This window comes from Herpailurus yagouaroundi, unplaced genomic scaffold, assembly GCF_014898765.1.
Source record: "Herpailurus yagouaroundi ecotype Mexico unplaced genomic scaffold, PumYag 140, whole genome shotgun sequence".
Lineage (NCBI taxonomy): Eukaryota > Metazoa > Chordata > Mammalia > Carnivora > Felidae > Herpailurus > Herpailurus yagouaroundi.
Genome location: NW_024412395.1, coordinates 11,318,545 through 11,447,354, shown reverse-complemented (window position 1 = coordinate 11,447,354; position 128,810 = coordinate 11,318,545). Strand labels below are relative to the sequence as shown.

General features: G+C 48.2%; 1 protein-coding gene across 1 annotated transcript; it reads left to right on the top strand.

Moving 5' to 3' along the window:
• Window positions 1-69,306: 69,306 nt before the first annotated feature.
• Window positions 69,307-111,549, top strand: MARCO (macrophage receptor with collagenous structure). The gene is made up of 16 exons (XM_040474873.1): window positions 69,307-69,497; window positions 84,117-84,218; window positions 85,337-85,558; window positions 86,888-86,923; window positions 92,204-92,248; window positions 92,569-92,613; window positions 92,906-93,013; window positions 96,437-96,535; window positions 96,632-96,667; window positions 97,153-97,251; window positions 97,344-97,406; window positions 106,095-106,139; window positions 107,122-107,220; window positions 107,809-107,853; window positions 108,613-108,789; window positions 110,942-111,549. The coding sequence occupies exons 1-16, from the start codon at window positions 69,389-69,391 to the stop codon at window positions 111,070-111,072; spliced, it is 1,461 nt and encodes a 486-aa protein (XP_040330807.1). The 5' UTR covers window positions 69,307-69,388; the 3' UTR covers window positions 111,073-111,549.
• The last annotated feature ends 17,261 nt before the right edge of the window (window positions 111,550-128,810 follow it).

The window sequence follows — 128,810 nt, the reverse complement described above, 5'->3', positions numbered from 1 at the left end:
CCCCCCCCCCCCCCCCCCCCCCCCCCGCAGAGAGAATGCAGGTGCCTGACTTGCTTTAGGAAAGCACAGGTGTGCGGAGAAGAGGGACTGGCATTGCCCCAGGGTGGTGGGAACCACCACTAGCCGCCTGAGATTTCTGTCCTCCTGCAGTCGGCCTTGACCGCATCCCTCCCCTTTCTCTTTGCTGGAGCTCTCGCCTTTAACCGGGGGAGCAGAAGTTTCTCAAGGTTTCTCAATGGTTTCTCAAGGCCCTGCTGGGGCTCTCCGGGGGAGGAGAGCAACCCCCAGGGCCAGCAGAAGGCAGCCCCCCCTTGGCCTGCACCACTCCTCCGTTTTAACAGACTGAATTAGAATTAGGATTTGTCAAATACTTAAAAGCTTCCTATCAGAGCTGCCTTTGGTTTGGGAATCACCACCCTGGGATTTTATAGTCACTTTAATGGAATGGTTTGGAAGAAGACTAAGGGTGTCAGCAGTTTTGAATAAGAGTGAACTTGAACTTGAACCTGACACAGGCCCCCCCCCCCTTTTTTTTTAAGTGTCTGGACCTTGGGTCAAAATACATCAAGGAAGAGATTCCACCCCCACCACACTCAGGGAACTTACAAGTACCTTGAGAAGGGGGCCCTGGGGTTTGGGGGTGCAGAATTTGCCGGGAGTAGGGGAGGTTATCTTGGCTGGGTCACCAGAGAGACTGGAAGCCAAGTGACTGTGCGGGCATCCCCTCTTCCCCATCAACCTTTGCATTTCTCTCTTCCCCCTGTCAGTCTCCCAGCTATCAAGTGTGGACTCGATAGGAATGTTGCAAGGAAAAACTAATTAAACGGCAGCACAATGCTTTGAAAATATTAAGTGTCATGTAAATGCCTAATGCTAATAATAATCTTGATGGTGGTAATTATGTGCCAGGAAGCACATCCCAGACAGCCCAGCACCGAGCCCAACTGTGCATGTCAAGGAGGATCCCAGGGAACGCCCATCCTTTGTGTTGTGGAGCCCCAGCTCCGAATGGCCTGGTGGAAGAAGGGAGCTCCAGGTCACGCCCCCAGCACCTGGGAAGCAAACCTAGGCTAACCCCAGCGGGAGTCCTGAAGTGACTGCTCTCTTTGCCGGAAAGCCCCCTTCGTTGCCCTTAATGCGGGAAATTTGAGATTTCCAGGGACTGACCGTACCCAGGAGGCTCTGACAGGCTCCACTGTACCTACGTCCACGTCCAGGTCTGACCTCTGTGAGCTGAATGCCTTCGGTTTTCCAGAGCTTCGTTACGACGTCGCTGCTGAGCCTCTAGGTGGATTTAAAGAGAAGAGTGTTCTCTTGGGGACACACATGCCTCGCTCTCTTCTTTCCCGGAACTCTGGCTGGGAGGGGCATGGGGTGCTTGGATCTTCCCTTCGACATTTTTCTAGTTTGATGAAACACCAGGCCTTCCCAGGATTTACAGTTTCCTTATAAGGCAATTTTGCCAGCGCCCATCCCTCACCCCCATTTTCTCCCAACGGAAGCTTCCCTGCTACCACTACCGCTGGCCTGGAGCTTTGGGGCCCTGAGGTCTGCCAAAACCCAGTGGGGGCTTTGAGGGCAGCAAATTAGAGTGAGTCACTATGGAGGCTTTTGGGAATTTCCACCCCAGAAATCGCTGGGCCTTTTGGGGGTTTTGTATAATCACCTAGATACTTTAATGACACTCCTGGCCCTTGAACTTGCTCTCGTTTCATTTCTGAGTGACTGGAAGAATAGTTACAAATTTCGGTCCATCCAGCTGCCTTTTTTGGCCTTCTTCAATTTGTTTTGAGGCTCAGTTTTTTACCGCTACGTGATGACATACGCCTTCCCATTTGGGAAGTATATAGCTGACTTTTGAAATTTATTATTCAAGAGAAGCAAATTCTTATCTACATCTATACACAAAACGCTTTGTTCTGTTTCGGTTGGGCTTCAGTAACTCAAAAACCCCTTGCTTTTAAAAGTAAGCCTGTTTAGGGGCGCCTGGGTGGCGCAGTTGGTTAAGCGTCCGACTTCAGCCAGGTCACGATCTCGCGGTCCGGGAGTTCGAGCCCCGTGTCGGGCTCTGGGCTGATGGCTCAGAGCCTGGAGCGTGTTTCCGATTCTGTGTCTCCCTCTCTCTCTGCCTCTCCCCCGTTCATGCTCTGTCTCTCTCTGTCCCAAAAATAAAATAAATAAACGTTGAAAAAATAAAAAAATAAAAGTAAGCCTGTTTACATATCCTATAGAAACAGGTGGTTTCCCAGGTAATTTCTTTTTAAGAAGCCACTCAAATCGGAATGGTTATCAACCGTGGCAGTGTTAGGGTTTGGGGTTTAGGCCATGTGAGATTCAGTCAAACTTGGAGGAGGTTTATGAGGTCAGACACCGACCACACACACACACACACACGCACGCACGCACACACACGCACAGTCAAAAACTCTGCAGTTTGCATTTCACTCCTTCCTGTCCAAGTACAGATTTTGCTTTTTGTTTCATCTTTATAATGAGAAGCCTGGTGCCACATGGCCCGGCCTCCTCATGTATGTTCCATTTGGGAAGTGGTGGAAGCATGTGACATGCGAGCTCACAGCAGCAGTGAGAGGCAGGCAGACTGACCTCAAGCCCATGCCCTGTCTACTATGCCCTCCTCCCTGCCGCTGCTTTGGATAAGGAGGAAACTCTGCCTGCAAAACCCCTCCCCCTTCCCAAATGGGACCTTAGGAATTGACAATTCCTGCAATTCAAAACTAGGAGCCCCCCAGTCACTTTCCCAGCCTCTCCCGCAACCTCGAAGGCATGCAGGCACTTTCCAGGCTAGACTGTACAGTTATACTTCCAGGACATGGGACGGTGAACCTGGCTCATTTTCTGGTTTGGAGCTGCACCCCTGATAATCACTTCACTTCAGGGGGAAGCTGAGGTCTGGGAACCTCTGGGGGGAAAGTGGGGAGTTAATAGGCCTACCATCACTTTTGTAACTTTTTAACGAGTTTGTTTTGTTGTTACTGGTATCCTCACCCGGGATTCCTGCTGCATCATGAAGAATCTGTTTCCAAATCAGATAAGTCACGGACTGAGACACACTGGATGTTGCAGATAAGTTTTTACAACAGCTGTGGCGTGAGCCTGTGTGTTTTCACGAAGATACTGTTCTCAGGCTAACATCCCCTCCTCCAGGAATTTCAGAGCAAATAGCTTTGGTTCACTCTTTTAGCATTTTGGCTCCCCCTTGGTTGGTGGTAGGGGAGCGGGGGTGGAGCTGAGGAGATTGGGGGGGCAGGTTCTAGACTCTAGGGAAGAAGCAAAGAGAGGATGGGGCTCCAGAACAGAGGACCTTAGCCAGAAACCCCAGGCTCCAGCCCCGGATGCCGCCCTGAGCAGGGGAGCTGGGCCAGCTGTATTTGGTGTTTGTCCCCACCGCTCCGAATCTTTATTTGACATCTGTAATTCTGTGCTGGGTGATGTGCTTGTCCGGAGCTGTGGGTACCCCATGCATTTTGTCTAACAATTTTTGTTCATTTCTTTTAAAAACACTCTGGTCTGACCAGGCTCTTCAGGAAATGGGGCTTCTGTTCTGGGGTGGCAAGCCTTTCTCCTCCACCTCCTCCGTGGGCTGTCAGCACAATGCCAGACATTGATAAACAATCCCTCCAGAAATTCAGATGTTTCCACACTGTAGGCTGCTTGGCTCTGAGATCTGAAATGTTCGGCATTTTCTCCAGATAATAAGCATGTTAGCAGGTCCCACAATAGCCTGGGAGATTGGGTTCACCTCCCCCCAGCCCCGCCATAGTAGTCTATAGAGTAGAGTGGGTCAAAAGTCTATAGAAACCACCAAACTCAAACGCTCCCCCAAGCCTTGGGGGGGGGGGCGTGGGGGGGAGGGAGCGGACGCGGATGGTGTGGCCACGGCTCCCGGAGGCAATCCCATTTCTGTCCAATGGACGCTGGATGGGAAGGCTGGCAAACTCAGCATTCTCAGTGTGGAGTCAGGGCAGCTGGTGGGGGTGGAGAGATGGGAGATGGTTATGGGGCTCTGAACTCTCTTTGCTATGACGATCTCCAGTGGGCCAGAGAAACTGTTCCTCTGTAACCTTACTCTTTCCCATGGAGGGAGGACTTTGCAGCCCACATCCTACTGTAAACTCATATCCCGAGTCTCTGAAAACAGCGAAGAATGTGTCACATGTAGGGTTTAACAGATACGAAGCTTGGGAGAAGCTGATGGCGGAATTTCAGGCATTATCCAGCAGGTGGCAAAGAATCCGGGGAGTCCAGCCTGTCTCAGTGCTGGCTGATAAATCATCCCTGCACTTGGGACGAATTCGCCTTGGTCCCGGTATCCCTTCATTGCATGCAAACTGCTTCTCAGGGCTGCTGCATGTAACTTTGTCTCTGCTCTGCCCAGGATAGTGGCCACTGAGACCTTGAAATGTGGCTGGTCCGAACTGAGATGCACTTTCAATATAAAACACACCCCAGATTTCAAAGACTAAGCACGACAAAAAGAAGGTAAAGTATCTCATTAACTTCTTAAATACTGATTATATGTTGACAAAATAATATTTTGAATATTGGGTTCCATACAATATTTTATTATAATTCATTTCATCTGTCTCTTTTTATTTTCTTTTAATGTGCCTCCTGAAACATTTAAAATTGTATCCTCTGTTCAAAATCAGGACTCACTCACATTTTATTTTTATCAGGACAGAGCTGGTCTAGGTAATCCCTTCCCTTCTGAAACTACTTTGAGGACTTGCTCATTGGTTTCTTTTGTTAGTCACATGAATGGAGGCAGCTCAGAGCTTTGATAACATCCTTTCTGCTAGATAAGAACTGAAGGGAGGAAGAAGTTGGGAGCCTTAGCGGAGTCATCTCCAAATACTGGCTTCTGGTGACATCGTGTGGTCACTTCTGGGTACTACACCAGCCACAGGCTGCGTGCCAAGTCCCCAGTCCCCTCCTGTAGTGACCCTCCATGAATTAGCCAAATTAGCCAATAAATACTGGGGGGGGGGGCGCGGGCGCCGCCGGGGGGGCTCAGTCAGTTAAAAGCATCTGACTTTTGATTTTGGCTCAAGTCATGATCTCACAGTGGTGAGATAAAGACCCGCGTGGGGCTCCTCAGTGACAGTGCAGAGCCTGCCTGGGATTCTCCCTCCCTCTCTCTGCCCCTCCCCTGCTCGCTCACTCACTCTCTCTCTCAAAGATGAATAAACATTTAAAAACTTTTAAATAAATAAATGTGTGATACCACGATGATAGATACATGATATTATATACTTATCAAATCCCACAGAACATCATAGTACAAAGAATGAACCTTAATATATATATACATTTTTTAAAACCATTTTAAGCCATTTAAGAGGGACAGCGGATCCTCTGAAGGCATGCACATGGTGAGAAGAGAATTTAACTGTACTGCGAATAAATAAACCATGGACTTTAGCTTGTAACAATGTATGAGTATGTAACAAACATACCAGACTAATGTCAGATGTTGACAATAGGCGAAAGGAGGTGAGGGGGCACATGGGTACTCTTTGTACTGTTTTTATTTTTAATTTTTATTTATTTATTTTGAGAGAGAGAGAGAGCACAAGGGTGGGAGGGCCAGAGAGAGAGGGAGAGAGGGAATCTCAAGCAGGATCTGCACTGACAGCACGGAGCCCCATGTGGGGCACGAGCTGAAATCAAGAGTCGGGCGCTCAACCAACTGAGCCACTTGGGTGCCCCATGTATTCTTGACAGGCAACTTGTCAAATTTTACCAAAAGTCCTCCTGGGAACTTACTGGGACTGCCCTGAATGCGAAGACTGGTTTGGGAAGAAGCACGTTCGCAATACTGAGTTTTCCTAGCATATGATATGTCTCCTGGTATCTTTATTTCACAGAAGAGAAAACTAATGAGGTTCAGAGAGGTTAGGTGACTTTCTCCAGGTCACCCAGCTGGTTCCGTGGGAAAGCCACCATTTTCACCCAGGGCCATTGTTACCCAGAAGCCCTTGCTCTAAACGGCTAGCCTACCCCACTCATTAGTTTTTGGGAGGCCTTGCTCCTGGACATTTATCTCCGGTAGAAGGATGCTTTGACTGCCCTTGGTGGCACGGGCCTGAGAGAGGGGGGGGTCTCAAGACTCGCTGACCAGCCACCAAAATGAACATGTGGGCATCTCCCAGGAGAGGAGGGCTCATACTGAAGAGAGAGTCTCTATGCCCTTGGTTGATCCATGACCGGAAAGGGAATGGTTCTCGTTTTTAAACTCAGCCCAAGATCTGTGTGGGAGGAGCTGAAGTTGTGGACTGAAGAGAAGAAGACTGGGGAAGGGGAGTGGGATTCAGATGAGTCAAACCCCACATGTCAGAAGGTTTCAGTTGGGGTCCCGGCTCTGCCACTTTCTAGCTCTGTGACCTTGGGCAAGTCACTTAACTTTTCTGAGGCACCGCTGTCTCACCTCTAAGGAGGAATACTTAACTGTTTCTCCCAGATACCCTCCGCTGTGGGGATTAAATTAGATAATGCATGTAACAGTTTTGACCTCGCACTCACCCGGCATCGTCCAGTGATACTGTGATTAGCATGTGAGCTCTGATCGCCCCACCCTCCTCCCCTGCCTCCAGGCTCCAGCGAAGCTGAAACTCACAGCCCATCCACTTTAGATAAAAGACTTTCATGGACAGAAGGAGCCGTTTGAGGAGGGTCCTGAAGACAGCAAGCTTGCACATCCACCAGTGAACTCAGAGTGACCCGACAGCAGCAGCGAGCACCCCCCCGCCCCCGCACCCCACCTCCCACCCCTCGCTGAGTGTTGCCAAACGAAGTTTGCACCACGCCTCCTGCATCTCCGCAGCTCGCAGCACTTTTTAACAGGTTCTCTGGGAGGCAAATAGGTCTTTGCAAGGCTCCAGGGGCTCGAAGCAGTGGTTGGGAAATCTGATCCGATGAACAGATAAGAAGTAGTTATAATTAGCACATTCAGTGTGAACACAGTGATGGTGCACACAGCAATCTCAACCATCAAGATAATTCTCAAACAAGTGTTCGCTCCTAAGGAGCCTCACCGAGTTCATTGTACACACTCCCAATTTCCCTGTTTTCACAGACAGCCGTTAAAAGCCCCAACCCAGCTTGTCCTGTATGTCTGCCAAGCCTGAAAGCAAAAAAGTAGGATGAACTGGCATTTAGTATTTTTAAGGTATGTCTTTACATTTTTTTTCAAGTGAGGCATAACTTAAATTCAGCAAGTTTACAAACCTGGCGCTTCGATCTTACTAAATTTTTACCTCTGTATACACCTGTGCGACCACCACCCAGGGCTCATTATTCAACATTATTTGCCACCCCCAGAATACTCCCTCATGCCTCTCCCAGTCACGTCCCCGCTGAGAGGCAGCCACTAGTCTGACTTCAGTCACCGCAGATTAGTTTTTGCCTGGTCCTGGACTTCCTATAAATTGAATTATAGCACATGTGCTTTTTTGCCCATGGTCTCTTTAGCTCAACGTCGCCTCTGTGAGAGTCATTGGGGATATAACATGGTGCTGTCGTTTGCTTCTTACAACTGCTGTGTAAAGGCACGTTGCATGATAATGCCACACCATCATTTTACTACTGGTGGACAGAGGGGTTGTTTCCAGTCAGGGGCTATTACAAATAAGACTGCTGTGAGCATCATTGAGCATGTCTTTTAGTGCATCTATGTGCACCCTGAGTTTGTATGAACCCAGAAGTCAAATTTCTGCGTTACAATTTTTTCTTCTTTCCTTCCTTCCTCCCTCCCTCCCTCCCTCTTTCTTTCTTTCTTTCTTTCTCTCTTTCTTTCTTTCCCTTCCTTCCTTCCTTTATTTTCCTTCCTTCCTTCCTTCCTTCCTTCCTTCCTTCCTTCCTTTCCATCATTCCCAAAGTTTCCTCGTGCTCCTTTGCGATCACTTTCTCATCCTCAGCCCCCAGAAACCACTCATCTCATTTCTGTCACTACAGTTCTGCCTTTTCTGGAATTTCTGATAAATGGAAACAGACATTCTATAGTCTTTTGTGTCTCATTTCTTTCACTGAGCAGAACTATTTTGAGGCTCATCTGTGTTGTTGCATAGGTGAGTGGTTCACCTCTTTTCATTTGGGGGTGATCCATATTTCGCTACAATGTACCACATTTTTCCCCACTTACCTCTTGAGAGACATTAGGGATTTTTTTTTTTTTCTATCTGGGGGCTCTTGTTAATACAGCCACTAGCAGGGCTCCTGGGTAGCTCAGTTGGTTAAGCATTCGACTCTTGATTTTGGCTCAGATCGTGATCTCACGGTTTCGTGAGTTTGAGCCCCACCTCGGGCTCTGTGCTGACAGTGCAAAGCCTGCTTGGGATTCTCTCTCTGCCTCTCCCCAATGTGTGCATGGGTGCTCTCTCTCTCTAAGAATAAATAAATAAACTTAAAACAATAAAGCAACTATCAATATTTGCTACAGTTCTTTGCATACAAGTGTGTTTTTATTTCTTTGGGGTAAATACCTAGAAGTAGGGTTCTTGGGTCACATGGTAAGTATAATGTAACTTTATAAGCTATTGCCAAACTGTTTTCCAAAGGGGTTGTACCATTTTGCTTTCCCACTAGCAACCTATGAAAGTTCCAGTTCTTCCACCTACATCTGGTATTGTCAATATTTAAATTTTAGCCAACTGTAGAAATGTGTCATGGTATCTCATTTTGGTTTTAAAATTAGCTTGTCTTGTACTTATGGGCCATTAAGTGTGGTTCATATCTTTTATTCTTTTAAAAATTGAATTGTTGGGGTGCCTCGGTGTTTCGGTAGGTTAGGCATCCAACTCTTGATTTCGGCTCAGGTCATGATCTAAGGGTCATAGGATCGAGCCCTGTGTCTGGCTCCATGCTGAGCATGGAGACGGCTTAAGATTCTCTCCCTTTCCCTCAGCCCCTCTCTCTCTTTCTGGTACTCTCTTTTTCTAAAATAAAAAATAGTAATAAAATAAAATAAAATAAAATAATAAAATAAATAAAATAAAAATTGAGTTGTCTTCTCCTTAAGTTGTAAGAATTCTTCATGTATTCAGTACAGAAGTTTTTTCCAGGTATACATTTTGGGAATATTTTCTTACAGGCTGTGGCTTATCTTTTTGTTTTCTTCATAGTGTCTTTGAAGAGCACAGATTTTTTTATTCTGGTCAAATCCAAGGTAGTACTCTGTTTCTTTTATAGCTTATGTATTTTGTGTTTTATCCAAGAAATTCTTGCCTACCTCAAGACCACAGAGTTTATGCCCATATTTTCTTCTGTAATTCTCATAGTTTTGGCTACATTGCATTTAAGTCTATGATCCATTACAAGTTAAGTCCTATTCATGGCACGAGATAAGGGTTGGAAAATGCTTCTTTGCATATGGATTCCCAGATGGTCCAGCACACGTATTGAAGAGTTTATCCTTCTCCCATTGAGTTACCTTGGCATCTTTGCCAAAAAATTACATATGTATCTGTGCAATAGGGTTGTTGTGAGAGTTGAGTGAAACTTTGAAAGTGCTAGGCATCTATACCCGGCACGTAGTAATTGCACAATAAATATGGTCACATTTGTAATCATTCATCATTCTTCATTTATCATTTATCATTTATCATTATTTCTGTTAGCCTTCCAGCAAAAATCAAGGTAATACTACACATCTTGCAGAGTTTTGTGAGAATCTGGGTGAGGAGTCATGTAAACAGAACTTCCTAACAATGTCTTCATGTAGAAAGTTCTCAGGAAATAGTGTCCTTCCTCTTCTCTGCATGACAGCACCTGGAAGTAGACACTCTTTATTTTTTTATTTTTTTTTTAATTTTTTTTTTAACGTTTATTTATTTTTGAGACAGAGAGAGACAGAGCATGAACAGGGAAGGGTCAGAGAGAGGGAGACACAGAATCTGAAACAGGCTCCAGGCTCTGAGCTGTCAGCACAGAGTCCGATGCGGGCTCGAACTCACGGACCGCAAGATCATGACCTGAGCCGAAGTCGGCCGCTTAACTGACTGAGCCACCCAGGCGCCCCAACACTCTTTAAACAACAACTGTTATCGTGTGTAAAGCTGTAACCTCTCCTAGGACAGACAGCACGCGAAAAGATGTTATAAAATTGCCAATGCTAATATTTCATATGAAACAGCAGGGACTTGTTTGTACCTTTTACATTGAGCAAGATATTTTTTTTTTTTTAAATAGGAAACCCAACATTGCTGAGGATGAGGGAGAATAAGTACTCTTTTTACATTGTTGGTAATACTGAAAATTAGCCCAGATTTTCTGCAGGGCAGTCTGGCAATATGAAACCGAACCTGTTAAAACACGCACGCATTGTGACCCAGCAATCCACTTTTTAGGAATTTCAGCCCAAGAAAATAATGAAGATTATGGGTTGAGAATGGTGTGCAAAGCTGCTCGCCGTAATAATGTATATAATCAGAAAAACATGTAACTATCTCAGAGCCTGACACGTAGTTAAATAAATCACAGTACATTCATGCAGTAATATACTAGACCCTTTCTTTAAAATGACGGAGTAGAATGTTTTACAAGGTATTGAATGAAAAGAACAGATTACATACCAAAATTCATTTTTTTGTTCAGCAAATATTTGTTGCCTAGGTTGGGCACTGGCGCTAAACGGAGAACTAGACAGATATGGTCTCTGTCTTTACGAGGCTTCCAGAAAGAAAAAAATGCATTTATTACAGGGTGCTAAGTGCTGGGATAGGTGAGGGGAAGGGTGCTAAAAAAACATGTACAGGGGTGCCTGGATCAGATTTGACCTGCATTTGCCGTTTATATGGAGTAGGGGGAGACCCACAGCGAACGAGATCTTAGCAGACCCTGAAGCCCAGGCAGGGGCTAAGAAGAGGCAGATGTGGGGTTGGGGTCAGGAAATGGAAGAAGGCTCCGGGGCAAAGGGAGCCATGTTACCACCCAATCCAGGAGACTATCGATAGCTTTTAAGCTAACGAGTAAACGGATCAGGTTCACACTGGAGAAGGACTTCTCTCCCAGTATGGCGGGTGGGATGGAGGGGACCATGCTGGAAAGTAGGGAGAGCAGTTAGAGACCGTTGGGTAATTCAGGGACAATGATGGCCTCATGTAGGGGACAGGGTGTAGTGTTGGAAAGAGTAGGTGGATTAAAGAGATATTTACTGAGGGTGTTAGACAGGACTCAATGTTTGACTGGAGATAGGCAGACAGAGGAGGCAGAGGAAGACATCAACCAGGTTTCTGGCTTGACCCCCCGGATCAAGAGTGAACCACCCAGGAGGTGGGGAACACAAGGGAAGGAAACTGGGTGGGGAGGAGGGAAAAGGTGTTGGTTTCCGCTTGGGCTGCAAGAACTTCGAGTCCTTCTGTCTACACTCAGTAGACAGTTGAGCATCAAAACAAAGCAGAGATTCAGGAGTGGCTCGCCTCTTTCAAAGGTGGCAATCAGACACAAGAGAGTGAGTGCGAACCCCTAGGCCAATATAACCCATTAGTGGATTGTAAAATCAATTTAGTGGAATACGCCCAGCATTAAAAATAATAATAATAATAATAATAATAATAATAATAATAAGAGAATAAAAATGTCAGAGCGTATTCACAAGTAAGGGCAAGAGTTGTTTCATGAACTTTTGTTTTAGATTATGTATGAATAAAATTCTGCCAGAGGTGCTAAGTGGATCAAAAAAATTTCATCAATTTTTTTTAAAAGTCTGTTTATTTATTTTGAGAGAAAGACAGAGCAAGCAGGGGAGGGGCAGAGAGAGGGACAGAGAGAATCCCAAGCAGTCGATACAGAGCCCAGCTCGGGACTCGAATTCGTGAACTGTGGGATCACGACCTGAGTGGACATCAAAAGTCAGATGCTGAACTGACTGAGCCACCCAGGTGCCCCATGGATCAAAATAATGATTTAATGCAATGACATGACAGGTAAGGTCACACTGTCGGGAGGTCAATGAAATGATGGAGATGAGATTATGCAGTAGGCTAGAGGGGAGGTCCGGGCCCTCAGCAGCACGATCGAAATATGCCCTGTGCCTAGCTGCAGCTTGCCTCTGCTGGATGAGTGTGAACATGCACAGAAGCTATTCCACTGCGTGTATTTAAATCAATATTTGTGCCCCCTAATAGGTTACAGCGGGGAGGTTCTGTTGGGGAAGAAAAGTTCACAGCTGAGCTCCCAAAGGCACTCATCAACTAGTAAACAGGTTTAAACATATGGGAAGGCACCTGACTTCCGGATTGCACGTGAGCTCATTTTTCCCTGTGAAGATTTTCTTTTAAAGATAGTGGAAGTGAAGTTGGGTTTGATGGAGGCACAATCCCCCGGTGGGCGTTCCCTTGTCCCTGGAGTCGGGAAACATTACTCTCATTCCAGGTGACCCTTTGATGTCAACTTTCTGAAATTAACTCTTAGAGTGCAATTATGTATGGCAATAGAAATCAATTACAGCAATATAAACCTTTAAGTTCTTGGAACCCAAAGAGGTAAACTGGGATGAACTGGGTAGAGACTGACCATGTCAGGAAGCCTGGGAAGGAAGTTTGAAGTAGAATGATGGGGTCCAATGGGAACCACATAGATGGTGAAGGAACCTGGTGTTGGAGTCCTTGCCGTCTGCCCGGTAGCTGGGGGATGCACATTTCTCAGTGAGTCTCTGTTCCCAGACTCATTAAAGAGAAACATAAAGCCTTCCTCTACAGATCCCGCCTTTGCACTGAGAGTGTCCAAACGAGATGCAACATGGACAAGGACTTTGTGAACTGTAAGTTACGTATAAATTCTTGACAGTGTTACTTGCATTAACAGCCCTTGGATAGACTCTTTTTTTTTAACTTTTATTATTATCTTTTATTTTAGAGAGAAAGAGCATATGCAGGGGAAAGGAAGAGCAAGGGGGTGGGTGGGGAGAGAGAGAGAGAGAGAGAGAGAGAGAGAGAGAGAGAGAGAGAGAATCCCAAGTAGGGATGAACAAGCAGTGTGGAGCCCAACCCTGGGCTTGATCTCACAAGCCTGGGATCATGACCTGAGCTGAAATCAAGATTCAGACACTGAACTGACTGAGCCAATCAGGCACCCTTGAATCAACTATTTTATTTTATTTTTTTAAATGTTTATCTACTTTTCGAGAGAGAGAGAGAAGCAGATCTTGAGCGGGAGAGAGCAGAGAGAGAGAGAGAGACACAGAATCTGAAGCAGGCTCCAGGCTCTACACTGTCAGCACAGGGCCAGGTGTGGGGCTCAAACTCACAGAGTGTGAGATCATGACCTGAGCCGAAGTCGGATGCTTAACCAACTGAGCCATCCAGGTGCCCTGACTCACCTATTTTAAAAACAGGGGTAAAACAGGCTCCCAGGATTCTTTTGGCTGTACCATAAACTCCCTTGTTCACTCCAGTGGACACGGTCAGTGGAGTGGTTTAGGAAGGTATACACAGCGGAGAATCCACCTTGCTCCCGTGGTTACTGTCGTACAGACAGCAACAGGAGGCAGCAAGCGTTCAGATGCAGCAGACTGGTGTTCAAATCCCAGCTCTACCACTGGCCTGCTCCTTTCTGGGTGCAAATATGAAATGAACAGCAGCACCCTGTTCAAAGGATTGTTTGAAGATCTGATGCAATAACCATGGGAACGTGGCATACGTTCACTCATAATCCTCTCTGAGGGAGCCCTTCCGAGATCGGCAGTGGTGAAGGACCTCCATGGTGGGCTCCTCAGAAGCTGGATCTGCATTCTCAGACCCCTGCATCTCAGAACTGCCTCCTCTTTTTTGCCACACATTCCTAAACTTTAGTGTGCAAATGTTCTTTGGTAACGAAGTTAAAAATTAAGTCTCCGGACCGGTCCCCCAGGAGATTGAGACGCACCTATAAGTCCCCCATCAGTGACCGGTGGTCAGTCCAGGGCACTGGCCACCCTTTGAGGCTCTTGCGGGAGCACGGACTCTGGTTCTGCTCTGAGTGCCGTCATTTAAAGTCAGGGTTAATGGGAAGGACTTACGCAGACAAAGGAGCATGCTGGTTGCCCATGCGGCAGGCTGCTCGGGGAAGTGTGGCTCTTGGAGCCAAGAGGTCCCCTGCAGGCTCCCCACCCAACCTTGTGCTCGGGTCCACTCCAGGAGGCCATGTCCACACTTCCTGCCCTCACGTACACCCGGAATCACTGTAAGCTAGGAAGAAACAGCCCTCACATCTTCAGGAACAAGGGAAACCACACCTTTTTTTCTCTGTTTCAGACAGAAACACCGGGTTGGCTGTTAGGGTTTCACTGAGGTTTCTGATGGCCCTCACTCACTTCTGGGAGTGACTCCATGCCTGAAGTCCTACTGGCCATCTCCTGCTGCAGCCTTTCCTGTGGGCTACCATTTCTGCAGGGGCAGGGCCTTGACCTGGCCAAATGCTGTTTTTATTTCAAACCCATGTTTTGGATCAATACAAAGGCAATTTTCTAGAAAAGCTTTCCTCCCACTTGGATAAGATCAAGAACAACAATTGTAGAGACAATATTATTGTTGTCGTAACCATTCTCGTAATTACCAGTTTCCCACAATCCCTTCTTTGTGATCATGAGTCCATAAAGGGCACGGAAAACCATGCTTTTGCACAACTTGTTTGGCAGTAAATCTTTCCTAAAGGAACGTGAAATCATTTCTCTGCCTTGGTTTGAATACTCACCCGCTCAGGGTGTTTGATTACGGGGTGCTGCCCAGACCTGCTGGGAAAGCCAGGAAAGACAGTATGTATCCCACACACCTTCCTAACCCACTCCCCAAATTCTGAATTTCCAAAGGTGGCTGGCTCCCAGGATCTTGGATAAGGGATCGGGGTCTCAGGACAAGAACGGTTGTGGATGCTGTTGCTGTTATTTAGGATTGGTGGGGGTGTGCCCCTCTGGCCCCCTCCTGGCCCCCTCCTCCCACTGCTGCCCTGAGGATCGTTGGTCCTGACACCACTGTTACTTGTGCTGGATGGGCTGCGCTGGCTGCACTGGCTCCCTCTAGGGCAGACCATTGCCATCACCGTAACCAGGACCGATTCCCCAGGCAGGAACCCCTAGAGCTGTGCCAGCTTTCCCAGCCCACCTGCACGTGATAGCGTCTCCCGCCGGGTTGCAAGGTGTACCGTGGCTCCAAGCCCCAGGCAGAGCCAGGGAGACGCCAGGGTGGCTGTTGGCACCCGGCAGTGATGAGTCGCAAGGAGATTATCTCCGGTCCCCTCATCAGAGGTGCCTTCCGCCAGAACCGGGAACCGGCTGATGCCAGCGATGTCCCCTCACCCCATGGGCCCCAGCGTGTCAAGCAGGCTGAGAAGGCGGAGCACCGGGGTCACTCCTGAAGGAGTCTCTGGATGGAAGCAGGGGCTGCTGGGACCCTGGCAGACCCCAGTGGCTCCCGAGGTGCCCGTGGGCCCCAGAAGGATAAAGCCACGCCCATTTTATCCTCCACTGTGTCCCAGGCTCCTAGCACAGCACCCAGCATTCAGGAAGGCCTCATGGCTTATTAGTTCAATGAATTGATAAATCCAAATGACATTGAATCCATCAGATGGCAGAAAGGAAGGAAGTCAGAGACTCTGGGTGGGTCAGTAGTAGCTGTGGGAGCTTTAATGTGGTGCCTACTGTGTACAGAGCCCTGCTAAGTGTCAGGCCCTGTCTAGTTCTAGACTTTATGACACCATGCAAAGAAGAGATTATTTTCTTTCTTTCTTTCTTTCTTTCTTTCTTTCTTTCTTTCTTCTTTCTTTCTTTCTTTCTCTTTCTTCTTTCTTTCTTTCTTTCTCTCTTTCTCTTTATTATCTTTCTTTCTTCTTTCTTTCTTTCTTTCTTTCTCTCTTCTCTTTCTTCTTTCTTTCTCTCTTTTTCTCTTTCTTCTCTTTCTTTCTCTCTTTCTTTCTTTCCTTCTCTTTCTCTTTCTTCTCTTTCTTCTTTCTTTCTTTCTCTCTCTCTTTCTTCTCTTCTTTCTTTCTCTCTCTTTCTCTTTCTTCTCTTTCTTTCTTCTTTCCTTCTTTCTTTCCTTCTCTCTCTTTCTTTCTTTCTTTCTTTTTTTAAGTTTATTTTTATTTACTTTTGAGAGCACATAAGAGAGAGCGTGAGTCTGGGAGGCGCAGAGAAACACACACACACACACACACAGAGAGAGAGAGAGAGAGAGAGAGAATCCCAAGCAGGCTCCTCATTGTCAGCACAGAGTCCGATGCAGGGCTCGATCTCATGAACCTTGAGATCATGACCTGAGTGGAGATCAAGAGTCAGATGCTTAACTAACTGAACCACCCGGGAGCCCCAGGAGAGATTTTTACTCCTTGTTTTATAGATGATGATGAGTTGAGGTGCATAGACGTGAAAAGCCTCTCTAAAGGTCACCAGCGAATGCATGATGGAGGCGCCTTCAAATCTCAAGTTTGCCCAGCTCCAAAGTCAGCCACTTCGGTCCTGCTCTGCTGCTCGAGAGCGACCATTTGTCCCGCACCTCACGGTGGGGCTGGGCCAAGCCCCATTGTCCACCGTTCTTCATTTTCGGAGTAGAAGCAACTGCTGAGGCCTTGAGGAGAGACTCCAAGAGCTTCCTCTTGGAGTAAGAAGTCGGGAGGCAAAGCTGGAGGAGAACAAGAAGGTAGACGGGGGAGTTGCTCCTTCTCCTGGGCTTGGGTTCCCACCCCACAGTTCACCCTGCATTTCAAGCGCCCTTGCCCCTTCTTGAAAGTCTGAATCACAGCTTCTCTACAAGCTTGAGGCTTTCTCTCACCCGCGTTTCCCATGGCTCAACTCTGCCCCCCACCACCTGTGTCCACACACATGAGCATCACTGCCCTTACAAGGCTGGGAAAGCACCAGGCTCGGCCTTGTTTCCAGCTGAGCCCCAAGAAGCCATGTGTGTTACCCCTTCCCCCTGTGGGAGTCACCTCTGAGAGCCAGGTTCTGTGTGATTCCCACCTTTAAAGGGAGGTGGATTTAGCGCCTCACTTCTAGGGAATAGAAGCCTCCATGTTTGACCCTATCGCTCATGTGTAGGAATCACCTCACCTTGGGGTCCTGGAGCAGTTACCTTAGAGGTCTCACAGAAAACCATGAACCCGCTCCCGACACAAAGGGACATTATACTCAGCCCTTTTTTGAGAAGTTTGTGAGCCCCTTTCTAAAGCCCCATCTTGGAGACCACCATTTATGGTCTCCAGGTAAAGGGTCAGTTTCCTGAGAAATTAATACCTCTTTTATTTTTTTATTTTATTTTTATTTTTATTTTTTTTATATTTATTTATTTCTGAGACAGAGACAGAGCATGAGCAGGGGAGGGACAGAGAGAGAGGGAGACACAGAATCAGAGGCAGGCTCCAGGCTCCGAGCTGTCAGCACAGAGCCCCACGCAGGGCTCGAACCCACAAACCGTGAGATCATGACCTGAGCCGAAGTCGGTCGCTCAACCGACTGAGCCATCCAGGCGCCCCAATTAATATCTCTTTTAAATAGCATTGAGGGGCGCCTGGGTGACTCAGTCGGTTGAGCGCCCAACTCTGATGTTGGCTCAGGTCATGATCCCAGGATTTGTGGGATCAAACCCTGCATTGGGCTCCGTGCGGAGTGGGGAGCCTGCTTAAGATTCTCTCTCTCAGGGGCGCCTGGGTGGCTCAGTCGGTTAAGCGTCCGACTTCGGCTCAGGTCACGATCTCGCAGTCGAGGAGTTCGAGTCCCGCGTCAGGCTCTGGGCTGACGGCTCGGAGCCCGGAGCCTGCTTCCGATTTTGTGTCTCCCTCTCTCTCTGCCCCTCCCCTGTTCATGCTCTGTCTCTCTCTCTCTGTCTCAAAAATAAATAAACGTTAAAAAAAATTTAAAAAAAAAAAGATTCTCTCTCTCTGCTCGCACTCCCTGCTCGCACTCTCTCTCTCTCCTTCTAAAATAACAATTTTTAAATAAATAAATAAATAGCACTGAGAGTTGACCATCCCCCAAATGTCACGGAAGTCCCACTACTGGTGACAGCTGGACCAGAGTTTGAATGTGGCCCCTCTGGCCCTAGGCTCTCTGTTTTTCATTTGTTTGCTTCTTAGGCGATTTGTGGCGGTGTCTGTGGCTTGTTCTGCTTTGTTTCAGGTGTATTCCACGTGACGCGAAATGCACGGATCTTAGGGCGTACAGTTTGATAAGTTCTGGCAAATGCACGCACGTGTAGCTCACACTCGGATCGGGATAGACAACGTCTCTTCTCTCCCAGGAAGTCTCCTCATGTTTCCTTCCTACCTGCCCCAACCCACATGGGGATAATCACGATCCTGAATTACTTTGGCCGCTTCCTGACCCTCACGGAAGTAGACTCATTAATACGTGGACCTTTGGGTCTATCTGCTTTCACCCAGCGTAATTTCTGTGCGACTCGTCCATACTGTACCTATCTGAAATGTGTTCCCTTTCATGGAGGACTGGAGAAACGTAGTGTATGAACACACTATAGTTTGTTTATTCTTTCTCCTTTGACAGATACATGGACTTTTTTCCTTTTGGACTCTTATGAATAAAGAGGCTACAAATATTTTTGTCAAGTCTTCCACGGACGCACATGGACTTGTCGTTCTTGGGTAAAGACCTAGGCATAACATTGCTCAGCCGAAGGTTAGGCGTGTGTTTACACTTGTTAAAAATGCCCACACAGCTTCCTAAAGTCGTTGTGTCGTGTTCTCTTTTGTTTAACCTTCCGTATGTTTTAAACCGTCTCAAGTACTTTTGGGGAGTAAGTTGTTTTTGAATGGATGAATGGATGGATGGATGGATGAATGAACAACGCAAACCACTCGCCCTCCAACCTGACATGAGGCCGAATGGAGCCTCCCCAGCTCATTGGCCGCATCCCACTGTCTTTCCCTAACTCATGGCGGTTCTATTTGTGCCGCAAATCACACCAAGCATTCCCACCAGGCTGCCCACGTTAGCCCCTCCCGCGTCTTCAACCACATTCCTATCACAGATGCGTTGGCAGAAAATCCAGCCATGCTCAACCCCAAAGAAACAAGATTCCGTTCACTAGGGAGGCAGGAGGCAGATGCCCATGGGTGGTAGAATGAAATAATTAGAGAAGATATGAGTGGAGAGGATCTTAGATCCCTAGAAAAAGAAGAATAAATAGGGGTAGATCCAGACGTGTCAAATTTACTCTGTTTTCTGTGTGGAAAGAGCTAGTGGTTGCATGCCCAGCGGGCTCTGGGCTGGCACTCTGAAACCAACAAGATCACACCAGTGTCACCAGCACCTTTGGGCAAATGAGAAGAGATGCCCTTTCTTTGGCTGGAGCTGGATCTCGGGCCCGCCTGCCCTCCAGCAAGTGCCCCTCCACGTGAAGGGGACCACTTACCAACTGCCAGTGGTGGTCCTGGGCGAGGTGCTTGGCCTGACTGATGTGTACTCTCGGTGGCAATCCCAAGAAGGAGCCACAAGGGTCACCTGCTGAACACGGGTGATCTATGCAGACAGCCCCACCAAAGACGTGGACTATGTCTAGGATGCGTTTCTCTGACCGAGGTGCTTGGTCTGGGTCCCGCCTCCTCCTAGCCAATGGAAACACCATCGTTCCCTTATGACTGATCCCAAACCACACAGCATCACCCAGATTCCTGGCAAGGATTTAGGAAGGGAAGCTCGCCGGCCATCTTGCTAACACCATGCATGCAAGAAGGGTTCAGAACGCCCACATTTGCTTTTTGTGTGTTTGTTTTACATTCAAAAACAGAGTAAGATGGGCTCTGATAGCAAATATCAAATATTTGGAAAACTACTTCTAATGAGCACAGACTCTGGAGGTGGGCTGGTTGGTCCCAACATTTCACACTGGTGTGACCGACCGTTTCTTTAACTTCACTGAACCCTGACTCTCTTGTCTTTAAGTAAGGATGATATGTACTTGCTACAGTTGAGGTAAAGATGAAACAAGATACTGGATGTGAAACACCAGGCCCATCAGGAGTGAATTGTTAATAGACAAGACATCTGAATGGCCATGTCCTCCTTTGATCTAGATGCTTGGATAGAACAGTCTTGATAAGTTACAAATGAAGAGAAGGCAACTGAACCGATGGTGCTTTTAGAAGACTCTTGAAAGACACAGGATGGGCCAAATGACCCCTTTCCTTCAAGAGGCTTCAGCCCAGCATCCCTGGGAGCTGTGCTGAGCTCTTTGTCTCTTCAACAGGGTGACACTCAAATAACGATGTTGGCCAGCACTGCCCCTAATTGAGTTTTAATTACAGCACTTCCAGGAAGAATGAAGTTAAACCTCTGTTCTCCTTGCATAATTACATTTAGGTTAGCATATCTGGAGAATTCTTATCCCACACATGTACCACTTCTCCTTGTCTGAAGAGGGATTTCAAAATTGGACATTGTTGTTTAATGGATGAAGTTTAAGAATGACACATGGGCTTTGCTCCTCTTTAATTACGAATGGTTAATTGTAGACAGAACCTAATTAGATTGCCGCCGGAGGGAGATGTGGGTAGAGATGAGACGGATCTCTTCATTAGGTATGGTTCTAAGGAAAGAGGGGGCAATAGGAATCCTGTGGAACTCGGGAGGCTTCCAGGAAGAGCCTCGTCTTCATGGAAGGGGGTTTCCTTGGGGAGCCTGTTGGGTGCTTTTGGGCACCTCTGTGCCAAACACTGTGCTGGCTCTGAAAGCAACCCTAGGAAAGCAAGAGGCACGGTCCTTTACTTTGAGGTGCCTCTAGCTGCTTGAGAAGTCAAGGTAAGCATGCCCAAGGCAGAGGAAAAGGAAAACTTCATCAAAGCCTACACCACGGTGAAATGGGGCGCCTGGGTGGCTTAGTCGGTTAAGTGTCTGACTCTTGGTTTCAGCTCAGGTCATGATCTCACGGTTCATGAGTTCAAGTCCCGAGTCAAGGCTCTGTGCTGACAGTGCAGAGACTGCTTGGGATTCTCTCTCTGCCTCTCTCTCTCTCTCTTTCTCTCTCTCTCTTAAAATAAATAAAAAAAAAACATTTTTTTAAAGCTGACACCATGACGTACTGATGACAAGTTCCAAATGATATGGCTGAGAAGTCAGCTCATACAGAAGGCTTGTGGAGTCCAAGGCTTGTGGAGTCAAAATTCAGTTCTACCAAGTAGAAGCTCCAGGGTCTTGGCCAACTTACATAACATATCTGTGGCCCAATTCTCATCTGTAAAATGGCACCCACTGCACAGAGTTACAGTGAGGAATGAAGGCAGGAAAATGCAGACCATGAGGCTTGGCATTTGTTTCGTGCTGATAAACACACACACACACACACACACACACACACACACACACACATGGAGGCTGTTCTTAAGACTGCAGCCTCTCCTGTTTCTGGAGGTTATGAGATAAACTCACCTAATTCTCATGGGAACAGATTTTGTTTTCCTTTGAGGTTTAGAGGAAAGACCTACTGAAAGACAGAGGATGGGCCTAATGACCCCATTCCTTGAAGAGGCTTCAGCCCAGCATCCCCTTGAACAGTACTGAACTGTTTCTCTCTTCAATAGAGTGACACTCTAATCACTTCACTTCAATAGAGTGATAATCAAATAATGATGCCCTGCACCTAAGACCTGCAAAGGGGGTCAGCTTCACAACACCCGTGCGTGTATATGGCGGATGGGGGACCCCAATGGCAAAGCTTTATGGAGGCGTGCTCCAGAGAACCGGGACCTGGGGCTGATTTATCTCAGCTTACCAGACCTCGCACACTCTGGGTACCTGGGGACCACTGCTGGTCTACTTGGACAGAGTCGCCACTGCCCTCTTTGCCATTTTGCTAAGAACCGGAATGCACAGCGAGTTGGTTGAGTATCCCAGTGGTTTTCAACCAGGGATGATTCTTCCCGTCTCCCCCAGGGAACATGTGGCAACATCTGGAAACATTTTGGGTTGACGTGACTGGGAACCGGGCAGGGGTTCCTACTGGCCTCTAGCGGGCAAAGGCCAGCGATGCTGCTAAACTACCTACAGTGCACGGGACAGCCGCCCACGACAACCCCCCGATGACAACAAATCATCCAGCCCGAAATGTCCGTAGAGGTGAGGTTGAGAAACCCTGGAGTAACCAGGGCAGCAAAGCCTGGCAGATCAGTCTCGGAATCCATGTCAGAGTGTGGCCTGAGGGATGAACCTCACAGATACCTGCTCCCTCGCGGCCCCCCTGAGCCGCCGGCACCAGGTGTCCTGCGCCTGGAGTCCCTGCCTGTGGTTCTTCTCTTATAAATGGCTTCAGGGTAGCGGCCCACCTGGTTAGCCATCAAACTGGCCAGGGAAAGTGTTCTACAGCATGACCACCAGATGGCGACCTTGGGATGCTTTTTCCCAGGTAGATTTGCACTTGAGTCAACAGGCCTACCCTGAGGGTGGCTGGTGCTGCTGGTCGGTTGTTCTAAGCACCTGGTAGGCTTCAGGAAGAGGGAAATTTGCACAGAAGGAGGCACGAATTGGAGAAAGGGTTCAATATCCCCTTTTTGCTTAGCAAGTCTGGGGCACCTACAGCCCTGACGCCACTTCAACCTCCCTGTTGGCAGTGATTATTCTGAATAGTTACTGTGCCCCATCGTTATAAGAATACATCCCGTCATCCTGATCTGAAAGACAGGTGGATGGAGAACGGGTGGTTGGAAATAGGGAGGTGGGCAGGTGGAGAGCTGGGTGATGGGGGTGGCGTGTCCCTCAGGCCACAACTTGTGCCCGATGCTTTGCACACCTTACCTCCTTTGACCATACCTGCCCTGCTGGGCCATTTTAGAGAGACGATGAGTAACCAGCCAAAGTCACTCTGTGGATACAGGTCCAGTCCTCTCCATGACCCCGGGGAGCCTCTGCCATCAATGGGGGAGAGTTCCTCATCTGTAAACTGGGGTGGGGGGGTGTATTGACTGCTGGCTACACTGGGAGTGACCATGTAATGAAGGAGGGGAGAGTAAGGAGGGGCACTACATGGACCGTAGCTGGGCCAACAGGTGCACATAAGAGCACCCTGGCTAAGTCACCTTTCCTCTTTAACACACCAGCTTCGGAGTCCTACGCTTTATTTGTTCGTTTGTTTTTTCCCACCTTTTTTTTTTTTTTTTTTTCCAGCTTTCATGATTTTGTGAGATCATCCAGTGCAGCCATAATTGAAGATCTAGGGGAAGGAGGGTAAGAAAACTGGAAAGGCTGGACCTTGGAGTACTGCCCGGGACCAGGGTGGGGGATGGTGCGCCTTACCTGTGATTCCAGGCAGGTGGACATTCTGTGCATCTAGGGGAGACTGTGAACTAAAGAAGAGGAGTACTTGTTTCGTAGTTTTTACCTAGACAGCCACAGGTGTTACTTTGCTGTGTATGTGTGTGTGTGTGTGTGTGTGTGTGGTGTGTGTGCACCACCTCAACGACGGTGCTCCTGTGCCCTTATCAGTTTATCGCGTCACGTCTCTCAACCCATCCTTGTTTGCCCGGCTTGTGATACTGGAACTGAATCTTGCAAACGGTTCTCCCTTGCCAACTGGCACGATGCTACGCTTTGCCGGTAGAGGGCGCTGGAGGTACGCTGCAGGAGGAAGGGGCTTCTCTTCACGGTTCCGGAGGCTTGGCTTCCTTCTTGCTCCTTCTACCTGCACGGAGCACCCGTGGAGCCTTCTCCACCCTTGTGTGTGGCTTTCCGGGGAGTTTGGCAGGCATCTCATCGAGTTCAAGAACAACCCCTGAGGGTAGATTGCCAGGAGTTTCCTGGTGAGTCTCACCGGTGCCCCCAGCTTGCTTTCCAGAAAGTTCAACAGCATTCCCTTCAGCACCTTCCAGGAAAGTTTTGTTGTCGTCCCGGGGGTCCGTTTCCTGCGTGGCTGTCTCCACCGGTGTCAACCTCAGCAAACTGTACCATCCAGTGGGCCTCAACCCCATCCTCTCCAACAAGCTCTGAATCTCAGCCTTTGGGGGGTGGGGGGGAGAGGAGGGTGCTCCCAAGTTTGTTTTTCCTAGGGTACTCGGTCTGAGCCCTAGGGCAGGCCTGCTCCCTAGGTCTGCCATTCTGGATTCTTTAGAATTCTTCTACCCTTAGCAGCCAATGCCCAATTACTACATTCCTCTCTTACTAATGAACATTTTTTTTTTTTTTTGCTTAACTTTCCCTGTTTAAAATCCCGTGTTTTTGGTCCCTTGTCCCAACCAGGGAAAGTTTTTTTCTCTTTCACTATCTATCTGCTCATGGTAGCCTTTGTGAGTTAACCCTGTGCATCAATGACTTGTTTATAAAAATACATCAGGAAATAAGTGCTTTCATCCCAACAAAGGCGGGAGACCTGAATAAATGTGCTAAATGGTTTCAGATACGTGGCCCTGAGACGGCAGAGAGCCTCCAAAAAGCAGTTCTCCCTGTGCTTTCAAGTTCCCAGTACGTACAACGACGTTGCTTACACCCCTTGGCAATAAGAAGCAGACAAGTCCTCTCTCTTTTTAGGCCTCAGGATCTCCTTTGGTAACAGAGAACGTTAACAAGAATGATAGCAAAACTCTGTTAACAGAGAATGTTATCAAGAATGTAAACCAAGATTTGTTAACGGGAATGGAAACCTAGCCACATGTGGCACTCTGTGTTTTGTTCTTGGACACAGATGATTATTCTTCCTGTCTTCAAGGAATTTGTGATAAAAAAAAACACACACACACAAAACAGTAGCTTTGGGGCACCTGGGTGGCTCAGCCATTTAAGCGACTGCCTTCAGCTCAGGTCACGATCTCACGGTCCGTGAGTTCGAGCCCCGCGTCGGGCTCTGTGCCGACAGCTCAGAGCCTGCAGCCTGCTTCGGATTCTGGGTCTCCCTCTCTCTCTGCTCCTTCCCCCACTTGTGCTCTGTCTCTCTGTCTCGCAAAAATAAATAAACATTAAAAAAATAATAATAAACTAGTAGCCTAAATATGTTCAAAATGACTTGGGACGGATTCTGGCAGGATGTTGTATAAGTGTAGTTCTAAAATTTCTGTCAGTGACTCATCAATGCATATATGCTGATCAGAATAACAATATTTAAAATGCTCAGGCCACCTGTATCACAAAACTGAGTGAAAAGATATGCCCACAAACCCCAAAGTATGAGTAGGTGGAGACAAGTCGCAGGCAGCTACAAGCCCTGTTTGATCAACACCTATTCAGGATGAGGACACAGGGTCTCTGGTGGCCCTGAGAACAGGACCCCACAATCACCACAGGCACTCACTGGAGAACACAGAGGGCTGATCTGAGGTTAGCAGCTGAAATTGGAGAGGCGTTCGCAGAATCCAGTTTATGGGCAGGCACAGGGAGACCTCAGTAAGGTCTGAACATACTGGAATAGTGTGGGCCCTGTGAACTTACCAGAAGCAAATAAGGTATGGCTTCCAGGAAAAAGCCCTCCCCTGAGGAGAAGCTACTGAGGGTGGAATTCAAATTGAGCAAGACGCGGACAGCAGAGGCAAAGGAAACAAAAGATCTAAGGGGAAGGAAGTAGAGGAGGCAAAATAGAAACTACATTTTTTATCCCTTCATAAAAATAGCACAAAAGGGAAGCCATAGTGGTGACGAGCTGGCCCACTCACACTCCTGAAAGTATAAGAAAATGTCATTTTGGGGCACCTGGGTGGCTCAGCTGGTTAAGCGTCTGACTTCAGCTCAGGTCATAATCTCACAGTTCATGGGTTCAAGCCCCACATCAGGCTCTGTGCTGACAGCTCAGAACCTGGAACCTGCTTCAGATTCTGTGTCTCCCTCACTCTCTGCCCCTCCCCTGCTTGTGCTCTCATACTCTCTCTGTCTCTCTCTCAAAAAACAATAAAGAAAGAAAGAAAGAAGGAAAGAAAAGAAAGAAGGAAGGAAGGAAAGAAAGAAAGAAAGAAAGAAAGAAAGAAAGAAAGAAAACGTCATTTCCCTTAGAAACGAGCCACAGGAAAGGGGTGCCAAAGAAACTTACAAAGCAATTATAAGAAGAAAAAATAAGAATAAAATAATGTCCCCCCCCAGAAACGATGACAGCGTCTAAAACAGATACCACAAACCATGCAAACTATACCCTAATATTCCAAATGAGCTAAAATAATTTTTTGCATTTGTTTTTTTTTTAATGTTTATTTATTTTTGAGAGAGAGAGAGAGAGAGACAGAGAACAAGTGGGGAAGGGGCAGAGAGAGGAGGAGACACAGAATCCAAAGCAGGCTCCAAGCTGTCAGCACAGAGCCCAACGTGGGGCTCGATCTCACAGACCGCGAGATCATGACCTGAGCCGAAGTTGGACGCTCAACTGACTGAGCCACCCAGGCGCCCCAAGCATTTGTTTTTTATATGAAATTTATTGTCAAATTGGTTCCCAGACAACACCCAGTGCTCATCCAACAGGTGCCCTCCTCAATGCCCATCACCCACTTTCCCCTCCCCCACCCTCCATCAACCCTCAGTTTGTTCTCAGTATAAAATAATTTTTTTAATGAGAGAAAAGACCACATAAAAATGAAGCAGGAAAGCTCAGAAATGAGGTTGTTAGAGATAAAGAAGAATTGAAAAGAGAGGTTAGCTTTCAGAAAGGAATTTGAGAAACATGAAATAAATTATAAATGAAAACTGAGGGACACTTGGGTAGCTCATCTGGTTAATCATCTGACTCTTGATTTCAGTTCGGGTCATGAACCGTGAGATCAGGTCCCGTGCCAGGCTCCACCCTAACCATGGAGCCTACTAAGGATTCTCTCTCTCTTCTCTCTGCCTCTTTCTACCCAAAATAAATAAACATTTAAAAAAAAATAAACGAAAACAGAATTAAAGTGAACACCAGAGTGGCAAATGAGAGTGGAGAGTGCCTTAGGACAAGAAGAAGATGGAAAGTAGCCAATTTGAAACATAAAGAAGAAAACAAGGAACAAGGAAAAAAAAATATTTAGAGTAGCCAAGAAAAAAAAATGATAGATACAGAAGATATGAAACGAAAATCCAACCTCTGGTTAGAGGAGTTCACAAAGAAGACCAAAGCCATGGAACAGAATACTGTAGTCCATAAATAAAAAAAAAAAATTCTTGAAATTAAGAAAGCAAAAACACTTGAAATCATACATTGAAAGGCCACTGCACAAACCTAGGAAAAATGACCCCAAATGGTGACACCGAGATATGGTCCAGTAAAACTACTGAATTAAAAATAATAATAATGATAATCCATTGGGAGTCCAGACAAAAAGATAATGCCTTACATAAGGGAAAGAAAATCAGATTGTCATTGGACTTTTCAACATCAATACTGTAGATTTCTATATTCAACCGGATAAAAGTAAAAGACCAGAACCCACTGTTCTTATCACGGCGCAACGGGGATAATATTGTTCCCATGGTCCATGTTTCAGGAATGTATTAGAAAGCAATGTTAAGCAGCTAAAACATTTAGTTGCCTGGGGCGACATCAGTGCAAAGATGGATGGTAAGTATTAATATATATGTACATTAAAATATATGTGTTCTGGATCAAGAGTAAATGATGCTTATGAGGGAGGCAGTGCAGTAGGTAATGACTATCACTTCTCACAATATAAATACAATACAACTAGGGGCGCCTGGGTGGGCGCAGTCGGTTAAGCGTCCGACTTCAGCCAGGTCACGATCTCGCGGTCCGTGAGTTCGAGCCCCGCGTCAGGCTCTGGGCTGGTGGCTCGGAGCCTGGAGCCTATTTCCCATTCTGTGTCTCCGTCTCTCTCTGCCCCTCCCCTGTTCATGCTCTGCCTCTCTCTGTCCCAAAAATAAATAAAAAACGTTGAAAAAAAATTTAAAAAATAAATACAATACAACTATTCAAAGAGGATGGGAAGAATATGGGAACAATGAAATAAACTTGCTAATTGTCTTAGAGTCATTAAGTGAGAGTACAAAGATATCACTGTCCTCCAAGTCAGTGCTGGATGATAGAGAAAAGAAAGGGAAGAAAACTGAACAAGCCAATTTCAATATTGTTCATAGGAAGTAACCAATATACAGGAAGTGATTAAAAAAAAAAGGACGGGGGGACTGGCAGTATTATCTGAAGATATTAGTCAAACATAGTAACCTGCAGAACAAAACTGCCAACCCTCCTAAAAAAAAAAAAAAAAAGAAAAGAAATACTGACAAAAGAGAGCAAATAAAAAAGACCATATAGTAAACCATGCTTACGAAACTCACAAACACTCAATGAAACAGAGCTGACGCCATAAGATTTCAGAGTGTCTAATAAAAGAAAACCCAATGCAGTGCTTTATTAAAAAGCGACGCTTAGATTCAGAAAGGTTAAAAGCAAAAGTTTGGACAAACATACAACAGGCGACTGTTATATTGAGAATTGCAAACAAAAGAAAAGAATTGCAATTTGATACATAACAAAGTAGAATTCCTACCTCAACGCATCAGAAGAAACCCAGGACTACTTCCTGTGTTAAAGTCTACAATTCACAATGTTGATGAATAGCATGAATGTCTACATGGCCAATTACACACTGACAATGTTCAGAAAGCACAAGCTATCAGAGATAAAAGGAAACGTAGACATCCATGCAATACCATGGGGATTTTAATATATTACCCTCAGTGTAAGAAATACCAAATGGACAAAAATTGGTAAGGATGTAGCAGACATATACAAATGATCAATAAGCCTAAAGATGTGTAACAAACTTGGAAGGAAGCCTGACAATAGGGAATACACGTGTAACTTTCACAGTAATGGACCATGTCTTTGGCCTTCAAAGGAGACCTCCATATATCTGAAGGCACAGAAATCATATTAAAAAAAAAATTCTTCCATCATAATGCAGTAAAACTAGAAATTTATAATTAGTCAAAGGTTTTTATACCTGGAAATTTAAAGCGAAAAACAAGTTACCCTTAAATAAACACGTTTTGAGTAAAAAGAGAATTACAAAACAAAATTACAGAATGTCTTAAGAATAACGATAACGAGGGGCGCCCGGGTGGCTCAATCGATTGAGCCTCCGACTTTCCTTCAGGTCATGATCTCAGGTTCGTGGGTTTGAGTCCCACCTCAGGCTCTGTGCTGACAGCTCAGAGCCTGGAACGTGCTTTAGATTGTGTCTTCCTCTCCCTGCTGCCCTTCCCCCACTTGTGCTCTTTCTCCCTCTCTTTCAAAAGTAAATAAATAAACATTTGTAAAAAATAATAATGAAAATATTCTATGTCAGATTCTCTACAGAGTCTGTAGGATAGATATTAGATTAGAAATTTCTATAAAATTCAGGTGAAGCAGTTATCACAAGGAAATTAACACCATTACATATCTCTACTGATTGAAACAAAAACATGAAAATAAATTAAAGACTGAAAAAAAACAGAAAAGTGGAAAAAAATAAACCAAAGAAAGTAGAAGAAAGAATTACTGTATTTATCTTTTTAAAACAGAAATTGGGGCTCCTGGGTGGTTCAGTTGGTTGAACATCCGACTCTTGATTTTGGCTCAGATGATCTCCTGGTTTGTGAGTTCGAACCCCGTGTCAGGCTCCACATTGACGTTGTGGAGCCTGCTTGGGATTCTCTCTCCCTCTCTCTCTCTGTCCTTCCCCTGCTCGTGCTCTCTCTTGAAATAAATAAACATAAATAAACATTTTTTAAAAAGAAATTATTGTTAGAAGACAATAATAACAGAACCGGTGTCATTTTAGAGATGTAAACTGAACTGTTTCCGGATGGAGGGGTACGAGGTCTGTCCTGGCCTGGAAAGTGAGTACGGAAATAAATGGAAGGTGGGCTGTGTGCGTGAGATGCTACATGGGGATCCTTTACACTATTCCCTCACATTTACACATGCTTGACGATTTGTATTACAAAAGCTAAAAAAAAATTTTAATGAACTTGGCTTAAAGGAGCGTATGAATAACAAGTCTATACAACATCAGCAAATAATCATAGGGTTGAGTGTGTGAAGAAGGACTGGAGACAAAGACACGTGTATTTAGACAAGAGAACCAAGGAGAGTATGATTCTCCCCTAGGATCATCGGGTTAAGGTCATATTGTCCACTCACCTGCCTCTGCGCTGGCAGACCCTCAGTGATGATCCACTTCCTTGCACCTGTCCAGCAAAAAGGACTGGCATGGGGACTGCGTGTGGTGGAAGGCACACATGTGGAAGCTTCCCTGCTCTGGACCAGGAAAAGCACAGGTTCTGGGTCAGAATTGGCTCCGTGCCCACGCCAGCCAAAACTCCATGGTGACCTTGACCTTGAGGGAACATCTGCCTGCCTTCCCCAATCTGCAAAATTACGGCACTGGAGTCCTTGACGGCTGAGGTTCTCTCCAGCACTCACGTCCTACAATAGGACAAATAGCAAAGGCAGTAACCTGCTTTGTCCTTGCTCCTGTAGACTTTTCTGGAAGCCCAATTTCGGGAAGCCTCTGCTTTCCGCAGTAGGGCTGTCACCTAGCGGGTGCTTGCGGGATGCTTAGTACCAAATCTTGGCTGACCGCGCATCATAATGATGGGTCTGAAGCAACAAGAAAGCATTGGTCTCTGTTTAAGAAGAGGCTGTATTTTAGAAAACTTACATTAACTGAGTAAAACGAAGGAAGTCTTGATATCCGGAAGGAGAGGCCTCAGTCATCTGAAAAGTCCCCCAGTATGGAACCTCCCACCCCTCAGTCTCCGATGACACAGAATAAATGGCAACCCCTCTCTGGGGGAGAGCCAGACCCAGCTGATAATCTTTTGCCTGTTTCACTTTGATATCCTCAATGACAGTGTCACTTAAGCCCATGCAAAATGTGAGAAAGGGACAATTTCACGTCCGAATGTCAGCTTAAAGCAAAACATTGCGGAACAGGGGCGGTCTGTATTCAAGAAATAATACCATGCTAATGAACGACACCACGGAATGTGGCAACTCTGATTTCTAATGGAAGCTGGGAGAGGGGCTCATTAGAGATTCAAGGCTTGTGGCTCACTTTAATTAAAATTTGAGCGAAGAGAGCTTGGAGAAACCAGCCCAATGCATGAGATTTAGGAGAGGGAGGGGAGAGAAGGGCAGGATATTGACATGAATAAAAGAGACCTTAATTGAAGGATTAATGATGACAATAACAATAAAAATCGCTTCCTGTTCACTTTGTGTCTGCAGTCAGACAAAGCGCTTCAAGAGTCAGTGCCAGGCTGAGGCTGCCCTTGGAGACCCGGAGGGAGTGAGACGCTGGGACCGTGCGGGAAATACCTGTTCATCATTTGGATGTTTTGCAGAACTGAATGTTTGAGGGCTGATTTGACTAAATCATCTCCTCCGGTTCTGCCTCACGAGTATGGACACAACCTGCCTCCTTTAAGAAGACAGTCCTTCTGGAAGCAAGCCTTAATGGTGATGAAAATGCCCCTAGTCCCAAACTAAGCTGTAAAGTAACTGCGAGAAAGCCCAATAAAATCCCCCTTTCCCCTTGATGGCTACTTGAATTTGGGGGGGGGGCGGGGATGCGGAGGCAGATGGAAAATCAAGTGCTTTCAAGATAATTTTTTGATCTACATTGCTTTTGCTCAAGGCTGTGCAGTGTCTGCGAGGTGGTCAGTCAGCAATGCCTGAGCACAACAGAAATGATGGGTAGTCCAGCCGCCTTGTCCTCAATGGATTCCTCTGCTGCCCACTGTCGTCTCCTGGAGGTCTTGGAACCGAGTGCATTACAGGGAGGCCTGAGAAACAAACACACGCAGCACCTTTATTATTCACCCGGAACACGTCCTGATAACATCTTATACTTGCGTGGTTCTTTCTCTGTACCCTCTTTTCTTTGCTCGGTGGGGAGGATTTGTAGGAGCTCAGATGAAGAGCGGAATCTGCCCCGATTTCAAAATATTCATGATGGCTCGTATCTTCCTGAGCTCCCTAAATTACGATTCTGTTCAAGATGAACTTGGTGCAGACTCCAGTTAAGATGATAAGTAAACTTTCACAAGCATTTAAACCTACGCAATTAATTATGAATATCTTATACAACTATATCTGTAAGCAAACTCCGCGGTGCTGGGTTTCATTTAGACCACCAATCCCTCTGCCCACAGCGAGCTGGCAACATTCGCCGGCCGGAAGTGGCTCGAGCGGGCTTTCCTCGCTCCTTGTGCCTGCTGTCACTTGCAGACTTGGCCCAGCTGTCCAGGTGGGTGGACCCTCCGAGCTGCGTGATGCCCCCACACTGAATCCCTTTGGAGATCGCCATGCACTTGCCAAGACCTCTGGTCTCCATTTTCCCTTCCCATCTTCTTCCTTCTCCTTTACCTTCTTCCTCTTTTCTCGCTTGCAGTGCCAATTAGTGTGTGTTTCTCCTGTAGACTACTTCTCATTGGAAGGCAAAGAGTGGCCTCGAATTTCACACGTAGAAGCCCTAACCCCGCAACATTTCAGAATGTGACCCTGTCAGAAGACAGTGTCTTTGGCGATGTAAGTTAAAATGAGGTCATCAGGCCCATTGGGGTGGGTTCTAAATCCACATTAGGGCATTAGGGCACAGACACATGTAGAGGGAAGACCATGTGAGGACACAGAGAGAAGGCGGCCGTCTGCAAGCCAAGGGGAGAGAGGCCTCACGAGAAACCAACCTTGCTGACCCCTTGATCTTGAACGTCCAGCTTCCAAAACTGTGAGAAAATAAATTTCTGTTGTGTGAGCCGCCCAGTCTGTGGCATTTTGTTATAGCTCCCTGAGACTGAGACAGCTCCCTCAAAGTGCCATGGGGAAAAGCGTCTCCAACTTCGTCCCCTTCCTCCACCATCCCCCACCCTCACTGCCAAAGCAAACGTTGTCTCTGAAACTGGAAAACAGCCTATGTCTTCACTTCCAAGTGGATCGGCTGTGGACACACAGAGGTGAGGGAAGTTGTATGCCTAAAGCCCGTGATCTTTGCTGAGAAGGCATGAACACCCCCTCAGCTACCCACTCGAGGAGGCTTTGCTGTGCTTTAAAAAATGCCTTCGTATTTATTACTCACGGTATCCGCACAACAGTCGGGAATGGAGGAACCTTTCAAAGGAATGACATTTTATAAATGAGGAAACCAAGTTTCGAAGAAGTAACATTGTCGTTCGGGGGCCATACGTACAACTCGCCATCAGTAGAGTTTCTGTCTGTGAATGTGGTAGATGTTAGTGTCATTCACCAAATAGTTTTGTCCTCCTGCGTTCCGGACAGATGGCAGGATCAGACTTCCTAGGGGCTTTGGAGGGAAAGCATAGCCACGCGACTTGCCTTAACCAATGAAATGTGAGGGGACGCTGTAGATGTCCCTTTAGGGCAGAAGTTTTAGGGTCAGCGTGCCATTCACAGGGTTCTCTTCCCAGCTTCGACTAGCCAGGTCTGTGAGGGGCCATGATAAGCACAGTTCCCTGCCAACCCCAAAGGGCTTACGACCTGAGTGAGAAACTAACATGTATCAAGAGCCCTGGGAGGCTGGTGTCCTTTGCTCTCACGCATAACTAACTTAGCCTGACTAATAGAGTCATGATGTTTCAGCTGCAGGAAAAAAGAAATTCATCAGATAGTGGCTTAACAACAGGGCCGTTTATTACCTCCTGAAACACCAAGTCTGTTCCCAGTTTGGGCAATTCCAGGCCTCAAGGACCCACGTGTATTCCCACCCAACATCCTGAGCTCCTCACTTCCTCCCCTCAGCGGGGCAAAGTAGCATCAGCAGTGCCGGCCCTCACATCCTCTCCCAATAATATCCAGAGGTCAGAAGCGAGCATGTCCCTCCGCAAGAATGAGCGTAACCTTTCTAGAAGTTCCTTTTCTTCCTCCAGTGGAGTTTTCTTCAAACCAGCATAGCTGGAACTGTGTCACATGTCCACTGCACACATGGGGACAGGAATCAACGTTGACTTTTCTTAAAAGTTCACTTATTTGTTTTAAGAGAGAGCAAGCGGGAGAGGAGCAGAGAGAGAGGGGGGGGAGAGAGAGAGAATCCCAAGCAGGCTCTGTGCTGTCAGTGCAGAGCCCCGCTCGGGGCTCGATCTCATGAACCGTGAGATCACGACCTGAGCCAAAATCGAGATTTGGAGGCTCAACCGACTGAACCACCCAGGAGCCCATCCTCCCCTGAAGCATGAGGACATCTAATAGTGTTTGCGGTAAAGGGGACCCTGGAACCTGTGTCTCCTCTACCAATCTTCCTCTCCAAGAGTCAGGAGAAAGGACTGATGGATCTTCACCCTGACATTTGGTGGATCAGCACACAGAGATGGAAAACTTCCTCTGACACACCAGCAAATCTTCCCAGGGGAGGAGCTGTGTGTTTTGCAAGCTCGTGGGCGTCATGAGCTGCGCCCTGCAGACAATTCAGTGCCACGGAGACCCTTAGGTCCATTTCCTGGCAGGACGGTATTAATTTTTCTCACATGTGCAGGTGCGGACAGTGAGACCCCCTGAGGTTGTCCCTTCCCGGGTTCTGAGCCAGCCAGTGGGGCAAAGGCCCAAGATCCAGGACTTCCACGTCTTAGTGCAATACCCATCCTTCCCCAGCCCCCATTTGCACAACAGCTCTTGGTGGTGGAGTCATTTTTTTTTTAATTTTTTTTTTTAATGTTTATTTATTTTTGAGACAGAGAGAGACAGAGCATGAGCAGGGAAGGGGCAGAGAGAGAGGGAGACACAGAATGTGAAGCAGGTTCCAGGCTCTGAGCTGTCAGCACAGAGCCCGACTCGGGGCTCGAACTCACGGACTGTGAGATCGTGACCTGAGCCGAAGTCCGACGCTTAACCGGCTGAGCCACCCAGGCGCCCCGGTGGTGGAGTCACTAAAGTCTTGTTTACTACTCTCACTTTGGGAAATAAACTGACAGCTGAAATTATAGCCAGATTTAAGAGAAGGATGACAGACCTAGATTGGAACATATTAAGGGAAACTGGATGTTTGGGGGCATCAGGAACACTCAGAATTTGATATCAGGAAAAACATCCCCACCATTCCTTTAACCGTGTCGCGGAGATCCCCAGCAGAGACGGAATCGTGGCTTGCGTAAGCCATGCGGCTGACCTGGTGTGGCCATTCTGACCTCCTTAATCATCGGGGTACAGGCCAGGGAGTTTCTGATCTGAGAATAAATTTCCCTGAAACATTAAATACTTCTAATAATATTTTATTAAAAAAAAATGTTTAGTGTTTATTTTTCAGAGAGAGAGACAGACAGACAGACAGAACACCAGTGTGGGGCGTGTGGGAGGAGATGAGAGAGGGAGACACAGAATCCGAAGCAGGCTCCAGGCTCCAGGCTCCAGGCTCCGGGATGTCAGCAAAGAGCTCGACGTGGGCCTCGAACCCATGAACCATGAGATCATGACCTGAGCTGAAGTTAGTCGCTTAACCACCTGAGCCACCCAGGCGCCCCACATTAAATACTTCTAAAGAGAGGGAAATACGCCTTTTTGTTGCGGGAACTGTGTACTTGAGTACGTGCACGCGTGCGTGCATGCGTGCGTGTGTATCGCTTGTGTGAGCTGTTTCCTCCCTGGGTGTGGAAACCCACCTGGGGCTGAGGGTGAGGGGGAAGGGTGCACGTGACCTTACTAGTTATCTTTCTAATATTGCACACTCTACCCCTTATACACGGTGAGGATTTCCACTTTCCTCTTCAGAATTCCCCAAACATACTTGATCCGTGGGACACTCTTCTCACTACGGCCCCATGAAGCCAACTGGCACAGGGGAAGACCGAGGCAGACCCCTGGGCGGACCCCTGCTTGCCGCCGCCCCGATATCTCAGTGGCCGTCCCTCAGTCATCGCTGCATTGCCCCGTTGGCTGCAAGGAGGCCGGGCCATCAGCGGAGGGGAAACCTGGGAGACAGAGCTCACCGGTGGTCAGAAGGTTGAGGATTGCTCAGGGCGGGACCGGATAACTGCTGGAAGCAGATGTATGCCCTGGAGGGTGCCCGGCTCATGCCGTCCCCTTTGGACTGAGCTGGAGCATCACTTCTTTGTGGCTGTGACACTTCTGATTTGTCCAGGGCCATCACGGGGTCTTTGGGCCAGAGTCCTGTGGACAACTGGCTCACCAGGGCTAAGGTTGAGGTGAACAGAAGCATCCATTCATCCTTTTATTTATTCACTCAACACAGCTACTGAGCATTATTCTGTGCTGGGCATCGAGTGAGGCCCTGTCGATGCCGCTAAGGAGGGAGGACAGTCTAGTTGGGGAGACGTCCAGTAAATAATAATCAACCCAGGCAGCTGCAGGCTCTGGTAAGAGCTCTGAAGGAAACACCAGGGTGATCTGTAGAGGAACTGGATTACTGCCATTGCAGAAGGAGGGAAGTCAGAGTATTTCTTTAAAGAAATACAGAGACTGGGGGGCGCCTGGGTGGCTCAGTTGGTTTAAAGTCCGACTTTGGCTCAGGTCATGATCTCGCAGTCTGTGAGTTCGAGTCCCGCATTGGGCTCTGTGTTGACAGTTCAGAGCCCGGAGCCTGCTTTGGATTCTGTGTCTCCCTCTCTCTCCGCCCCTCCCCTGCTCATGCTCTGTCTCTCTCTCTGTCAAAAATAAATAAACATTAAAAAAAAATTTTTAAAAAGAAATACAGAGATTGGAACCTCAAGGTAGAGAACAAGTCAGTTATGCAAAGAGTGAGAAGAGCATCCCAGGGAGAGAGAGAGAGAGAGAGAGAGAGAGCAGTGGTTGCAAATGTCCTGGGGCAGGAACAGGGAAAGCCTGGAGCTTAGTGAGACGGGGGTGAGGAGTTGTTGTGAGGTGAGTCTGAGCAGTAGGGGGCCTTGCTAAGAAGTCTGCATTCTCATTTCAGAGCCCATGGAAAGTTCTTGAGCAGAAGATGACATGATGTGACCCACACTGTAAAAGAGCCCTCTGGTTGCTTCATGAAAAACAAATTGAGCCTTGTCTTCCTAACCCCCTTGGTGGCTGTCCCGGAGCCCCAGCCAGTGACCTGTTCTGCCTGACTAGGCAAGTTCAGATGACCAGATAATTATCAACATCCCCCTTCCCCTTATTGTGAGAGGGAGGTCGTGTGCGAATCCCCAGCCCTCCCAGAAATACAGCGGATCCTGGAACTCGTGACAATAGGAAGAAAGAAGCTCAGCAGGGAAGGCAAGCGTCGTTCGTGCTTGTCCAGTCTTGCTGCAGGAGCTGTGTGGTTAAGGGGACCCGGTTTAGCGCCACCGACCTCTGTTACTTCATTTACAAGATGGGGATGCTGACAGACAGGTTATTTCTTGAACTCCAAGGACTGCAATCCCTTTGAGGCTCCTGGACCCGGTGTGTGTAATGGAAGTGGGTATTGTGATGTCCATTGTATTGGTAGAAGCACCAACAGTTGAAGGACGCACTGAACACCTCAACTGAGGACACTCCAGACGTTCCAGAGCCCAGATATCCTATCCCTCCTCTGGAAATCTGGTGCCTAAATCCTCTTAGGACGGAGTGATGGGGGCGCCTGGGTGGCTCAGTAGGTTACGTAAACATCTTATTTCCGCTCAGGTCATGATCTCACGGTTCGTGAGTTCGAGCCCCGTGTCGGGCTCTGTGCTGACAGCTTGGAGCCTGGAGCCCGCTTCCGATCCTCTGTCCTTCTCTCTCTCTCTGCCCCTCCCCGACTTGAGCTCTCTCTCTGCCTCCCTCAAAATAAATAAAGAAACTTAAAAAAAAGGATGGAATGATAAAGCTTTCTTTGGCTCTCACCCCAGCATCTTTGGGTATATCATTTAGGATGATTTCAGTCACAAGTAAAAACTTCTCCAGCGAGTAACACTGGCTTAAACTATTAGAATATCATTACTTCAAGAACAGTCATTCATCAGATAGAGTTGTTAAATCAGTAGCTCAATGATGATGGGGCTGTAGGTCTGTTTCTCTGTGATTTTTAAAAAAATTTTTTTAACGTTTATTCATTTTTCAGAAATGGAGAGAAATAGAGCATGAGTGGGGGAGGGACAGAGAGAGAGGGGCACACAGAACCCGAAGAGGCTCCAGGCTCCGAGCTGTCAGCATAGAGCCCGACGCGGGGCTCCAACCCACAGACCGTGAGATCATGACCCGAGTCGAAGTCGGACGCCTAACTGACCGAACCACCCAGGCGCCCTCTGTGACTTTCTCTATTTGTCCTCATGGTCACAATCTCCACAAGTTGTTGGAGATTGAAGTACAGCATTCATTCATTCATTCACTCAACAAATATTTAGTAAGTGCTACTATGTGTTGGGCACATTTCTCAGTTTTGAGGACACCATAATGAATACAAGTGACAGAAAGTCTTGCCCTCGGGAGCTTCCATTCTAGAGGGTACAGGGAGATGAGGGATAAAATAAATACGAAAACTACATAGTATCGGGGCGCCTGGGTGGCGCAGTCGGTTAAGCGTCCGACTTCAGCCAGGTCACGATCTCGCGGTCCGTGAGTTCGAGCCCCGCGTCAGGCTCTGGGCTGATGGCTCAGAGCCTGGAGCCTGTTTCCGATTCTGTGTCTCCCTCTCTCTCTGCCCCTCCCCCGTTCATGCTCTGTCTCTCTCTGTCCCAAAAATAAATAAAAACGTTGAAAAATAAAATAAAATAAAAAAAAAAGAAAACTACATAGTATGGTTGTGGTATGTGCCATAGAGAACAATAAAAAAAGAGAAAGAGAAAATAAAGATAAAGGGGAAAGAAGAAAAAGATAAGAATATTTTTAAACTGGGGGCAAGGAACGATCTCACTGAGAAGTTGATATTGGAGAACAGACCTAAAGGAGGGTGAAAGAAGGAGCCAGTGAGAATCTAGAGGAAGAGTATTCTAAGTGGAGGAAACAGCAAGTGCAAAGGCCCTGAGGCAGAAGTGTGCTTGGTATGTTCCAGGAAAGCAAGGAGGCCAGTGTGGCTGGAGAGGTATGATAGAGGAGGACCGTCGCGGAGGTGAGGGCAGAGAGAAAAAAGGAGGCCTCGGGTCCTTGAAATGCCACAACAGCATGCAAAAACCCCGACGAAGGAAAGGTTTCTCCTGATGCAATTTTTTTGTTCAGCAGCCCCACCCAAAGACTTTTCCTTGCGCCTCACTGGTCAGAACTAAGTCACATGGCCACCCCTACGCCAATCACTGACGTGATTCCCCCCCAGGGTCCGGTCCCACCTCTCCCACGCATGTGGATAAGCAGAGTGGACTTCTGCCAGCAAGGGCAAAAGGGGAACGACTGCTGCGGAGGCAACCAAAAGTGCCAGCCGCCCAGAAACTTCCCAGTCAAGCGGTTTGCCCCTTGGTATCAGCGGCCGTGTCTGGCCCCAGACACCTGGCCCCTCCAGCAGGTTCCGAACCCACAGCGCCGGGTGTCAGGAAACAGTGGGGTCTGTCTGGATTTCAGGGGCTTGTCTAAGTATGAACTTTCAAGGTCTCCTCTCTTCTGCTTCTCCCTCGGGTCCCTGCCCACAAAACGCTCTTCCATTAAAACAGAAGCACACGGGGCGCCTGGGTGGTGCAGTCGGTTAAGCGTCCGACTTCAGCCAGGTCACGATCTCGCGGTCCGGGAGTTCGAGCCCCGCGTCGGGCTCTGGGCTGATGGCTCAGAGCCTGGAGCCTGTTTCCGATTCTGTGTCTCGCTCTCTCTCTGCCCCTCCCCCGTTCGTGCTCTGTCTCTCTCTGTCCCAAAAATAAATAAATAAATGTTGAAAAAAATTTATTAAAAAACAAAAACAAAAACAAAAAACAGAAGCACACATCTTTTAACTATGGAAATCTCAAGCGTATTCAAAACAGAGAGAATGGCATAATGACCCCTTGGTACTCCTCTCCCAGAGCTTCAACATTAGCAAGACCCTGTTCTACGCGAGCCAGTCTGTTTCCTCGCCGGCACTGCCCATTCCCCCTGCCCAGTGTCCATGCCACGAGAGAGCACTGCCGTGCACGCAAGTCCCTCTGAGGGTCTACTGTGCTCTGAGTACGTCGCTGGGGGAAGGCCATGGAGAACTGTGACGGTCACTCAACCCAGCCAAAGCTCCTCTAAGCCCACAGCAGCCATGCTTCCCTCGGGGTCACCTGCCCACAGCCCACTGAAGGACACCGAGCCTTCTCCTGAATCATCCTTGCTTCAACTCTCGGAGGCTACAGAGGCTCACAAAACCATCTGTAATTGGGGCACTTGGCCCATGAGGAATTTGGATGGACCAGAGCCTAAGTCCCCGGCACTGCTCAGAAAAAGCAAACACGGGCAATGCGAGATTTGACTTCTGCACAGTTAATTTAAACTCCTCTCTGAATATAAATCAGCTGCTTTAGTTCCGATCCACTCAGTCCTACCCAAGCCTTGTGCGGAATGACAAACACTGGACCGCTGCCGGGAAGGATAAATCATGACAGGCAAAACGAATTGTTTCCTTCAGCTCAAGCAAAGTTCCTGGACAAGAGAAGGACACTGCTTTTTATGAAGAAACTCTGGCCGCGTTCAGAAGACTTCCTTGGGGTATCAGTCTTCCTTGGGGTCTGCTGATTGGAGGTGGAAAACGAACGTGCCTGAAGTGTTTGAGAACCTGGCAGTGCCTCTAGGGAGAAGGGAGAACAAACTAAGAAGCCATGATAGAAATAAAGGGAACAGCACCTTTGTAAGCCGTGTCTTTCTGAAGGACAGTGTTCTTGGTCCAAAGGCTATAACCAGAGCAGGTAGGAGGGGGACAAAGTAGGTCGTGTTGGCTCCTGGCTGCCTGGTGGGCTTTCACTGAATATCAGCGATGACCAGCTAAGCCAATGGAACATAGTGGTGAAAGATGAGAGAGGGCTATTATAGACTGACTCTCCCTCCTAACTTCAGGGGGCAACGTACACGTCGCTGTTCCAGGGTCTGTCTGAGGGGGCTCCAAGGACTGTGCCTATCCCAGCTTCTGCCAAGCTAGAAGGTGTGCCCCTAAGTGCATCAGGACAGAAGTGCGTTGCTTCTGTGTCAAGATGCAGGTAGGGCTTCTGAGGAAGATCAGGCCGGGCTCACAAAAGCCCAGACGTGTCCCCTACAGATTCTCCTAGTCCTTGAAATTCTTACATCAGAGCTTCTCCTTTGAGCTGAGACTTCAAAGATCCTGACAAAGTGCAGATCTGTGAGCTATGATCGGGATGGATAGGCTCTAATTGAGTCGTTCATTTGGTGGACATTTATGACTCCCAGTTCTAGGTCAGGCACTGTCCTAGGTGCTGGAAGTACAAAACTGAGAAACAGCGGACGCTTCTCTCTCTCAAGTGTCAAAATGCAATTTTGAAAAAGTTAAAAGCATGACTTCCCTGACAAACATAGAATACATACGTGTCACGGATTTTATTCAGCATATTAAGGAATGAATGAGAGAACCAGTAAGATGGTAAAGCTAATTCCAAGAGCACCGTGGAACTTACATTGGTATAGTCCATCAAGGTATTGTTAAGGGGCGCCTGGGTGGCTCAGTCAGTTAAGCGTCTGACTTCGGCTCAGGCATCTCACAGTCCGTGGGTTCAAGCCCCGCGTCGGGCTCCGTGCGGACAGCTCAGAGCCTGGAGCCTGCTTCAGATTCTGTGTCCCCCCCCTCTCTCGCTGCTCCTCCCCCCCCCCATTCTCTCTGTCTCGCTCTGTCTGTCAAAAATAAATAAACATGAAAACTTTTTCTAAAAATTAACAAGATGAGGACATCGGACCATCATTCTAGAAGGAACCCTGGTGAGCAGAGCCGCTGGGAGGAAGCCTAGTTCCTGGTGGTGCTGACGGGCTCGCCTCTGCTCTGGATGCCGGGTAGGATGTTTGGGAGGTGGTTCCTGGTGCCTCTGAGGAAACAGTCACCTGTGTGTGCAGGACACATACTGGGTGTCCAGCCGCCATGTACCTGGGCATGGAAATCGGTACCGTTCTTGACGCATGGAAGGACTGGTGTCCTTCTGAATGGAAATGGTTTTAAAAGGTACGGCTGTTCCCCCACACGCTGTCACCAAATTGCATTGTGTGTCACGCATGATGGGACTTGGAGTTTGAATTCCAGCCGTGACACTAAATTCCTATATGACCTTGTTAAGTTATATCGCCTCTCTGAACCTCAGCTTTTTCATGTGTAAAATGGGGATGAGGACATTTGCCTTGCAGAGTTTTGTAAGGAATTTATACCAGTCTCTTGGTGAAGTGCCTGGCTAGTGTCTCTCATCAGTCCGGGAAGTACCAAAGATCGAAGCTATGCATTTCCCATCAGACTGGGCTCCCCGGGGTTGGGGGGTGGGGGTGGGCAGAGTCAAAGTCATTTCCCCACCTTGGCCTGGCAACTCCTGGAGGAAGGCGCTTGCTTTTTGAGAGCACCACACAATGGATAGCCATTGTAACTTTTTATCATTGTTGCAATGACCATATTTCCCTCCGAGGGAAGGGGCTGGAGGACACTGAGTAGCAATTCTAGAGCTTCCTGGAACAGTTGCAGAGCACCCAGCAAAACCCCATCTGGTGGTGTTACTTCTCTGCCTGGCTCCCTGCCTCCTCCCGGGCTGGACTAGGCCAGGGACCGAGTGGGATACATCCCCACCATCTCTCGCTGGAGATGATGAATGAGTGCTTGTTGAATGAGAGCGGAGGCCTCTGGGCGCCCAAGGGAGAGGGGCCTTGACTCTCTCTCCCAGGAGCTTCAGAGGACAGGACACTATGCAGATTATTTAGAAATAGTGACCACATGATTTATCATCGAAACCAGGACACTTTTAAGAGTAAAGGGGGATATTATTAACACTCACACTGGCACAACAGGCATAAATCAGACTCTCTTTCTACATGGCTGGTGAGGTCCACCTGTGGGGCTGCCTTTTCAGCCATCGCTCAGTCCCCATCCAGCTCACACAGCCCAGGTTTGCTAAGGTCTGGGAGGAGATGGTTAGTGGCCTAAGGGGTATGACTCAGTGAGGTCACCACCAAGTTCTTGACAGACACAATCAGGAAGCCCCCAGACCCAACACTTCCTGGGGAAGGCATTTTTATTTCTTGCCTTCACAGAGCCCCAGTCTGATGGGGGGGGGGGGGAGACAATGACCTTGAGCTAAGTGAGTCCCGAGTCTAATGGGGGCAACACTGACCCTTGCTTTGGGGAGTTCACATCTGCCCTGAGTCCACACAGACCTTGACCGACCTTCAATCTTGTAAGCTCCTTCCCCAGGTCTAACCACTGGAATCAGTTTCTTGTGCCTCATCCTGTAAGTAGGCATCGCAAATGCAAGGTTACCCAATTTGACACTTTTGGGGTTGTATCGTTGTAGGATTGTCTGCCTCAGTATCCGGGATTCATTGTCTCGTGGCTTTGACGAATGAAGAGGTAGACACAAAATACAATGGGTGGCAGGCAAAACTTGATTAGAGCGTAAGACCAGAAAGCAAGAATAGCGGGAAAGCTCTCCTTACAGTGAATGCCCGTGACTATAGGCAAGGGACTTTGTTTCATAGGGTTTTGGTTGCTCCCCCACACCTGTTGCTTCTCAGGCTCTACTCTCACTGGTTAGGTTAACTCTAAACGCCTAGTCATTCCCTTTTGATTGGCTCGTTTCCATTGTATTAGGGGTGGTCTTTATCGATCCTTGTGGGTCATATGTCTTATGGTCTACTGTTTATTTTTAGTTAGGTCTTCTTGTCAATTTCCTCAGGGGAACCTAGGGGGGAGTAGGTAGTATCTGGTACATTCTTAGAGGAACCTTACACCCCAGGGGGGTTTGCTGTGGTTAGAAGCTCTCAGCATTGTTCCAAAATATGGGTTTTTCCCCACCTGGGACCTCTCTGCCTATTTTATCCTACCTTTCTCCCTATGACAGTATCTCCTGCAGAGTGATCAGCTCCCGGCCCTGAGCATCCCCACTGGTATTCTTTGAGATTGGCTGGGCCCACAAAGGGCCGGCACCCTCTGTGTCTGTGCTCCAGAGATTGCCAATGCCTTCGGAATCAAGGTCTGGCTTTTTGTCTTAAGCCCAAGCATTTCTGTGTCCAGTTCTGATCTAAAGCTACTTCCAGAGCTCCTTGGGGTCTCTTGAGTGCTTTCTCCACATCACACTGGGATCTTGGGGTCTGAGGACTGCCCTCAGGTTTACCTACCCCTCCGGTATGGCCCCCAGTCATTCCCAAACCAAAGGGGACATGACATTATGCTAACATCTTGTCATGTCCATAGGACTATCTTGGAAAAGCAGGACAAGAGCCCCAAGATGATCGGATTTCCCTCCCTCACCCTCCATCCTATCTTCGTGCTCCCTTCATGAAAGGGGAGCCGGACTTGCCCCTTGAATGATGAGGGAGCATAAGGCAAGGTGAAACCCTGCAACCCCACCCCCACACCCACCCCCAGGTGGGATACGTGTGACATTCCTCAGGCGCTCTTGGCTGCCCTAAAGCTAAGAGAAGCTAACAAATTGTTAGCTGACAGAGGTCACAGTCATGCAGGACCTGAGTCTCCATCAGTTTCCAAATATTTGTCATAGTAAATGACAAGGAAAAGGCAATCTTGTCAATGGCCCCATCTCCAGAAACCCACAGACTCGGTTTTCTGGAGCCCCAATATCACCCTCTCCTCCATGGTGATGTGGGAACAAAGGCAAGAAGAAAATGGCAGGTAAAGTTAAATTTCCTTCTAACCTGCAGCCCGTTGACAAATACCTGAGGTAAATACAGAGTAGAACATTTCTCAAGGAACCCCCTACCGTCCTGTCCTAACGTTAATGCCTTCCTAGAGGGAAAACAACCTCAGCTAGACGATAGCAAGCCCTCAGGTATCTTCAGCGTCCTCTTTAGCACACCCAAGTCCTTCAGGAGGCCCCCTTTTGTGTTACCTCCCCCAACTCCATAGTATACGACCACAAGCCCAGTGCAGCTCTTTCTGCCCACGGGTTGTGTCCTTGTGCTTTAATAAAATCACCTTTTTGCACCAAAGACGTCTTTTTTTTTTTTTAATTTTTTTTTTCAACGTTTATTTATTTTTGGGACAGAGAGAGACAGAGCATGAACGGGGGAGGAGCAGAGAGAGAGGGAGACACAGAATCGGAAACAGGCTCCAGGCTCCGAGCCATCAGCCCAGAGCCCGACGCGGGACTCGAACTCCCGGACCGTGAGATCGCGACCTGGCTGAAGTCTGACGCTTAACCGACTGCGCCACCCAGGCGCCCCACCAAAGACGTCTTTAAGAATTCTTTCTTGGCTGGGGACTCTGGACCTCCATCCAGCCCATCCCCACCCCCCACCCCCCACCCCCCACCCCCCACCAGCTACTCCAAACCCCATCACCCTACCCAGTTACTCCCTCCTCCTACCCAGCACCTCCTTTCTGGCTCCTTGGTTGCTGGCCGTGTCACCCCTCAGTCATTCCTTTTATGTCATTTCACTGTCTTTTACTCTGTGTCCTATCTTCCAAACTTTTGTTCAGGAAATATGAGAATCCAGCTCTGGGAGCTCTGAGAAGTCCCTTTTCTATTTCAGGAAATGGCGAACTTTCAAGAGCATGGCTTCACCCTGAACCTTATTAAGGTCCAGAAGTCAAAGCTGAAAAATGACTTCTGTGCTCTAGGTTGTATTAGCCTTCCCTACCCTTAGGCAGTATAAGCTCCTCTCACACGAGCCCTCCCGGCCTCACCTTAATGGCCCAAGCACAGAGAAAGGAAAAAAGGAAAAGAAAAAAAAAAATTAGCAAACAGGAAAATAAATACACTGGGTGATATTCCAAAATCGTTATTGTGCTACAGTAGGGCTCCCCCGTATGAATGGATCATAATTTATTTAACTGACTCCTTAATGAGGGACATTCAGGTTGTTTTGAGTCTTTTACTTACAAACGTGGTTTCCATGAATATCCTTGTGCATATGTGCAAGAATACTGAGTCAAAACAGAGCTATCTTAATAGAAATTGCATTTGCTTCTGGAAGAAGGGGCAGTGACTTACACGCCCATCAATTTTGCATGAGAGTGATGATAACGACACTACTTTTCATAATAATGTTTCGTCAAATTTATTGATATTTGCCAATGTGACATTTTAAAAATGGAAGGATGACTTGCATTATCATTTGTTTATGACTCATTTTCCACCTACAAAGTGCTTGTTCATGTGCTTTGTCCTTTCGCCTATTAGTATTTTTTATTTATTTGTAGACTCTTTACGTATTTAGGAAACTAACTCTTTGTGAAATGTGCTTTAAATATTTTTCTTGACTTTATCATTTTAAAATGAAAAAATTTTTACCGTATTTTCTCCCCATGTAGCTAACTGTAACCTTTATGTGGTAAAATTTACAGTTCCTGTGTTTTGGTTTTGCTTGGAAAGTTCTTCTCTACTCTAAGAATGTTAAAAATGTACTAAAACAGATCACTCTTCGTTCTGGTAATGCCAGTTTTTTAAAAAATATTTTTTACACTTAAATCTTTGATATCTCAGCATTTCATTTTTTGGTAAGGAGTTGCTAGCCAGCTGTCTCAACATAATTTTTCAAATAGCTCACCGTTTTTTTTTTTTTTTTTTCTGATGTGAAATATACCCCTTTCTGTACCCTGAATTTTCGTGTATGTTTTCAGTAGTTGTGGACTCTCTCTTCTCTTCCACTGCTATGAAGATATTTATTCAAGTCTGAAAAATGCACTTCAGTAGAATTTCAAAGTGTTTTTCACTCAGAGCCTCAGCATTCTTTTTTTTTTTTTTTTTGAATATTGATTCCTAGGCATTTCATCCCTTGGTTTGCCGTATGTATGAGATATTTTCTCATAATATGTTTATTTTATTTCCCCACTGAGAGTAGTTTGTGTAGGGAAAGCTATGGTTGCAGGGGCCCCTGGGTAGCTCGTCGGGTTAAGCTCAGGTTTCAGCTCAGGTCACGATCTCACAGTTTCGTGAGTTCAAGCCCTGCGTGGGTCTCTGCACTGATGGTGCAGAACCTGCTTAGGATCCTCTCTCTCTCTGCTTCCCCAACTCGTGCTGTCTCTGTCTCTCTCAAAATAAATAAATAAACTTAAAAAAAAATAAAGGAACCCACAGCTGCACGTGCCTTTTGCTACCAGCCACCTTATCGGCTTTTTAAAATGTTTTTATTATTGTATTTGACTGGTCTGAGTTTTCCAGGGATGAAATCTTCAAATAATAGTAATGTCTGTGGAAAATTTTAATGATTTCAGACACAAGGCATCATCCAAACTGTCTTCTCCCCCCACCCCCAAATCCATCTGTAATGGCCTTGGGGCTACTTTTTCAACGTCTGTTCTCTCTTCTTCTAAGAGGTACCTCAAGTTATACTTCACCACCACCACCTCTGCGCAGTGCCTGTGCTTTCAGGGAAGATGTTGTCCCTTGCCCTGGGTGGCGAGACATGCGGCTCACACTTAAAATAATCGATAATCCTATCCTAGGGCTGGCGACTGCTGTCCATGCCGAGCTAGACACGTGGTCCACTTTGGCATGTGAAGGGGCCCGCAGCCAGGAGTCCCCCTCTTGCGCTGAGCTGTGAGGAAAGGTAGGCAGAGCCCTCATGCAAGCCAGGAAGGACTCATACCAGGAAACAACCGACAGCAGAGAAACTGACCTTGGTACCATCCCTGAGCTATGGTCTACGCACAACCATCAACAATCACTCAAGCTCATCACGCTAGAAGATCGTCTTGGGTGTGGGGGCACCTGGGTGGCTCAGGTGGTTGAGCATCCGACTTTGGCTCAGGTCATGATCTTGCGGTTGGTGGGTTCCAGCCCCATATCGGGCTCACTGCTGTCAGCACAGAGCCGTCTTCAGATCCAATGCTCTCTCTCTGTTCCCCTCTCTCTCTGCCCCTCCATCCCCAGCTTGTGCTCTCTCTCTCTCTCTCTCTCTCAAAAATAAATAAGCATTGAAAAAATTTTTTAAAAAGATTGTCGTGGGTATGAAGTCAGGATCACTTGAAAGGGTCCTAGGCTTCTCAATTTCTCTAAATGGATTACAGACTTTAATTCAAGATCTCAAATCTATAAAATTTCTAAAAGAAAACATAGGAGAAAACCTTTGTGACCTAAGGTTTGGCAAAACCTTCTTATATATGATGCTGCAAACACTGTCTATAAAAGAGAAAAAGTGTATAAATTGGTCTTCATCAAAACTAAAACTTGTGCTCATCAAAAGATACTCTCAAGAAAAATGAAAAGATAAGTCATAGACTAGAAAAAAAATTTTGGACACCACGTCCAGAGAGTGAAAGAACTCTCAAAACTTGGTATTAAATAACCAAAAGATTTGAAAAAGCATTTTATTAAATTGCAAACCCAGTGCTGTCTTGATTGCTGTAACAATCACTTAAGATGAGTCAAAGTCAGATAGTGTATAAGTCCTCTAACTCTGTTTTTCTTTTCAAGTACTTTTGGCTATTTTAGATCCTTTCCATTTCCATATAAATTTTAGAATCAGCCTATTAATTTTGATTGAGATTGCACTGAATCTTTAGATCAAATTTAAGAATTGAAGAAGAAATTTCTTCAGAGGCACCCAAGTGGCTCTCAGTTAAGTGTCTGACTCTTGGTTTTGGCTCAGGTGACGATCTCACGTTTCATGAGTTTGAGCCCTGCCTCAGGCTCCATGCTGACAGTGTGGAGCCTACTTTTGATTCTCTCTCTCTCCCTCTCTCTCTGCCCCTCCCTCCCTCACTCTCTCTGTCTCTCTGTCTCTCTCGAAATGAATAAATAAACTTAAAAAAATTTTTTTAAGAAGAAATTTCTTCAAATTTAAGAAGATATGCTATCTTAACTATGAGTTTTCTGACCCATGACCATCACATTAAGTTTGGAGTCTTACTTAATTTCTGTCAACAATAATGTATAAATTGTAACCTATAGGTCTTGTACATCTCCTGTCAGACTTATCCCTAGTCATTTCATGTATGTGAATGCTTTACCCATTGTGTGATTAAAATTTTTTTAATTATTGATTGTTTGTTTCTAGCATACAGAAATTTAATTGCTTACTTATCTTGTAATCTGCACCCTTGCTAAATTCATTTTTCAGTTCTAGTAACATTTGGGTAGATACTTTTGGGTTTTCTATATAGATGATCATGTTGTTTGTGAATAAAGACAGTATTACTTTTCCCTTTCCAATCAAGATTCCTTTTATATTTTTTTTCTTGCCTTATCAAATAGCTAGACCCTCCAGTATAGTGTTGCATAGAATCAGTGAGGACAGACATACTTGCCTTGTTCCTGATGTTAGAAGGAAAGCATTCAGTCTATTATCATTAAATATGATATTTAATTTAAATTTTTTATAGGTGCTTCCCATCAGGTCAAAAAAATCCCCTTATATTCCGAACTGGTTGAGAGTTTTTATCCGTAATTGATGTCACATGGTTTCAAATGCTCTTTATTTGCTGCATCTGAAATGACCGTGTGGCTTTTCTTTTATGGTTTTCCTTTTTTAACTCTTTTCTTTTTTAATTTTTTTTTAACGTTTTATTTATTTTTGAGACAGAGAGAGACAGAGCATGAACGGGGGAGGGGCAGAGAGAGAGGGAGACACAGAATCGGAAACAGGCTCCAGGCTCTGAGCCATCAGCCCAGAGCCCGACGCGGGGCTCGAACTCACGGACCGCAAGATCGTGACCTGAGCTGAAGTCAGATGCTTAACCGACTGAGCCACCCAGGCGCCCCCTTTTTTAACTCTTAAAAGAATGAAAAACTAGCCAAGTTTGGGAGAAAAGCTTTGCAAACCATATGTCTGATAAAAGACTTGTGGTGGTAAAATATAAAGAACTCTCAAAACTCAACAACAAGGAAACCAAACCCTCAATTTAAACATGGTGGATAGTTTGAAGAGACTCTTTACTGAAGATCTCTGGGTAGCAAATAAGCACTTTAAAAGATACTCAATATCATTAATCATTAGGGAAATGAAAATTTAAACTGCAATGAAATATTATAATATACCTATTAGAATGGCTAAAATCAGTGAGTGTCCATAACAAGTATGTTGGTGTATGAGTTCCGGTTCCCCCAGAGAAACAGGACCAATGGGCTATATATATTACATATATGATGGTATGTATTTTAGGAATTGGCCCATGCAGTTCTGAAGGCTGGAAAGTTCTACAGTCTGCCATCTGCAAGCTGGAGAATGAGGAAAGCCTGTAGTCTAATTCAGTCTGAGCCTAAAGGCCTGAGAACCAGGAGCTCCAAAGTCCAAGGGCTCAAGAATATGGATGTCCCAACTGAAGAAAAGAGAGAGAGAATTAGCCCTTCCTTCACCTCTTTGTTCCACCCCCCCCCCCCCATCCTCAATGGATTGGAAACATCCTGGATTGGATTGGATTGGATTGGAATCCAATGGATTGGAAACACCTGTCCTTGGTGAGGGGAGAGCAGATCTTCTTTACTCTGTCTCCTGAATCAAATACTAATCTCTTCTGGAAACATCCTCACAGGCACACCCAGAAATTATGTTTTACCAGCTGTCTGGGCATCTCTTGGCCCTGTCAAGTTGACACATAAAATTAACCATCACATGTACCTACCGTGTGACCCAGCTATTCCACTCCTAGAAATTTACCCAGAGAAAAAAAAATATGTGTTCATACAAAGACTTTCACGCAAATGTTTATAAAAGCTTTATTTGTAATATCCCCAAGCTGAAAACAACCCAAATGAATGTCAAGAGGTGAATAGATAAACGAGTTGTGGTATATCCATACAACGGAAAACTACTAAGTTAAAAAAAAAGAAGAATAAATCATGGATATATGCAATAATGTAGATGAGTTTCAAAATAAGTATGCTAAACAAAAGAAGTCAAATAAATGGTGTACCTGCCGTATGATTCCATTTATATAAACTCTAGAAAATACAAACTAATCTATAGTGATAGAAGATAGATCAGTGGTTGCTTGGGGATGTGGGCTACAAAGACAGGCAGGATGAAGGCATTACAAAGGGGTCCAAGGAGGCTTTGTGGGGTAATGGACATCTTGACTGCACTGACTGTTTCACAGATGTATACACATGCCAAATGTATCAAATTGCACACATTCAATATGTGCAGTTTATCATATGTCCGTTACACCTCAATAAAATGGCTTTAAACCCTTAGTATTTTTAATGCAATATAAGCACATGGCTTAAAAAATTCAAACAGCATAAAAAAACCACTTGATTAAGACCTCCAGGAGTGAGTTCTCTCAGAAAAAATGGAATTCATCGAATATCGAATGTAGTTGATCCTGGAAAACTAGTTATGATTGTCTCTAAGCAGATCTGATGGAACATTTAGAAAAAATTAAGAATGGATTCAAGGGAAACTAAAGCAATGAAAAAAAAAAAAGCCAAGTATTTACTTAAGAAAGACCAAAAACGAAAACAACAACAAAAAAAACCCCAAGGCCAGGCAATTACAGCTGATGACTTAGCTAAGACGTGAACATATGCACGTGGTCATGGAGATTCAAACATTGACTATAGACTCAGTTAAATCTGGGAAGAGCAGGATTGGAGGAAGTAAGGCTAAGAGCGCTAAATCCTTATCTTCCAAAAAGTCAAAAAATTAGTCTAGAATTAGTAAATCAAAAATGGCAGCACTGGGGTGCCTGGGTGGCTCAGTCAGTTAAGTGCCAGATGTGATTTCAGCTCAGGTCATGATTTTGTGGTCCGGGAGTCTGAGCCCCAGGTCGGCTCCGGAGCTGAAAGCATGGAGCCTGCTTGGGAGTCTCTTTCTCTCTGCCCCTCCCCCACTTGCACATGAGCACGCAGTCTCTCTCAAAAACAAATAAATAAACTTTAAAAAAAAGTAGCAGCATACACATAGGGGAATAATAATAAGAAGTAATAGCTAGAAAAATTTGAAAATTTTGCCTTAAAGAGGTAGTGTGGGTCAGTGGACTGCTCCTTTTTAGAAATAAGCCTTGTATCAATTATCCTTTGTGATTGATGTGCACGTATGACACTGTTCTAGAAGGCAGTGTAGTGCTGTGGTTATAAGCCTACACTCTGGAGCCTAAGTGCCTGAGCTCAAACCCCTACTCTGCCAATTAACAGCTAGGAGGTCTTTGGGCACGTTACTTAACGTCTCTGAACCAGATTTCCTTATGTACAAAATGGAGCTGATGATACCAATTTCGTGGCGTTATTATCACGTGGATCAAACACCTTAAAATACATGAAGAGCTTAGGACAGTGTAAGGAGGATATACACATAGCATAAAGCTTAAGAATTTGTATTATGAAATAATGACTAACCATGATTTAAAAATTCTATCCCTCCCACCCCCGATCTTTTATCTCAAAGACAGGCACTGCTGAAAGGTCTTTGTGTATTGTTCTACTTCTAAAATCTTATAAATGACCGGTCACACAGTGTGCCTAAGCATGCATTTCTTCATTTGCGTCTCTGGAATCAAGCTATTCATTTGTTCTGCCCCCTTTTTTTCCCCTCCTTAATGAGAAGTCTTGCAATGCCCTCCTAATTAACATCATCGGATCTACCTCGTTCTCGTTGGTGGCCATGTTGTATTCTCTGATGTATTGCTTGTGTTCCCTACGGAAGGCCATTCAGACGACTTCCAGTTCTTTGCTATAACAGGCTATGCTGTGGTGTGTTTGGATCACAGTGCATTCTGTGAGCATGTCCTTAGGATAAATTTCAGCTGAGGACACAGTCTCTTTCAGAGGGACAGCAAGCGCCCTAAGCAGGGGAAAGGACATACTTCGCTCTCTTCTTGTGGGCTCACCAGCATTTGGTTCTTGGTATTTCCTACAGTGGATGGCACCAACTCCACTGTTTCAGACGAAAACCTTCTAACGAAGGCACCATTTAAAAAACTCTGGCCCCCTTGAGTGCTCAGGGAGTCCAGGATTCAGTGGACGTGAGTTCCAGAGTCAGACAGCCCGATCGTGTGACCTTCGGCATGTGCTTTTATTGGCCCTGGGTCTCAGTTTCTTCATCTGTAGAAAAAGAAAACTGACATTTACAATGAAAGAGGATTGTTGTGAAGAACGAGCCTATGGAAATGCCTGACTGTGCTAGGTCCACAGTGGGAACTAAAATGTAAATATTCTGGGTACATTCTGGGGAAGTGATTCTATGAAATCTACCATTCTGGAAGTGAGTCTACGGAAATGCAATCAATTCAGCTCCTCTCCACCCAGCCCTTAAAACCTCTGCATCAGGACTTTGCTTCCTTTCTTATTGGTATCCAGTTTGTAGAGTCACCGCTAGTTAACTCCTTTCTGTGATCAGAAATGACACAAGAGAAATAATAATAGACTGGGAATTTTGTAGACTAATAGTAGAACTCCTTGCACTTATGTTTTAGATGGTTTCACCACACCCAGCACCATGCTGAGAATCACGAGTCCCCAGATTGCAGCCTCATCTAGAGGAAAGGGCCGAGTCAGAACAAATGATGAAGGAGTCAGTGCTGTGTTGCTTTTTTGCGTACCTTCCCACGGAAAAAAGGTGAAAAGGAGGGACGGGCAGAGTTTGGCTTCGGATGGCTAGGAATGCCTTTGTGCGTACCCTTTGTTTCCCAGCGAGGACAGGGCAGAGAGGACATACAGCCTCAGCAAAAGCCCTCAGCCCCCAGTAGTACCCCTGTGCAGAAATTTAACCCATTGATGTGTAGGGTCCTTGTTAAGGTGTCCAATTCTCAGAAAGACCAATACCCAGGGTCAACAGCTAACATCCAGGGACTAAGGTTAAGGACCCTAAAGAAAAAAAATCTCAGACAGAATTGGCCATAAAATTCCTTACAGTCCTTATAAGAGAAGCTTTGTGCTGGCTAAAAAGAGCCATAGGTCCCCACAAGGCCTTTCTTGATCACCGTTCTTTGAGATCAAATCTAACAGAGTCTCTAGGAAAATAAAAGGGGCTCTGGCCTGTTCTCTTCTCCCCTCTTTCCACCTGTCGCCGGGGGGCACAGCTCCTGGTGCCGTGGACACGCTGCATGGGCGTTGCCTCCTCAGTGTCTGGATAGTTCCCAATCACCCTTTCACTTCTTTCTTCCTGCTCAAACTGGAGTTCAGGCGATGGTAATGTGTGGTTTCTGCTCTTGGGGAACTCACAGTTTAGGGAGGAGAGCAATAAAAAAAAAAAAAAAACCCACCACTGGTGCAGTTAATTTGTGTTATTGAGGAATCACTGTGCAGAATATACATTGAGGGCTGCCTGGGTGACTCAGTCAGTTGAGCATCCAACTCTTGATTTCAGCTCAGGTCATGACCTCATAGTTCATGGGATTGAGCACCACGTCGGCTCACGTGGGATTGAGTGCCACATCCCTGCTTGGGATTCTCTCTCTCTTTCTCTCTCTGTCCTTCCCCCGCATGCTCTGTCTCTCTCTTGCTCTCTCAAAATAAATAAACATAAAAAAAAAAAAGAACATACTCGGAAAAGTTGAGTCAGAAGTGTGAGGGATCATCAGTTCTACTTGGCAATGGTATTCATAGGGAACATGTCCCTAGATTGAGTGACAGTCATTCATCAGTGGGGATTTGGGAGTAGGAAAATCTCCTCAAACTGAAGGAACAGCCTTGATAAACTGTAGTAATTCAAGATGACCAGAGAAAGATGGGTGGGTGGAGGAGACAGCAGTAAGAACCTGGAGGGGGTCGCCTGGGTGGCTCAATCAGCTGAGCGTCTGACTGTGGCCTGGGAAAATGCCATAGACCCCATCCCATGAGCACGCACCTGCTGCTGCCATGCTGCCCCTTCCCTTCTATCGGCCCACAGTCAGTCACCCCAAACTGCAATTCACTAACCCCCTACTTCCCTTTCCTGCTTCTCCTTGGGAGGAACGTGGAAGGTAAGTCCGGTTGGCCACATGCCTATGCCTCCCTGCAAGCAAGCCTGGGAACTCAAGCAACTAGACTGTCCGTCCTCACTAGCGGACACGCTTTTCCTCCCATTAAATCTCCAAAGGTGGGGAAGACCTCAAACACCGAAAGGGGCGCGAATGCAGGTCAGCCGTAACTAAACACAAAAGTGGCCTTTGGGGTCTTCTCAACTCGATACCAAGTCAGGAACTCCAAGAAAGAGAGGCCTTCCTTTGGCCTGGGCCTTTCCTGAGGGACTTTTGGGGAGGGATGGTCCACTCGCTGCCAGTTGGTGACTGTTTCTGGGTCGCTGTTGTCCAACAAGTTTGTCTGTTATTTTACTATTGAAAATATTGTTTCCTCCGGAAATCGGTAACATTGAGAACTGCCAAAAAAGGATCAATAATTATTCTATCTATATCTGAACACGGGGCAGGGGGGAAGAGAGGCAAGCCAGAAAACAGACTCTTAACTATAGAGAACAAAAAGGGTTGCTGGAGAGGAGGTGGCCGGGGGGGGCGGGGATCGGTTTTATGGGCGATGGATACTGAGAAGGGCACTTGTGATGAACACCGATGAATCACTAAATTCTACTCCTGAAACCAGGGTCGCCCTGTATGTTAACTGACTAGAATTTAAGTAAAAACATAAAGAAAGGAAAAAAAAAATCAGGGAGTGAATTAGGTTATTGGAGAATGAATCAACCATATCGTTTCTGAAATCTGTGAGTCTACCCTCCCCTGGACTGAGTTCGAGCTAGTTGAGTCCCACAAAGCTCAGGCTGAGAAAGAAGGTACCTTACCCAAAACAGTGGGAACCCAGAATCACGGGGCACCCAGACCTGAGAGGAAAGCAGAATGAGGGTCAGAAGAAGGCATGGAAGCCCTTTGTGCAGAGCTAGGGGAGTCTGGGTTCTTTAGCTCTATGCAGTAGAAAGCAAATCTAGCCAACTTAGCAAGAGGAAACTTAGGGGAAGAAGGTAGAAGACTTCGAGATTTGACAGGAAGAACTGGGCTTAGAAAAGAGAGAAACTGAGGCCGTTTGAAAAGGGTGCAGACAGGGCAGGGCTAAGATCAGGTAGCCGTTGACCTGCTTGGGACAACACTGCTAGGAAGGAGGGGAGCCCCAACTATTTTTGAGCTATTTTCTCTCTGCTTATGAATTAAATACCAGTAGGGGATCGTGCCATTGGCTTAGCTCTGTTTGCTTGCCTACCCCTTGGCTGAGTTGCTGCAGTGGACTGAATGACAATAAGGAAGAGGTGATATTGACAAAGGACGTTGGGGTGCTCGAGGAAGGGAAAATGGATGCTGGACAGCTCCAAGCCCCCAAACGAATGTGCAGTTGAGCAATCCTGAGCACGTGTGTGGCCCAGCTCCAATAGTTCTGGAAGACTGGTGTCACCTCAGAAACCACCCCCCCACCCCCCGTCCACTTGCATCTGAGCTTAGCTCGGGTCCAACAGTCAAATGAGCACCGATTTCACCCCTCCTGACTGTATTACCCTGTCCCCCGGGGGCACCTGGGCCCCGGCTGCAGCCAGCATGGAGATGGTGTGATACAGAATTCTGTTTGGACCTGTGCAGCCAGCTGTCCACCATGATGCAGCAATCAGGTATCAGCTATCTGCCCATCGGTCAGTTACCTCAAACTGCAACTCACTACTCCCCTCTTTCCCAAAGCTCCTGATGTGCTCTCCGGAATGCCATGAGGTTACCACGAAACATTCTTCACCCTGCGTTTCCAGACCACATGACCATTCAGCCCCTCTAAATGTCAGAGGTCCAATGCTAGTGATGTCCAGAACTGAAAGTCAGAAGAAGAGAAACCTAAGCAATAATCCCAGCCCTGGAGCTTCTTTCACAAGCACCCACTTCTGTTTTTAGGTTCACATCACTCCATTCATTCCTGCAGTCATATGACACTGAATAGCTAGCGAATAAATCGTGATTCTCCCCAAAGGCGGTGTCCCTCTGAACCCAGACTTCTTGGGGACAGTGGGGCAGGAACAAGGCTTGACGGTGGAAAGGAGGGGAAAGTAGATGTCCATCCTTCAGGTTTATTGTGTGGAAGGCCTGTTATCCAGCAGGGGTGGAATTAGGCCCTTATAACCAATATGGCTTACATTTTTTTTTATTGTGGTAAAAATATACATAATATAACATTTCTTTTAACCATTCATAAGTGTACATAAGTTTTAGTATGCTTTGCTTTTGGTTTCATTCACCTCTAAGGGCTTTCTAATTTCCCTTCTGATTTCTTCTTTGACCCATTGGTTATTTAACGGTACGTTGTTTAATTTCTTTATACTGGGGCACCTGGGTGGCTTGGTCAGTTAAGCGTCCGACTTCGGCTCAGGTCATGATCGCACGGTCCGTGAGTTCGAGGCCCACATCGGGCTCTGTGCTGACAGCTCAGAGTCTGGAGCCTGTTTCAGATTCTGTGTCTCCCTCTCTCTCTGCCCCTCCCCTGTTCATGCTCTGTCTCTCTCTGTGTCTCAAAAATAAATAAAAAGTTAAAAAAATTTTAATTTCTTTGTACTTATGAATTTTCCAGTATTTCTTCTGTCATTGATTTCTTTTTTTCTTTTTTAATATGAAATTTATTTTCAAGCTGGTTTCCATACAACACCCAGTGCTCATCCCAACATGTGCCCTCCTCAGTGCCCATCACCCACTTTTCCCTCCCTCCCACCCCCCTGTCATTGGTTTCTAACTTCATTTCACCATGGTTGGAGAAAATGCTTTGTATGATATATATTTTTCCTATTTTCTATCTATCGAGACTTGTTTAATGGCCTAGTATATGATGCATCCTCAAGAAGGTCCCACATGCACTTGAGATGAACGTTGGGTGCTGCTGTTGGATATAGTCTCTGCATATCTGTTCAATCTAATTGGTGACCATGTTGTCCAAGCCCTTACTTATCTTTCTTCCATATGGTCTCTCCATTGTGGAAAGTGGAGCGTTGAAATCTCCAACCACTACATCTTGTAGAACTATTTCTCCCTTCAATTCTGCCACTTTTTGTTTCATACACTTTGCAAGTCTGTTATTAGGTCTGTTATTGTTATATTTTTTTGTTGGATTGAAACTCTTATTAATATATAACGTCCTTCCCTGTCTCTTGTAATTTTTTCAAAAGATTTTATTTTTAAGCATTCTCTACACGCAACGTGGGGCTTGAACTCACAACCCAAGATCAAGAGTCGAATGGTCCACTGACAGAGCCAGCCAGACACCCCTCTTATAATCTTTTTGAATTTATGGTCTATTTTGTCTAATATTGGTATGCCCACGGCACTTCTCTCCTGGTTACTATTTACATCAAATGTCTTCTTCCAGCCTTTCACTTACAATCTGTTTGGGTCTTTGAATCTAAAATAAGTCTCTTGTAGACAGCATATAGTGGAATTGTGGGTTTTTAAACTCCATCCTGCCAAACTCTGTCTTCTGAATGGAGACTTCAATCCGTTGGCATTGAAAGTTATTACTGATATCAGGAGGAATTTATTGCTGCCAATTTGCTATTTGTTTTCTACATGAGTTATAGCCTTTGGTTGCCCCTCATTTCCTCCTTTACTGCTTGCTTTGCACTTAGTTGATTTTTTGTAGTGAAACATTTTGATTCTTTCATTATTTCCTACTGTGTAAATTTTATCGATATTTCTTTCGTGGTTACTGTGGGGATTACATTTAACATCCTAAAGTTATAACAACGTAATTTGAATTTACACTAACTTCACTTCAATAGCACACAAAAGCTCTATTCCTGTGATGCTCTGTCCCCTCTTTCTGTTATCAGTGTCACAGATTACGTCTCTCACGTTGTGTGCTCAACAACAGAGTTTACTCAATTTTATGCCTTTGTCATTACATAGAAAATGTAAAGTGGAGAGATAAACTAAAACTACAACAATACTAATTTTTGTAATAGCCCCTGTATTTACTGTATTGGAGATCTTAATCTCTTCATATGGCTTCAAGTTATTGTCTAGCTTCATTTCAACCTGAAGAACTAACTCCCTTTAACGTTTCTTGCAGGACAGGTCTAGCGGCAAAAACAAAAACAATAAAAAAAACATCCTCCAGCTTTTGTTTGTTTGTCTATCTGTGAATGTCTTGATTCCTCCCTCATTTCTGCAGTTCAGTTTTGCTGGATGTTGAATTCCCAGTTGACAGTACTTTGAATATACCAACCCACTGCCTTCTAGCATCCAAGGTTTCTGATGAGAAATCAGGTGAAATCTTATTGAGGGTCCCTTGTATGTGACAAGTCACTTCTGCCTTGTTGCCCTTAAGATGCTCTGTCGCCTGACAACTTGATTATAATGTTCATCACTATGGGTCTCTTTGGAGTTTATCCTACTTGTTTGTTGACCTTCTTGGATTGGCAGATTCATGAATTTCACCAAATTTGGGAAGTTTTCAGCCATTATTTCTTCAAATATTCTTTCTGTCGTTCCTCTCCTTCTGGGGACTCCCACAATGTGGATATTCATCCACTTGATGGTACCCCACAGATTCCTAAAATGCTGCTTATTTTCTTCCTTCTGTTTTTCTTTCTGTTGAGATTCAGTCATCTCAATGATCAGATCGTCATGTGCTCGGATTCTTTCTTCAGCTTGTTCAAATCTGCTTTTGAACCCTTATAGTGTATTTTTTACTTCATTTATTGTACTCTTCCACTCCAGAATTTATTTTTGGTCTGTTTTTATATTTTCTGTCTACTGATATTCACATTTTGTCCATACATTTCTCCCCTATATTTATTTCTGTCTTCCTTCAGCTCTTTGAGCATCTTTAAGACAATTGTTTTAAAGTCTTTCTATACTAAATTCAACATCTGAACTTCCTCAAGTATATTTTCTGTCCATTTAATTTGTTTCTTTGTAGGACCCATTCTTTCCTATTTTGCCATATGCCTTGTGATTTTTTGTTGTTGAAAGATGGATATTTGAATCTTATAATGTGGTCAATCTGTAAATCAAATTCTCCATCTTCCACAAAATTTTCTTAGTTTTTGTTTATTTGTTTGTTTGTTATTGTTGTAGAGTGTCTCTGTGCTGGAAATCAGCCTAAGGTAAAAACTAATGTTTTCTCAATTCTTTTCTGAACCTGCCTTTTCCCCTTAGTCCCTTAATGTGAGTTAATAGGAGATAGATGATAGATAGATAGATAGATAGATAGATATAAAATGGTCTTTGTCCCTGGTTCCTGGCACAGAGCCCCCCAAATCCTTGTAATTTCCTAAGTGATGAGAATGCTAAGAACATCTTTTGTTCTAATATTCGTATTTGATCCCATCCTTGACACAAGACTCCTGAAACCTTTGTAAATTTCTCTTTTTTTAAGTTTTATTTATTTGTTTTAGGAGAGAGAGGGGGTGCAAGCAGGGGAGGGGCAGAGAGAGAGGGAGGAGAGAATCCCAAACAGGCTCCACGCCATCAGTGCAGAGCCCGACATAGGGCTTGAACCCACAAACCATGAGATGATGATCTGAGCTGAAGCCAAGAGTTGGATGCTCAACCAATTGAGCCACCCAGGCACCCCAAACCTTTGTAAATTTCCAAGTAATGAGAACACTAGGAGCATCTTTTGTCCTATTGAAGTGATTCTGAAAGTGCTCCTGTATGACTCCTGGATGGGGACCGGTAACCAGAAAGACCAAGCCATGATTAGAAGCTTGGAATTTTCAGCCACAGCCCTCATCCTTCAGAGAGAAGAGTGCTAGAAACAGGCTTAATAACTGACAATGCCCATGTGAGGAAGTCTCCATAAAATACCAAAAGTATGGGGTTCAGAGAGCTTCTAGGTTGGTGAACACATCCACAGCAGAAGAATAATGCACCCCGACCCCCCAGGGATGGGAGCTCCTGTGCTTGGGACTCTCCCATACCCCACCCTATGTATCTCTTCATCTGGCTGTTCATCTGTAACCTTTGTCTTTTCCTTTAATAAGCTGGTGAATATAAGTAATCATTTCCCTGGGTTCTGTGAGTTACTCTAGCAAATTAATTAAACCCAAAGAAGGGATCATTGGGCCCTCTGATCTGCCACCAGTTGGTCAGAAGCATAAGTGAGAGCCTGGCCTTGCAAATGGGATCTGAAGTGTCTGTGTGGGGACAGGGGACAGTCTTGTGAGACTGAGTCCTAAACCTGTGGGATCTGATGTCACCTGCAGGTAGACAGTTTTGGAATGAGTTAAATTGTCGGATACCCAGCTGGTGTCAAATTGTTCAATGTGGTGAATAACCTCCATACATTTGGTGACCAGAAATGTCATAAGCGAAGGTTTTTGTGTAAGTAGTAAAAGAGAAACACAGGGAAGAGAATGACAATTAGAAAGAATGGGGATTTCCCCTACTCCACAGGTGGAAAACTGAATGCTTCCCTTTACGCCTGGGTTTACCTTCTAAATTCCACCATATGTAGGGTTCTTTTTGAATGCCCCAAACAAGTGATACTCCTTTAAGTCTCTTGGGAGCTGAATCAGTTGGTGGGGAATGAAAAAAATGGCATAGCCTCCATGCCTTCCCCTCAGTAGCCTGAAGCAGCAATGCACGCTCAGAACACAGAACTCCAATACTATTTGAAAGACAAGGTCCTTCTTGCCCATTCTGGCCCTAGCAAGTCATGTCAGAAACATGGGCTGCTGTCCCCACATTTGTCTGCCATGGGTGGGAAATGAGTAGTTGCCACCATACTGATGGCTGAAATCAATAGAAATTAACTGCCATTTATCAGCTAAGCTGTTTCCTGGAAACGACAAATATTCAAATAAACTCCACAGTTACAACATAGTCACTTCAGACGGTTTCTACCAGTATGATTGTTGTCCAGCTGGAGAGAGCCATTCCTGCTACTTTCTTCTCCACTATTTTCCCTAACATCACTCATGATTTATATTGTAAAGTTTATTTATTTATTTTGAGGGGGACAGAGAGAGAGAAGCCCTGTAGTAGGCCTTGCTGTCAGCACAGAGCCCAACGCAGGGCTTGATCTCATAACTGTGAGATCATGACCTGAGCCCAAATCAAGAGTCAGATGCTTAACTGACTGAACCACCCAGACACCCCTCATGATTTATATTTTTAAAGGATAACTCTGGCTACCATATTGAATGTGGGTTATGTGGTACCGAGGACAGAAGTACAGATACCATTTAAATCGACTGAAGTAATTCAGATGAGAGATCATGGTGACTTGAACGAGAGTGGTAAAAGGGAGACACTCAGAAGTTTCATAGTCTGGGTGTATTTTGAAGGTAAAGGCAAAAGATTTCCAAATAGGTTGAATGTGGCAAGAGAAAGAGGGAGACAACGGGGTGAAGGTTGACTTCAAGATTTTTTACTGAAACAATTGGAGAGACGAAGCTGCCGTCAACTAAGATGGAGGGCAGTGTCAGCAGCCAGCCTGAGATGTCTATATGACGTATACGCAGAGATATGAGCCTGAAGTTCAAGAGAGAAGTCTGAGCTAGAAATATAAATTTGTCAGTAATCACACATAGGTGGAATTTAAAACCATGAGATGAGACAGCATCACCAAGGAAGTCAGTGTAAGTGGAAAAGCCAACAAAGGATAGAGCCCTGAGGTGCTCAACACTGAGAGGTGGGGGAAAGAGAAGGAATCACTAAAATAAGCCAAGAGTGACCAGTGAGGCAGAAAAACTATCAGGAGCGTGTCCTGTCTTAAAAAGAAAAACCTGAAGACATTTTTCATGGAGAAGAGAGTGAGCATCCCTCTGAAGTGCTTCTGATTAGTATGATAAGGACAAAAACTTGACCGTAGGATGGCACCATGTAGAGTCCGTTGGTGAGGTTAACAAGGGTAGTTTTGGTTGAGCACTGGGAATAAAAGCCTCATTGGAGTGGATTTACAAGAACGTGGGAGGAGAAGGATTACAGACAGAGGGTACAGACAATAATTTTGAGGAAGTTTGCTACAAAAGAAAGCAAAAAATTGGGCAGTAGGTTGTAGGGAAGTGGGTCAAGTGCCAGTGTTTTTGAAGGGGAAAAATAACAGTTTATGGGAGAAACAATGGTTACGTAGGTTCAGCAGTTGAGGATAATCCAGGAGACACAATACAATCGATGCTATAAAGAGAGAAGGAAGAATGACCCCGGGGAAGGTACCCTTGAGTAGGTGAGTGGCGACCGGATTCAGTGCACAGGTTGAAGGCTTGGCTCTTGACAGGAGCTTGGAAAGTTCATTTATGTCACAGGAACACAGGCTGGATCTTGGGAGCAGATGCTAGTGATGGAAGTCTGGGGAATTTCTCTCCAGGTTGCTCACGTTTTCTTACTAAAGAGGGGAGCAAAGTCATAAGCTGAGAGTGATGATGGGGACAAAGCCAAGGTGAGTGAAGACAAGCGTGGAAGAGTTGGTTGGGAGACTGGGGAATGGGAGAGGAGGTTGAATAAGGTTGAAATGAGGGTTGAATGGGAGAGGAGGTTGAAAAGTATACTGCAGACAAACAAACAAACGAACCGTACTACAATGGCCAGATGGGATTAAGGTTCATTTTCAGTGCGGGTTAAAAGATTTAAAAAAAGACCATAAGCATCCTTTTCTGCAGTCACGTTCGGTTGTGCGAAGGGTTGGATCCAATCCACATTGGGGTTTTTGTCAAGTGAGTACAGTGAAGCAAGAGTGGGTTGAGGATTGAGCATGTGGGCGAGGGGGTGCTTATAAGGAACATAAATTTAAGTTGATTGAGTAGGAGAGAGAGGACAGGAAAGGGGTAAGGGACAGTGGAAGATGGCAGAACAACAGAGCAGAAGTACTTGAGGCAAAGGATTATTGGAAATACTCTCTCAGAGGAATGAGCTACAAAGACAGGAGGGATTATGAAGGATTTACAATCATGAAAAATGACAAGGTAGAGATGCCCCTAGGAGCATGTGACCCTGGGAGGGCGAAGATTTTTTACTGAAGATTTTTACTGATTTTTTACCTATCAAGGAAGATAGGGCTCTCTTTGCTTTTCCCACCAGCATAGAGCTTGGGACAAGTAGGCATTGAATAATCATCAGTTGAACGAATGGGGGGTGACTACCAACTGGCTTCCACAGCAGTTCTGATGTGTTTCCTACCTTCTCTGTTCCAACCCATTTGCTCTTAGCCCCGGATTGCTCGGGCACAATTTGTCTCAGATCGATGAGAATTAGCACAGGTGACCCTTGGCACAACTATGACACCAAAATTCCTAACAGTGGCTCTTGCTTCTCTTTCAGTGCATATTTAACATCTTCTTATTCAGAGACTGCGAGGGACCTGGGTGGTTCCACTGTTTCCCGTTGCTGCATCACCTCCAACCCCCGAAACCTGCTCTGGGAACAGAATAATATTGCCTGTTTATACCTCAGAATGGATAAGTAAATGTTTCCTCTCTTGGGAGGGCACATTGAAGTTATTTTTAATGTTAATTTATTTATTTTGAGAGAGAGAGAGAGAGAGAGAGAGAGAGCATGGGCAGGGAGGGCAGAGATAGAGGGAGAGAGAGAATCCCAAATAAGCTTTATGCATCAGGACAGAGTCCAACGCGGGTCTCGATCTCATGAACTGTGAGATCATGACCCGAGCTGAAATCAAGAGTCAGACACTTAATCGACTGAGCCACCCAGGCACCCCTGGAAGGACACATTAAAAAAAAAATTTTTTTAATGTTTGTTTATTTTTGAGAGAGAGACAGAGACAGTGTAAGGAGGGGAGGGGCAGAGAGAGAGGGAGACACAGAATCGGAAGCAGGCTCTAGGCTTTGAGCTGTCAGCACAGAACCCGACGTGGGGCTCGAACCCTCATGTTCTTGAAATCAGACCTTTGCCCTGGGTGGGCTGTGGGTGGGGGGAGTAGCATTGGGTCAGTGGGAAAATCTCACCATAGACCTGTTTACTTCACTTTTTTTTTCTTTGTTCTGAAAGCACAGGCTGCAGTCCTGACGTGGCAGTCCCAAAGCGTGGGTAAGTTTCCCCACTCAGGGAGGAGAGGGTGTGGGTGGCTCAGTGAGGCCTTTAATTGCTATTTTAATTAACTTTATGGAGGTATAATTTATATACTATATCCAATTAGCTTTATTGAGGTATATTTTGGAAACTGTATACACCTTTCAAGTATGAAGTTCAGTATGTTTTGGAAGTAATGTGCCAATCAAGATACAGAATATTGCTATCACCCCAGAAATTCCTCTGTGCTCCTGTGCGATCAGTTGCCCCCTAGCCCCAACCCAGGAAACCATGGTTCCGTTTTTTGACACCACAGATGAATGTTGCTTGTTATGAAGCCTAATATAAATGCAGTCCTACAAGATGTCCTCTTTCAGGTCTGGCTTCTTTTGCTCATACTTTTGCTTATTATTTTCCACTGCTGATTAATATCCCATTGAATGGGCATACCACAATCTATGTACCTATTCACCCAATGATGGCTGTTTGTGTTGCTGGGTTGTTTTTTTTTTTTTTAGTTAATCAGAAGTTATTTTAAAATGTTTTTTTAATGTTTTTTTTTTTTTTTTTTTTTGAGAGAGAGAGAAAGAGAGAGTGTGCGTGCAGGGGAAGAGAGAGAGACAGAGAATCCCAAGCAGGCTCGATGCCAGCCGCGCAGAGACAGACACGGGGCTCAAACTCATAAACTGTGAGATCATGACCTGAGCCGAAATCAAGACCTGGATGCTCACCCATTTGAGCCACCCAGGAGCCCGATTTGCAATCAGCAGTTACCAAGCTTCACTAAGCACCAGGCGATGAGCTAGGCGGCGGGGGGGGGGGGGGGCCCCCCACCCCGACCACCACCATCCCACACAGCTAGAAAGAAACATAAAGTCAAAGAACTTTTAACATTTTTCTTTGGTATGCTTTATACATTGCCTGGATCCCCCTTTCCATTGTCTCTGCTGATAAGGTCAGGCAGACGACAGAACAAGTGGTCAAACAGCCAGGGAGGTACGACGGAAACTCTGGGACCACCACTGGAGACTGGGCTTGCCTGCTTGCTGTGGGGTTTTGTCTGCCTGTTTTGAACACTTGGGTTTGTGCTGGCGATTTTTACATCATGCATTAACATGGTTGCCCCAGTGTTCAGCTGGAACGAGGCTGCTCAGGAGTTCTTGATCTGCCGGCTGACCCACCAGCTAAACTAGTTGGGGATACACTAGTTCATAGAAAGCCCAGCTGACAGAGACCACCAGGCATGGGGTCCCACTTGCCTGGGACTCCAGCCGCATTAACCCTGTCTGATAAGAGCACCGTGAGCCACTTGGCTGTCACTTTGGAGAACAACAGAACTTGAGGTAACTACATCAGAGCCACTCTGAACACACATTTAAATTCTCCAATCCTTGTAAAAAAAAAAAGGGGGGGGCGCCTGGGTGGCTCAGTCGGTTGGGCATCCGACTTCGGCTCAAGTCACGATCTCACGGTCTGTGAGTTCGAGCCCCGCATCGGGCTCTGTGCTGACAGCTCAGAGCCTGGAGCCTGCTTCCGATCCTGTGTCTCCCTCTCTCTCTGCCCCTCCCCCGCTCTCACTTTGTCTCACTCTGTCTCCCAAAAATAAATAAATGTAAAAAAAAAAAAAAATTCTCCAATCCAATTATACGCACTGGAAAAATAAAGCCAAACCCCGCATTTCTTGAACAACACGGTCCCAAAGGCAAGTTAACCATTTCATCCGGTGCTCGAGAGAAAAAAACAGCCCGATCCTTGTTCCCAAAGATAAAAGTGTCTGAGTGGAAGACACTTAAGAAGAGACTGTACAGTATTTCCCAAATTGTGTGTTTTGTACTTTATGGGAGACATAAGGGATTTTTAAGGGTCATATTAACAGTGCAAGAGTTTCACATCACATGCTGGCTTGACAGGAGACGCCACTCTCCTGAGGGCCCTTCCATTGATAAATAAGCTTACGCTATTATTGTTCTGTCGGACCCTCATGCCCACCCTGTGGGCAAACAGGGCAACTACCGGTGTCCCCTTTTGCAAATGAGGTCGCCTAAACTTAGTAAAGAGCAGCGCAGGGACCCGGGAGGGTAAGCGATGGATCATTGCAAATGCAGCGTGGGATCCTGTCTTTTTTTTTAAGATGCTGACATTTTGTTCATCACGGGCTTTTTGCATTTAAGTGACTTTTAAAATATCGTGTTAAAATGTTAACGACCTTGATTACTGAATCTCTTTGCACCGGAAGCTGGTGCCTCAATGACTTTATTCTAGGCCCCGCCCTGCAGGCCGAGAGGATTAGCTTGAATCCTATGAAGTATCCATTTACTATGTGTCAGAAAGGGCTAAATAGCAATAATTTCGTATGGGTCCCCCTAATGGATGCTTCCAGGAAGGAGTCCTACGCGTCTCTGTGCTACGTGTGACTGTTTTATTTTTGGGCGTGCAAGGGTCCTCAGCCTGGCTGCACATAGATCCAGCCATGGGGCTTGTGTTATAACCAGAATCTCAGGCTTGGGGGGGGGGGGGGCGGGGAGAAACGGTATGTGTGTTCCCAAAAAACTCCTCCAGCGTGGACTACTGGATTACAGCTTCTGGATCAAACTCGGTCTAGACCAGGCTAGAGAGAGAGAAAATACCCTGGATTCCAATTCTGGTGGCCTCACTTTCTAACCACAAGAGTTGAGGCTAGTTGCACGTCGTAGAGAGTGTTGAGTGACGCATGTGTTTAGCGCAGTGCTGGGCCCTGGGAAACCCTGGACACCCGTTAATGGTTCGATGCACTATTACTTGGTGCTGAGGCCCAGAGAAGTGAAAGCCACCCAAGGTCACCCGGCAAGTTCGTGAAAGGGTTGGGTTTGTGGCCCAGGTCTTTCTGGCCCCGTATCTAGAGCCAAAAGAACCACGTTTGAGATCCACTAAATGCTCCCTCCACGGATGATGCACTCGGCAACTAGCCCACCGGGAATGAGGGTTACGCCTGGCCAGAGAGGAGCTGAGCAGGCAGGGGGAGCCGAAATGAGCAGGTTCCTGTCCCTGGAGGATTGCCCTCCTGCAGGGGAACCCCCCCCCGCCCCCCCGCAGCCTCTACTATCTTCCGTGGCCCAGACTTCTGATTAGAGCTGACAGCTGCTTCCCTTTCCTCGCCTTTAACCTTTCCTGTGCTGGCTTCGGCTCCCCGCACCTCAGCCCCAGCCAGGGACTTCCTGATTACTGAAACCGCAGGCACCACTGGGGACCTCTGCCTTGCGGGCACTGCCAGTAACTCACTTTCCCGAGTTCCTTTCCCGTTTGGCTTTCTGTCACGCGCCACAGGCCAAAGAAAGTGACTCGGCGGGGCCCAGCCTCATCTCCGGCCACCTCTCCTCCTCACCTCTCAGGTTCCAATCAGCCCCAAGGTCTCGTGGCGCCTCGGCCCTGAGGCCGCCCTGCCTGTGCGCTGTACTCGCCACCCTTCTGACCTGGGAACCCCCCACCCATCTCGCTCTCCAGGCAAAGCCCCGGTCAGCCCTCGAACCCGGAGCTGATCAGCAAGCTCTCTGGTGGCCCCGCTGCCTCCAGGCCATTCTGTCAGGGGCTTCAGGGACTGCCTCCTTTCACAGCAGTTTTCTAGAATTCGGTTGTATCCACTTTCTCCCCGCATACCGGACTGTGAGCTCCTTTTGAGGCAAAAGCCGTTCCCTTCATCTCCCCGGAAACCAGGAAGCTCACGTCTCTAGCGATCATAGCCATGCCCCCGAGCACCCACTGCCTGCCAGGTGCCATCCTGGCCATTATTCACGGTCTCATTCTTTTAGCCAACAGCCAAACGAATATCACCATCCTTCGGAGTTTACGATCGAGGAAAGCGAGGCGCTCGGAGCCCGCATGATGTCCCCGTGATCGTACAGCTCCTCTGAGGAGCAGGTGGAATTCGAACCCGAACACTTGAACTCGTAGGGTCTGTGGCTTCACCACCCGGCTATGCATCCAGGAAGGATGGGGAACGCCTGACAAGAGGGAGCTAGGGAAGGGGTTTCTCCCTTCCAGGAGTCCAGGTCTTACTGGGGCCAGAGCAAACACGCGGGCGGACCCACACAGAGCATGGGAAGATACGAGGGGAAGCAGAATCAAAAGCCACAATGTGTGCTACAGAGACGTGCTTCTCCAGCGTGTATGTACCTCACCCGGAAATCTAGTGAGACTGTAGACTTGGATTCACATGGGGCCGGGGCCTAAGACCGCATTTCTAACAAGTTCCCAGGTGACGCCGATGCTGCTGGTCCCGGGGTCCACACTTTAAGGAGCAAAGATGAACCCTGAGGCCAAAGTAGGCCAAAGGAGGGAGATTTTAGCGTAAGCTGCGGAGGCCCTGGGACAGTGTCCTGGGTCTGCGATGATGGAGGGGCTCTGGTGGGCGGAGGGAAGGAAGGGAAACATCCTCCTTGGGGTCATCCACCACCCTGCCCTCAGGAGCCTGGAGCGAGGGGTGGTTCCAAGGACCTGTGACTTATGCCCTAAAGCCACCTCGACACCCCACCCCCCCTTAACGAGCAGCTGCACGGAGCAGGAGCTCCACGTGTGAATAGCCTGTTTTTGAGAAATGTCCCATTCTGATCGTGTCAGGAAACATTTTGCAGATTCAGAAGTCAGAGCCAAAGGGAAGTGCCGTGTGTCCTACAATTAGCTGCAGTAGTTAAATAGGAACAATCTTTCCCCCAAGTGGTTCCTCTTGAGGGGAACGTTTCTGCTGGCTCCAGGACTTTTTGGCCACCTATAAAGCTCCACAATGGAAAATAAAGAAATTCTCAAGGAGGACGAGTTCTTGGCTAGCACTGGAGAAAGAGAAACTATCAACCAAACCATGTTCCCTGCAATGGAGACCTTTGAAATCAACGGTAAAGTACTCCTTCCCAGTAATGACATTGCCTGGTGATGTACTTTTTCTGTTGGCAACATGAGAATGGACAAGGTGATAGGAAGCCTAGGTTTGTACCGTCGACTCTCACTAATCCATTTCTGGAATGCTTCAATCTGGAATTCGTAGAATGCTAGTAATAGATGCTGTATCGTTAGCATATAGTTGGGGTTGCTTTTTTTTAGCTTCGCAATAAATTGTATTCAAATAATTTCCCCAGATTAATGCAGTTACCATACGCTCCTCCTTTGTATTAGCGTCTTATTTGGACACACAGATTGTGTGATGAAATGGCAAAACAAAACAAGAGGGATGAAAAGTTTCCACAAAACTGAAGCCAGTGCCACGTAGTTATTTAATGTAATTCCTTGAAAATTCTTTAAGGTGACTTCCATAATAACTGATGTGTTGATCAGGGAGTGCTTTCTCCATTTCGTGTGGGCTAGGCTATGTTTGTAGCTTCGTAATTAGTTTGTCTTAGATTCGCTTCAGGTTTTAAAAATTCAGGCAACTCTGTCGTCTTTATTTTCTCCCTCATTGTTATACAGGTGGTGCATTTTTTAAGTCTTCTAGACTTTAAAGTCACCAGGGAGTGTTTTCCACAGGGGATCTCTGGTTTTCCATCCCAGAATATCCTTTCGGAATTGCCTTCTGAACTAATGAGTCATTCCCGCTCCCAGTCTTTTCTGGAAGTTGTATGTTCAGAGCAAGCGAAGTTCTGTCCCCTGGCCTGATTTGTCTCTCCCATCCAGCATTTGTTCGTGCGGTCACCGGCTGGGATTTAAGGGGGTACAAAGATGAGGGGCTGGGTGTTCTGCCTTTAGGAATTTACAGTGTGGTAACAGAGAATGCATGCACGCAAATGCCTTTAGTAATTGTTGGCTATTCAGAGCTTGGGGGAACGCAGCATTGCCGATATGTGCCTTTTAAGGTACTGAAAATGTGCAAGCAAGGTCAGCTGATCAAACATATTCAGCACCTGCTGGGCACTGTTCTCGGCACCGAGGGAAGAAGCAAGAGTAAATGGGGAGTCTTCAGTCACGTTGGTGGTGGCAGGAGGATGGCAGGATGAGGCCACCCGTAAACTATTTCTGAACAATTTGTCACCAGCACAGGACAGATCTATGGACAGATCCAACCTGGTCTCATGTGAAGGTCGGAGGTGGGAACTCTTCTAAAGTTTAAAGAATAAAGGGAATTAGTGACAGAAGATGCTGGCTGGAGCAGGAATAGAGGACCACACGTTTATGATCTATTCATAGGGGATATTTAGAGAAATACAAATGGTTCCATGAGGTGGGGTCAACACTGAGTGGGGAAGTTCAGAGGGGACTGAGACGAGGACCAATTAATTTAGACTTTGTCCTGAAGGCAATGGGGAGCGTTGAACGTTTGACATTGGGCAAAGAGGCATTGGTTTGCATTTGAGATTACTTGACGTAAACACAGGACGAGCTACAAGAGTAACTCTGAGGACAGAGAGAAGCATGGCAATAAGAGACAATAAGAGGCAATGGTTATGAGGAAGGGAAAGGGAGAATGCTCTGGAAAGATATTAGAAGTCACGTCAGTAGGACTCTAATGGCGGGGCAACGCAAGTGAGGGGGGAGGCCGGCTTCAAGGAGGGATTCCAGCTTTCTGACTTGGTTTACGGAGGCCGCTAACTAAAATTCTGACCAAAAACCGAACGAACAAACAAAACCCTCCAGCTTCGTTGGAAGGAACATTTTTCTAAATGTATTGACAACTTCCTGTCTTCTCATACAAAGATCGCGGCCCATATGGAACTTTCCAGATGAATGCCGTTATGAACAGTAATCACTGTGAGGCTCTGTAACATAGTGACCCCCTCAGGGCTTACTGAAATGAATAAAACTCCTTGCTTCAGCACTAAATGGCTCCAAGCATCTTCCTTTCCTTCCATAAGGAAAGGGCTCCCTCCCTTTCCTTATGTCTCCTGAAGATGGCTTTCGTTTTCTGAAGAGACTCAACCTACCGCTGGTCTTGCTGTGCAGAAGGCCCGCCAAAACCCCCGGTGTTTCCTCGGGGACCAGTACGAGCTTCACCCTCTCCCTCAACGGCGGAGCGTCTGGCCTTGAACAAGAAACTCTCCCCTTGTCCCCCGTGTCAGTATCCTTCTGGGATGCACTCCTGTGCACCTTTTGGAAAATTACGGACATTTTTCTTTATTGAGCTTCCTGTCTTTCCCCCAGAGTGTCTGGTTTCTCAAGAAGGAGCTCTGTTAGCACATCAGGAAGCTCTTGCGGTCCGTGGGATGGAATCTGTCTGGACCTCTCACCTGGAGCCCTCCACTATTTCGGGCCTCATGTCTTGCTTCTTGTACGCCTTCCCACCAATTTCAGAACATACTTCTTGACAGAGAAAACCCCCAAACACACGGGTGGAAAAGTTGTTTGTTCTGCTTAACAGGAAGCACTGCCCCCCGCCCCCCCGGGTGGGTTTAGCTGTCTCTTCTTCCTGCTCTAAAGATGATTTTAAATATTCTCCAAATAGACCTGAACACTGGGCTCTATTCGGGGTCAGCCCTGCTGATGAGATTGCTGTCACTCCGGGTCCTTGTTCTGACTTTGGTTTTTGTCACGTCACTATTTCTCAGCATCTTTTAGACATCCAGCTCCACCCTTGAGTTCTTTTTTTCCTAGCTTTTTATTATGAAACCATTACAGACTCACAGAAAGTTGCAACAACATGTGTAGGGAAGTCTCTGTGACCCCCCCACCCGGTTTCTCCCGGTGAGAACATCTTGCGTAGCTACACTATCACAACCGGGAAATGGATATTGGTATAACTTATAGAGCTCAGGCATTCGTGTGTGTGTGTGTGTGTGTGTGTGTGTGTGTGTGTGTGTGTGAATAGTTCTCTACGAGTTTATCCTATGTGCATATTTGTGTAACGATCACCAGCATCAGAATACCGAACTGTTGCATCACAAGACTCTGTGTCATGTTATCTTTATAGCCACACATACATACCCCTCACCGCCCCCCACCGGCGATCCGCGTCCCCTGGCAATCATCAATCAGTTCCCCAATTCTACAGTTTTGCCATTTAAAGAATGGTGTATAAACGGAATCACACAGCATGTAACTTTTTTAAGATTGGCTTTTTTTCCACCTAGCACGATTCCCTCGAGATCCATCCAAGTTGGTGTATGTATCAACAGCTCTTTTTATTAAGGGGTGTTTTTCGTGAGTATTACTCCATGATATGAATATACCGCAGCGTGTCTCACCACGCACCCCTTGAAAGACATAACACACTGTTGCCAGCGTGGAGCTACTACGAATACAGGTGCTATGATCATTTACGAAAAAGTTTTTGTGTAAGCCTAAGTTTTCATGTCTCCGGGATAAACGCCTCCAAGTGCAGCGGCTGCATTCTAAGTGTGGGTTTGGTTTTTTAAGAAGCGGCTGATCTATTCTTCCAGCGTGGCTGTGTCATGTTACGTTCCCACCAGTGACGTACAGCTGACTCAGTTTCTCTGAGTCCTTGCTGGCAATTAGTATTTTTACTATTTTTATTTTAGCCATTCCGATGGGTGCCTGATCGCGATATCCTATTGTAATTTTGATTTGCATTTTCCTAACGGCTGCTAATGTCTGCAAATATTCTCTCCCAGTCTGTAACGTGTCTTTTCATCCTCTGAACAGTCTTTTACAAAGCAAAAGTATTTAATTCTATGGGGGAGGCCCTACCTAGCAATTTTCCCTTTTACAGATTTACAGTCTAATTTCCCCTTTTGCAGATTTACAGATTTATAGATTTACAGATTTACAGATTTACAGTCTAAGCCCTCTTCACCTGGCCTGAGGGCCCACAAGTTTTCTCTTATGTTTAATTCTAAAAGTTTTATAGGGGAGGTGGGTGAGGGGATGGGCTACACGGGTGATAAGTATTAAGGAGGGCACTTTTGGGGATGGGCACTGGGTGTTATACGTAAGTGATGAATCACTAAATTCTACTCCTGTAACCAATACTACACCATACTTGTCGATGTCGAAACATCAAGTAGCTATTCCTCACATTTTATTCTTTTTCAAGGTGATTTTAGCTATTCTACAGTTTGTACCTTTCCATGTAAATTTTAGCATAAGCTTACTGATACCTAAAAAAAAAAAAAAAAAACCTTTCTGGGATTTTATCGGAATTGTGTTACACTTCCAGATCAGTTTTGGAGAATTGGCATCTTAACTATGTTTAGTCTTACAATCCGTGAACACAGTGCATCTCCACATTTATTTAGGTCTCTGTTTTTGTTTTTTTTTGGTTTTGTTTTTTAATCAGGGTATTCAAATTTTCAGCCTACACCTCCTGTATACATTTTGTCGCCTTCATATCTAAAGAGTTCATTTCCTTTGGAGCGACTGTAAATGCCATTATGTTTTAATTGCGATTTCCACCTATTCGTCACGAGTATATCAGCATGTGACTGAATAAGAGAGTGAGAACAGACATCCGTGCCTTCTTCCCAATCTTTAGAGCAAATGATCCTGTTTCATTATTATGTATCATGTTAGCTTTAGGTATTTTTAGATGCTCCTTTTTTTTTTTCAAGTTTTATTTATTTTTGAGAGAGAGAGAAAAGCAGCACACGCGTGCACACAGGAAGGGCAGAGAGACAGGAAGAGAGAGAATCCCAAGCAGGCTTTGCACTGTCAGAGTGGAGCCCAAAGCGGGGCTTGAACTCACAAACTGTGAGACGATGACCTGAGCCCTAATCAAGAGTTGAACGCTTAACTGACTGAGCCACCCAGGCACCCCATTAGATGCTCCTTTTTTTTTTAAGTTAAGGAAATTCTATTTTATTTCTAGTTTGTTGAGAGTTTTTACTTGTGAATTTATTATTTATAAAGAGAGTTAGAATTATGAATTATAATTATGAGAGTTTCAGTATGAATTTGATTTTGTCAAGTGCTTTTTCTGTGTCCATTATATGGTTATCTGATTTTTCTTCTTTAGCTCATTGATATGGTGGATCATACTGATTGATTTCTGGATATCAAATCAGAGTTATATACCTAGAAATCCCATTTAGTCATGGTATATAAATTCTTTTTATACATTGTTTAACATGGTTTACTAATATTTTGTGGAGGATTCTTATGTCACATTTCATGAAAGGTACTGATCTTCAGTTCTCTTTTTTTATGTTATCTTTGGTTTGCATTTTCAAGATAATCCTGACCTCCTAAAATGAGTTAGGAACTGTTCTCTACTCTTCCATTATCTTGTAAGAGAGTATGTAAAGCTAGTGTTAATTCTCTTAAAGGTTTGATAGGATGTTCCAATAAAATTATCTGGGCCTTGACATTTCTTTTTCAGGTGCCTTTTCAGTACGAATTAAGTTTATTTAATATATACGGACATTCATATTATGTATTTCCTATTGGCTGAGTTTTGGTAGTTTGCAGTTTTTGAGAAATTGATTCATTTCTTCCAAGTTGTGAGCATAAAGTCAGTGACAGGATTTTCTTATTTTCTTGTTCCGGGCTGCAGGAACTGTGGTGATAACTCCTATTTGAGTCCTTATATTGATGATTTGTGTCTTTTCCACTTTTAACTTTGTGAGTCTTGCCAGAGCCTTATCGATTTTATTGATTTGATTCACGGAACCAGTGTTTTGTTCTTTTGATGCTCTCTTTCGTTTTCCTATTTTATTTTTTTTATTTTATTTATTTTTTTTTTAATTTTTTTTCAACGTTTATTTATTTTTGGGACAGAGAGAGACAGAGCATGAACGGGGGAGGGGCAGAGAGAGAGGGAGACACAGAATCGGAAACAGGCTCCAGGCTCCGAGCCATCAGCCCAGAGCCCGACGCGGGGCTCGAACTCACGGACCGCGAGATCGTGACCTGGCTGAAGTCGGACGCTTAACCGACTGCGCCACCCAGGCGCCCCAAGCTTTCCTTATTTTAAATCTCATTGATTTCTGCTCTGATCTCTGTTATTTTGTTTGTTTGTTTGTTTCTGGTTGCTTAGGGTTTATTTTGCGGCTCTCTTCCAATTTCTTGAGCTAGGACCTTAGCTTATTGGATTGAGACCACTCCTTATTTGTAATGTCAGCCTTTAGTGCTGCTATGAATTTCCTTCTCGGTGCTACTGTAGCTGAATCCAATAATTTGATATGTTGTATTCTCACTTTCAATCAGTTGTATTTTTAAAAATTTTTATTTAAGGGGTACCTGGGTGGCTCAGTCAGTTAAGCATCCAACTCCTGATTTTGGTTCATGGCATGATTTCACAGATCATCGGTTCAAGCCCCATGTCAGGCTCTGCACTGACAGCACGGTGCCTGCATGGGGTTCTATGTCTCCCCCTCTCTCTGTCCTTCCTCTGCTCTCCTTCTCTCTCTCTCAAAAAAAAAAAAATATTTATGACCTTATAGCTCATACATTATTTAATTTTTTAAAAAATTTCCAAGTGTTTAGAGGTTTTCCTTGTCTGTCTGTTATTGATTTCTGTTTTGATTCGATTGTCAGGAACCATACTCTGGGCAACTTCATTTCTTTTCCATTTTGTTGGGGTTTGTTTTAGGACCCATGAGATAGCCTATCTTGGTGAATATCTCATGTGTGCATGGAAAGAATGTGTATCCTGCTATTGTTGCATGGGATATTCTATAACTGTTCTTTAGATTCTATTGGTTTATGCTGTTGTTCATTTCTTCTAGAGCTTTGCTGATTTTTGATCAGTTTCTGAGAGTGGGATGCTAATGTCCCCAGTATTATCGTGGATATATTGATTTCTCCTTCAGTTATATCAATTTTTGCTTCATACAAATGGGAGCTCTGTTGTTTACTTTCTTGGAGATAGCACATGGTTGAGTCATGCTTTTTAATCCACTTTGTCATTATCTGCCTTCTCATTGGTTTGTTTGTTTTTTAAAGTTTATTTATTTATTTTGAGAGAAAGAGAGAGAGAGAGCACGTGCACACGATCAGGAGAGGGGCAGAGGGAGAGAGAGAGAATCACAAGCAGGCTCCATGCTCCATGCTGTGCCTGACATGGGGCTCGATCCCACGACGGTGAGACCAAGACCTGAGCCAAAATAAAGAGTCAGACGCCCAACTGACTAAGCCACCCAGGTGCCTCCTAACTGACATCTTTAAACCATTTACATTAAAGTAATTATTGATGTGTTAGGGCTTAAATCTGCCATGTTATTATGCATTTTCTCTTTGTTCCTCTGGTTCCCATTACCAGTTTTTCTTATCTTACTTTCCTATGAGTTGCTTGAACATGTTTTAGAATTCCATTTTGACTTATTTATATTTTTAAAAAATTTTTTTTCAACGTTTATTTATTTTTTGGGGGGACAGAGAGAGACAGAGCATGAACGGGGGAGGGGCAGAGTGAGAGGGAGACACAGAATCGGAAACAGGCTCCAGGCTCCGAGCCATCAGCCCAGAGCCCGACACGGGGCTCAAACTCACGGACCACGAGATCGTGACCTGGCTGAAGTCGGACGCTTAACCGACTGCGCCACCCAGGCGCCCCAACTTATTTATATTTTTTTGTTTGTTTTTAGTTTATCATTTGAAATAGTTTTCTTAATTTTTTTTTCTGAGCACTACACTGACACTGTACATATATAATTTATCACAGTCTACGGACATCAACATTCTACCACCTTCAGTCAAGTGTAGAAATCTTATTTCCATTTATGTCTTTTGAGCCTTTCCAGTTTTGAAATGTAATCATCTTAAACATTTCCTCTACATGCACTAGGTATCACATAATTATGATTTTTTTTCAAACATCAAATGTGATTTTATTTTATTATTATTTTTTTTCATTTTTTTTCAACGTTTTTATTATTTATTTTTTTGGGGGGACAGAGCATGAACGGGGGAGGGGCAGAGAGAGAGGGAGACACAGAATCGGAAACAGGCTCCAGGCTCTGAGCCATCAGCCCAGAGCCTGACGCGGGGCTCGAACTCACAGACCGCGAGATCGTGACCTGGCTGAAGTCGGACGCTCAACCGACTGTGCCACCCAGGCGCCCCTCAAATGTGATTTTAAAGGGGCGCCCGGGTGGCTCAGCCAGTGAAGCCTCCGACTTCGGCTCAGGTCATAATCTCATAGTTCGTGAGTTCGAGCCCCACATTGGGCTCTAAGCTGACAGCCTAGAGCCTGGAGCCTGCTTCCAGTTCTGTGTCTCCCTCTCTCTCTCTGCCCCTCCAGTGCTCACGCTCTGTCTCTCTCTCTCTCTCTGTCAAAAATAAATAAACATTTAAAAAAATTGTTAAGAAATCGATAAAAAAAATTGTGATTTTAAAAAATCATGAGAGGGGCGCCTGGGTGGCTCAGTCGGTTAAGCGGCCGACTTCGGCTCAGGTCATGATCTCACGGTCCGTGGGTTCGAGCCCCGCGTCAGGTTCTGTGCTGACGGCTCAGAGCCTGGAGCCTGTTTCAGATTCTGGGTCTCCCTCTCTCTGACCCTCCCCCGTTCATGCTCTGTCTCTCTCTGTCTCAAAACTAAATAAATGTTAAAAAAAAAAATTAAAAAATCATGAGAGAGATGGCCTAAACACATCTCCATATTTACTCATTCTTTTTTCTTCTTTCCTTTTGCAAGTGCTATGCTTTCTGCTGTTATCATTGCCTTTCTGTCTGAAGAACTTCCTTCAGCCATTCTTCCTTTCTTTTTTTTTTTTTTAAGATTTTATTTTTATTAAAAAAATTTTTTTTAATGTTTATTTTTGAGAGAGAGACAGAGACAGAGAGAGAGAGAATTAGCACGAGCAGGGTAGGGGCAGAGAGAGAAGGAGACACAGAACCTGAAGCAGGGTCCAGGCTCCGAGCTGTCAGCACAGAGCCTGACGCGGGGCTCGAACTCACAAACTGTGAGATCATGATCTGGGCCGAAGTTGGACGCTTAAGCAACTGAACCACCCAGGCGCCCCGAGATTTTATTTTTAAGTAATCTCTACACCCAACCCATAACCCCGAGATTAAGAGTCACAAGCTCCACTGACAGCCAGACAGGCGTCCTCTGTTAGCCATTCTGTAAAGGTAGATCTAGCAGCAATAACTTCGTGTAATTTTCCTTCATCTGAGAATATCTTTATTTCCTGTTCATTCTTAAGGGATATTTTCACTGGATACAGTTGATAATTCATTTGTTGAGCACATGAAAAATGTCATGTCACTTGCGCTTTCAGATGAGAAATCTGCTGTCATTCAAATCGGTATGTCTATGGGTCATGAGTCATTTTTTCTTGGCTCCCTTCAAGATTTTTTTCTTTTTCTTTAGATTTTTAATTTTCTCGGTATGTAGGGCGGTTTTTTCCCCAGCTTTTTTACTTGTGATGTGTCTTGTTATTGAGTGCTTTGAATTTATCATGTTTGGGGTTTGCTCCGCTTCTTGAATTGGTAGGTTTGTGACTTTCGCCAGATTTGAGAAGTTTTCAGCCACCATTATTTCTTTAACTATTTTTTTCGGCTTCACACTCTGGGACTTTACTGATATGAATGTTATGTGTTTTGTTATTGATACATAGGTCTCTAAGTCTCTTTATTTATTCTTTTAGTCAATTTACTCTGTTTTCCAGAAAGGGTAATTTCTATTGTTCTATCATTTAGTTCGTTGATTCTTTCCTTGATCACATTTATTGCACTGTTGAGCCCATCCAGTGAGATTCTTTTTTTAATTGGTAGTTTGAAGTTCTACAATTTCCATTTGGTTCTTTTTTATATTCTCTATTTTTTCATATATTAAAAAATATGTTTGGGGCACCTGGGTTAAGCATCGGTTAAGCGTCCGACTTTGGCTCAGGTCATGATCTCACGGCTCATGGGTTCGAGCCCCCGCGTCGGGCTCTGTGCTGACAGCTCAGCGCCTGGAGCCTGCTTCAGTTTCTGTGTCTCCCTCTCTCTCTCTGCCCCTACCCTGCTCATGCTACCTTTCTCTCTCTCTGTCTCTCTTTCTCTCTCAAAAAGAAATAAACGCTAAGATTTTTCTTTATTTTATTGTTTCAAGAGTATTTGTAATTGAGCATTAAAGCCTTTTTGTTTTACCCGCTCTCAAGTCCTTATCAAATAAGTCCAATGTTTTTGACACCTGCCAATTATCTTCTCTCATTCAGGTTGCCATTTTCTCTGTTCTTGGTATGATGAGTGGTTTTCCATTGTATCGTGGACATGTTGTGTAGTATGTTAGGAGACGCTGGATCCTTTCAAATCTTCGGTTTTGGTAGAAAATCACATCGCTGGTATCACATGCATTCTGGCCCATGTTGTGGGCTGCGGTTCGAATATCAACTTAGTTTTCAGAGCCCTCACTACGCTGTTCCGGTCTACGTTGTTCCCCTGATGCTATGGGTATCCTTGTTGGTTCCCTTCTGGTGCCACCTGCAGGGGCAGAAGGTACTTCCTCAGACTGTCCAGTGGTGCTAGGTGGGGGGTGGAGACATCAAGCCAATAGGGCAGAAGCCACTTTCCTGGGCCTGCCCACCAGCAGCCTAGTGCTGGGTTCAAGGTGGGGTGGGGAGGGGGGCCTTCTGCACCCACCAAAGCCAAATCTGCCACAGCACAAGGAGCTGGGAGAGGGCAAGCCTGGGAACCCTAGAGTCTGTGTACGGATTTTATTTTTTTTCTTCGTGGAGATCTTGTATAGAATTGAAATTTTATTTGCCTCTGGAGCCACATTTTCATTTGGAGTCAAACAATAGAGCTGCCCCATTTCTGAAAACTGTTTCCCTAAACTCTTCAGTCAGACTCACCACGGTTTGCTCCAGGGAAGCTCTTTCTAGTTCGCCAGCGGCTTCTTTCATTCTCTCGTCTCAGACAGCTCTTCCTCGTTGGGGAGATCCAGTCTGGAGGAGAAACTCCTTCGCAGTTTCTTCTACTCCTTTAGAGCTTAAATGATCGGCATAGACGATAAAGAATTTATCAGATTGGGGTGCTTGGGTGGCTCGGTCGGTTAAGTGTCCGTCTCTTGATTTCAGCTCAGATCATGACCCCAACCGTTCGTGAGTTCGAGCCCCACCTTGAGCTCGGCATTGACAGCCCGGAGCCTGCTTGGGATTCTCTCTCTCTCTCTCTCTCTCTCTCTCTCTCCCTCCTCCCCTCTCTCTGCCCCTTCCGTAACTCTCTCTCTCACAATAAATAAATAAAAACTTTAAGAAGATTCATCCCGAATCTTATTTGAAAAAAAAGAAAACTTTATCAGATTATCAGCTCTGTACAAAGTCAGTTAGATAAATGCCATTCCCAGTTTCTAAAATACCTTGCCTCTGTGTTACATGATAGCTTTGGCTTAAAAAAGCACCCTCGTTGGGGCACCTGGGTAGCTCAGTTAGTTAAGCGGTTGAGTGTCCGACTTCAACTCCAGTCGTGATCCCACAGCTTGTGGGTTCGAACCCCACGTCGGGCTCTGTGTGGACAGCTCAGAGCCTGGAGCCTGCTTCGGATTCTGTCTCCCTCTCTCCGCCCCTCCCCCACTCATGCTCTGTCTCTCTCTCTCTCTCTCTCTCTCAAAAATAAGTAAACATTAAAAGAAAATAAAAGCATCCTGGGCCTGAGTGAACACCCCTGAACTACTCCCATCATACTATCATGTCTGGTTTTCCTTTCATCATCCTTACTCAAATGCCTTCCACCCCTCCGACCATCTGGTTTGAACATACTCGTATTTTCATATGTTAACTAACTTGAATCTAAATATGTTTTAAAGCCGTTAAAGAAAGCTATGTGTCCCCTTGCCAATTTAATTATACTAAAATGTGAATTAAAAAAAAAGAAAATATCTATATTTTCCATGCTGGCCCTCATTGCCACCTCTGACCTCTCTAACACCGTGTCTCTGAAGCACACTATCTTTCTATTCCCATTGTTTCCTTGGCTTTAGTGCTGTCTGGTTTGTGAGTTCGAGCCCCGCGTCGGGCTCTGCGCTAACCGTATGGGGTTGCTTGGGATTCTCTCTCTCTCTCTCTCTCTCTCTCTTTCTCTCTGCCTCTCTCTCTATATATATCTTAAAACAAACATTTTTTTACAAGGTGTAGTGCTGTCTACAAGATTGTATTCATCGTCCGCCATCTTCTGTTAAACGCGAGGCCCCCCTTGTGCGTTGCCCATCCTTGCCACAATGACACGCTTACCTGAGGTCTGCAGTTGCGTTCCTGATGCTTCCCCAACACTTCTAACCTGGCAGTGCTCCACTCTGCACGTGCTCAGCGCCCAACCTCTGCGGCCACTCATTCATCCGTCGAATATTCATCTTCCGGCACGTCGCGTGTGGTCTACACCACATCGGTGCCAGAAGGCAGCCCGAGAAGCTTCCGGGCTAGTGGGGGGAAACTGAGACATAAACAAGAGACGGTTCAGGGAGATGGATGCCTCATCAAGCGGAAACCTAGGGCGATGTGGGGAGGCATAGTGGGATCCCACCTAACCCAGGGGAGTCAGAGAATGCGTCCTGGAGCAGGAGGAGCTCCGCCGTGCTCCCCAAAGATGAGGGGGAATTAGTCAGGCAGAAGGGAGGAGGCAGGGCCATGTATTCAGAGGAGATACATGGCCTGGAATCAGAAGGGTGTCACCACGAGTGGTCCGGCCTGACTCTTGGTCAGGGTCCACGTGGGGTGTGGTGTGGAGGTGTAGCCACGGGACAACTGGCTGGCAGGAGGTGAACAGGACAGTGGGCAGTGAACAGCCACTGGAGGGCTGAAGATAGGGAAGCGACTTGGCCAAGTTGTGTGTTAGAGTGCTCACCGAGGCCGCCGTGTGGGCCCCCCTTTTGGGAGGGGCGGTGCGGGGGACGCTCTGTGCTAGACGAAGCATAACCAAGTGCCACTAACTAAAAAACCACCCAATGGGGCGCCTGGGTGGCGCAGTCGGTTAAGCGTCCGACTTCAGCCAGGTCACGATCTCGCGGTCCGTGAGTTCGAGCCCCGCGTCGGGCTCTGGGCTGATGGCTCGGAGCCTGGAGCCTGTTTCTGATTCTGTGTCTCCCTCTCTCTCTCTGCCCCTCCCCTGTTCATGCTCTGTCTCTCTCTGTCCCAAAAATAAATAAACGTTGAAAAAAAATTAAAAAAAAAAAAAACAACAAATAACCACTCCTCTTGCCTCTGCCAGAGCCATCTTGAGACCACCACGCATTAGACGATGCCAACGCAGAGGCATGCGCTCTGCAGGTGGCTGGAAGGATCATCAGCAGAATAGTAACGGTTCCACAGGTGATGGAAACTAGACGCGAGGTTCCTGTACACCGTCACCTACCACAAAGCAAAAAAAAAAAAAAAAAAAAAAAATGTGTTCACCACCCCTGCCTCCCTCCCCTGGGAGGCTCACCTATGATCCCTTTTGCCTTCACACCTGCCCTTGGAGTTCATTGCAAATGTATTTTCCCAAGGGCGACTGTCAGTGTAGGTTGATGAGGGAAGCTCAGGCCTTGGGGTTAGACGGACCCAGGGACACATGCCTGTTGTGTTGCCCTGACTCCTCTGAACACCAGGTCTGTACAAAGGGATAATCACACCTACCTTGCAGGATTGCGGGAAGCATTAGAGATAATAGAGGACAGTGCCTGGCACCGAGTAGGCCGGCTCCCCACCTTTGAGTGCCCCAAAGTGGGGAGACAGCTGGAATGGGGAAAACACTGGAGTTAGAACCACCGTGGCCTCTTTTCGTAACACCCCAAACTGGAAACAGCTTGTCAACGGGGACATTATCTGCAAGGATTGTGGCCCTTGTCTTTAAAGAATATCAGGCAGCTGTTAAAAGAATGGCCCAATCTCTCTCTAGAAAAAAACAAAAGACAAACAAACAAAAGACTGGAGGAATGTCCGTAGAAAATCACTCATTGCAGAAAGCAACGTGCTGTATTATATGTAATATGACATCATCTGCGTAAAATCGAAAGAAAAAACAAGTCCATTCAGCAGGGTTGGGGTTTGTCAGTTTCCACAAACAAGCAGGGCGAAGGCCACACCCCAGAACGCCAGCAAAGCTTATGTCAGTGGGTTAGGACGCCAAGGAACTCAGGTCCCCTGAAGTCCCCGATGACAAGATCATTAACCTTTGCAATGCCCTCTATATTGTTTGATAAATTATATTAAGCAGGTTGTGTTTTTATAATCACATAATCTAAAGACAAAGAAAGCCAAAGCCTGAACTTGATTTCCAGATCTGCATCTCATGACCTAATAGGTTTTTCAACTTCTCCGAACCTCACCCACAGTTTATAAAGAGGCAACAAGCATCCTCCTCCCAAAGTTTTGAAATTTAAGTATGTTCACTCATTAACTCATCTGCCAAACGTCTCTGGAGAGCTCTCTACTTCCAGGCACTGGAAGGGGCTTTGGCAGTGAGCCTGGTTTAAGGACTGTACTCTTCCAACTGATGACGTGCGGCATGGGTGTTTGTGTGCCCAGCACACCAGTGAGTGACCGATGATGACATCTCCTGGCTTGTGGGAAGAGGAGGATCGGGGGAAGACTTGGGGGTAGTGAGACATTGTGTCTTTACCCTCGACCTCATGGGGAGCCCTCTGCTCACACAGAGAGGAATTGGACGCAGTTTGGGGCTCCCTGTTCTCTGCCTTCTACAATAGCCACCTTCTACCGGGGTTGTGTTTCAGATCCGAAGTCCAGGAAGAGAAAGGCGGTTAACTGCTTCACGGTCACGGTGGCCATCTACCTGGTTCTCCTCACCGCAGGTGCCGGGCTGCTGGTGGTAAAAGGTAAAGAGATCTGGTGCTGTCTGGTGCTTCCTGGGCTGACAAAGGGCTCAGGTTTGAGCAAAGAGCCCTGGGGTCACCTGTGGAGAGAGAGTTCTTAGTCCCTGGGCAGCTACATTGATGGAGGGGGTGGGGAGTGGCCAGGAAGGAGTGTATGTGTGTGTGTGTGTGTGTGTGTGTGTGTGTGTGTATGTATGAGAGAAAGAGACAGACACAGAGACAGATTGAGAGAGAGACAGAGAGAGAAAGCACATGTGAACCTGTGTGTGTCTAGAACGGTGAACAGTGCGATAACTTCACCCAGGATGTCATGTGCGTCTTTCATCAAGGATCCCAGCGTCTGGGTGTGAAAGGGCTCTATTGAGCGGATTGTTCATTTTATTTTTATTATTTTTTAAAATTTTTAAATGTTTTTTATTTATTTTTGAGAGAAAGAGAGAGACAGAGCATGAGTTCGAAGGGGCAGAGAGAGAGAGAGAGAGAGAGACAGACAGACAGAATCCGAAACAGGCTCCAGACTCCAAGCTGTCAGCAGAGAGCCCCATGCGGGGCTCAAACTTGTGAACCGCGAGATCATGGCCTGAGCGGAAGTCAGACGCTTCATCGACTGAGCCCCCCGGGGGACCCCCGATTGTTCATTTTAATATGATCTTACCTTCAAAGTGTCCCCAGTCCAAATGTTAAGGTCATGAAGCAATTCCACCCGCAGACACTGAAGTCACGCAAGAACATGGTGTGCTCAGCTGTCATAAACATGTGTCACTCACATATCAAGGTCACACGTGATTAGATCACACCAGTACATTAGTCATCATATGTTTACACCCAGAATATCCAGGAAGGCTGAAGGTTGATCGTAATGCTGTGGGTACATCCCTAGGCCACGCAAGAATATTCTATGACATGTAACGTCATGCCCGGTATAAAGCACACATGTGCAAGATATGGAAAGAGCTCTGTGCTCACGTTAGGTCCTCACAGCACATGACATGTGTGTTTAGTATTCAGGACCCACAGAAGCCATGCACATATGACACAGGAATGTCAGGGACATGCTCACATGCCCGGGGCTTTAATGAGGTCCCTAAGAGAGTGTTGTGGGGTTGGGGTGGGGTGTCCAGTTCTGAATCTTCAGGAGCGGCTCTGGGCCCTGGAGATGAACTTCACCAATGGAACTCTGGCCACCGAGGACAGCCCGTCCTTCTCTCTGCTCCAGTCAATGCCCATCCCGCACCTCCCTGGGGGCGCACTGGGGCTACAAGTCTTACAGGCCCAGATCACCCAGGTCCGCACCAGGCAGGAGCATCTGCTGCGGAAGGTGGACAACTTCACTCGAAACCCAGGTTTGGCCCCCTCCCCTTGCACCGGGACCCTTCAGAGGGTGGAAAGTAGGGGCTGCTGGTTCACGGGCAAGGGGATCTTTGGGCCTGAAACTCCTTCCCCGGCAAAGAGAGCATTCCAGAACCCAGCGTATGAGACCCTGGGGCCCAAGACAAGGGGTGAGAGCCAAATGGACAGGCATGAGGTTACAGCCCCAACGGGGGCTGCAGACAGGTGGGTCAAGAACCTAGGTTGCAAGTGCCCTATCCAAGCAGAGTATGACCTCCGAGAGCCAGGGACCAGAGCAATCGGCCCAAGGCCAGGTCTTAGTCACAAAGCCGACAGATGGATCTAGAATGTTTGGGAAGGTGGGTAAAACACAGAGCCTGGGACGATTCCCAAGACCACTCCCGTGCAGCCAACTAATACCGGCACGTGGCTGGAGAGAGCATCATGGAAGGCACCAAGCCGGTCCAGGTCACGTGGGAACCCTGGAGGGAGGGGGCAGTGGGCCTGCTGGGGAAGTGTGGTGGCTTGGAAGATAGGGCTGCACACAGGAGAAAACAGAGCGGACGGTGGAGATGCCAGTGCCCTCCGCCTTCCCTCGGTCTTCCCTGGGCCAGGCGAGGCTGTCCGCCATTGCACCTGCCAGCCTCTGGCTGTGCCTGCACAGGAAGAGCTGATCTGGGCCAAACCGGCTCCTAGGTGTGATCTGACTGTTTGCAGGGTTCACACTGTGGCCCGGAGCTCCAGCTCTTCTGCCTCTGGGACGGGCTCGGCCTTGGGGGCTGGTTCCATGACGGTGGCTCTGTGCCCAGGGGAGCACGTGCTGAAAGGACTCAGTGTCCAGGTGGGCAAATCCCTCCGAGGCTGCATCATGAGCACAGACAGACGCTGAGCCCTGATGTGAGGAGGGGTGACGGCCGTGGTAGATGGGCGGAGTCCAGGCTTAGCCGCTCAGACACCAGGACCAGCCCTCTCTACGTGACATATGAAGGTGGTGATCCGCACGAGGGGCCCTGCCTTTAACCTGAGGCTCTTCCTTCATGGGTTTGGCTCCAAGGTCTTCTGACCACACAGGGGAGACTCCGGGGGTCTCAACCTTCTCTCCACACCTCTGCAGCTCCCAGGGATCTACAGCTCTCCGGTGCAGACCACTACCTGCAACCAAACATCCAGCTTTCTCGAAAACATTCATTCCTGGAAAATACCCGAGCATTGGGCCCCTGTTGTCCAAATCCCCCGTTTGCCCGAAGCCCCTGCTCCTCAGCCCCGAGGGCACACAACCTTCCAGCTCTGAGCTGGGTGCGCCCGCCTGGCCAAGCCTACAATCCTCTCTTCTCCCCTTGCAGAGCTGTTCAGGATCAAAGGGGACCGAGGCGCTCCAGGTACGTTTGTTTCCGCTCTGACCCACGTCGCCCGCTCCCCACAGCCTTCCCCCAGGGGCTCCTGGGCCTGTGCCTTTCTGGGCCTCAACCCCAGCTTACCTCCCACTGGCCTCCAGAGCCCCCCTACAAACTCACTGGTCCTCAGTCGGGTCTGCTCTCTGTTCCCTGACTGTGCTGGGACTCCCAGCCTCTGGGCCTCTACCCTGCTCCTTGCCTGAAATGAGAAGTGACCTCTCCATCCACCGAGCCCAGCCGATTCTAAGCCACCTTCCAAGGCCAGCCCACGTGTATCCCCCCAGCTCCCTCTCCTACTGGTGTCCCTGCTGCCCATGCAGGACTCCCCCTCTGTCTCCCATAAGCACTGTTTCCAGGGCTGATTACCCAGCACCTAGCTTGTCTCCCCACCTTGCCGTGATTGTTGACAGGGCCGCACAACTCGCGTCTCCTAGAGCACCGTAATGACATGGGGGAAGGGGTGGACTGTAACGGGAGGGGCAGCCTCTAATCCCAGGTCTGCTGCTTACCAGCTGTGTGACTTGGGGCCAGGTACTTAACTTTTCTGGACCCCCAGCCGCTCACCGGTGTCAAAACTAAAGGAGACAATTGGGCTCACTCCACAGGGATGCTGGAAGATTCACAGGAAGGGGTGGGCCACGAATGTCTGACAATGGCAAGTGCTTTCTGAGGACAACCCCCTCGGCTGCTTTCTCTTTCTCCTTGAACACACGCGGGTTTCGTTGCACACGTGCGCCCACGCTTCATTCACGTCCTACTCCTTTCTGTCACCTGAGCGGTTGAAATTCCACCCGGAAGATAAGGGTACACGGTCTTCTTGGGACAGAACTCCTTGGCTTCAGAATTTTTCACATAATGGCCCAGATCACGCTGCTGGCCAGGAAGAGTTGTGTTGTTTATTTATTTATTTATTTAAAAAAAATTTTTTTTTCAACGTTTTTTATTTATTTTTGGGACAGAGAGAGACAGAGCATGAACGGGGGAGGGGCAGAGAGAGAGGGAGACACAGAATCAGAAACAGGCTCCAGGCTCCGAGCCATCAGCCCAGAGCCCGACGCGGGGCTCGAACTCACGGACCGCGAGATCGTGACCTGGCTGAAGTCGGACGCTTCACCGACTGCGCCACCCAGGCGCCCCGTGTTGTTTATTTTTTAGTGTTTATTTATTTATTTTTGATAGAGATATTGAGAGAGAGAGAGAGAGAGAGAGAGAGAGAGAGAGCTCGCGCATGCGCACAGGGGAGAAAGGGAGAGAGAGAATTCCAAGCAGGCTCTGTACCACCAGTGCAGAGCCGGATGCGGGGCTTGAACCCACGAACCGTGAGATCATGACTTGAGCCGAAACCGAGAGTCGGACGCTTAACTATTTGAGCCACTTGGGCGCCCCAGCTGGCCAGGAAGAGTTTTGAGGCAGCAGCACGAGTGTGCACTGTGTGACTATCGCACCGGGACAAACAGTGGCTCCCTCTGGAGCTGGGTGGCCTTGAACCAGTCACTTAGCATTTCTGAGTTCTGTGTTCTCCCCTCGAAGCAGGGGATAATCCCAGGACCTCCCAGGATTGGTGCGAGAATTAAAATGACGAAGGTAAACATGCTTAGCCCCACGCCCAGCTCAGAGGAAGCATTCGATAGTGTCCTTGCTGTTATCTGTTGTTACTCTTTGCTTTGTTATTTTCTGGGGCAGATTGAATGCGCTAATTCCGGGGCAGTCCTGGCCTGATTGAACGTCGTCTCCTCCCCTCCAAGGAGATGCTGTTCCAACAGCTTCTACCGCCGTAGCCAACACGATGGGGGCTTACACCTCTTGTCAACCCAGTGGGTTTAGTCTGACGTTTAAAATCTGCTCCATCACCCGCCCCAGGCCCAGTGCTCCAGGAACAAGACACAGAGCCCAGCTCACCCTCAGGGTGGAGAGCGGCCTCCCTTCTGTCCGTCTGTCTCTCTCTCTGTGTGAACGTACACACAGTCGCTGACATACAGTGGCTCCAGTTACGATTTCTTGACTTTACCACGGTGCCACAGTGATACACATTCAGCAGGTACTGTACCTTGAATTTTGGATTTGGATCTTTTCCTGGGTTGCGACAGGCAGGACGACGCTCTCTCGCGAAGCTGGGCGGGGCAGCTCCTGGTCGCAAACAACCACGCCGCTGGCAACCACTCTGTCCCCAGACAGCCATCCTGACCCTCACTGTCAGTACCCTAGTCAGGAAGTTACATGACAGGGCCGACACCGTGTTATAGAGTGGGCTTGCGTGAGATGACTTTGCCCAACTGTAGGCTGATGTCAGTGTTCCGAGCATGTTTACGGTGGGTGAGGCTGAGCTGTCACGGGCCGTAGTTTAGGCGCATTAAACGCATTTTCGACTTAGTGTATTTTCAGTTTACGTTGTGTATATCGGGACCTAAGCCCATTGCGAGTCAAGGAAGACTCTGTACGTGTATGTATGTATGTATATAATCTCCAGTACTCTCTCTCCGTGTCTCTCGAAGCCTCTCTCTGTCTCTGACTACCTCTTTGTCCCTTTCTCTCTCTTCTGGAGCCCAGAAACCAGAGGCTGGAAACTGATTCTAGCAGCTGGAGCTCAGCAACGCCCCCACCACCAATACCTTCCCAGCGTCCCCCACCACCCTGGCCCACCCAGGGGAGGCTGCAATCTCTCTCCCCTCCCGCATGGCTGCCTCGCCTGGCTAGGGCTCCCCAAAGGCACATTTTCCTGCAAAGGCCCCTGGTGACCAATAGGTGGATCCCAGAGGACGTTTGGGTGCAGGGCTCAGGATGACCGGTTTGGCCCTGAGGCAGCCTGCAGAGAAACTGCACTCTGGCCCAAGCTTCCAGAACAGCGGGGATGGAGAGGGGAGCTGCACCTAAGTCAAGTTTGGGGAAAGGGTGATGTGGAACCCACCCACACCTCTTTCCTTCCCCTGTGTGTTCCGGACTTTCCAACAATTATTTACTGAAAGCCTCTTAAGGACCAGGCAATGTCCAGCCACTGGGAATGCAGACATAAGAGGACAGACAGAACCCCTGCCCCCAGGGAAGCATGATTTGGTTCCAGCCCCTTCTGTTCTGATAGACTGGGACAACTCCCTAGGTAAGGAGGGCACAGAAAGGGCCTAACCCTGGCACGTGAAGGGGTTTCCCAGAGACACCTAGTGGCCTTGACCTGAGTATGAGCAGAAGGTGTCAGGAAATATGGGTTCCAGACAGAGGCCCACATGTGCAAAGGCCCTGAGGTAGGAAGGGGGTTTGGTGAGCGTAGGAAGGCAAAGAAGGCAGACCCACGTGCTGGAGTGCAAGAGAGGAGCAGAGTTGGAAGACAGGATGGGAGCGGCGGGGACTAGGCCGGCCTGGGTCAGGGGAGGTGAAGGGGGCACCCCTAGCTACGTATTTTCGTTGACTCCTCACGCTAACCCCAAGTGGCTGCTGCTATTACCCCCGTTCCACAGGTGAGGAAGCAGGCTCAGAGGGACGTTGACTTACTCAAGCTAACTGAGGCAAAGTTGGAGGGGCAGAGTCGGACTCCACAGCCTGAGTCCCGTTCCCGCCCCAGGGGCCAGGCCACCGCAGCAGAGCTGGTACAGCTTGTGTAGCCTGTGGTGGGAAGGAGCCATATTGACGGGCATAGGATCTTAGGGACTCGCCTCGAAAATTCCCCTGGGGGACTGGACCTGTCCTATCAACAAGTGGGGCACTACTCCTAAAGGGCCAGGGGCCGGAGCCTCTGGCCTTGAGCCCTGTACTCGCAGGGTCTCTGGAGTTCTTGCCTCTTTCCTTTGGCTGGTAAGTGTAGCCAAAGCCCACTTTCCCTGGGTTTTTACCGTGTCCCATGACCCCGTGTGGTCCCCTGAGGACCCTGTGAGGCAGGTGGTGGCATTCCCACGTGACACGGGAAAACGGGCTAGGCCATGTGAAAGGCTGGTCAGTGGGGGCCAGCGGTCAGAGCCTGAGCTGATTCTCCAGTGTTCTTCCCTGAGATTTGTGTGAGAGGGACCCTAGTCCCCTGCTCTGCTTCCTTGCTTCTGCCCGCCCCACCCCCCGTCTTGTGCACCTGGGAGAGATATGGCATCATGGGTCCCACCAATCAGACTGGGGTTCTACCCTGAAGTAGAAAGCATGTCAGAGGCCTTGTCATCGTGGTGCCCTGACACGGGGATAGGCTTTGCCATCGGGAGACCTGGAATCTGCCGGCCTCTCTCCACATGTGTGAGCTCAGGCAAAGCCACGCCTCTCAGAAAGTCACCCCCCTCGTGGAGATGTGGGGGACGAGCCACGGCCTGAGTGTTTTTCTCTCATGAAAATTCATACGTTGAAAACCTAACATCCGAAGCGACAGTGTTAGGAGGTGGGGTCTTTAAAAGGGGATTCAGTCCTGAAGGCGGGGCCCTCCTGAATGGGATTCGTGCCCTTATCAAAGGGACCCCAACGAGCTCCCTCAGCTCACCACCATCGCGTGAGGACACAGGGAGAAATTAGTGGTCTGCAACCCAGAAGAGGGCCCTCACCAGAACCCGACCACACCAGCTCTTGGATCTAGGACCTTGCACTCCCCGCCTGCAGGACAGGGAGAAATGAATGTCTGTCGTTTCAAAGCCACCCGCCCTGCGGTGTTTTGCTATAGCAGCCCGAACGGACTAGGACAGGACGTCCCGCGCTCCCGGGGTGCTGTGCGTCTCGAGCCTGCAACACAGCCCTGGGAAAGGGACAGACCGCGCGCAAGGTGCAGCAAAAGCAGGTTCCGTTTATCCAGAGCCTGCCTCCGGGACAGCCCGGCAGAGCTGGCATATTAGCCCCATTTCACTGACGAGCAAGCTGAGGCTCAAAATGAGGAGTGATTCGCGCGAGGTCTGTGTGACGCAGCCTCCCTCGGGTGACGTCATCGATACGCCTGCGTTTCGCCTGTTAGGCCCTGAGCCTCCTGTAGGAAGGAGCCCTGCCTTTCCTTTTCTTGCCCACACCGTTTGGCCCGTTCTCGGTGCTCGGCGACAGTTCGTTGAATACATAAAGGTGTGATAAGTGGCCTTGTCACCCCACCTCGTGGGTTGGCCCCTTGGTGTCTGTGCCCCTCTTCTTCAGGTCTTCCAGGTCAAAAGGGGCCCAGGGCACATCTGGCATCCCCGGCCTGCCCAGGCCACCGGCTGAGAGGGGGACTGAGGGGACCGAGGCATGCCAAGGAGCCACAGATACGGGCGTCTGTCTACTGGCCCCATAATCCTTTTTCTCCTCCTTGTACAGGCCACGTTCTGAATTCCTTTTCCTTTCCAGGCCTCCCGGGACTCCAAGGTCCGCCTGGAATCAAGGGAGAGGCAGGTGGGCAGGGGCTGGGTGAGTGCGCGGGCGGGGGGAGTCAGGAGGCAGGGGCCTGGCTCGTTTACACCCTTGTGTCTAACAACTCAGCCTTTTCTTTCCTCTCTCTCTCTCTCTCTCTCTCAATCTCTCTTTTTCTTGCTGTTGTGAAGGGTGAATGTTGATACCGTTGGGGTGTCTGTGTGTGTGTGAGAGACAGAGAATGAGACAGACCGAAGTCCCTCCCCTCGTGCTGGGCCCTTGTCCGCTCCTACAGGTTCTAGAACGTCAGCTGACGGAAGAGCCTGGAACACTGTGACTAAGTCTTCTTTCCTTCTCCGCAGGCCTCCAAGGACCCAGCGGCGCTCCAGGGAAACAAGGAGCCCCTGGTAACGCGTGTTTCCCCTGCCTGGGCTCAGCCCTGCCTTGGCTGAGGTGCTGAGCCAGTTGCCCAGGTCCCCCCTCCCCACATCGCCACCCACAGCCCCAGGGGGTTGGTGCCCTCCCACAGTCCTCTGCTCTGGAGTCTTATGACCTAACATCCCCTGGACTTCTTCCAGAGGCCCCTTTCTTTTCTTTTCAAAACGCCCCCTGCTCCACTGCTGAACAGCCCGTGGGCGGCTCCTGAGTCCTCCTTGGGAGGGCGGCGGGAGCCCATCTTGTTGGCCATTCTCTGCCCAGGCACGCCAGGACGGCAAGGAGAGAAGGGCAGCAAAGGTGATGGGGGACTCGTTGGCCTGAAAGGCGAACCCGGGGCTAAAGGAGACAAAGGAGACCTGGGCCTCCCAGGTAAAGGCCGGGTGGGGGTGTTGGTGTTTGTGGGGGAGGGGCTGAGGGGGAGCTGGGCCCCGACCCTCTGTAAGCATGCCTGTTTGGTCCCACTGAGGGCAGGGCTGTGCTCTGCTTCCCCCGGGAGCACACGCGTGGTCCCATCCGTCCAGGTGAGCAGAGGGCCAGGAATGTGAGAGCTGAGAGTAGCATGGGTGGGGGGAGACACAACGTGATGCCAGGCACAACCGGTGACAAGTGAGGACACAGGCCATGCGACAAGCTCTGAGGAGAGGACGGCGAGGGGTGGCAGTGGGACGTGAGGTGGGCACAGGGCAGGAGGGGAGACGGCTGGCAGGGAGGGTGAAGGGGTTGATTCCAGAAGCAGGTGTTAACGTCAGAACCATTTGGGGCCCTTGCTCAAAGCGAAAGAGTCTGTGTTTCAAAGGCCTGGATCATTCTGATGATCCAGTCTGGGGGGCACGCTCTGAGAAGCGCTGCCCCAGGGGCTGTGGCCACGACAGAGCACTTTTCGCGCCCCTTGTCGCTTGGCCTCTGGAAGCCCCCTCGGGTGGTTGTGGGGTGCAGTAGGGGGGGATGAGGGCCGTGCGGCTAGAAGGCTTGACGTCGCCCCTGCTCTGCACCTGTCCATGTGTGCCCCTAGGCAGGTGACTTAACCAGCGGAGGCTTAGTGTCTTCATTTCCGAAAAGAATGGCCATTAAAATGATAATAATCAGGGGCGCCTGATTGTTGAAGTTGAGCCTCCAACTTCAGTTCAGGTCAAGCTCTCACGGTCTGTGAGTTCGAGCCCCTCATCAGGCTGGCTGCCGTCAGCGCAAAGCCTGCTTCGGGTCCTCCGTCCCCCCCCCCCCCCCCGCCCCTCCTCCAGTCGTGCTCTCTCAGGAAAAATTAAACATATATATAGTAATGAAATTATGCATACTTTGTAGGGCAGTCCCTAGAGATCATGTGTTCAAACTCTCTGCCACATCGTTAAACACTAAACAAATGATAACCGTCTGTATTAATGGTGTTAGGGATCCCTTAAGGTAGAAAGGGAAGGACTTCAGTTCTAAGGTCAGACACATCTGGGTCCTCGTATGGCTCACTAGCTGGGCAACCTTGGGCAAATGACTTGACCTCTCTGATCCACAACTTACTCAGCTGTAAGAGGGGGATAATAAAAGCAACCTTTAATAAGGATTGAGTTACAACTGGAGTAGAAGACATAAGATGCGTGGCACTGTACCTGCGAATAGGAGTTATTCACATTATCAGATACTGGGGCGCATGCATCAGGAAGAGGGCCCTTACAGGCAGGTGTCAGCCATCCTGAAGAATGAGGAGCCGTGATCAAAGGTTTCAGGAGAGCCAGTTGTGCTGAGATGACCGGGAGGGTTGGGGGGGGGGGGGCGCATCTGTGCACCCGGCGGATGGTTAGACAGTTGACCTCTGACGGCGATTCCAAAGGCTGCTCGCCGTAGTTCTCTATGTAACAGGAAAGGGAGGCCTAGACTTTCTCAAGGTGGCCCTGCCAGCCCCAGGGGAGGGGGTGACAGCCAGCACTTTTGCCTGTGGAGTCTGCGCCCTACTGTTTTCCCTCCCACACTCATCCAGTGCCCCAGATTTGCAGATACCCGACACCAGGGTGGGGCCCCCCGCCCGCACTCGGCCTGGAAAAGCTGTGGTTGGCGAGGGGAAATGCGAAAGTTTCAATTCTTCAGAAATCAGGACTCCGACCCACCCCTCCTCTTCCCAAATTTCCTCTCCCAAGATCGCAAGGTCTCTTTCACCCGCTGTTTTCCTAAGCCCCTGCTGGCAGACAGGGCTGGCACGAGGGGCCCCGCTCCAGTGGTCCTGAGGCTTTGTGGTCTTTGTCCCCGCCAAGGGGTAACGTCCCTGGGGAAGGGCCAGGGGACAGGTGCGTTTTCCTCACCTTGCCTTGAGCTGTGATGGCAAAGTTCTGACACCAGACGACAGCTGATGTTCGTCTGGTGGGGCTAGACTCTGGGCCTTTCACCGAGAACGCCCTGCTTCCCCAGGCCGCCCCCTTTGGTGGAGACACGGCAGTCATAGCCACACACAGCCACACACAGACTCGGGCCCAGAGCACGCTCCCGAATCCTCGGGCAGCCTAGGGATTCCCATAACACGGTGGTTCCAGCCGGCCCGGGGCAGTCGGGCACCAACATATTCCTCCAGGGAAGTAATTCCTAGTCCCATCTGCTGAATGCCATTTGTCCCTTCTGCCGAAGCGCACACCTTGAATGAGCAAGGATCGCCTTCTTTGGGGCTTGCCCCTGAGGCCATAAGCGATCTCAGCTAGAACCGAGTTCTTTCTGATTGTTTTGTTTCCCATCAGGGAATAGTCATCCTTCAAGTATCTAAACCACCTGAAAGAATCTGCTTCCTGAGCCTTGCCCCTAACGTCACCCCACGCTTAGACCAGAAAGCTTCGCGTGACCCGTGACTCTCCCCCCCCCCGCACTTCCCACCCCCCGCTGCTTCAGACCTCTCTGTCTCCTTTCCCAACGCACAAGAGGGAAGGCTGCTATCCCTGTGAGTCCTCCCAGCTCTGATATTGGGAAGATAGTGGAGTAGAGCCTTTTAACCAAATTCCATCCCAATAAGCCTGTCCCAGGGCTGAGGGAGCTGCCGGGATGGGACTTTGACTAGCTCCGGGAACACCAGCCAAGCCAGGGGGCCGCTGATGAACAGACCCAGCCTGGCACGGCTAGCGAGGGTGTGCAGCCCGCTCGGGAGCCAAGCCCGCAGACTGGGAAGAGGTTGGCAGGCCCCATGCGAGGAGCCTCCCTCAATTGATATGCGCCATGCAGCCGCAGAAAGGAGGAGGGAGCAATGGAGGACCGAGGAGAGGACAGGCTGGGACAAGCCTTGAATGCTGATGACAAGTGGAAAATTTGAAACCTTGGGCACCAGGAAAGGCTGTGGCTGGAGCACTGGCAGGAGTCCGAGCTGCTGCAATGTTTTCCTCTCCACTCGTGCCTTCACGTTTCTATTCTCGGCACTTGGGATCGGCATTCTGGAATATTCAGGTTTCAGTTGGGGAGGCTCGAAAAAAAAAAAAAATTCCCCAAATGCAGACACTAAAATGAGCCGGGCAGCGCTTAGCTCAGCCTGGGCTGTGGTCCCTCCCAAGGGGACCAGCGTGCTGACCAGGGTCCTGAGAGCCTGGCTTCTGGGCCTTCGGCTGCACGCCAGCCGGGCCCCATGACCTCGTCTATTTCTCACGCGTTTCCATCTGGTCTCTGGGGCAAGATGGTGTGCTCCTTGAGGCCAACCATTGTATCTTCCACTTCTGGGAACCAGGTAGGCGGAGCCCAAGGAGTTTGAGTTTGGATTTTGGGTGGGACAGCGTCATTGGGACCTGGCGGCTGGCTGCGTCCTCCTCCGTGCCTGACCACAACTCCTTGGTTTTTCAGGAAGCAAGGGAGACATGGGCATGAAAGGAGATACAGGGGTCATGGGGCCCCCCGGAGCCCAGGGGAGCAAAGGTGACTCAGGGAAGCCAGGCCCCCCAGGTAAGAGGCCGTCCACCGGCCTGTCCATATTCCCTTTCTCTCTGGCAGGCTGAGCTAGAGGGGAACAAAATCCCTAAAAGTCCTTCGTCATTTTAGGTGCGGCTGGATCTCCTGGAATGAAAGGAGACCAAGGTAAGAGCTCTGGGGATCCAGACATCATTCGAGCTGCTACTGTCCCTGGGCAAAGTCAAGTCCGGGACACGACTCCACTGTCTTTAGAGTCATTGTAGCGTTAACCCAGAGCGCGTGGGGGCTCTCTGAAAACCGGGCCCCGCCTGGGAGGAACAGGCTTGATTGGCATTCCCCTTAGACCTTCGCCGCAGTCCGCCACGCAGGGGTGTGGAGCCCACACCCACGACCGGGGTGCCTAGGGAGTCCGCGAGCCCCAGGCACTGCAGAGTGATGGCAACGATGAACACACGGGTCAGGCTGTAACTTTTCTCCTACTAACTGGGCTCGCTCGTGGCTTCTAGAGGGAGATGTGGAAAACTGCCCAGGGAACATGCACACTGGTAGGAGGTACACGTGTCACGGCCGAGAAGACAGACGAGCCGAGGGGCGGGCAGCCAGCTCTCTGCCGACCACCCCCAACCTTGCAACTGTCACTTAACTTGCAGGACAACCTGGAGCGCAGGGTCTTCCCGGCTCTCCGGGCGCAGCGGGATCCCCAGGTGCCAAGGGTGAGCCCGGCAGCGCTGGCCCCCCCGGGCTGACAGGTGAGGTCCTCGGCCCTGCCGTGGGCATGGGGAGTGGTGTCTGAAGAGCCACAGAGCCCAGCCCTCATGCTCTCCGGGCATCTGTTGTACAGGACCACCAGGGATACCCGGGATGCCAGGAGCCGACGGCATGAAGGGAAGCAAGGGGGACTCAGGTAACGGAGGGTGTGGGTAGGGGGTGGACGGGGTGCCGGGTGCACAGGGAGGAGCACTGCCTCAGGGGGCCCCCCAGAAGGAGGCACAGAGTCTCCTGTGCTCTGGCCCCTGAGGCGCCCCGATTAAGGACACTTCCCTCTGTCGGGGCCCTTTTAGCTCAGAGCCCTAGGGCTGTCCTCTCTCTGCCCAGCATCCCTGAAAGGCCTCAATGCCATGACCAAACCTCCACCATTAAAGAGAAGAGAAGGGCAGCTGGCCCTCGTTGTCCCCTGGCCTGCCTTCCGGCTGTGTGCGTACTTTCTATTCTCTCCTGCTGACCTGCAGGGGGGCCCCCAGGGTCAGGGCTCTGAATGTGGGCAGGGGGTGTCAAGAAACCCCTTTCTGCACGTTGTCCCAGAGGGACTCGGGCTGGGAGGAGGGACCCGCGTAATCAAACTCACAGTGACTACAGGATGAACCTTCATGCCAAATTCGTCTAGGTTACAAAGCATCAAACCAGTGTGGTCTGCTTTGCGAACCCCCACGCCGATTTTGTCGCGTCCCTAAGTCTGAGCGCCTACAGTGGTCTAGAAAGTGTGGGCCACTGTGTTGGGCGCTGGGTCACCGTGATGCGTAAGACCTGCTTCCTGGCCTCACACATACAGGCTGGGGCAGGAGACAGGCACACAGACTGTTGCCAGGGTGTGCCAGGCACACTGTGTTGTGGGCTTTTGCACGGAGAAGTGAGACGTGACAAATGCCCTTTAGAAAGCCAAGCGCAGCCTGGAATGTGGTAGCAGCTCAAGGTTATGGCTGTGGACAGCCTTCCGTGGCTCCATCCTCCGCCCGAGGAGAAGGTCCTGCCGGGTGAGACAGCCCGATGCCCTCAGGCAGAGTGGTGCACAGACCCACACCAGGGGCACGTCCTCTCCGTGCTCGCTGATCAAGTGGTTGACTGATGAATGGATTGATTCCTTAAACAAATGTGACTTCACTCAGCTAACTGCTTCAGTCTCACAGTGTCCCCTGCCTGGCAGGGGTGGTGAAAGGCAGCACGGTCCGGGAGTGATGTAAGAGCTTGAGCTGAGTCTCATGGAATGAGTGGAGCTTGGCCATGGTGAGGAGGGGATGGGGCATCTAGAGAGCAGGAACAGAGCAGGCGAAGTCACAGAAGAATGAGGGAGGGCTCTGTAGGCTGATGTCCCTGGCATTTAGGGTTGAGATGTGAGAGAGGGTCAGGAGCTCTGGCCAGAGGGATAAGCGGGGCCACCTCCTGGCTGGCCCTGGACTCTGGGCCTTCAACCATCTGGGCTTTTCTGAAGATTAATACGAGCCGTGGCGCAGGCCGCTGTAACACCCACTGCCCTTCCAGTCCCTCCAGCCCCGGAGTCAATTTCTTGTTTATGGACTATGTGTCAGTGTGGGCAGGGGACCTGCTCCAGGATGCCGTATAGATGCCACCTGAAGGTAGCCAGCAAGGTTTCACCTTCTGGAAAGGCTCCATCTGGGTGTGGCGGTCAGATGCCCCTGACTTGTTGGCTGTTTCCTCCTGATCATATATATTTGCATCTTCCCTGGTCCCAGATTTTAGGGGGTCTGAATTTAGGGCCTGAGGCTGCCCTATGCCTGAGGTTTTTGTTTGGTCTCATAGTGGTGCTGGCTTTTATCCCTCGGCTATAAGTAATGAGTCTCTGTCCCCACCTGCCCACACCCTTCCCCCACTGCCAGACCAACGGGTCTTAACTAAGCAAGGGTATTAGGGGTAAAGCATGGTTTTACGCACAGGGAACACTGTGCCCACTCCCCAGCCCCCAACTTGTGTCTCCCACTGTCTGAGGGTAGGGAACTCTGCCCTGTAGTCCACGTCCTGGGAGGGTTTACGTAGTAAAAGCACCTCTTGATAATGAATGAGCTTTTGCGTGACAACGCAGTGGGAGCGGCAATCTTGTGAGTGCGATTTCACAGGAACTTGCCCGGACTCGAGGGGCCAGGAGAAGACACAGCCAGGGTCAGAACCCAAGCCTGGCCGACCCACTGCCCATGGACTTACCCACTGCACTCCATCATGCTGTCTCCCTGCCCGGGGAAGCCCGAACGTGCCCCTTGCCCCCCCCCCCCCCCATCAGGCGCTCTGATGAGCAACACCTTCTCTCTCCATCCCAGTCCAGGGAAGATTAGAGCTGAGGCTCCAGCAGCTTCTTCCACTCTGAGAAGGAAACGTGAAGTTCTCAGGCCCTGTTACGGCTCTTCGTTATTTACCCCCAAACCCACCTCCCTTACAGCACAGAGACGGTTGGCCCTTAGCCTGGGGATCATTTTATCCCCATTATCAAGTTCCTGTATTTTTGCTGAGCACCTTTTTGGGGATTTCCATCGATCAGGCCTACTGGTGAATACCAACCGGGCACATTCTAAGGGTTCTTCCTTAGTTCTGGCTCCCCAAGTAAACATGGTGATTATGTCTCCAAAGCGGAGCATGTGATAATTACAGCTTATGGAAAATTGCACAGATTTCCCACACAAATCCAAATGCTTGTCTTGATCTAGGAGCTAATGGCCCACATGAACATCTCAGGAGGGAATTGCCATAGGTCCACAGTCTGGCGGCCCACAGGCAGGTCTCCATACCATCCCGGGGTCAGAGGTTAATGAATTCTTGGAGAAGTTAGATTTCTGAAGTGAGAAAAGGAAGGTTGGGCTCCCATCCAAGGGCCAGACCTTCTCACCATGGAAGATAACGCATGCTTTTCCATGTGAGGACATCGGTATTCCCCAGACCGGAGGCACCACGGTGTTTGTCCAGTTTTGATTCTATCAAGCCAGTTTTTCAAACCAATGCATTTCCCATTTTGTAAATAAAATCATTAATCTCTCAAGAGAATATCTAGCCTCCCTAGATGAAAACAGAGACATTACAGTGCCTTCGCTTGACCTAAGTAACAGCTAGATCCCATTATCGTGCATTAATTATATATAATATACATTTATATACTTTATATAATATATTAATATATAATATTATATATATAATATAATATACATATATAATATATAATATTATATATTAATATATTATACATATATGTATATATACATATATGTATATGTATACGTATATACATGTATATACATGTATATATGTACATATATATTATATGTATATGTACATGTACATTAATATATAATATTATATATATAATATAATATACATATATAATATATAATATTATTATATATTAATATATTATACATATATGTATATATACATATATGTATATGTATACGTATATACATGTATATACATGTATATATGTACATACATATATACATATGTATACATATATGTATATACATACATACATGTACATATATGTATATACATATATAATATATATTATATATTAATATATTATATATACGTATATATACATATATATGTATATATACATATATGTATATGTATACGTATATACATGTATATACATGTATATATGTATACATATATGTATGTACATATATACATGTACATATATGTATATATACATATATAATATATTATTATATATTAATATATTATAGTATGTATACATATATATAATATATATATTATTATATATTAATATATTATATTATATATATAATAAATTTGTTTATGATTAACAATGCCTCTGGGCCAAGCACTGTGCTTGGGATTTACTCCCATCATCCTAGTTCCCCTGCCCACACTCCTGAGTTTCACTACCTTACAGCAGGAGAAGCAAAGACTCCCCGAAGGCAAAACCTCTCCTGGGGTAGGCAGGCGGGGGGCTTACAGTTAATATACTCTAAATCCAGGAGTTGATCCCAAAGTCAGATTCCAACGTTATGCTGTTCCAGATTTTGTCACATAGAATAACATAGAGTGTAGAACTCCAGAGAAGTCAGAATCGCCTGTATTCCCATTCCACAGCAGATGGGTAAATCCTGGCCCCATCACCAGATCCCCCTGCCGCTGTGAACAGCCACTAACCACACCCCAGCCCATCCAAGTGAAATGTTTCCCCTCATTGACACCTCTTGCGAGAAAGGAGCCGTCTCAGATTAAAGACAGTGAGGAGGAAGTTCTTTTCCTTCTGCTGGGAAGGGAAGGTGCACAGTTTATTAAGTAGGGCATTATCACTCAGCAGAACTTTCTCTAACGGTCATTTCCTTCATCCATTCACCGAACGGCATTTTACGTAACTCCCCAAACTTGGTTTTTTTCTAACCTTTGATGTTTATTTATTTTTGAGAGAGGCAGAGGACGAGCAGGGGAGGGTCGGAGAGAGAGGGAGACACAGAATCTGAAGCAGGCTGTGAGCTCTGAGATGTCAGCACAGAGCCTGATGCGGGGCTTGAGCTCACAAAGCACCAGATCATGACCTGAGCCGAAGTCAGACGCTTAACCGCCTAAGCCACCCAGGCGCCCCTGTTTTTTTCTAACCTTTGAGCTTTCAAAGGATTACAAAATCACTTGACTTTGAAGTGGGGAGAATTGCAAAACACGAAAACCCCACACAAAAATTAATTTTAGCTCAAAATCCCTTAGCCATTTTGAAGTTTGTTTGGACACGAGGAAGAACTCACTTCGTCTTGTGATCGTGGCATTTCTCTTTCTATCATTCCACCTCATAAAATGATGTTAGAAGCAGCCAAAACATTTAAGCTCCAAAACACCAATCGGATCAGAAGTTCTGCATCTCAGCAGCCTTCCTGTCTAAACTATAACAAGCATCTGAATTTTCTACGTTCTTTGATTTTCCTCTCGAGGCAAAGCCAAAATGCAAATAACCTGCAATCCATTTTCTCATCTGTGTTTTAGGACATTTTACTTTGAAGGCAAGCAACAAAGAATTCGTCATAATAGCAATTAAGCCCTATATTGTGAATATAATTTCTCAGTTCATTCCAGCCACCATATCTAAGGACTGGGTTAGCCCCAGAACTTATTAAATTCTACCAAATCACATTACTAAATTGTCGCTTGTAAAACTTTTCTCATTTTCCTCTAAATTTCTCAGAGGTATCTGTAGAATTCTACATGCATCAAGTTTTTGGTCCCCTTCTTGCTACACAGCTCAATCTGTCAGTTATTAAACTTATCCTCAACCTGCCAGGCTGCACTTAGTCTGTATGTCAGGAAAGTATTGAAGGAAGTTTCCTAATGTACTGGAAATTTCTACATTAAATCAGAGTTGGGAGACTTGCTCCCCAACTTGCCCCGGGCCTGAGTTTCTTCCCCTGTGGAATGCGAGGAATCGTCTAGAATAGTATCCAGATCCCTGCTAGTTTGATAACTCTGGGTTTGAAGTTGGCAGTTTCCCCTCAAAGCAGGAACCTAAGCTTTTAGGCAAAATACTAGCTAAACACTGAACAATAAGATGACGTGTGCTTTCTAACTACACGATTTTCTTGGGAGAAAATCATTTCTCTAAATAAACACCTTGCAAATAAATATTTTGGGGTCCCCTCAGCTTGAGATGTGTGCAATATCCAGGAAGACTCAGGAAGCTGTGGTTAAGAGGAGAAACCCAGCATTTATTTGCCTCAGAGACAGGAAGGCTGTTTGGAGAAGGTGGGCCGTGAGTTTAAGGATTGTTTAAGGCCTTGCTCCTCAAAGTGTGGCCTCTGGACCAGCAGCATTAAAATCACCTGGGAGCTTGCTAGAAATGCAGAGTCTCAGATCCCCACCCCCGATCCACTGAATCAGCAATCCCGGAGTAGAGCCTAACAAGCTGCTTTGTTTGGCAAGCCCTGTGCTGGTGATTCCGATGCACCCTGAGTTTGACTACTCCTTTAGGGGAACGAGATGGCCCCCGGTGGGGCCGGGAGTGTCTTTGGAACCAGGTAGGCAGCCCGAGAGGGAAACTTCAGGAAGGTGTGAGCTGCCTTGCGAACAGGACACAGGGAGCTACGGCACCCAGTGGGAGGCCAAACCTGGGTTACAACTCAAGTTCACTGCTCACTCCCTGCGTGACCTTGGATAAATCACCTAGCGTCTGTGACTGTGGACTTCTTCCTCCCCTGTAAGAAGGACAATGGCACTACCTTGCAGGGCAGCTGAAAGACGGAATGAGGCGGTGTCTGTGAAGCCCCTGGCACGGTGCCTGGCAGAGAGCAGGCAGCCGCAGAGACAGAGTCCCCGGGGGGTGACGGGCTGGGAAGGAGGGTGTGAGAAATGAGCCGGGGGGGTCAGGCCGCAGGGACCATAGGTCTAGAGAAGAGGGGATTCCCTATGGCTCCTGTCTGTACAGGGTGTTTGTCGTTTGGTGCTTTGGGGACAGCTGGAGACGGGCACTTCTTCAGGAGGGGACAGTTAGGGGAGGTCACAAGGCCCGGGGTCCCTGAACTTTGCTTCCAGGGGCAGACTCTTAAGGTAGAGAGTTTTGCCATATGGTGCCCTCTAGGATGCAAAGAGCCAAGAGTCAATGTATGACCCATTTTCCTATTTAATAACGTGTTTCTGAGCGTGGCTTCTCCTCTCTCATCTGGACGCATGCAATTCAGCTGTAGGTGAGAGGACAGGAAGCATCTGCCACCTCTGCTGGGTGACCTCAGGTCACCAGCAAACATTCATGGGACTTGTTGGGCAGTGAGCCCGGAACTCACGTGGGCCAGCGTCCGAGGCACTCCCCACCGAGAGGGGAGACAGACACGTGCAAACGGGGTCCTTGGGTCCCTGTGACAGGGTCTACTGAGCCCACGCCAGACATGAGGCTCAGCACATGACACAGACGACTCCGTTTCAGTCTCCCAAGTGCCCCCGAGGCAGCCAGGAGACTCAGAGGAGGAAAGTGAGGTTCCCAGAGGGCAGCACCTAGCTCAAGGTCACAGAGGCGGATGTAAGCCCAGGCTCTCTGACTCTGGCCACTTTGCCGCCTTGAAAGGAAGTATGCCATCCATGGGCGAGGCCAGAGAAGGCTTTGCAGTCGGGGACATCTGACATCTTAGCAGATTTCATAGGCTTGATCCGAGTTCTCTGGGGGATGAAGGGAGTGGGGCATTCTACAAAGGGGGCTGGGGCATGAGCAAATGACCCCGGAGTGAGCTGGGGTCTGCCTGCCAGGGTCTGACCTCTGAGGTTCCTTTAGCCCTTAGAAGAAGCTTCCTGAGCCTCAGTTCTGTCCCATCCCTAACACGAGGAGCTGAACTAGTTGCCCTCTCAGATCGTTCCAGGGCTTCCTGCCTCTGTGGTGCCAAGGTCTGAGCTCCTGGGGCTTCTGATCTACCTCCAGGCAGCTCCCGGCCTCAGGAGAATCATCTGAAGGGCTGCTGGGAGCCAGGAATTCCCTTGCTCATTATTCCAGAAAGGGGTCCCAAAGAGGCCCGCCGGACCCGTTGCCTGCCCTCCATTGACCAACACATAGTAGGTGCTTAGGAAAGTCAGAAACTGAAGTCAGAAGCAGGAAGTTCCCCAGGTAGGAACTCCCCCCAGGCCGTGGGCAAGCTGGGGAACTGAGTTCCCTGGTGGCTGCTGGGGATTGTCACCGGTGGGCTTGTGCCATGGGAAGGACACCAGTCGAGGGTGTGGTGGTGAGCACAGTGTTCCTCTGGTTACCCTCTAGTAACTGGTACTTCACAGTCAATACTGACCTTTCGTTTCCCCAAGTTTGTGGGTCTTGGAGAGTCTTGTTTCTCTGAAATCAAATCGGTACAGGCACTTAAAATCCAGAAACCACGATGTTGCAGGGCGCGTGGGTGGCTCAGTCGGTTAAGCGTCCGACTCTTGATATCAGCTCGGGTCACGATCTCACGATTTGGGGGCTGAGCCCCTCATCCGGCTCTGCACTGACACCATGGAGTCTGCTTGGGATTCTCATGCTCTCCCTCTCTCTCTCTGCCTCTCCCCCGCTGGCTTGCTCTCTCTCTCTCTCTCTCTCTCTCTTAAAATAAATAAACTTAAAAAAAAGTTTATACAAAAAAAAAAGGAAACCACAATGTTGCTAAACCAACAAAGTATTATCTCCCTGTGACCCAGCATGGTGCTGGGGACAGTGGGCCTTCCATGAGTCAGTGAATAACGGGGTGCGTGGGTGGAAGGAAGGAAGGAAGGAAGGAAGGAAAGGAGGGAGGGAGGGAGGGAAGGAGGGGGGAAGGAAGGATCTTTCACATTAGAGCCACAAATACGATCATCACCAATGATTGCAGTGATAATTCTTCCATCCTCTGGACACGAGACCCTTTAGCCACATAAATCTTTAGCCACATTAGGGCCACAATGAAATGAACCCACCAATTCTGTGGAGCATCTGCTATGGGTGAGAGCCCCCAAGCACTCCTGGTGGCCAGTGAGTCCCCTCCACGGGCTTTTGGAAATCAAGAGAGCTTTGTTTTCAAAATATCCCTCAACTTCTTTCCAATCAAATGCATCAGGAAGAAACGGGATTGGAGTTAGCCATCAAGTCAGGTTATAATCGGACAAAGAAGGCCAGCCAGTAAATCCAGAGTCTGTCTGTCTGTCTAACGCAGACTTTCCTCCACTCCATCTCTATTTGTCCCCAACACGTGTCCCCATTTATCTGCAGTCTGTCTCCTTTTATGCTCTGCTCGGGAGGCTTTAAACAATCGTGGAGAACCAATGTATCTTTCCGTCTGCATTAATCAGACAAAAGGTAGAGGTTGTCTAAGATTAAAAGTGTCTAATATCTAAGTTTTATTATCTTCCCCTCTTTTTTGTATTGCGATCTTAGGACTTCAAGGACAGAAAGGAACAAAAGGAGAATCAGGATTTCCAGGTAAAGGGCCGGCTTCATTTTAATTTCTCAGAATGATGTCTGGAAAACCTCGTGCTTGGAGGACAGGTTTTGTTGACTTTGAACATGCTGCTCTGACCTTCCCCCAAAGGGGCTAGGGCCCAAGCCTGTTTGAGGCTAAGACTCCAGGGCTCTGTCCTTCAAGTCTCAGATTCCTGCCCCTGGAAAACCTGGAGAGCGACAGAACTCAGTGACCTGGGCGGGTAGGGAGAGGGGCCGCGCTGAGGGTAGAGAAGGGGTAAAGAAGCGCCTGGAGAGCCGGGGCCGGCTGGTGGCTTCAGGCCGTGCGCCCACCATGGAGCTGCGCGGCCTTCCTCTCCACCTCCCCAGTGGGCTGCGAGGCCTCATCTGCTTCCCCGTACCTGCGCTGGTCCATCTCTGTCTTCCCTTTGGCCCCTCAAGCTCCTCCCCTCCTCCTGCTGCTGCCTGCTAGCCTATTATGATCACCTCCCAAGCCCAAGCCCGTGGTCGGTCACTGCGCATGGCACTTCCCACAGAGCACTCGCTTCTAGCCTTCTCCACAGCCCCCGCCCCAAAGGGCGCCACCGCAAAACTTCTCAGACACATCTCTTGAACCCTCTTTCTGCCTCGTGATCTGGGTATTCGGTTCCTGTTTGAACTTACTAAAGGCGAACTCGAGACCTAGAAACACGACGGCAAGTTCTCTCAGAATGGCTACACCTTCCACACAATTATGTCGCTCGGTGAGGCCCTCCAGGATCCCGTCCGCTGTTTTTACCTGTGTGCTCCCAGCCGGCATTCGTAGGAGAGTCAGTGGGGAGATCAGAACAACACCCTGAACGCTACTGTCCCTCCAAGGTGGACCAAAGACACGGGCTGAACATCCTAGCAGCCCATTCACGGAGGTGGGCGAGGACAACTCAGTCGTTGAGGACCAAGACCCTTGGCCCCCCTCGGAAAGCAGAGCAAAGCATCTGACTAACATGGTTTCTCTCCTCTCCAGGCCCTGCAGGCATGAAGGGAAGCCAGGGAAGCCCAGGCCTGGCAGGCCTCAAGGGTGCACCGGGACTAAAAGGCCAAAAGGGAGAGCCAGGAGTGAAAGGTCAGGCCTCGGTCTCTGATTTGTGGGTTCTGAGGAGAGTCCCTGTTGTCAGGGGTTTGGGAGTTTCCAGAACCAGAGGTGTAGAGGTTTACTGGCTTCCCCGCGCTCCACCCCGGACAAGTTCTGTGCTGGGATTGCCCTTGGCCCTGAGCACCCAGAAGTGAAGAAGGCACGTTGTGGGCGTTTCAGAGAGGCAAACATGTGAACGTGTGTTCGCGTGACGCCCAGCCAATGCCCCGGCCGCTGCACCTTTCCACAAAGGAGATGCCTCCCCTGTCTGTCACATGTACTTCCCACATGTCACATGATGGGGTCACATGTTTCTCACCTGTTAAATGCTCCTCTCTGGTCGAGCTCAAATCCCTCATGCTGTAGTGTAAGCCTATTTCATCTGGCTCAACCATGGGTGCCCGTGGTCCATCCAGCCCTCATGATGCCAGGTCACCTGCAAACCTGGAGGAGACCATCTGACCTCCCCACCCTCCTCCCACTGCTGGCAAAGAGACGTGAGAGGATCCTGGCTTCTTGGTTTCCTTCAAATTGTGTGTGTTGGGGGGGGGCTTTTTTTTTCTTTTGTCCTTGTGACAGGATCCTCTGGACAGCAAGGAATACAGGGACAAAAAGGTCAAAAAGGTAATCACTATTTCTAGTCTCTTTATTTTTTATTTTATTTTTTTTTTTTAATTTTTTTTCAACATTTATTTATTTTTGGGGGGACAGAGAGACAGAGCATGAACGGGGGAGGGGCAGAGAGAGAGGGAGACACAGAATCGGAAACAGGCTCCAGGCTCCGAGCCATCAGCCCAGAGCCTGACGCGGGGCTCGCACTCACGGACCGCGAGATCGTGACCTGGCTGAAGTCGGACGCTTAACCGACTGCGCCACCCAGGCGCCCCGATTTCTAGTCTCTTTAATTGTGGTTTAGAGGAAACCCTGCACTTGAAAACTGCAGGTGCGGTGGGGAGAGGCCCTGGTTCTCGGAGAAATCCCTCGGTTTGGGAAAAGCTAACAGGCTTATCCCTCAGCTAGGCCTGCCCGTGGTGGAGAGCCACAGCTCCCGTCCTCTCCCCCTGACTCCTTCTCTTTCTCTCTTCTTCCCCCCTTCCCTTTGTCTCCCCCTCCCTTCTCTCCCTCCCTCCCATTACCCCCTCAACTTTTCCTTTTCTTCTCCCCACAAGGCCAGGCCAGGCCAGGCCAGCTGCAGGTGCATGGAGGCTGCCGGCCGGGTCGTACCTGTGCCGTATGTGGGATCTTCCCGGCTCTGGTGACGGCCAAGCGGGGGGCTGGCTCTTCCCTAACGACAGAACTTCCGAGAACGGAAAGGCAGAGCGCGCATCCATGCAAAGCCCTAGACTGCTCTCCTCACCTCTCCCACGTATGTCTTTCACCCAGGTGAATCCCTGGTGTCCGTCAGGATTATCGGCACTAGCAGCCGAGGCCGGGCTGAAGTTTACTATAACGGCATCTGGGGGACAATTTGTGACGACGACTGGGACCATTCAGATGCCACTGTCTTCTGCCGCATGCTGGGCTACTCCAGTGGAAGGGCCCTTGTCAATGTGACACCTGGTGAGTGCGTCTTTCCTTGAGGCCTTCCCTTCGGTTGCAAGTGACTCAGAGAATTTGGGTTAAAAGAGAAGGATTGGTTTAAGCATCTGAAAAGTGCCCCTGGCTGCCAGCCTTCCAGGTTGGCGGCCCCAGGAGAGAGAGGACTTGTCTTCCACAACGGTGATGGCAAAGGCTTGGTCGGGGCTCTGGCTGACCTGGCCTGGATCGCGGTCCACGCCTCCCTGAAGCCAGGTCGCTCCGTGGCCGAGGCATGGCTCTCTGAAGGACAGCTGAGGCGCTGGCCCTGGAAGGACAGAGAAGTTGCAGGACAGGCAAACACAGGGGTTCCTCTCAGTCTTTTGGGAACTAGACACCAGAACATTCCATATTGTGATTGTCTTTAAGGAGAAGGTGCAAAAGGAAGAGAAAATAAATTGGGGCAGGGACTTCCTAAAGTTCGTTTTGGAAAGATGTCCTGTGTCTTTCAGCAAAAGGTCCAAACTTTCAACAAAAGAGTGAAGAATCCAGGCTGAGATCATTTCTTTGGCCACAAGAGCTGACCTGGCAGGGACACTAGGCTGACTTCTCCTGCCCACACTTCCAAATACTCTCTGCCCTTACTCTACTCCAAAATGCCTCCTCTTTTTTTTTAATGTTTATTCATTTTTTGAGAGAGAGAGGGATCGTGAATGGGGGAGGAGCAGAGAGAGAGCGAGACACAGAATCTGAAACAGGCTTTAGTTTCTGAGCTGTCAGCACAGAGCCCGATGCGGGGCTCGAACCCACGAGACGTGAGATCATGACCTGAGCCGAAGTCGGACACTCAACCGACTGAGACCCCCAGGCGCCCCAGCACCCACCTGCTTTTTAATCTGAGTTCCAGTTGGATTGTGACACTACTTTAAAGGATATATTTTCCTCATATAGATTACCCTTATATAGATGGCCACACTGTAGTATAAATTACTGTAACTGAATACACATCTTCTCCGATTTACGATGGGGTTACACCTCAACACACTCATCCTAATTTGAAAACATGGTGCAGAAAATGCCACTAATACACCTCACTTACACATCATAGTCTAGCCTCATCTACCTTAAGCATACTCAGAACACTTACAGGAGCCCACAGTTGGGCAGAATTATTTAACACGAAACCTACTTATAATGTTGTCAACTTGCCCCTGTAATTGATTGACTACCATACTGAAAGTGACGAACGGAATGGCCGTCTGGGTACTGAAGGGCTCTAAGTCTATCGGTTGTTGACTCTCGTGGTCGCCTAGCTGACTGAGAGCTCGTGCTGGCCCGCACCACAAGAGCACCGTCCCGCATGTCTCTAGCCTAGAAAAAGATCACAATTCACAATTCTCAGGTATGATTTCTACTGAACGTGGGTCACTCTTGAACCATCGTGAAGTTGAAAAGTCATAAATCAGACCATCGTAAGTGGGGACGGTCATCCTGCTGTTTTTCCCTGTGCTATTGATCTGAAATCAATTATATCAGAAGTTAAGGGTTTTTGCAGAATGATGCTTTCCAGCCAGAGAATGGCCTGGTAATAAAAGGCGATTTGGAGAAGGTAGGTATGGCTGCTGTGAATCAGCAGGAAAGCAGTAAACACTGGGAGCCCCAGGAGGAAATTTCAAACAGTGCATAGCTTAAGTAATAATAATTAATAATAGATTGAATATCATAATGTATCTTAATCTATCTCATTTAATCTTTGGGTGAGACCTTGGCCAAAGGGTAGAAAGCAGAATAGAAGCAGAGTTAACATAAGAGAGTGGACGAGAGGTGCCTGGGTGGCTTAGTCAGTGAAGCGTCTGACTTCGGCTCTGGTCATGATCTCACGGTTCGTGAGTTCGAGCCCCGCATTGGGCTGTGTGCTGACAGCTCAGAACCTGGAGCCTGTTTCGGATTCTGTGTCTCCCTCTCTCTCTCTCTCTTTCTGTCCCTCCCCCACTCGCACTGTGTCTCTTTCTCAAAAATAAATAAACATTTAAAAAAAGTAAAAAAAAAAAAAAAAAAGAGAGAGAGAGAGAGAGAATAGACCAGCTGTCAGCACCCTGGGCCTGAGTGGATGCGAGGGAAATTGGCAGTCTACCCCCAAATGGAAGTTTGACCCTAATTGTGCTTTCCTCCCTCTCCTCGCCTTCCATATCTCCAGGCACTGGGCAGATCTGGCTGGATAACGTTGCATGTCAAGGGACAGAAGGGACCCTGTGGAATTGCAACAAGAATAGCTGGGGCTCTCACAACTGCAACCACAATGAGGATGCAGGCGTGGAATGCAGCTAATCCCCCACAGCCCCTCCACTTCCGCTCCCAAAGTGTTTGCAGGCATGGACACTCAGCTCACCTGGGGGAGGGCCACTGCTCTCCGAGGGGTCCCTCTGGGGTGGGGTCACTAATAAAGCTCAAAGCACTACCTGGTAATGTCATTGGCTGGGGCCGAAATCACTCGTTCCTACCTCTCATCCCTTACGGATGAGCCCACTCCACGCACACATTTCACGGAGTTCTCCCGGGGAGACAGTGGCGTCTCAGCTCGGGGGATCTAAACGCGATGGGGAAACCGAAGAGTGCCCAAAGTCAGTGTGAGGCATGACCATTCAGCCCTAGCACTGGAGCCGTTCGCCAGCGAGTGAGGACGTTGGCATGTGGTTGACATCATGGTGCATGATAAATAGGAATGTTGCCTTTAGGCATGAAAATTAGTTTCCTTGGGATGTGAGCTCCATAAATAAAAGGACTTTTGTCTGTTTTATTCACCCATGTAGGGGCTCAGTAAACATGTACTGAATGAACTGAATTAAACCAAGAGGGTGGAGCGGCTCATGCTTTGCGCAACTTGGCTTCTGACTCCCTTTTCAGGCTTCCCCTGGGTTATATATTTTCTGAGTGCACTCTCACAAGTATTTTCTCTCTCTCTCTCTCTCTCTCTCTCTCTCTCTCCATTATAAATGCTTTGGGTAAATGGTAAATCTGGGAGAGTGAGATGCACGTGTGATATGACTCTGAGGTATCATCATTTGCACCGGACCCATGGGGAGCTCAGCCTCAGGGCATTCGGAAAAAACGCCCAGGGTCACTTGTAAACAGGGGAGCCAAGGTTAGAACCCACAGAGGGGCAATGGAAGGCCCGGGCCTAGGAGTTACCCACCGCGAATAAACACATAGGTGGACCTCTGCAGGATGGAGAAGTTGGAATTTGGTGAGATGTGAGCAGAACTTTCCGAAACCGAAAAAGGAACGAATCAGAAACACCCACTGTGTTGGTCAGTTATTGCCGCACGACAAATCACATCAAGTATGGGTAGGTTAGAACTCTTATTTTTACTCATTCGTGCACCTGCAGGTCGGCTGGAGACTGGCCCATCCAGGCTGGGCTCCACGAGGGGGCGCTGCTTCAAGCTGCAGGGCCAGCTGGGTTTGGCTCTTCACTGAGGGTCAGGCTAGCCGTGCCATCTAGAACTTGTCTCCTGGTGAAGGCAGCAGCATAAAAATGTAAGCAGGCACGCACGATGCTCCTTAAGGCCTAGGCTCACAGTCACTTCCCATCCATGGCCTTGGTTTCCATCCCTGAGCTATTGACTCCCTAGCTTATACTCCAAGTGCAGAGCTCTCTCCCGAGCCCTAGTCATACAGATCTGCCTACCAGCCACCTCCATGTGGGTGTCTCAAGGTCAGGAAGCTAAGGTCTGACGCATCGTCTGCCACTCCTGCGTCCCCGTCTCAGCCAATGGCTCCCTCCATCGGGGCCCAAGACAGAAACTGAATGCCAAAGCCCATGCCTCCCCATCCCTTACCCCTCAAGCACCAGGCACCCAGTCCCACTAATTCTACCGCCCTGCCTCCAAAACATCTCTCCAGCCCATCCAGCTGGCTCCTTCTCTGCAACCACGACGGTTCAGGCCACAGCACCAGTCCAGACGCTTGGAACGTCTCCTAATCAGTCTCTTCCCTGCACCACACCCCATCAGCCACCTCTTCATTCTCCGGGCAGCGGCCCGAGAGACCTTTAGAAATGACAAAGAAACCATGCTGGTGCCCACCTAAGGCCTTCAAAGCCTCCCCATTCCCCGAGGCAGTGGGCCACACGCATCACATGGCTTACAAGGAAGCGCCCCTGAAGATCGATCGATCTCCGACGCATCACACGACGGGCTCTTGCTCTCTGTTTTCTGATCGACTCCCTGAAGGAAGGAAGGAAGGAAGAAGGCAGGCTGAACCCAGCACTCAGCTACTCAGCTTTTTCTGCCCTGGGATGGCGTCACCAATCTTCCCTCAAATGTTGTGCATGGTACTCTAATTATTGTGACAGACGACCTCCCCACTGGAACCCCTTCCCAAGGAAAGGAAGGAACGGCTTTCTCCAAAGGTGAGTTTAATCCTCGGTCATTTCCATTTTATAAGGGTAGCTTTCAAAACAAACCCACGGAGCTCATGGTTTACTAGGCGCGTTGTAAATTTTAAAACCTCCTATCTCCCTGCGGCATCAACATCCCCACAAAACACGCTGTGAGCACCCAGCCCAGGGGACCAGGTGTACCGGTATGGTAAGGTGGCCCCCTGCCACAGGTGCCCCTTCCCACCTCCCACGACTATGACCTGGTGATAGTCAAACACCAAAGGGGACCCGTGAAGACCCCTCACGCCCTTTGCTTGTGCACCCGCCCTGACCCCCCCATAAAGGCCCTTGCCCGTGGGTCCTCGGTCTCTCTGCTCCCCACCTGCATGGCTCAACCTGTTCCCTGAACCTGAACACTCCCCCCCCATGTGGCGGCCCCTCGGCCTGCGGTGACTCTGTCTCACTAGGACCTGTGAGCGTAGCACACTTCCTTTCCCTGCACCTCTCCTGTGCCCCGTCTTGTGGCAGCACGTGAGTGACATCCCCGAAAAGGACAGGGAGCCGAGGGCATCACGCGATGCAAGTGATAACTATTCTCATCTTATAAATTCGCGGCACGTGGCTCCCAATTCATCGCCCTTCCATCCGTGGCCTTCACAACGTGACCCTGCAGCTCGTCAACAGAGGCCAGGTCTCTTCTCTTACACACTCTCTCTCTCTCTCTCTCTCTGGGAATTCTCATCATGTGATGAAAACTAGTCCAGGTTAGCCCACTGGGGGATGAATGAGCATGTGGAGCAGGGTCCGGTCACCCAGGCTGGGGCCAGCCTCCACCAGCCAGCCTACAGCTGGCCCCAGTCACATGAGGGAGTCCAGCCAAGGCTGGTCAAGCCTGGCCCACGCTGGAGGGACTAACTGTCCAACCAAGCCATAAACGCATGGGCAATCACAGATGGCTGTGGCTTAAAGCCACTGACTCTGGGGGTGGTTTGCTATGTAGCAGTAACCCCCTAACACAATTAACTCGACTAAGGACACCCAGCCAGTGAGAGGCAGAGAGATTTGAACCCAGGTCTGTCTGGCACCAGTAACATTAAGAGACCAAGGAAAGTTGCGGCCGCCCGCACCTCGGCCAGGCAGCTGCCCTCATAAGCTCTCAGACCAAGCTAAGCTGAGAAAACCTCCCTTCCAGAACCTCCGCCGGGCAGGGCGGGGCGGGGCACATGGCCGCAGCGTGGGCACGCTGGTTCTGCGGCTGATGGGGGGCTGGTTGTGGGGCAGGAGGGGAAGTGGGTAAAATTAGCATGACTGCATCCCCAACTGCCCGAGAGCAGACTAGGCTGGGCCGGGGCTGCTGAATGTTGGGCATGACTGCCTAACCTCTGCTGTTCATGTGCAGTAAGCCCCCTCCTTCCTGCTTCCTCTTCCTGGAAATACTGTGGCCTGGCTGAGGCCCGCAGGTCACAAACCAGCACGCCCCCCCCCCCCCCCGGCCCAGCAGGACAGAGATGGCCCTCTGTGCCCGATCTGCACCCCCCGCCCCCATCACTCCCCTGCCCAGCAGGGAAAGCCCAGAGAGCTCCCTGGCATCCAGCCATAGAGATGCACCTAAGAGGGAAGGTTCCGGAGCCAGGCTGCCTGGGCTGGGCAGCCTATAACAGGCTTTTCCCTGGACAATCAAGGTGTTGAAATTCTCTGGGCCCCGGGGGGCACCTGGGTGTTCAGTCGGTAAAACGTAGGACTTTGGCTCGGGACATGATTTCGCAGTTTGTGAGTTCAAGCCCGCATGGAGCTCTCTGCTATCAGCATGGAGCCTGCCCCGTCTCCCTCTCTTTCTGCCCCTCCTCCGCTCGTTCTCTCTCTCTCTCAAATATAAACATTAAAAATTTAAAAAAAAATTCTCTGGGACCTGGTTTCCTTGTCTATAAAATATAGTAAGAATTCCTCCCTCTCAGAGTTCTTGTGAGGATTAATCAAAATGATAGCTAAAAAGAAAGCATTTTGCATGGTGCCCGGCACATGGTAAATGCTCAGTGCTCCTTACTATGATCCTTCAACACCCTCCACAGTCCACCCCTCGACCCTTGCCTCCCCCGCACTGCCCTGCCGGGCCCTATGCCCCAGGCAAGAGGGTGTTCTCAGACCCCTCCCATCCGCGCCACGCTTGCGGGGTAGGATGCACTAAGATGGGGGTCCATGGGTCCTCCAGGGCCCCACACAGACAGAGCTGGCAGTGGGAGATGTTTACTGGGGGTCAGGCCTGTGAAAGACAAAAGGCACTAGAGACGCAGACCCACATGCAGACATGACTCGGTCCCCTCTAGGCATCCCCTGCTGGGCAGGAATAGTCAGGCCCTACACTGTCCTCTGCCCCATTCAGTCCCTGGCCAGGCTGCCCCGGAAGTGCGCGGACTTGACCCGGAAGTGGAGGTGCATCCAGAAGTCGCCGCCCAGAGGCCGGAGGCTCCTGTGCTCCCGCAGCTGGAGGATAGCTTCTCTCCTGCGTGGCCGCTGGGGGTGGTTTGGGGGAAAGCGTGCGGGGTTTGGGATCAAATTTAAATCCCAGCACCAATGACCGATTGTGTGGCTTTGGGGAAGTCACATACCCTCTCTGAGTTTCTGTTTCCCCATCTGTAAAGGGGGTAAAATGACGATGATGATGATAAAAATAAAAATAATATAGTGCCTCACATGGATTAACTGCCGTGCTCTTGGCACATACTGGGAACTGAATAACAGCAGTTATGAGAACAGCTTGACTCCAAGCCTCCACTGTAACCTGTCTCCACGCCTAGAATATTGTACCTTCTTCCACCCACCACTCCAGAATCCTTTCCACCCTCTATGGCCCAGTTGACGTTGTACTTCCTTTAGGAAACCTTTTCTGACGACTCTTGCTGCAGACAAATCTTTCCTTTCACTCAACCCCAATGGCCCATCCATGTAAGGAAAGAGAAAGCACAGAACCTAAGATTTTCTGAGAGCCAACTGTGTGATATGCACTATGCTGGATGCGTTATGTTTTTGTGCCGATTATCCTTCGCGGCCACATCGGACGGAATGTTTCATTAATACCTCCATTTTGCAGATGGAAAAACTGAGGCTGGGAGCCATAAGGCGACTTTCCTTTGCTCAGTAAAACTCATCCCCAGGTCTTCTACTTCTGCACTTTTTCCTTTGCACCGTGTTGGACTCGGGAACCATTCAGGAAATGTGTATTGTTGCCATATGGGAGCCTGCATTAAAATAATACGCAAACAACACTCCCCTGATAGGGATGTTCTAAGTCTTTGGGACTGAGGAGGGGATCAGAACTCGAGGAATTCTTTCATTTAAACACTCTTCAGTTCCCCTTTGTAGTGGAGCAATCAGAGGCCAGTCAGATCAAGTCCCAGGAATATAAGCCATCAATTCACAAGAGATCATGGTCCAGTAATCATTTGTTTAAGTTCATCGTTACATTCAATAAAAGAAATGCAAAAAAACAGCAGCAGCAACAACAACCCATGAGGTCATTTATTGGAATGTCAAATTGGCAATTAAAAAAAAAAATCTTTGGTGTTGGTCAGAGAGGAAGGAAAAGAACACCATTAACCACTGCAAATAGAAATACAGATGGATCTTCCGGGTGTGGGGGAGGGGAATTTGGCGAGATGTGACTTGAGCTTTTGGAAACAGAAAAAGGAACGAATCAGAAATGCCCCCTGTATTGGTTCGTTATTGCTGCACAACAAATCACACCAAGATTTGGTAGGTTAGAATTCTTACTTATCCTGATCCGTGCACCTGCAGGTCTGGGGAAATTGGCGGATCCAGGCTGGGCTCCACTAGGAGGCGCTGCTTCAAGCTGCAGGGCCAGCTGGGTTAAGCTCTTCGCTGTGGATCAGGCCCAGCTGTGCCACCTGTATTCCCTCCACAACTTGTCTCCTGGTAAAGGCAGCAACGTCAAAGGATAAGCAAGAATACGGGATACTTCTTAAAGCCCCGGCACGTTGTCACCTCTGGCCACATTTTGCTGGCCAGAGCAAGTCACATGGCCAAGCCCGAAGTCCTTGGGCAGGAATGTTCCCTCCACCTTCAGTAGGAGGATGGCAAAGGGACAAAAGGCATGTATGGGAGAGGGGGTGGAACTGGGCCAATTAGGCATCTACAAACCCACAGAAGTATATCCGTGGAGCACTGTGCGTAATGCTACAGAGCCACGCAGATGCACCTTTAACTTATGTTAAAGGTGTTCAGAACAATCAAAAGAGAAATGGCAATTTAAATGGGAGTCTAGGGGCGCCTGCGTGGCTCAGTCGGCTGAGCGTCCGACTTCGGCTCAGGTCACGATCTTGCAGTTCGTGGGTTTGAGCCCCGTGTCGGGCTCTGTGCTGACAGCTCAGAGCCTGGAGCCTGCTTCGGATTCTGTGTCTCCCTCGTTGTAAAACAGTATGTACAGAAGGACCACAATTTAATAAAATCAGTCTTCTCCTTCTCACCACCCCTAACCAAGAGCCGATCACACGCCGCAGATGTCTGAGTTCTCCCTCAGATGCTTCTTGAGTGTGTCCGCCGGTCCCCCCACCTCCCACCCCTGCCTCTGTGGTAGAGCCCGAGCTCCCGTCAGGGGCCTGTGTGATGCTCACCTCCCAGCTGGTCTCTCTCCCTTCAGTCTGGCCTCTTCCTAGCCATTGTCCCCAAGCGGCCAGAGTGGCCTTACATCTGGTCGCTCTCCTTGCTTCACACCCTTCAAAGAACACCCACTGCCATTATAAGAAGGTCCCCTCTCCCATCCGTGGTAGAAGGAGCCCTCTGTCATCTGGCCCCACTGACCTCTCGGTCTTTGAACCGCTTCTTGTCACTTGGCCCAAATTTACTCTCCAGCCTGAGGAGTTCCACACAGTCCCTCAGAACAGCCGTGGCCATTCATCCCTCCTCCCCCCCCCCACTTTTCCTCCCGCCCCATCTCCTCTGATCCCCATATGCCCAGATCCAGTCAGTAACATGGCACTCAGCATATTTCGGAACCGTTCTGGGCGCCGGGATGGCCCAGTCAGTTAAGCGTCTGACTTTAGCTCAGGTCATGATCTCATGGTTCATGAGTTCGAGCCCCATGTTGGGCTCTATGCTGACAGCTCAGAGCCTGGAGTCTGCCTTAGATTCTATGTCTCCTTCTCTCTCTGCCCCTCCCCTGATCACGCTCTGTCTGTCTCTCTCTCTCTCTCTCTCCAAAAAAAAAAAAAAAACAAAAAACTGTTCATTGCCTCTCTCTACTGTGTGTGCAGGAACTGTGTTTTTAGTAGTGTCCTCTAATTATTCAGCATAGTGCCCGGCACCTAGTGTGTATATATCATGTGTGTGTGTGTATGTAAGGTGTATGTATATGTAATAAATAAATTTTTAAAGGTATACGCTTTGGGAAAAAAATTGGAAAGAAATGCACCGAAATGTTTCTCTTTGGCAGGATCCTGATGGATTTCATTTATTTTTGATTTATTTTAGCATTGGTTTTTATTGTATTTTTTCTATTTTTCTATGCATTGGGAGTTGTCTACCATGACAATAAATATATACCATGAATGTATATTCGTAAGCAGAAGAGAGATTGTTATTTAAAGTGGACGGTAAAAGCACACGATGCATCATCAAAGGGTCCAGCGTCTTCCCCATCCTGGGCTCAGACTTTCAGTCCTGGTCCCCCTCTCTGTGTGTCCTGGAGCACAAGCCCCTTGGAGGACATGAGGCATGGGGTCCAGAGAACACCTAGGGTGCGCTGGGCTGTGACGGGGAAAGGGACCGCAGCTGGAGGAGACGAGGCGTGCAGGGGAGGACTTTGTATTTTACAACAAGATATACTAAGTCCTGTTTGTATGTTGATGGGAAGGACCCAGTAGGTAGGGAGAAAGTAGTAAATCGGGAGACAGGGCAGAATTTCAGCAGCTACATCCTTACAAGGGCTAGAGGTCAGAGGGGTGCAGAGCAATTGGTGGGAGCAGGAGAGCTCTTCCATGGCAGGAGGAAGGAAGGTGAAAATCCGAATAAAGACGCAGAAGCCGTGCATTGGGTATTGGGAAGATGAGGGACGGGTGGAGTTCTCACTTGATTGCTTCTATGTTCTCAAAGGGCATGAACCGAGGTCAGCGGCTGAACGTGGGGAGGGACGGGTGCCGGAAGTGTCAAGGGAGAAGGATCTGACTCTGGGGTTTGGGTGGGGGGCGGGGGGGGGGCATGCTGCCCACTGCTGCCTTTACTGGAAATGCTGCCATCCACTGAGGCTTACCCTGGGCCAGACACTCATCCTCTCATTTGATCTTCAAAACAACCTGCGAGAGACAGACCCTAAGTACAGAAAACAAATTGATAATTGGTGGGGGGTGGGGGATGGGCAAAATGGGTGAAAGGGAGTAGGAGGCGCAGGCTTCCGGGTGTGGAATGAATAAGTCGTGGGGGTGAACGGCACAGCCTAGGGAATATGGTCGATGGAACGGGGATTCTGTTGTATGGTGACCGATGGCAGTTACACTTGTGAACACAGCACCACGTTAATAGACTTGTCGAATCACTACGCTGTACGTCCGGAAATGATGTGACATTGTGTGTCAACTAGCCTTCACTTAAAAAAAAAAAAACAAACCCTACAGGGTGAAGATTCCTGAAACCGTTCTAGAGCTGAGGAGGTCTGTGTTCAAGGTCATACACAACGTGCACAGAATTGAGGCCAGAATTGAACCCAGGCATGTCTGATGCCAGGGTCAAGTGGCCCTCCGTGCACTCTGCTGAAGATGCCTTTGCTGAGCCTCACGCCCTGGCCTCCTTTTCTGCCCCTCTGGGCCTCACCCCACGCCACTGCTCACCTCCCAGTCAAGTCCTGTTGCCCGAGAACCCAACAGATTTTGGGGGGGGGGGGTCTCATGTATCGATGGCTGCCGATGCCTTAATGAGAACTCAAAGGTGTTTTTGGCGAGGGCCCCTCTTACTTAACACCGTGCTGCACCTCTGTTTCCCTTTCCACTGGGAGCCACCCTGTTCCCAATCTCACCATCTCGCATTTGCACGTTCCCCTGCAATGTGTCACACATTCATTCACCTGTGCCTTCTACGAGGGAGTCACTGACACAAAGATAAACGGCCCAGTTCCTGTCCCCTGCGGTCAGGGTCCATGGGGGAAGCCACAAGTGAATACATTCTCAGGACAGAGCAATGGACTGGGCCGGCCCAGGAATGTGGGGGGTCTTTGCTCTGAACCCCAGCCAGACCCAGGGCCCAATTGGAATTCCTTCCTTCAGCCCTGCTTCCCAAATCTACATAGTAAAATCTTTTATTTATTTATTTATTTATTTATTTATTATTAATGTCTATTTTTGGAGGGAGAGAGAGACAGAGCACAAGTGGGGGAGGGGCAGAGAGAGAGGGAGACACAGAATCCGAAGCAGGTTCCAGGCTCTGAGCTGTCAGCCCAGAGCTGGGCTGGAACTCACGGACCGCGAGATCACGACCTGAGCCGAAGTCGGATGCTTAACCGACTGAGCCACCCAGGTGCCCCTATTTATTTTTGAGAGAGAGTGTGTGTGTGTCGAGGTGGGGAGGAGCAGAGAGAGAGGCAGGTGGAGAGAGAGAGGATCCCAAGCAAGCTCTGCATTGTCAGCACAGAGCCGGGCGCGGGGCTCGAACCCACAAAGAGATCATGACCTGAGCCAAAAAAAACCAAGAGTCCTGACGCTTAACCCGCTGAGCCCCTGTAGTAAAGTCTTCATAACACATGCAAAACAGCTTTATGGTGTCTCCCCAGTAAGCACACGTCAAAATCATGCAAAAGATAACACAAGAACTTTCCAAGTTTAAGATACACATTAAATGGCATTTTTTATCTGGATTTCTTATTGCAGTCCTTTGATAAGCTGATGAAAGCTCTTCTCTCGCCCTCTGGCCCTTATGGCCAGGACCGGGAAGAATACAACAAGGGGCATAACAGGGGCTTAATGCACACAGGCTGTCCGTCCCCGGAGCAGGAATCTGGTATATGCTGGGCAATGACTGACCATTGCAGGTGATGGCAGAGCTGCTGTTGAGGAGCAGTCTGGAAAAGGGTGGGTTTCAGGCCTCTCCTTTCCTCTAAACATATCCTGCCTCTGATTTCAGGGCCTGCTGACGGGACCCTGCTCTCCCTTCAGGGCACAAGGCCTGGGGACAAGCAGATCCGGTGGTGGTGGTTTGGGAGGTTGCCTTCTCGCTGTGGGCACGAGGGGGCGCTGCAGGCCATGCCCAGCCCGCCAGGCAGCTGCCTCGGTCTCCGCGGTTCTGCCCGTGTACAGACCTCCAGACGCTGCGGTCGGTCGGCCAAGGTCGGCTGGCCGGAGGGTCTCAACCCACCTGCCTCGGAAGAAACACACGCCTTTCATCTGTGCCCGGCCCGGGCCTCCACTAAAGTCCTTCCTCCTTCCTTCCTCACCTTCCCCGGGAATAACCAATCTACAGCTGGCCCTGGACAGAATGCTTTCAAAAAGGCATGTACTTGGATACGTTTCCCTTAGGATGTAGGGAAACGTCCATTTATTAAGCACTGATGTGCTGGTACCATATGAAGTTCTTTTTTTTTTTTTTTTTTAATCTTTATTTATTTTTGAGAGAGAGACAGAACACGAGCGGGGAAAACAGGCTCCAGGCCCTGAGCTGTCAGCACAGAGCCGGACGCGGGGCTCGAATTCACCAACCGTGAGATGGTGACCTGAGCCGAAGTTGGGCACTCAACCCAGGCGCCCCATGAAGTCCTTCATATGCATTAATTCCTCGGAACAATCCCATGAGCGTCTATAACTCCCATTTTACTGAGGAGACAGACCGAAGCTCAGAGAGGTTACCTTATTTGCCCAGGGCCACACAGCAAGCAGCTATGCAGCAGAGCTAATGGTCTAAACACAAGCTGACCTAGAAGTTCATGTTCTTCTCCTGCACTGGCAATCCTTTTCTCATACCCACACTCCCGGGTAAAGAATTTGGGCAGGCGGTGGGTCCTCCAGCAGGTTTGATGGAGGGGCTTCTGAAGAGCTTGGGTTCTCTAGCAGACAAGGAAGGGTGAGACTAGGTCACTGCAAAGCCCCCTACCATCTCCAATAGTCTGTGCATGCAGGACTCCCCAAGTAGGGGCTGCATCCAAGGACTGGCCAGCGAGGACAGCAAAGAACCAGGAGGGGCCTTCATGCCAACAATCTCACGGGTGTGCCATCTGGGAAGTGGGCAGGGGAACAAATGCGCTCCCAAGCAGCTGCTCACGCATGGTCTCGGCCGGTCTGCAGCCGCTGGTTACGTCTCGAGCTCTCTGGCATCAGGAGGTGCCCCGGCATTTGACAGCCGTCCTCCCTTCCCTTGAAGACAGCTCTCTCTTCAGCCTCTTTCTCTCTGGGGGTGTTGGATTTAATTCCATTTCAACAAAAGTTTCCCAGGCACATTCTAAGCACCAGGAGCCCTGTAGCAGGGGCTGGGCGGGGAGAAAGAGAGGCCCCATCACAGCCAGGACCCCAGAGAGCTCTCGGTCCAGCCGGGGAGAGGAACCATCAACACACAACTAGATAATCCAATATGGGGTCCAGGGACACGGAGCAGGATGGTGAACCCAAGGTGATGGAGCTCATGGGAAGCTGATCGAGGTTGGCCAGAGGAGTGAGGCCGGGGCAAAGGTGTTCTAGAAAGGGAGAGCTGGGTGAGGAGGGTGTAGGGGCTGGACATTCAACAGGCAAGGCCGGCGAAGGGCCTGGCTCAAGCAGCCGAGCCAAGAGAGGACCAGGGCTGGAACAGGGGCCTGGGCACAGGATGGGCCCTCAATGCCCAGAATGGAAGGTGGACTCCAGGCTGATTCCTGACTGGGGTGCCCAGGGATGTGGCTGTGCCAGTCACCAACACGGAGAATTCGGGAACAGGGCAGGTCGTGGAAAAGAGAAGCTTGAGTTTGACCTATGGGACCCCCCCTAGACGAGCTGACTAACTGGGGAAGAGAGGAGGGAGTCATCAGAGCTGCCTGGGCCCGCTGCAGAGGCCCTCCCAGAGCCTCCGAAGTGTGGAGAGTTTTCAGAGGTAATTAGAGCAATTCTGTGATGCCGATTGTGGCCCCTCCTGTCATTGACAAAAGAGGCTGCAATTAATTAAAAATGAGTCTCCTCCCTGGGTTAGCTTCCATCAATTTGCCCAGAGAGCCCTCCTCACCCCTATCTGTACAGGAACCCTCCTGGGTCAGCTCAATCAGAGCTGGGACAGGTGGTCCGCACCAAAGTGTGGGCCAGGGTCAAAACCACCGTCCAAAGCCTGCAGGCCCCACAGGCCTGCACGTGGGTACACTAGCTCGACAAATGTTTGTAGAGCAGTTCTCGGTGCTAGCCACCGTGCCAAGTACTAGAGATCGGGGGGCGAGTGTCGTGATCCAGGGGTTCAGAGTCTAATGAGGAAGATGGGGGTATCCAGAGACAATTCCAATAGGGCATGACTCATACAGTCAACGGTGAGGCAACACAGATGCCTGAAGGAAGGACATTTGAGAAGCCTTGAAGGAGGTGAGGGCGTAGACATTCTGTGCTCTCCTGTCATTACTTTCTGGTGCAGTGATAAGAGTTTCCCTTTTTATTGGGCACCTACTGTGTGCCAGGCTCCTGAGAGGAAGCGTCTCTAATCTCCATGACCACCTTGAGGGTACTCTATACAGGGAGAAACCAAGTCTCAGAAAAGATCATCAGCTTATTCCAGGCCACACAGCTGGGAAGAAGCAGAAACGGAGTCCCAATCCGAGGACATGTGACTGACTCGAGGCGCAAACTCTCCACCCTAGGATGCCAACCACTCCAGCCCTCTGTCGGCTCAGCTCTACAGGAGGCTCTATGGGAAAGTAGAGAAATGGAGGAAAATATAACCAAGGCTTGCAATGGGGTCTAGAAAGAAATGTGGCAAAACCAGAATGTCTGGGCTACGAGGCGCTTTGTAGGGCGTGACTTGAATTGGATTCTTTCATTTTATAGGCAAGTGAGGGAGATCCAGAGAGGCAATGAGATTGGCACTGAGACACAGCTGGGTTAACTGCTGAGTTGGATTAGAACCCAAGTTTCCTTGTCCTCAGTTCAGGGCTCCTTCCACTCACCGAGCTGTGCCACCTTGGGACACACACACACACACACACACACACACACACACATACACACACACACACACACACACACACACACACACACACACAGTTACCCAAGTTAGTGACTCATTTTGTCTTTGGCCGAAACAATACTTGGACATGTAAGGATCACCATGCAACGGAAGTTGCTCAGAACAAACCTGCCATGTCTGTATCTTGGGGCAAGATCGCGGGGGCTGCTAATGGTGGTGGGGGAACATCTCAGGCATCTTGCGGGGGCTTTTCCTGAGGGTCTCCATGAACAATATGCAGTAACATAAGGACTTCACAAAACAGAAAAACAACATGGCACAGAGGGGTGACCAGACAGCCCTCCCATCCCAGCCCCTGTTGGCTGAGCAATTGAATGTTTCTCACATGCGGCCTTGGGCCAACTACTCCATAATTGCCTTACTATGTAATTTTACCTAAAATCTGTTACAAGACAACAGTAATACACGCACACAGTAGAAAGTTGAAATAGTACTTGAAAACATAAAGTAGATAATAGCAGTGACTTTCTGTCTGCACTGAGCCCCTCTCTGTCTTCCCCCTAAATATGCCTTAAACTCAACAGTCAAAAGCCAGACTCATGATTTCCATCCAAAGACCTGCTCCTGCATTTCTCATCTGGCCCAATGGAGTAACCATTCATACAGTGTTTTAAGACAGAAACGGTTACCAGTTTCACATGTATCCTTCCAAAACAAATTGAGTGTAATCCACATACAGCTTACTGCCTAAGCTTTTTATCAACATAATGGCATAATTCTAGACACACTGTTCTCTATTATACCCCATCCTTCCTAAGGGCTAACACGATATTCCACAATAGAGATGCAAAATGACTCATCCCTCCCGTCCCCAGTCGATGGATATTAGGTAGTTTGCGGTCTTCAAACGGTGCTGCCCTGAGTGTTCCTACTGGTATACCTTGCATACGTGGTGGTGGAATTGCTGAGTCGAATGGGGTATGTGTTCTAAATGCTGACATAGTCCTAAAGGCGCTTCCAAAAACAGTTTCCCAGTTGACTTGCCACCGGGAGTGAGAGGGTACCTATTTCCCCCAACCCTGGACAACACTTGATAGTAATGAGCATTTTAAGATTTGCCAAGCTGGAGGTGCGATTACTGAAGTCTCCTTGCTGTTTTAAATCACGTTCTTTTAATTATGAGTTAAGTTGAGACTACTTTTCCTATTGGCTTTCGTTTTCAAGAGCTTCCTGTTCACATCTGCTCATTTGGGGTCTTTCAATGATTCTTTCAATGTAAATTAGGGAAATGGGCCGACCGTCACATGCATTCCAAATACCTCTGCAGTGTGTACTGAAGGGTTTGGTTTTTTGTTTTTTGGGGTTTTTTGGACTAAAGCTTTTCATTTTTTGTGTGTAGTCAGATTTATCCATCTTTTCCTTTGTGGCTTCGGGGGTAAGCTGCCACTTCAATATTTTATGGCTAGTTTTCAATTGTCACCCAACTAGAGTATAGGTACTTTAACAGCGTTGCCTAAAGATTCTTCCATAATGCCTTGTGCTTGGTAGACATGCCTTAGGTATCTACAGATTAGACAGATGGATCAATGGATAGATAGGTGAGAGAGAGAGAGAGAGAGAGAGAGAGAGAGAGAGAGAGAGGAGATAGCTGACACTGTTAACCATTGCCTCCTTTCAAAAAAAAAATGTGTTTTAAATTCAAAATGCATTATGTGTTTTTCGAAACATTGTCTCTCCTTCATTTTCTCAAACTTTTTTGGAGCTTTACCCCGCTGTCTCCCTGACCCCCGCCCCCCCCTTCAGCCTTCCTCCCCAGCTTCTTTCTCTTCTGTTTGGCCCTGAAAAACTGATATTCACTCCCTCTTGCTTCACTGTCCATACATTCTTTGGTAGGAACGGTGCCACGTGGTGGCTGGGGGTGGTCACCCCAACTCTATCTGCTTCCTCCCAAAGCCACCTCCAAAGCAGATGAAGAAGAGGAGGGGGAAGAGGAAGAGAGAAAATGCGAGTAAGTGACGTGTGTGTGTTGTCATCCTTCAGTAAAGCTTGAATCATCTTAGAGGACTTTGCTATTTCTATGGTAGTGAGGTGAGCAGGAGCGGGGTGCTATGCATGCACGTGCAGCCCGGTCGCTGTGGCCCCTCCCCTCCCTGCACCGCCACCGCTCTGTCCCTCTGGTGAGGACCCTGCTGCCGGCCCCTCGTCCACCCCTGCAGCGTCACCATCCTCTGGGCGCCCCGCAAGTGCCTTCGCCTGCACGTGCTCACAGTAGGACCATTGTCCCCCTCACGCCCCTTCTCAGGAAGGAGACAAGGGGTCCCTCCAGCTCCCCCAGCCTTTTCCATCTGTCACCAGGTCGTCCTCAGACCCTTTCCCTCTTCCCAGCAGCCACTGTCTTAATCCAGATCTTTGTCCCGCTTCCCCCGAACCAGCCTCCAGCTTCTGCCCTGCCTCATCTCTCGCCCCTTTTGGTCTCTGTGCCCCGCTCCCCCTCCCAGCCCAAGGGGTTTTCTAAAATTCACATCTGACTTCATCAAGGGTGAGGCAGAGTACCCAGGTACCCAGACTTCCCAGACCCAGGGCGCCTGGCAAGTGTTCGTGGGTCTGAAGTGAGAGGGGACTTTAAGAGATTAGGCTCCCGGGAGTACCCCCCAACTCCCCCTCCCAATGCTGACTCAGGCCCTGCACACTGGCTTTCTGTACATATTTGTGGAAGGAAGGAAGGAAGGAAGGAAGGAAGGAAGGAAGGAAGAAGGAAGGAGGGAAGAGAGGGAGAGAGGGAGGGAGGGAGGAAGGAAGGAAAGAAGGAAGGAAGGAAGGAAGGAAGGAAGGAAGGAAGGAAGGAAGGAAGGAATACAGAAGGAAGGAAGGAAGGAACCATACCTGGCTGCCTGCCCTCTTGCCTTCAGGTCCCACCTCTGTGTTCTGCCAGCTGCCTGGGCCCTCCAGCCAGCCCTCCCAGGACCGGAGCTGCTCTAGGATGCCCTCGAGGGCAGATCAGTCAGAAGAGAATTGCGGCAGATCTTTTGGGAAGTGATAGGTGTTGCCGCTAAGATACTGATGGTCTCATTTCCATCCTTTCCCTAGCTCGATTTCTTTTTAATTGAAAAGTTGTTTTTACAAATGGTGAAAAAGGAAAACAATACCACAGGATATATGATGAAGAGTCTCGCCCTGACTCAAACCCTCAATCCAGTTCTGGTCTCATTAACAGTTTCTTGTGTATCTTTCCAAATACATTCTATGCATATCAAAGCATATGCACTTTTCTTTCCACTCAGCTGTCAGCTCACTTTTCATCCTGCCCTGCAGTCACTTTTTCACTCAGCGAAGCATCTGCGAGATGGATCCCTGTGACTACAAACAGCCCCCACCTTGCTCAGATCTTTGACAGCCTGGGACTCCACTAAATGGAGGCATCATAACCAATTTAACTAGTCTGCTATTAATGGTCGGTTAAGCTTTTCAAGTTCTCTGCTGTTACAAGTAATGCTGCTGTGAATATCTTTGTGTTTAAGCACCAGAATATTAACTCCAGGAGGCTGTGTGTTTGGCAGAAAAAAGATCCCCAAAGACGTCCGCATCCGATTCCCCAGGACCCGTGAATATGTTACCTTAGGTGACCAAAGGGACTCTGCAAATACAGTTACATTAAAGATCTGGAGGTGGGGAGAGCATTCTGCATTATCCGGGTGGGACCTAAATGTAACCACGGTGTCCTTGTTAAAGGAAGGCAGGAAGGTCAAAGTCAGGATAAAGGTGAGGGGGCCATCAGAGAAGGAGCACAAGGGCCTCTAGAAGCTGGACAAGGCAAAAAGACGCATTCCTTGACTGTAGGGCTTCTTGTTTTTTAAGTTTTTATTTAAATTCCACTTAGCATACAGCATAATATTAGTTTCAGGGGTAGAATTTAGCGTTTCATCACTTCCATACAATACCCAGTGCTCATCACAGCAAGCACCCTCCTAATCCCCATCACCTAGTGCACCCACCCGGCCACCCACCTCCCTTCTGGGAACCAGCGGTTTGTCCTCTGTAGTTAGGAGACTGTTTCTTGGTTTTCCTCTCTCTCCCCCCAACCCCGCCCCATGATCATTTGTCTTGTTTCTTAAATTCCACATATGAGCGAAATCACATGGTCTTCGTCTTTCTCTGACTGATTTATTTCACTTAGCATAATACACTCTAGCTCCGTCCACGTTCACACTGCTGGTGGGAACGCAAACTGGTGCAGCCACTCTGGAAAGCAGAATGCAGTTCCCTCAAGAAGTTAAAACTAGAACTACCCTAGGATCCAGGAAATGGACTACTAAGTATTTACCCAAAGCATGCAAAAATACTAATTTGAAAAGATACATTCACCCCGTTGTTTATGGCGGCATCCATAGCCAATCTATCCATTGGCTGTCTACGATAGCCAAACTGTGGAAGCAGCCCAAGTGGCCATCAACTGGTGAATGGAGAGAGAGATAGAGATAGAGATAGAGATAGAGATAGAGATAGAGATAGAGATACAGATGTAGATTAGAAAGATAGAGATAGAGATACAGATACAGATACAGAT

What these genes read in the sequence shown, in the direction of transcription:
- MARCO (XM_040474873.1), top strand. Translation starts at nt 69,389, where the DNA reads ATGGAAAATAAAGAAATTCTCAAGGAGGACGAGTTCTTGGCTAGCACT. An exon ending in AGGGGACCGAGGCGCTCCAG is followed by an intron (nt 86,924 to 92,203) that starts GTACGTTTGTTT and finishes TTTCCTTTCCAG; the next exon opens with GCCTCCCGGGACTCCAAGGT. An exon ending in TGGAATCAAGGGAGAGGCAG is followed by an intron (nt 92,249 to 92,568) that starts GTGGGCAGGGGC and finishes CCTTCTCCGCAG; the next exon opens with GCCTCCAAGGACCCAGCGGC.